The 144,179-nt window shown below is 39.9% G+C and overlaps 8 protein-coding genes across 12 annotated transcripts; 6 read left to right on the top strand and 2 right to left on the bottom strand.

Annotated features, from left to right (window-relative positions):
* Positions 1 to 74,162: 74,162 nt before the first annotated feature.
* Positions 74,163 to 75,222, top strand: LOC124301681 (uncharacterized). Its single transcript, XM_046757049.1, has 2 exons — positions 74,163 to 74,786; positions 75,144 to 75,222. The coding sequence occupies exon 1, from the start codon at positions 74,207 to 74,209 to the stop codon at positions 74,783 to 74,785; it is 579 nt and encodes a 192-aa protein (XP_046613005.1). The 5' UTR covers positions 74,163 to 74,206; the 3' UTR covers position 74,786; positions 75,144 to 75,222.
* Positions 75,223 to 78,354: 3,132 nt separating this feature from the next.
* On the top strand, positions 78,355 to 88,714 carry LOC124301370 (protein ALP1-like). Its single transcript, XM_046756306.1, has 2 exons — positions 78,355 to 78,412; positions 88,218 to 88,714. The coding sequence occupies exons 1-2, from the start codon at positions 78,355 to 78,357 to the stop codon at positions 88,712 to 88,714; spliced, it is 555 nt and encodes a 184-aa protein (XP_046612262.1).
* Positions 88,715 to 105,286: 16,572 nt separating this feature from the next.
* LOC124301361 (uncharacterized) lies at positions 105,287 to 105,990 on the top strand. The gene is made up of 3 exons (XM_046756290.1): positions 105,287 to 105,503; positions 105,660 to 105,736; positions 105,820 to 105,990. The coding sequence occupies exons 1-3, from the start codon at positions 105,287 to 105,289 to the stop codon at positions 105,988 to 105,990; spliced, it is 465 nt and encodes a 154-aa protein (XP_046612246.1).
* Positions 105,991 to 107,149: 1,159 nt separating this feature from the next.
* LOC124301360 (putative nuclease HARBI1) lies at positions 107,150 to 108,174 on the bottom strand. Its single transcript, XM_046756289.1, has 4 exons — positions 107,941 to 108,174; positions 107,540 to 107,869; positions 107,306 to 107,447; positions 107,150 to 107,205 (listed from the first exon to the last, which is right to left on the bottom strand). The coding sequence occupies exons 1-4, from the start codon at positions 108,172 to 108,174 to the stop codon at positions 107,150 to 107,152; spliced, it is 762 nt and encodes a 253-aa protein (XP_046612245.1).
* A 12,941-nt stretch (positions 108,175 to 121,115) lies between these two features.
* LOC124301352 (uncharacterized) lies at positions 121,116 to 124,460 on the top strand. The gene is made up of 3 exons (XM_046756272.1): positions 121,116 to 121,266; positions 121,530 to 122,445; positions 124,254 to 124,460. Exons 1-2 carry the CDS (start codon positions 121,116 to 121,118, stop codon positions 122,429 to 122,431), a joined length of 1,053 nt encoding a protein of 350 aa, XP_046612228.1. The 3' UTR covers positions 122,432 to 122,445; positions 124,254 to 124,460.
* A 2,934-nt stretch (positions 124,461 to 127,394) lies between these two features.
* On the top strand, positions 127,395 to 133,253 carry LOC124301680 (uncharacterized). Of its 4 annotated transcripts, none has more exons than XM_046757046.1 (6): positions 127,396 to 127,717; positions 127,845 to 128,067; positions 128,168 to 128,281; positions 128,369 to 128,731; positions 129,750 to 130,170; positions 132,946 to 133,253. In XM_046757046.1, the coding sequence occupies exons 1-4, from the start codon at positions 127,529 to 127,531 to the stop codon at positions 128,707 to 128,709; spliced, it is 867 nt and encodes a 288-aa protein (XP_046613002.1). In that variant the 5' UTR covers positions 127,396 to 127,528; the 3' UTR covers positions 128,710 to 128,731; positions 129,750 to 130,170; positions 132,946 to 133,253. The 4 variants fall into 4 exon arrangements, with proteins under 4 accessions (XP_046613004.1, XP_046613002.1, XP_046613003.1 ...); XM_046757047.1 differs by having other exon boundaries at positions 128,369 to 128,788; XM_046757045.1 differs by having other exon boundaries at positions 127,397 to 127,717; positions 129,771 to 130,170.
* LOC124301679 (putative nuclease HARBI1) lies at positions 130,047 to 135,322 on the bottom strand. Of its 2 annotated transcripts, none has more exons than XM_046757042.1 (5): positions 134,458 to 135,322; positions 134,049 to 134,345; positions 133,719 to 133,927; positions 132,900 to 133,635; positions 130,047 to 130,211 (listed from the first exon to the last, which is right to left on the bottom strand). In XM_046757042.1, exons 1-4 carry the CDS (start codon positions 134,797 to 134,799, stop codon positions 133,563 to 133,565), a joined length of 921 nt encoding a protein of 306 aa, XP_046612998.1. In that variant the 5' UTR covers positions 134,800 to 135,322; the 3' UTR covers positions 130,047 to 130,211; positions 132,900 to 133,562. The 2 variants fall into 2 exon arrangements, with proteins under 2 accessions (XP_046612998.1, XP_046612999.1); XM_046757043.1 differs by having other exon boundaries at positions 132,900 to 133,620; positions 134,458 to 135,318.
* Positions 135,323 to 136,545: 1,223 nt separating this feature from the next.
* Positions 136,546 to 137,508, top strand: LOC124301351 (uncharacterized). Its single transcript, XM_046756271.1, has 5 exons — positions 136,546 to 136,592; positions 136,755 to 136,795; positions 136,885 to 137,088; positions 137,178 to 137,250; positions 137,358 to 137,508. Exons 1-5 carry the CDS (start codon positions 136,546 to 136,548, stop codon positions 137,479 to 137,481), a joined length of 489 nt encoding a protein of 162 aa, XP_046612227.1. The 3' UTR covers positions 137,482 to 137,508.
* Positions 137,509 to 144,179: the final 6,671 nt, after the last annotated feature.

Genomic DNA, 144,179 nt, shown 5'->3' with positions numbered 1-144,179 from the left:
CTAATTATTTAGAGTTTATTATTCGTTCAGAGCTTAAATATTATTTACTACAATTTTTCTAAAATGTTAAATTCATTGATAATCATCTATTTTTAATATACAGGAATTCACAACGGTACACGTAAGGCAATTGAAGAGTTTGGGAAAAGATTTAATTGGGTTACCATGTCGTGACCACATATTTCAGATAATATTGAAGAATGCGTTCGAAGTATACTGGCCAAGGCCATCCGGGCCAAATGTACCAATCTTAGGAAGATTTAAAAAATCATGGAACCAAATAGATGAAAATAATTATAAATCTGGTATTGAAGATACTGTCGTTACTGATGTTTCTGCTCGAAAAAATGAAATATCTAGTTTCGTTGCACAATCCTTACAGGTATGACGACTCAACTGCAATTTTAAGGATTAAATTGTTTTGTTTCTGACCAATATTTAATTGCTTCTGATAGTTACTGCAACCCCGAGATGACTGTAAGGAATTCTTGGAATTGTCGTTAATTTTTCTTGGAGACATGCCTCAAGACAAGTTTTTTTTTCAGACGTCATGGTGCAGTTCATCATGCTAGATGAATTCAAACTGTCTAATAAAGAACTGCTTGATCTTCGGCAATTTCTTATTTTTATAGTTGTATTGTATTTGAAAGCTTGGTTTTCATCTACTTCTGCTACTACTGCTACTGATCATGACTTAGTTTTTGAAAAATTTAATTGAGTATAAACGTATTAATCCTTTGATTTCTTCAGCTACTGGTGAAAAAACGATTTTGCACTTAAGTAATGAGCTTGCTATTTCATCAGTATTTCACGATACTGTTCCATTCGAGATGAAAAAAAATATTGTTGAAGCGGCTAAGTCTCGTGAAGGTGCAGATTGTGAAGCTAGAAGATTGATAATTGATGAAAACGATTTGAATTCATTTATGGAAAAAAATCTGAGTGACTTTGTTTCTGAAAAATCCTTAAATCTCTTCAAGATCTTCGATCTACCGTATGATTTTCTTGACATAGACATTGAATTGTGGCCTACTAGTGAAAGTTATAATGAAAACAAAGAATACCTTGATCATTTAAAAGTTGTTAATGATTCGGCAGAGCGTACTGTCGCATTAGTCGGTGAGTATAACCAATGCTTGATGAGGAATGAAGAACAATTTCAATATTTATTGCAAGCTATAAAAGAACATCGCAAAAAATACCCAAACTGTAATAGAGAAAAGTTTTCACAGTAGAAATGTACGATTATGTTGAAAATGTTAATAATTAAATCACAGCTGACGGTTAAATAAAAAAAACCTTCTTAAAACAAACCAAGAATTTTTTTTTCTTCAATCAATACTGTTTATATTAAATGTGACACAAAAAAGGTATTCACTCGAAATTTATGGAATCATTGACTCCAAGTTAGAAGAAATGCAATATTTATTTGTTGCGATTTACTCAAACATGCTCGGGACTGAAAAAGAAAAAAACAAGAAAAAAAGATTAGAACATTTTCATTTTCATAGAAACTGAAATTTGTGCAAATTTCCCCGAGACTCATGAACTAAATTGGAATTGTTGGAATTAATAACAAAAAACTGTTAAAAATAGTGTGTATTGAAGTTTGACGGTGAATATCTTCTGAACAAAGAGACATACTAAAAAATTGTGAGAGACCTTTTTTTGTAGAGAATTCAATGTCCTACGAAAATATGAGTTACTCGTATTACATGACGTTTTGTTGAAAAGTTGTAAAATTCATAAAAAAAAAGATATCTACCTCAAAATGATCAAACTTTAACCTTCAATAATTTCTGAACGGTGAGGTATACAAAAAAATTGTAAGAAACCTTTTTTTGTAGAGAATTCAATTTCCTACGAAAACATGATACAACTTTTTTTTGTAAACAGTTTCACGCACTGAATTTACTCGATTCAAACTGTTTATCCTGGATATAATTTATGGTAAATTTGTCGTATCATCTACCGAACTATCGTCACGTTGTTTTATACCGATCGCAGTAAAGTTCTCTCGTTCTAATTGACAGAATAATAATTTTCGTAGCGTCATTTGCAACTTGGGTAAGATCACGTCGCCCAGTGACGTGTAGTTTTAAGTCAACTCTTGCATTATATCGCATCTCTCGACCTACGTCTATTTTTCCCTGTTAGCTACCGTCTCTCGTGTTAAAGCTACCGTTTACTGCTATTCTACCGATATTTTTGTGAACAACGATTATTTATTTTATTAACTACCGCTGTCGATATCATCTTATTTGCCTGTCTCACTCATGTAACCTTCTCGACAATATATGATCGATTGACCTGTTCATCTTCCCTTTTGACTGGAGTTAATTCTTTATTTTGTTATTCTCTTTAATTCTGGAATTACTGTCAGCTGCTTTGAATTCCGCCACTCTACCGGGATGTACGCGATCGTACCTGTGCCTAGCCAGCCGTACAACGGGTTCTCTATTTATCCCTTTTTTACGGTTTTGTGTAAATTTTATTGAGTTGCATTATTATTTGAAAATCGACGCTAACGCGTCTGGCGCGCAACGTAATTATTTTGTTATAGTTTGATATTGCGGATGAGTAGAGAATCGCGCCAAAGTGTCAACGGTAAGTCCTCATCCGAGGGTAACGGAATTTAGCGTTACAAATTGGCGCCCAACTTGGGGCCACAAAAGGCCAGCTACAGAAAAATTTCAGTTAATAATTCAACGAAAAAATTAGGAAAGAATAAGAGAGAGAGAGAGAGTGAAAGAGAGAAATTATTATCAACAAAAGAAACCTTTTCCCGCTTTTATTCAGTCCGTTACTAACATATAGATTCAAGGAGATCTTGAAAAACAGTTGATATTGAGTGACCAATCGACCCAAAATATTTAAATATTTAGCGGACGGAACATCCCGGATTAAAGATATTATTCCGACGACGGTATAATCCCTCGCGAGTCTTACTTCTAGCCGACGCATTGTTCGCGGAGAGCAGCGCGCGGCCGAAAACAATTTTTTCTATCGCCCGCTATAGTTGTTGACGACTCACGAGCGAGACCGTGTTTATTGCTCGTGACCGCGTATTGACACTCAGGATCATCCGTGTTCGTTGCAAGCAGTATTTTAAATCGTAAATAATAATACATGCCTTTGTTGCCATCTGTAAAAGACTCGTGGATATATTTATTAACTGCAGCGGAATTCCGTCACGAGCTGAGACAGCGTGCATTATTAGCAGAAGGAACTTTACCGACTTTACGAGATCGTTTAATCCGATTTTACCGAATTTCTCGCGGAGAAATGACTGACCCGGCTACTCCCGATAAAACGATGCTTGATACCGAAGCCGGCCCATCGTCTTTACAAATACCGGCGGACGAAAGACAAAGCCCACAATCGACGCGTGAAATCGGAATAGGCACCGAAAATAATATGTCGTCAAATAATACTTCTCTCGGTAATATGCATGATTCATCGTCAAACCAAAACAGCGCTCCGGCTATCGATGTCAGAGGTTCTTTGGAACACCGAACGCAAAATATAGACACTGCGCGAGAATACCTCCCGATACCACCTAGCTTTACACCGCGTCGCGAAGCTACCCCGTTCCATCATAACACGCCGCGACAGCCTTTCGACTCATTCCCGACAGCTCAACCGCCGCGTTTTAATAATAACACCCCAAATACGCTCGCCGCACACGAGGCCATGCGAAAATGGAATCTAAAATTTGCAGGAACGCGTAATGAAGATTCCGAAGCTTTCTTAACGCGAATAGAGGAGGGTAGAAACTTGTTTAATTTACGCGATAATGACATACTTAACAGTCTCCCGTTTTTCCTCTCAGGAGTAGCTTTATATACTGGTTCCGAAACAAACTACCTCAATGGCACGATTTCTCCGATTTTGAACGCGCTTGGCGTTATAGATTCGGTGATCCGAATTTACAGTTCACATTGCGTGAAGAGCCAACTTACATCTAGAAGACGAACCAAACGATAACGTCTTTGCTGCGTATAAAACACCTATTCGAGAAAATCGATCAAACTCGAACGTCAATGGAAAACTCCCGGATCCTAGACCTGACACGCGTTATAACCAACGACCACCTAGGAATAATACCGGCAACTGGAATCGCTACCGTCAGAATGAAAACCCGAATAACGTTACCTCGCCTGTAACTTCTACCCCTCCGTCTACCGGTTCCAATCCATTTCTACCGTCTACCAAACAAATAACAGCACGCACACGCCCCAGATTTGCGTGTTACAATTGCCAGTAACCCGGACATCATCAGAGACAGTGCACCGCGCCGCGCACAAAATTCCGCTTCACGTGCGGATTGACAGGATACACCCGAGCCACATGTACCCGGTGTGCGGAAAACTACCACGGGAACCGCGCGCAAGGGCAACCTCGGAACCCAGACTCACAATAGAGCCCAAAACCTCGCTCGAACAAATTGTCAGACCTTGTTCTTCAACTACCGAAATTAATAATACTACCGAAACTAATGGTCCTACTGAAATTAATAATACTACCGAAATTATTGATGATACCGAAATTAATAATACCACCGAAATTATTGATGCTACCGAAACTATTGATACTACCGAAATTATTAATACTACTACCGGTCCACCTACTGAACAAACTGACTTCTGCAGTCCAGTCTACCCGCTTCACGGGAAACCACTGTTATTTCTGATTCTCAGAATATGCGATTCAAGCGTAATGGCTTTATTTGACTGCGGTTCATCACGAACCTTTGGAAATTTGAAAACTTCGGTACTGATCGAATCGAGAGGTTTCTTAATTCAAAAATCTCATAACGGAGCAGTCGTAACGGCCGCCGGCCGAAAAGCTGACGTCACGGGTGAAATAATCGTGCCGATAGAATTGGAAGGGACTATCCGCGATATTCATGTTCGCGTTATACCTTCCCTTAGCTTTGATTGTATAATAGGTCTAGATTTCATTTACACACTTGATATAATAGTAGATTTTACAAAACCTAACTGGTCATTCAAGTATAATTCTCTCGTAACTTATAAATTTCAAACGCACTCCCGATTTACTCCCGATACACAATGTAACGGAATTGTAGCTCTGAACGACGAGCAAACCGTCAAATTACGGAATTGACTAAAAACAGAGATAGCCCCAGCGTCCGATAAAATAGGTGCGACTAATTTCGCCACCCACCACATAGACGTAGGTGACCGTCCCGCGATTAGACAACGAGCGTATCGAGTATCGCCGAAAATACAAGAAGCCATCGATGAGGAGGTTGATACAATGCTCGCTAACGGAATTATCGAACCCTCGCATAGCGAATGGGCAAGTCCGATTGTAATGGCTAAAAAACAAAATGGCTCCTACCGTTTTTGTATTGACTTCCGGCAAGTAAATCAGGCATCCAAAAAGGACGCGTATCCGCTACCGCGAATGGACAGCATTCTGGACAAACTCCGATCCGCCCGATATATTTTGACTATCGACCTAAGTCAGGCATATTTCCAAATTCCGTTAACTCAAGCGAGTCGCGAAGTAACTGCTTTCATTGTTCCCGGTAAAAGACTTTTTCATTTTACGCGAATACCGTACGGATTAACCGGACCACCGGCGACGTTTCAACGGTTGTTAGATCGCTTAATCGGACCCGACATGGACCCATACGCTTTCGCCTATTTGGACGATATTATCATCGCCACAAAAACGTTTAACGAACACCTCGAGTGGTTATGATGCGTTTTACGAACTATCCGATACGCGAACCTCACGGTCAACCCTGATAAATGCGAATTTTGTTGCTCTGAAGTTAAATATCTCGGCTTTCTAGTTAACGAATATGGGTTACAAATAGATCCAGACAAGATGGCTCCCGTTGTAAATTATCCGGTTCCACATACAGTAAAACAACTACGTCAATTTTTAGGAATGGCTTTTTGGTACCGAAGGTTTATCCCAAATCTCGCCGCGATAACCGAACCACTGACGCGGCTTTTGCGAAAAACCCAATTATGGACTTGGGCTGAATCGCAATCTCTCGCTTTCGAAGAGATTAAAAATCGACTAACTACCGCTCCGACGCTAGCGTGCCCCGATTTTAATAATCCTTTCATCGTACAAACTGATGCTAGTAATTGCGGACTAGGCGCTGTCCTAACTCAAACCGACCAAGACGGAGAACACGTGATCGCATACGCGAGCAGAACCCTATCGGATGCCGAAAGGTAGTACTCCGCTACTGAACTAGAATGCCTCGCCGTTATCTGGGCAATCGGAAAATTCCGCCCGTATATCGAAGGGTACCATTTCTCGGTCGTGACCGACCATAGCAGCCTCCAATGGCTTCACAAGCGAAAGAATCCTACCGGTCGATTAGCTAGATGGTCACTTGAATTACTTGGCTATGATTTCACTACCGTATACCGCAAGGGCGCCTTGAATCACGTGCCGGATGCACTCTCCCGAATCCCGGAATCTGATGTCACTTTAAATTCATTTTCTACCGCCGATGAAGCTACCGCCACTATCGTACCAGATCAACTAACCTGGTACGACCGCCGGAAACGCGACGTCGAAAACACTCCCGGAAAGTTCCCGGATTGGAAAATAGAAACCGATCACCTATACGTTCGACGCACGGACCCTTTAACCGGCACGTTAGTACAAGACTTAAACGCTTGGAAATTAGTCATACCCGAAGAGCAACGCGAAACCGTTTTACAAGAAGCTCACGATGACCCTCAGTCCGGTCATCCGGGAATAGAGAAAACCTACCGCCGTTTAGCTACCCGTTATTATTGACCCGGAATGTACCATACCGCTACCGAATACGTGAAAAAGTGCGATACTTGTCAAAAATGTAAAGTGACCGAAGCTGCCCCCGCGGGTTTAATGGGAAGGCGCATCGTAGAACAACCTTGGATTGTCGTAGCAGCCGACATAATGGGACCATTTCCCCCGAGTAAATCTGGCTTTGCGTACGTACTGGTAATGCAAGATCTCTTCACCAAATGGATTGAATGCGCTCCCCTTAGAAAAGCTACCGAACAAAAGATTAGTGAAACGTTTAAAGATTTAGTACTATCGAGGTGGGGAACTCCCCAGGTATTGCTCACGGATAATGGAACGGAATTTAATAATCGTACAATCAAGAAACTTGCGGAGGCCCATGGCATAAAACATACCACGACACCACCGTATCATCCACAAGCCAACCCGGTCGAAAGGGTTAACCGCGTTCTAAAGACCATGATAGTTACCTTTTTGAACGACGATCACCGAGAATGGGACCGACACCTCTCAGACTTCCGATTCGCGTACAACACCGCGCACCATACCTCACTCAATACAAGTCCCGCTTTCCTAAATCTAGGCCGCGTACCCGAACCGATTAATTCCTACCGACGATCAGCTACCGACAAAATCGAGATAGAACCCACACCTCCAAAATTATGGGCAGAGCGAATGACACATATCCAACTACTTAGGGACTGGGTCACGGAAAACCTTGACGACGCCTTCGCTAAACAAGCGCGATACTATGATCTCCGGCGGCGAGATCCAGCTTTCGCTGTGAACGACCTTGTGTTAAAACGACAGCACACGCTGTCGTCTGCTACTCAACACGTTGCTGCCAAACTGGCGCCAAAATTTAGTGGACCTTACCGAATCGCCCGTTTTCTCTCTCCGGTGGTGGTTGAACTACAACAAGTAGATGGGAATAATGTAGTGGGAAAAGTGCATGTAAAAGACCTAAAAACCTACAGAACTTAGCCTTCGTAACTCAACAGCCAAGCCAAGCCCAAAATCATGGGAGACGAGGCCTCTCCACCTGCCTACGTCCTGCGCGGCTGGCGTCGGCTGGAACCATTCGCGGAGTTCATCCGGTTCATGCCAGTGTGGTGCCCCGACCTCGCTCGCGAGATCCGGCTAGCCTACATCGAGGTCGAGGAGGACCATCGGATACTCCAAGCGGCCCAAGCGGCCCGGGGAACGGTGCGAGAGATGCCGGAGGGCGTGGATCAGGCCGTCCAGACCGAACCGCTGGATGAGACGGTTGCCTGCCCGCCGTGTTGCTGCCGCTGTCGCGATCCTTCTCCCGTTCCCGCTTCCTCTACCGACTCCCATTCATCTGCCGTTTTCACCACCTCTCCCGACTCCACCTGTTCTACCGAATCCTTCGACACTACCGTTTCCCTTCCCTCCTTATCCTCCTCGCGAATCTCCTCGCCCGAAATGAGCGACAGGCCGGAAGAGGCATCGAGCAAGACCCGGCAACCACCATCTAGCCGGAAACTGAAGCGAACGGTCAGATTCGCCGAGTCCGGGGCCGTTAAAAATGACACGACCAGACCACTACCATCACGATCTGAGTCGCCGGACTTCGGCTTTACGCCGAAGGTCCGCACCGACGAACTTCAGGCCGCAGCCGCTCCACCACCCGCACCATCCACATCGGCACCCGCGCCAGTCCCGGCGGTACGCGACCCCCGGGCATGCTGCAATTGCGACGAGGTGGGACACCTTGCCCGTCAGTGCACAAAGCCAAGGAGAAAATACTGTTACGGATGTAAACAGCCCGGCTTCACAAAAGCAGAGTGTCCGCGTTGCCGCGCTGGTTGGGCGCTCGACTTTCTAGAGAGGTATCAGGTCCGGCCCCGCAAGGCGGACAACCCTCACTTCACGGGTCCATACCAGCGCCGGGAGCCTAAGGATCCGCCGCCCTAAGTGCCTCCTTGATTAAAATTTTTTTTTTCTAAATTCTATTTCGGCCTACCTAATTCAAAATTCTATTTCGACCTTCCAGTTTTCACTAAATTCACCTAAATCACCTAATACATAGACCTACGTCTATTTTTCCCTGTTAGCTACCGTCTCTCTTGTTAAAGCTACCGTTTACTGCTATTCTACCGATATTTTTGTGAACAACGATTATTCATTTTATTAACTACCGCTGTCGATATCATCTTATTTGCCTGTCTCACTCATGTAACCTTCTCGACAATATATGATCGATTGACCTGTTCATCTTCCTTTTTGACTGGAGTTTATTCTATATTTTGTTATTTTCTTTAATTCTGGAATTACTATCAGCTGCCTTGAATTCCGCCACTCTACCGGGATGTACGCGCTCGTACCTGTGCCTAGCCAGCCATACAACGGGTTCTCTATTTATCCCTTTTGTACGGTTTTGTGTTAATTTTATTGAGTTGCATTATTATTTGAAAATCGACGCTGACGCGTCTGGCGCCCAACGTAATTAGTTTGTTACAGTTTGATATTGCGGATAGGTAGAGAATCGCGCCAAAGTGTCAACGGTAAGTCCTCATCCGAGGGTAACAGAATTCAGCGTTACAATACGTACATACATATATATATATTGTAACGTGGCAGTTCGGTTAGGCCTGGCCGTTACAAGAGACTCCCTGAACCCTGGGCGAGATCCCGGAATCAGGGTCTAGAAAATCGAGTCGCGGAATAATCTCAGAGAGCGCCAGAACTGGAGTCACGCACCCGAGCTTCGACAGGGACGAAGTAGAGCATTGCGACCCTGATATTTCAGGTTTTTGTTTTTTTTTTATTTTTTTTTGAGTGCACCGACTACCCTCCAGTGACCAACTCCGACACCGAACATCTTTCGAGGCAAGGCGAAACCACGAAGATTTCGCGGGAAGGACACCGAGGCTGCGGAGGGGGAGGCAACGCAGATCCCTGCAGCGCGGGAATCCAAGGCGGACGCAATTCCCGCTGGCGGCCGGCGCGCCTCAGCCTCCCCGCTCTCGCCGCTTACGCCCAACCAAGGCAACCGCGAGGTACCAGCTAGCGACGAGGGAGCACCACCCCGCCCAACCCCAGGACTACGTAGAGCTGCGCGGGAGACGACATCGCGATCTAGCCTCAAGTTCTGCGCCGCGTAGAGACGACAGGTGCGCGGCAAGTTGCGCAATCCCCAAAATCGATGACCGATCGATTGTTGCGCATTCTTAGGGTGATGACGTCACGAAAAATTAGCGCGACGAGATAGGCGTTGCGACCATCCGAGATCACTCTAGTTCTGGCGAGGAAACGAGACAGTCGTTTTTTTTCTTTTGCGTTGGAGTTACTTGGTGCCCGTTGAGATTTTTTTTTTTTTGTTCGTTGCGAGGAAGACGATGAGCCGTCACGAGGGAGTGGGAAGTTTCGTACAGTGGATGTGGAGCGGTAAGCGTTGTTAACATTCTCGCGATCGAATTTCGAGGCTAATTGAGTAAGGGCTGATCCGATAAAGGGCAGCCGTTTTCTTTTGTTAGTTTACGTGTCGAAAAGTACTCGAAATTCGTTTGCCGATTCTTTTGCTTGGTGACCGTAGCCTGAGTTGCGCGTAAGAGAGTAACGTTAATTTCGGGGGATCCAGAAAATCGAGTCGAGCCACGGGTTGAGCCGAGACGTTATTGTCTCGAGTTTGAGTGTGACCGAAGTCCGTTACACGGGGTCATTTCACGTCATCCGGCACATCCTCGATTCTCGTATAGGTCGCGAGCAATCACGGGGAGCATTCGAATTCGCGACTGCGTCCTGCCGTCGCCGAGGAAGTGAAGCTCGGGTGCGTGCTGATAAAAGTATGCGTTTTTAGAGGAGGATCGCGGGTGTCGCGACGAGCCTCGCATCACTCTAGTTATTTAATATTCTTTTTAGTTATTTAATATTCTTTTTTTTCTTTCTTCTTTTTTTTGTTTGCATTATCAGTTAGTATTAAGTTGGCGATCAGCGCCATTTTGTAAAGGACGTTCGCGGGCAGCGCATCGAGTCCGATTTTGTTTTTGGTTTTTTATGAAGTAGGGTAGTGTTAAGACGGCGACTAGCGCACGTAGGCCGTAGAGGTCTCCTAGATTTATTCACCTTTTTTTTTTTGTTGTTATTTTTTTTTATTTCTATTTTATTTGGAGTATTTCTACCTTTCTTATTTAGTTTAGATAAAGGTAACATTGTATTTGGAATCGCGAAGGACGACTTGGGTGGTCGTATTATCATTCTTTCTATTTTTTTTATCATTTTTATTTCTTTTTGTTTTTGTATTATCGCTGATGAAAAATATACCATTGGAATTTTATAGAAATTTAGTCACATCACGCGTTGGCGTACTTGTGTTGCAATTCTCTCGACCCAAAATTTACCCCTCCCCTCACCGCGGTACTGAGCTACCGAGCATATGGTCGCGGTGTGTCGTATTACCGATTTCGAGGCGTGTTGATCACGCCAGGCGCCCAACAAACTTCGCGATATTGTTTCAGGCTCAGGATACCTTTCGGACGCCAAATTATTGTGCACGCGGTAAGTTCCCGGTTATTTGCTCCGAGTGACCAAGGTGCAGAAAAATCCACGTCACTATATTTATATATATATATATATATATATATATATATATATATATATATATATATTGTAACGTGGCAGTTCGGCTAGGCTCGCCCGTTACAAGAGACTCCCTGAACCCTGGACGAGATCCCGGAATCAAGGTTTAGAAAATCGAGTCGCGAAATAATCCTAGGCAGCGCCAGAACTGGAGTCACGCACCCGAGCTTCGACAGGGACGAAATAGCGCATTGCGACCAAGATAGTTCAGGCTTTTGTTTTTCTTATTTTTTTTTGAGTGCACCGGCTACCCTCCAGCGACCAATTCCGACGCTGAACATCTCTCGAGGCAAGGCGAAACCACGGAGATCTGGCGGGAAGGACACCAAGGCTGCGGAGGCGGAGGCAACGCAGATCCCTGCAGCGCGGGAATCCAAGGCGGACGCGATTCCCGCTGGCGGCCGGCGCGCCGCAGCCTCCCCGCTCGCCCCGCCTACGCCAAACCAAGGCAATCGCGAGATACCAGCTGGCGACGAGGGAGCACCACCCCGCCCAACCCCAGGACTACGTAGAGCTGCGCGGGAGACGACATCGCGATCTAGCCTCAAGTTTTGCGCCGCGTAGAGACGACAGGTGCGCGGCAAGTTGTGCAATCCCCAAAATCGATGACCGATCGATTGTTGCGCATTCTTAGGGTGATGATGTCACGAAAAATTAGCGTGACGAGATCGGCGTTGCGACCATCCGAGATCACTCAAGTTCTGGCGTTTGTAGAGAGCGGGTGAGCTAGGCTAGTATACGTGGTTCTTTTCTCTGTGGTAATGAGTGTGCGAGGAATGGCAACCAGGGATCACGAGGGAGTGGGCCCGTTCGTGAATTGGAGGTGGAGCGATAAGCGCTGTTAACCTTCTTGCGAGAGAATCTCGAGAGATCATTAGTAAAGGCTTGCCGAGGACGGATAGCCGGTGAGGATTGGCGTTAACAACTGTACTCGAGATTCTTTAGCCGATACATTTGCTTGGTGACCGTAGCCTGAGTTGCGCGTAAGGGAGTAGCATTAATTTCGGGGGATCCAGGAAATCGAGTCGAGTCACGGGTTGAGCCGAGACATTATTGCCTCGAGTTTGAGTATAAATGAAATCCGTTACACGGGGTCATTTTACTTCATCCGATACACCCTCCGTTCTCGTGTAGGTCGCGAGCAGTCTCACGGGGAGCATTCGAATTTGCGACTGCGTCACGCCGTCGCGGAGAAAGTGAGGCTCGGGTGTGCGCTGACAAAAATATGCGTTCTTAGAGGAGGGTCGTGGGTGTCGCGACGAGCCTCGCCTCAGTTTAGTTTTTTTTTTGTTTTGGCATAATCAGTTGGTATTAAGTTGGCGATTAGCGCCGTTTTGTAGAGTGTGACGTTGCACCTAGAGTGCAAGTCATAACAAACCCCAAACCCGCGGGGAAGAGCCGAACGGGTGAGTCCCGTCCCGTCGGGAAAGACCCGAACGTAACCGAAGCCCCCCCGACGCTCGGCAGAGCCGAGCGCCAGCAGCATTACGACCACGACCTGCGAAGCAGCAACAGAAGAGAAATTCACGAGAAGCGAAAAGGGGGAGAGAGAGAGAGAGATAGAGAGAGAGAGAGAGAGAGAGATAGAGAGAGAGAGAGAGAGCCACCACCCTCCCCTCGCAATACCAACCCTTTCTACCTCACACTCCCCGTCACTATACAGCCCCATCCCTTCGCAGTACCAACCCTTTCTACCTCACACTCCCCGTCACTATACAGCCCCATCCCTTCGCAGTACCAACCCTCCCTACCTCACATTCCCCGTCGCCCCCCCCCCCCCCCCCCCCCCCCCCGCGCGTACCAGTAAGTTAGTGTTGAGTAACGCTACGGGCTGAGGCGTGATCAGCCCCCGTTAAAGTCTACAACCCTTTTGTATCTCTCGTAGTTCAAGTCGACTCACCCCCCCCCCGTCCGCAACGCATGTACCACCTCCCCCTTTTTCACAAATACACACACCAAGTTTTACCTATTACATCCGCCCCGCCTCTGATTGGCTCCCCCCCCCATTATTCGTGCGGACTCAAAACCCGTCACAGATTGGCGCCCAACGTAAATTTCCCACATTTTTACCCCAAATCCGAACAATTAAGAGACAAAACACAGGAATAAACGCTAACAAAGTACACACAGACTCACGAAACAAAGCTACACTGTCAGGAAAATTCGAATAAAGACAGTTGAACACACACACTACCAAACACGAGACACACAATGGCAGACCAAGGACACAGAGAACCGCAAAGCGCGAACACATGGACATACACACACCCGAACGCAACCAAAACAACTCGACACAGAGCGAGCCGTGCGCGACACGAGATCAACAAACGCCGACCCAACCGCAGGAAATAAATAGAAGACGCCCGATAAATTCACCAAACGCAATACATATAATCGATGCAGCTATCATAGAGAATACACACAATTTACATAGTACACAAATTCAACATCAAGAAAGCCCAGAACCAACAAATCCCACACAAACATACAATACAATCCCAACACCTACACACACGCAAACTAACACGGTAACAGCCAGTCAAACGAACCGACACTTCACGGTAACAGACACATTTTTAGCCACCAACACACGTAACACACGACTTATACAAAATCTGATAGACCTCGGGGCACTACCAAGCGACAGAAACGAATACGAAGATCCACACATATACAGCACACAGTCAATACACCCCACAAACAACCAAAACACGACACACCTAAACCACACACCAAACCCGAACAGTACATACTGGAATCAGCCAGCAATGGCAATGAAAACAATACAAACATGGAACATAAAATACTCAGGAAACACAAACGAAGACATAGACGAATTTTTACAAAATCTCCGCGACTATCAAACGGGTTATGAAATACACGATACACAATTAATCAACAACCTCAGCCCGATACTCGAAGGTGACGCAAAAAACTGGTACAGATTAAATAGAGGCAAATGGCGAACACTGGAAGAATTCGAAAGAGACATTACACACGCATTTCAAGACATACAACATAGGGACAGACTGGAACAAAAAATCAAAAACTACGTACAAGGACCAACACAAAAAATTACACAATTCCTAATACAATTTAGAACACTACTATCAAAACTAAAACCACCATACCACCCACGAACACAATTGGACTTGGCATACAGGAACATGAAAATAGAATACAAAGCATACATAAAACCATACGACTTCGCGAACTTCGACCAACTGGAAATAGCCGCGAAAGAATGGGAAGCAAACATCGAATGGGAAAACACAAGACAAACAATATTAAATAACTACACACACCCACGAGAAACCTACACACACCAAACACACCACACACAATACATCCCATACAAGTACGCACAAACACAACCCCGTCCAGCAATACTCCCAACACCAAATATACCACCGGCACTCACAGACAACATACGACGAAACCAAACAAACCAAAACACGCAACAGACTCGATACCCCGCAATCACGTATAACTCACCCTACTACACTACGCAACAAACACAAACGAACTCAAACACAGGCACAACACCACGCAGATGTTTTAACTGCAACCAACCCGGACACTTCAGATGGCAATGCACACAGTTACAGAACCAGGGAAACGAGTAAGGGTTGACCCAGCAAGGGTGGAGGGCAACCCCACAAACAACACGAACACACCCGAGACAGTAGCACCTACAACAGATAACAACAGAACGGAAGGTAGATTTCACATCAGAATCGAAATACACGGTCACGAATTAAACGCATTAATAGACACAGGCGCGACACACTCATACCTAGGCGCAGAAGTAATACAAATACTACACAACACAGACACACCAATAGACGACACACCCGACAGAACAGTTACAATGGAAAACGGAACACAGGTGACGATAGAAGGAGTAGTAACACTCCCAATACGCCTCGGCAACATTACAAAAGAAATTAATTTCGGATTAATACCAAACTTAGGCTCGCAATGTATCATTGGGAACAGCGGCTTGATGAGATTTGGAATACGAATAAATTATGGAAAAAACACATGGTCACTTATAGACGACCCACAGACACACTACCACATGCAAGCCAGACCACAAGAACTACCAACACCACTCTAAGAATACATACAAATACATCAAACACGAAAAATACGACACCAATCAACACAAACACACACAAAACAAGCAAAAGCAGCAGGAAAATTAGAAGCAATGAAACAACAAACGAACCCGAAAACAACAGAAAGACACGAAAACACACATAAAACAACCATAAAACAAAAACCACTAACACCAACACTACCCAGCACAAAGACACCACCGGAAAACACCCCCCCAAAAGACAACCCACAGATCACACAAATCACTAATCAAAAAATCATACCCACAAACGCACAAACAACAGACGACACACAAACCGACAGAGAAACCGAACCACAGATATGCGCAGGAATACAAGAACTCACACAATCACAACACACACAACTACAGACGACAATACAGCAGAAAATCTCAATACTACCAGGCCAACTCGGCCTAACACACCTAATCAAACACAAAATAGACACACAAGGACACGCACCCATAAAACAAAGATATTATATGGTATCACCAAAAATTAGAGAAGCCATCCACACAGAAATACACAAAATGCCGAGAGAAGACGTGATAGAACCATCAGAAAGTGAATGGTCGAGCCCAATTGTCATGATAAAAAAGCCAAATAACACATATCGCTTCTGTTTAGACTTCAGAAAAGTAAACTCAGTATCAAAAAAAGATGCATAATCACTACCATACATGACAGCAATATTAGACAAACTACGGACAGCACAGTACATATCAAAAATCGACTTAAGCCAAGCATACTTCCAAATACCACTCGACGAAGACAGCAAACACATAACAGCCTTTACAGTCCCGGGCATGGGCTTATTTCAATTTAAAAGAATGCCATACGGACTAACAGGCGCACCGGCGACCTTCCAAAGACTACTAGATAGACTCATAGGCCCAGAATGCGAACCATATGCATTCGCATACTTGGACGACATAATAATAGTAACACAAACATCCGACGAACACTTACAAAGACTAGAACAAATACTCAAAAGAATTACAGACGCGGGACTAACAATAAACCCAGAGAAGTGCGAATTCGGATGCGCACAAGTAAAATATCTCGGATACATAGTAGACAGACACGGACTACACATAGACCCCGACAAAACACAACCCATAGAAAACTACCCAAGCCCAAAAACAATAAAACAATTACGGAGACTAATTGGCATGGCGTCATGGTACAGACGCTTCATACCTAACTTCGCACACATTACAGAACCACTAACACGACTACTGAAAAAAAACAAAAATGGTACTGGGGGGAAGAACAAGAAAACGCAATGAAGACAATCAAACACGCACTCACATCACCACCCACACTCGCATGCCCAGACTACACACAAACTTTCACACTACAAACAGACGCTAGCGGAACAGGGATAGGTGCCGTACTAACACAATCTCTCGATGGCGAAGAGCATGTCATAGCCTACGCTAGCCGTGCGCTAAGCGAGGCAGAACGTAAATACTCGACAACTGAGAGAGAATGTTTGGCGGTACTCTGGTCCATAAAAAAATGCAGACCATACGTGGAAGGATACCATTTTAAAGTCATTACAGATCACCACGCACTGAAGTGGCTTAGAGAATTGAAAAACCCCACAGGCCGACTTGCACGATGGGCACTAGAACTATTAGAATACGACTTTGACATTACACACAGAAAAGGTACAATGCACGACGTGCCAGACGCACTTTCAAGACGACACGAAGACGAAGAACACATAGACACAATAGAAGACACGACAGACAAGTGGTACACATACAAAAAAACACAAGTACAAACACGCCCAGAGAAAAACGAGTCGTGGCGAATCAGAAACAATCAACTATACTTCCACCGCCCTAACCCCCTACACTCAAACCTCCTACCAGACACAAACCCATGGAAACTAGTCATACCCAAAGACAAAATAACACACATACTACACGAAAACCACGACGTAACACAAGCAGGACACTTAGGGATCGAAAAAACATACCAACGAGTAGCAAAAAAATATTATTGGCCAGGGATGTACAGAGACACAGTAAACTACATAAAAAAAATGTGACACATGCCAAAGAACAAAAACAACACAAGCGCGACCGGCAGGACTAATGGGCATGAGAATTATCGAAGAACCGTGGACAGTAGTAGCCTCCGACATCATGGGCCCACTCCCACGATCAAAAAAAGGAAACCAATACATCATAGTGTTCGAAGACCTATACACCAAATGGGTGGAAATCATACCGACACGCAAAGCAAACGCCAAAACAGTAGAACAGACATTCCACTCACACGTAATATCACGATGGGGTACACCACGCATACTACTGACAGATAACGGCACACCATACATAAACAAACTCATACGCGAACTGACACAAAAATTCAACATAAGACACGCAACAATCCCCCCATACCACGCACAAGCCAACCCCGTAGAGCGAGTCAACAGAACCGCTAAAACAATGATCCAAGCCTACGTAAACAACGACCACACAGAATGGGACATACACTTACAAGACTTACAATTCGCAATCAATACATGTACACACACATCAACTAAACAATCACCAGCCTTTTTAAACCTAGGAAGGGAATTAAATCCCACACAATGTCTAAGAAATCAGTTAGAGAACGACGACGAAGTAGAATTACAAGACACAGACAGATGGACAGACCACTTGAGACGACTACAAATACTTAGAGACGAAGTACAGAGGCACTTAATAGAAGCAAACGAAAAACAAGCACACTACTACAACCTACGAAGACGAGACATTCAATTCAAGGAAGGAGACAGAGTACTGAAAAAGAACCATACACTCTCATCCGGACCAGAACGAACGACAGCTAAGTTAAGTAAAAAATTCATAGGCCCATACATAATCACTAGGAAAGTCTCACCCACAATATACGAATTAACAACAGAGAGCGGTAAAAATATAGGAAAATGTCACATAGAAGACCTAAAATTATATACATAATCAAATAAGCAACAAAAGAACCACGCCCAATAACACACCTTGAAAATGAACTAACATGTGTATTCACCCCACAGAAACACAACATGGAAAAGCAGCAACCAAAAATACCGGCCCTGATAACACAGCGACTGACGAGACCGACGACAACGACAACACAGACAGAAAGAACACCACTATTGCAAACACCAGGACAGGCCCCACACCCACACAGATACGGACGCGACGGCACACACCAGACTGAGACCCGACGAACCCTACTACCGACACCCACCACATACATAAAGGTAACACAGACCGCCACGACAACAACACACATTACAACGATTGCACCCACAGCCACACAGACTCGAGTATGATTGCGAGATCAAACATCGAAAGGGGGCGATGCATCATGTGCCCGATGCACTATCGCGGATGTACGAGGGCGAAGACGAGGGGACGGAGCAGCTAGCCGCCCTCGACGTGGTTGGGGACGGCAGGCCAGAGACCGAGCGTAAGGCCGTCTGGGAGGTTGTAGTCGATCCCTGGTACCAACATCGCGATAAGGACGTCCTGGACTACCCACACAAGTTCCGAACTTGGTCGGTAGTCGTAGGGCGTCTATACCATTTCCGGGCGGACCCCTTAGTCGAGCCGATACTAGCGGACTTGGCGCCGTGGAAATTGGTGCTCCCGAGGGAGCAGCGATCGCGGATTTTTGCGGAAGTCCACGAGGACCCCCAGGCAGGGCATCTTGGCGTCGAAAAGACCTACGCGCGAGCGAGAGCCGACTACTATTGGCCCGGAATGTATCGCGATATAGTTTTGATGGTCCGAACGTGCGAGCGTTGCCAGGAGTGCAAGGTACAGCAGGTGCCACCCGCGGGCCTTATGGGTCGACGGGCCGTCGACACGCCCTGGACTGTGGTTGCGGCGGACGACATGGGTCCATTTTCCCGAAGTCGCGCCAGATTCGAGTTTTTATTGGTTTTCGAAGATCCATTTACCCGGTGGATGGAGGTAGCGCCGTTGCGAAAATCAAACGCGAAAAACATTCTTGCCGCGCTGGAAGATCTCGTGCTGTCCCGATGGGGTACCCCGGTGGTGCTCCTGACGGATAACGGCACGGAATTCGCGACTAAGGCCGTCGACGAATTGTGCGCTGCGTACCATATTACCCACGAAAAGTACCGCCGTATCACGCGCAAGCGAACCCCGTGGAGAGGGTAAATCGCGTAATAAAGACGATGATCGTAGCGTACATCGAGGCAGCTCATCGGGACTGGGACGTGCACCTTCACGAGTTTCGATTTGCGTACAATACCGCTGTGCACAGCTCGCTGAGAGTCAGTCCCGCGTTTTTAAACTTGGGTCGCAACCCCAAACCACGGATGCAGTTGCGACGGCTCGTAGAAGGTCCCGCGGAAATCCCCGTTCCCCGTCTCGAAGTCTGGGGGGACCGAATGGCGAAATTATGTGAGCTGCGTGACTTGGTGACGAAACATCCCGAGGAGGCCCACGAGCGACAGGCGCGCTATAATAACCAAGGGCACCGGGATATCCGTTTCGAAGTAGGGGAGTGGGTGTGAAAGCGAAACCGAGTCCTGTCCTCGGCCGCCCAACAGGTCACTGCGAAGCTAGCCCCCAAGTTTGCCGGTCCATTTCGCGTTGCGCAGGTAATCTCGCCCGTCGTCTACGAATTAGAGGATAGCGCAGGAGGGGGTCTCGGTAGACACCACATTAAGGATTTGAAGCGGTACGTGGAGTCTGAGGCAATTGCGCATGGAAACGAGGAGGAACCGTGAGGGGGAAATAGGCTCCCCGGGGGGGAGAAGTGGAGGAACCGACGATAGCCACGATCCTAACTGACTCTTCCCCTTAGTTGGCGGAGACGTGGCGAGGGAGGTAGAGGACGTGAGGGCCATCCGGGACCTGCTGGCGTGGGAGAGGATCCCGCGCCCACCTGCCTTCACCGGGTGTCACCCAGGGCGGCCCGCACCGGCAACCTGGCGGCAGTGGCTGCCGCAGGGGAGGTGCTGGAACTGTTCGTGGCAGTTCCACGATTACCGGGACTGCGCGGAGGAGCTGGGGGTCTTCTGCCGCCGATGCGGATGGCCGGGGTACACAAAAAACCACCTGCCCCGACTGCTACAACCAGCCCAGCAGGCACGGCAGGGGACCCCCTCGCTGGTCACCAACAGCAACCCCAGCAACCCCCGTAGCGAGGGAGGTTGCAGCGACCCCCCCCTTGCTCGCGGGGTGGGTGCCACCACCCCCCAGATTCGCGAGGGAAGCCCCCCCGAACCCCCCTATTGCGAGGGAAGCCGCCCCGTCACCCCCCACGGTTGCGAGGGAGGCGGAACTGTGCGTTGAAGTTGAGATGCTCCGCCTACGGTCCGTGGCGTCCGCGACCGGCCGGGGCGGCGCGGCTAGGCCGAAACAGCGAGAATATATTTTTTTCTCTCTCCTTTCTCTTTTGTTATTATAATAACAATTTTCTTTTTTCTTCTTTTTTTTCCTCTCTTTTCTTCGTGTAAATATCTAATAAAATCTTAGTTATCGACCATAAATGGCGTCCGCTTTCTTTCTTAGACCCCAGGTGGCGGGCTTTGAGGAAAATTTCAGGTCCAGTGGCGAAGTAGAGCTCCCCTAGACAACCTTGGCGTGAGGAAGGGGATCAGTTGAGCTCGCAAAGAATCCCGGAGGACATGCGAGTGGGCATCTGGCCATACGGGAGAAAATTTTTTTTGTTTTTTTTTGTTGTTTTATCGTCTTCTTGGGAGGGGATTCTCGGTGAGTACCGCGCAATAGCGTGTGAGTACTTCGAGCTTGCGGTCACCTCGCGAAGTTCGGCTCGCGGGATGCAGCGCTGGCGCTCTGGCACTCCACGTTCCGTCTGGGGTGGGGGGAGTTGTAATGTGGCGGTTCGGTTAGGCCTGCCCGTTGCAAGAGACTCCTCAAACCCTGGGCGAGATCCCGGAATCAGGGTCTAGAAAATCGAGTCGCGAAATAATCCCAGAGAGCGCCAGAACTGGAGTCACGCACCCGAGCTTCGACAGGGACGAAAGAGCGCATTGCGACCAAGATATTTCAGGCTTTCATTTTTTTTATTTTTTTTTAAGTGCACCGGCTACCCTCCAGCGACCAACTCCAACGCCGAACATCTTTCGAGGCAAGGCGAAACCACGGAGATCTCGCGGGAAGGATACCGAGGCTGCGGAGGAGGAGGCAACGCAGATCCCTGCAGCGCGGGAACCCAAGGCGGACGCGATTCCCGCTGGCGGCCGGCGAGCCGCAGCCTCCCCGCTCACCCCGCCTACACCCAACCAAGGCAACCGCGAGATACCAGCTGGCGACGAGGGAGCACCACCCCGCTCAACCCCAGGACTACGTAGAGCTGCGCGGGAGACGACATCGCGATCTAGCCTTAAGTTCTGCGCCGCGTAGAGACGACAGGTGCGCGACAGTTGCGCAATCCCCAAAATCGATGACCGATCGATTGTTGCGCATTCTTAGGGTGATGACGTCACGAAAAATTAGCGTGATGAGATCGGCGTTGCGACCATCTGAGATCACTCTAGTTCTGGCGATTGAGCAAGGTGGTTGAGTAGTTTCCAGGTTGAGTTGAAGTATGTTTTGCGCCGGTGAAGGAAATTGTTTCGTTGCGAGGACGATGGCTGGGAACCGTCACGAGGGTGTTGCCGAATTTGTCCACTGGATGTGGAGCGGTAAGCGCTGTTAACCTTCTTGCGAGAGAATCTCGAGAGATCATTAGTAAAGGCTTGCCGAGGATGGATAGCCAGTGAGGATTGGCGTCAACAACTGTACTCGAGATTCTTTAGCCGATACATTTGCTTGGTGACCGTAGCCTGAGTTGCGCGTAAGGGAGTAGCGTTAATTTCGGGGGATCCAGGAAATCGAGTCGAGTCACGGATTGAGCCGAGACATTATTGCCTCGAGTTTGAGTGTAACCGAAATCCGTTACACGGGGTCATTTTACTTCGTCCGATACACCCTCCGTTCTCGTGTAGGTCGCGAGCAGTCTCACGGGGAGCATTCGAATTCGCGACTGCGTTCCGCCGTCGCAGAGAAAGTGAAGCTCGGGTGCGCGTTAATAAAAATACGCATTCCTAGAGGAGGGTCGTGGGTGCCGCGGCGAGCCTCGTCTCAGTTTAGTTTTTTTGTTTCTGGCATAATCAGTTAGTATTAAGTTGGCGATTAGCGCCGTTTTGTAGAGGACGATCGCGAGCAGCGCGTCGCGTCCGATTTTGCTGTTGGTTTCTTTTAGTGCGTAAATTAGCGGTCACGAGTAGTAAAGTGACTAGCGCACGTAGGCCGTAGAGGTCCTCGGGATCCCTTCATATTTTTGTTTTCTCTTTTTTTTTTCTCTTCTTGAGTGATTATTTTGTTTGCTCGTTCTTCTTCTTTTTTTTTTGTAAGCTAAGCGCTTGCGTTTGGGATCGCGAGGACCAGCTTCCGCAGTATTGTAATTATTTTTTGTTAATTTTTTTTTTGTATTACCGCTGTTTTGAAATGTATTGTTCAACTGTCTCGCTGCTTTGGGAAATAACTTGTCAACGTACGTGTGGCGTATCTCTCTCTACCCAAAAATTACCCCTCCACTCTCCGCGGTACTGAGCTACCGAGCATATGGTCGCGGTATATCGTTTTACCGATTTCGAGGCGTGTTGACCACGCCAGACGCCCAACAAATTTCGCGGTCTTATTGCAGGTTCAGGGGACATCGTGGACGCCCAATTATTGTGCATGCGGTAAGTTCTCGGTCATTTCCTCCGAGTGACCGAGGAGCGGGAAAAGTCCACGTCACAGTGAATAGAAATCTTGAATTCCACTAAAATGTTGTGCCATTTATATATTCCGTGATCTCTTGTAAACGTGATGATTTTTTATTTCATTCGACGAGCAACTTTCAATGTTTATGTAAATGACATTGATTTATAATATCGTAGACTTAAAATAGAAATAGAAATTGCTAATATTTTAGTAAGTGGTGTGATACGACACGTGTCTCGTGGACTCGCGTATCCTATGCTCGATATAAGACACGTATCGTTGTAGATCATGGCGCGAGACATGCAAACATTAGGAGTAGGTTAGGTTAGGCATCACTTCCTAACATCCATTGGAGCGAGAGAGAGGGCTGACAGGGTGACCGCCGCATGACGTATCGGTGTCAGTTTTATGAAGTAATGAAGTGAACAAACCTAACAAAATACCTATTGAAGAATCGTTCACAGAGGGACAACACAACATTGACGAAGGTGATAATATCGATTATATAATCAAGTTCGGAATTGTGATTAATTTTTCAGTTAAAACAAGGAATCAAAATATTTCAAATATCTTCGAAAAACCCAAATAAAAATATTACTCATCCACAAATCGCGGCGTAGATTGTGAATTTAAATTAGCATTGAACTTCACACCAGTTGACACGTATTCGGTTGAGAAAGAATGTAGTTTGTCTTCACACGTGCAATCCAGACTCTACTTATTGTCAGTCGTGAAAATTCTAGAAAACGTTTACAGAAACACTAGAGGCTATTGAAAAAGGTAATAATTCTTAATTGTCGCGTCAATCTCGTAGTAGTCGTCATTTATCATATTGAAGTTTATAATGTTATCGTAACAATTTATGCTGAGGAAGCACCATTATTTCGCCATGTTGGAACTGTTTGAAATTCAGTAAACCGTAATGAAACAAAACACTCATATATTTCGAAAGCTTAGTTCCTGAAAAATCATTGTAAAATTAAGAAAATAGTGATTTTTCCCCCAGTGTTTCGTCATTACGATAACGTTACTAACTTCAACCTTCTCAAGATTTACCTTTTAACTGAAGGAAAATAATTGAACGTTCACTTACTAGGTAATTGAGAATAATATCGTAGTAATAAATGAAGAGATTGGAAAAAAAAATATCTCATCATTTCTACTTACTACTTTAACCATTGGTTTCTCTGCGAAATAAGTATATTTTATTATTTATAGATAAAACTATGGACATGTATCCATCTCAATTCGTACAGTTTTTACCCAAAGGAAAAGGCGTCGATATTGACTGTGTGCCGCTGAGTTGGCTCGATTAGGCCAACAATTCCGAGAAGAAAGAGTGTGTTGCACAATTTATGCCTCCACCATACACTAAAGCTAGAAGTAAGCTTTTAAACTCAATGAGACGAGATCTACAAGATCCGGATCCTGACTGGCCGCTTTACGAAGTACTGATGCGTGGCTAAGCAAGTGAGTTCTAATGTGAAATTCTTTCAAAACTAAATTCGAGCGATCTTTCATTTTTCAATTTTGACTTCTTTTCTGTGTTTGTTAGATTTGTTTTATTTGTTTCTTAGGCAGACTAAATTTAACTATGATAAATATTTTGATGAGCTATTAATTGCTATTTCTATTTACCAGAAACATATGACGAAGCTATGTTACGTCTAAACGCTTTGCAAACTCAAGAATATGCTTACACAACTGACTCTGATTTAAATCAAGAAGAAAAATGTAAAATATTAACTAAAACAATTGCTCTCAAAAAAATAACTGCAGATGCAACTCTTGTTGAAAATTTAATGCAAGTACCGGCCATAAGTTCTGCTAGCGATTCTGAATTTGCATCAGGATATTTTCGATGTTAGTTGTCTCTTAGAAAAACCACGTTGAACGGAGGGTATTACGTTCTAAAAGTAGAGAAAAAAAAAAAAACATTTTTTTAAGTATATGGACATTTCCTTTCACAAATTTTCAAATCAGTTTCCTTGAATACGTGACTGTTTAAAAACTTTTGCTGCCATCAATATTTATTTCACCAACTCCGAACAAAATCAATGGCTTTTCCCTGCAAGATTTTTACTGATATCCGATATGCTTTTAGAAATCATTTGTAACCTTGTATCTTATGTGTCATCATTAGAAAATTATAATTCTACCTCGGAGGCTTCTGCTATGGAAGAAAATCAAAACGTGAACTGTAAAAAAAGTAAAATATCTCATTCCACGCACAAACAGACTCTCAGAGATATTTCAAATCGTCCGACATCTCATGTAACTAGCAATAAAACTCCACCACGAAGACGTGTCAAATGTAATACAAATGTGTTATCATTGGATAAAGCAACTAGCTCCGGTGAGTAATTATTTTCCGCAGTTGTACGTATGGCAACTAATTTTTCACACACTACCCTCCTTTTTTTCTTGCAGATCATTTAAAGTCAAAAATGAAAAAAATCCGAAATACGCAGCTTGATAAAACATTGTTGACAGATAAATCTGTACAACCAGGCAAGTTTAGCCGAAAAGGTATCAGAATCAAAATTTTTATTTCATCATTTTCTTTTCTTTTCTCGAATCCGTTCATTTAAGACTTTTTTTTTAACAGATATAACCAACCTCGGAAGTGAAGGAGATGATTCACTGTCTGACATTCAAGGTTAGTTAGCCAAACTAAACCAATTTTATTTATTTCGATTATTCATATCTATGTTTTTTACACAAGTTTATCACACGCTCACAAACTCGAATATAGCTCATAGATGTAGAAGAGAGTCTGAAGGTCATTCTCCACGTATGCCTAAAGAAATTGATATTGAAAGCCACCCATCAACTTCTGTGCATCATTTCACACCACGTGCAGCAAAAATACCTCTGTGTAGCTCTGACACACAGTCTTCAAAACATTCAAAATCCGTTTATACTCGAAGTTGTATAGACGCCGCATACCAGAAAACACCAGTATCAACAAAAACTTCGTGTGAGTAGTTTAATGTTCAAATTTTTTCTTGAATAAGTATCTTGTTCCCTTGCTAGATGATTCAGGGAAAAAATGTCTTGTTCGCAAAACAAAGTATCTTTGTATATTAACTGGCTCCTATTCAAAGAAGTTGAAGTTATTCGCCTTATTTTAGTTAAATATAAGTACTCATGGAATAAAAATCAATTTTCTCAATCTGAAATTTATTTGAAAAAACTTTTTTGTCACCTCTCTCAACTTTTTCATGAGATTCAAACAGTCGTACTGTTTTTGAAGATGGTGGATCACAGACATTTCTTCATCAGAACTTCAACAGCAAAGGTACCTCCATTGTTCACTCACTCACGAGTTCTAATAATAATGTATCAGTATTTTATATTTTTTACTCATAATTCACTTTTAATCATTTCCATGTTTTCAGCTGCTTTAACAAGCTTGCAAAACAATGTTTCAATCATGCAACAGGATGTGAAGGGAATTAAAATCGGAATGAATATTATGAAAAACGATATCGCAGAAATAAAAAATATTCCAAAAGAAGTTTTACGAAAAGCACCGGGGGGGATTCAAAATCCGCGTTTTCAAGAAACTTATAATTTAAAACTTCCATTGCCCACTACGAATGATTTCGAAGCATTCAATTCAGAATTATTAAATAATGACTGTTTTCGTTCTGATTTTGTAAGTTTAATTTGAAAAAAAAATTAAGTCAATATTTGTAACCTATACCGTAATAACCGTTCATATGTTTTAGGCTCTATCACCATTATTTACAATAGATTCGTCCAACAGCCTATCAAGAAACGTTACTAACATAGTGAAAAAATTCATATCCAGGGTTGTAGCAATGGAATATACAGCTTGCAAGCCCACTGCTAACAAAAAAATTTTAAAAGTAACACCTTTTTGTAACTGCTTAATAGGTAAGACTAGTACCTCAATAAAAGTATCTTAAAAATGAACATGATTTTAGAGGTGTTCATAATAGGTAAACATCCTAAAATATGATTCCAGAGGCATTTAAAACTAAATCCGAAAATGATCAGGCTATGTGCCGGATTTCCGAAAAATTTGTCCTCGATAAAGTAGGTCAAGTTCTTGCGAATGCCCGAAACTGGGATGGCTATAGAAGCCATCGCAAGGCCAAAGAACCTCAAGATAACAATTGACTTCACAACAAATGAAGATGTTACCCACTTCAAGTACAATGTTATGAATATTTTGCTGTGATAATGACGAGACTGAAGCTTCAGCTTCATGTGATAGTGTACTGTCAACAGATTTATTAAATAATATGTTGAATATTTAAAAAAAGTGATTTGTTCATGTATAGTATATAAAACTCATTGAATTGACTGGGAGCGGATCGGGCGCTGCATAGCCAGCCCCATATAATGTCCAATATTAGTAGGGAATGTCAGACAGAGCCCAGCTAGTCTAACTAGATTTGGGCCATACAGCTCAGCGTTACACGCCCCTTCGGGCGCTAGAGAGTCTGACCAGATAGCTCCCATCCAGTGTATAACCAAACTAAATATCGCCCACCTACTCTCCAAACATGAATTAGTGACAATTTCACTAATTATGTAAGTGAAACAATATTCACTTATTATTCAATGATTTTTACAAACAAATTAGTGAAATTCTATGAATTTTTTCAGCTTTTTAATTTCAACATAATAATTCCTTATTTTTACAAACGAAATAGTGGCATTTCGATTAATTGACTGAGTGAAGCTATTATTCACTTCGTATTTAGGGATTTTAACAATTGATAAGTGAAACTTTGTTAATTACATCAGTGGCTTGGCCTTACATCGATTGTTGAGTAATTGTAACGGACTGCATGTGGAGATTTTCACGAACTGTATTAGTAAATCTGCTATTCACCTGAGAATTTGTTTGTTTTTTGCAACTTATTAGTGAAATTCCACTGATTGCTCCAGTGAAATTCAACCGAGTCCGCAATTAGTTTTTTTTTCCACTAATAATCAATAAAATTTGCTACGGTAGACAAGTAAATTTTGTGACAGTGATATGATTTTTTTTTAATCTGTGATAATTTTTAGTGGAATAATATACCCAGGTATATATATACTTTTATAAAAATAAACATATATTTTATTTGTAAGACACTCAAATTTTCCGCGCAGTTCTGTCGGTAACTTATCTCAATGAGATATCGATTTCACTACATTATCAATTATTAGTTTTGTTGTCGCTCACTTTCCAAGATAAGTGAAGACAACGAATGAAGTTGATATTTTTGAGGTTAGTTTTTGTTAAAACTTGTAAACATTTTTTTTGTTAATTTAATTTACTTTAAATCTATAACTTTGACACTCTGAAAAGTACTCTTTCAATGCGGAGGGACATATTTGTGTTTTTCCTTATCTTGATGAATAACACTTCATAATTCAATTTGATACAACAAATTCCTTAATGAATTGTGAAAAAAAAAGTTTAACAGGTAATATAATAATTATTTTCATGACCAATCAAATAATAAATTTTTCTTTTTAATTTTATCATTTGTAACTTGTATACAAGTGAGCTATTATAGTAATAATAGGTCATTTATTCATGTACAAAATTTTCACTTATTCAATCATTGATTTCTTCTCATTTCACTTTTGGATAAGTGAAGATAACCCAGAACGCCAGCGCCCCGCTTATAGTGACGAAGGTAACTACGTAATTGGAAATAGTTAATCCTCTAGGATCGAAAACTGGGATCCATAAATTAGGAGCTTTCTATTATAAGATTCAAAACTTATCTCTACACATCAACTCTGAATTAAACTCTATCCACGTCCTTCTTCTATGTGCAGATGTTGATGTAAAAAAATACGGATTCAAGGCAATTTTGCAACACTTCTTGAATGAAATGAAAACTCTAGAAAGTGATGAAGGGAAGTTAGTTTATACACGAAATGGTCCTTTTACTCTACGAGCAACTCTTGCAGCTTTTATTGGCGATGGTCTCGCTCTACATGACGTATTTAACCTGTTAGGCCCATCTTCTAATAAATTCTGTCGCATGTGCATGTATGCAAAAGATGATTTACATCCTGGATCCCTCGGGCTTGGTCAAGAACGTACAAAAAATTTATACCAAGCACATGTCGACTCATTAATAGCAGATGATTTTTCTGACAGGCAAAAAACAGCTACTGGTATGCACGGTGATTGTTGTTTAAGGGGAGATATACACCTAGAAAATTGAAAAAATCGATTTTTTTTTTTACATTTTCTGAAAGTTTAAGGTCCTTAGAATATTTGGTGAAAATCGCAAATTAATTCTTCGAAAAATAAGGCAGTTATAACCGAGAACTGGAAACGTTAGATTTCTTTTGTGATAGAATTGTACAGTGCTCCCCCCCTAAGATTTCAGACTCGGAGCTCTGCTTCCTGGAACTGTATTGTGTTGTTAGGCATGCTTATGGCTCCCCAGGTATAACAAGAATATTACTTCTGCTAGAAATGAATACGTGTCGTCAGTAGCTTGTCGTTCGTACAACTGTGCTCTACAGTGAATTTTCATCTGCAAATAAATATAGAGAGAAATGGGGTCAAGAATGAAAGGTTCTCGAGAAACGCATCAATCCGGATCTTTACGCAAAGATCGAAGAAAAAAAAAAATACCACTCCAAAATCGATATTCTGCCGAAAAACTTTCCGACGAGAGTATTAGTTCAAGTGCCAAAAAAAAAAAACAAAAGAAGGTCGAATTCGTCGTCGGCAACAAGCTTTAGATGCAATGGGAATTCCGTCGACTGTAGAAGACCTACACTATGGACCCGGTATTGATGATTCCATGTAAGTTTAAAATTTCATAATTTTTTAATTCCTAAAATTTCAAACGTGTTTTTGTCAAAACTACGTTTTTCAAAGCGGTACCCAAAATTTCTCAAAAACCAATGTACCGATTGCTTTGAAATTTTTTGTAGTCATTCTATATAATATTACCTAGTATTTGTCATAGGATTTTTTTTTTTCGTTACTTATTCTTCATTTTATAGCCAAAGTAATTACACGTTTAAGGCCCGAAAATCGTTACCTATATTCAAATGGCCGCCATTTTGTTAAAAACCAATAATTTTGAAATCGGCTATGACAAGTACTAGATTATAGTATCTTATTCAATAATCTTTTTTTTTTTCGGATGATTTTTGAAGATACGCCAGTGGGTACCGTGTGCACCGATTTTTTCAAGGACCTCCAAGAATCCTACGATATCCTTGTATCTTTTTGATATTTGTACTGTGACGTGGTATTTCGTACCCCGTCACTTTGTTTAATTGTCGCATTCTCCTAGGTACAGATATCGCTGAAAATAACGAAAGCACGTCTGAGGCCAATACTCCAAAAATGAACGACTAATTATCTTCAAGTTGATTTCTCTTTACTAAGCTAATTGTATGCTATTTTCTAATTCTGTAATGCTCTTCGAGAACCATCCGCGAGACCTTCACGTCAAGATACCAGGACACTGCCTGACAGGGGTCACGTACCAGCTCAACATCAACACCACCGACTACAGACGAACGAATACCGCTGAAACCACTCCCGATGGATGCCTATCTAGTTGTCGAAAAGGGTCGTGCGTGATGCACAACAGCACCTCCAACTATTTGAGACTTATCGGCCAGGAGCCGAACCTCGAACGAATGCTTCTACCGCTCGGATGCATCGTCAGGCGGCGTACAGGGCTGTGCGTCAAAAACACAACAAAGCCTCCCGTCGACGATACTTATCAGCCTGGAGCTGAACCGACCCTAACATCTACTAAGTCGTTGACTATCCAATAGAAGACGGTTTTCTCTTCACGAACCGTCTTGTCGAAGGACTGCGGCGTGGAATAGGCTAATGATATGCTGACCACGTGGATCTGGTGGATCTAGTGTGGGGATCCGGGTTGAGGGCCATCACCACCAGATCGTTCCGGCATGAGGGCTTCGATGAGCGAGGGCCGGGATGCAGCGCCGACGAAATAGCTACAACGGGGAGTACCAGTAAAGCAAGGAGTGAGTTACAGTCTGTCGCAAGTCCAGGGGACCGGTGACGTAACATTGCCGCACACCTCAATATCGCAATACCTGAGCAGTACGACCCCCCCCCTCTCACCAACGATACCGCATAGCTGCAGGAAAACATCTCTAACCACCTTCCGACGTCCCGATACCCCGATACCTGTCGTCGAGGGGGAAGAAAAACAAGCGGCGAGGGATTATCGCCGCCTACCCGTGGACCAGGCCACGCGACCTGCTGGTCCAATTAGAATACCGCAAATTTAAGGACGAATCACGTGACAGCAGCTCGACGAAAATCAGGATCATCGCTCATCTCGTCACTCTACGTTCAGTTACCAATCATAGCAGACGTGCCTTTTTGTAACTCGACTTCCAGTTTCGTTAATAGCGCCTTTATTAATCCGACCTTCAGCTTTTGTTAATTGTACCAGTGCTCCCGTTATCGCTTTGATTACCGCTATCGTATCGCATTCTCTCGCACCTGGTAGATCTTCTTTTACGTAAGTGAGGTTCCTTTTCTATTTTGTGAAGCCACGAGATTACTTGCAATATATCGTACCTTTACCTTTATCTCTTTCTCTCTTTACCTTGCAGTTGGTCTGCTTGAGCCAATTGGGCTCGTATCTTTTCTCTTTATCTTGCAGTTGGTCTGCTTGAGCCACCTGGGCTCGTACCTTATTCTCTCTCATCTCTTATCTTGTCCCTCTCTCTGTCTTATTGCAAGTAACTTCGCGACTAGTTGACTATTACTTACGTATTGTAGTGACTATTGTTCATCTTATTATCTTTCTCTTTTAGAATATTTGAATGTCTAATATCGCTGTCTAGCAGCGCGTTCCGTTGAAGGATAAATTTTTATCTTAGCTGTTGAGCATTGCTATTTTGTTATATTTTCTCTGATTAGTTTCTATCTGTCTCTTTACCTATTATCGTTGATTATCGTATCTTAGTGAGTGTACCGCGGAAGCGATCTTATATCGCTGCGCGGTCCCGTTCGTCGTTCATTTGACATTGGAGTATTGTGCCGTATCGCATAACATCTTTTCCACTATTTTCTTCGCTTATATCGCTGATCGTAGTTGTCCGTAGTCTATTTGGTTTGTCGTACGTTGCATATTAATTATCTTGAATATTGTTTGTCTTATCTTGAATTGCCTTTTATCGTACCGAATATTATCTCTCTTTCTCTCGCACTTACCGCAAACGATAGACTACGTATTATCTGTTATTCTCTATATTTTATGATAATTTTCTATTTGACCTGTCGCTTGAATTTACCTTGTAATTCATAATTCCCTGTCTGCCTATTTCTGATCATTCTGGTAATGTGATAACTATTACAATTGTTGTATTTCGCATGTGTTTATAATCGCTTCTCATATTTTATGATTTATTTGCTTACCGCTTAATTTAAGTACAGTATATCTTTTTCTGTTCTGCCTATCTATCATAAAACCGTGTTAATCATTACCTTTTAGTATCGCGAGCTTACGCATATTTCCCGCTTATTCGGAAAACGTTCCGTTAATTGTTAACTCTCTCGCTTAACCTTTCTCTGGCTGTAACTATTGTTAATTATCGCATTTATCGTAATTGTATCGCAACCTCTTCAGCTACTTGCTTGTCATTAAACTTATCGCTCCTTGTTTAATATATTTGATATTAGTCCTGCTTCACCTGTTTCTTATTTTATCTATTGGATTCGACTCCGCCCCTCTACCATTATCTTGTCTCTCTGAGCGAACTGTGCAAAACCGTCGTAGAACCTGACCTTACCTTTATCTATTACCTTTACCTTTACCTTTGTCTTTTTCTCTAATCATCTATTTTTGACGCATGTGCGTCTGGCGCCCAACAATCGTATCTTTCTCCCTTAGTATCTCTCTCTATCTAATTATTTAGGTTAGCGACTGCGCCGTAGGGTAACCAATTATCGTTATATCGTTCTTACCCTCAAATATATAAAAATATTGGTTACAGTACATAAAAAAAATTTGACATATATTTGAATGTATGTACGTTTAGATAATGAAAACTCTGATCTAAAATAAATGGTTACTTTTCTTTGAAACATTTTTAAAATAGAACCTTTTTTTACGGCTTCTAGGTGTATATCTCCCCTTAAACGATTTAAAGTACTTTCATGTCACTCGCAATAAAATTTTTGATCCGATGCACGATTTTCTCTGTGGCATTTGCCCAATGGTTATAAAATTAGTACTTCAGCAATATATACCGGTAGCAAAAAAGTTTGATTGTAAGTATTTGAATGGTAATATCTCATTATTTCAATGGGGATTTTGTGAAATTACCAACAAACCTTCTGCTAATTTCACGGAGTCTATGTTACGAAGAAGAGATTACTCGTTAAGTCAAAAAGCAATGCAAGTTTGGTGCTTAATTCGAGCATTACCATTTTTACAGTCTAAAAAAATTGCGAGTGATGATGAATATGACTTTAATAAAAAATCTACTACAAATAATGGAAATAGTATTTGCTCCAAAACTTTACCGTTCTCAAATGCCTTACTTTGGTGCTCTTGTCAAGGAATTTTGGACTAATTTCCAGCTTTTATTTCCTGACACTAATGCACTCGACAAATTTCACCATATATCTCATTATCGACAATTTATGTTGTGGGCTGGCCCAGCTATCAACTACTGGTGCATGCGCGAAGAAGCCAAACACGGTGCAGTAAAAGCAAGAGCCCAAGTTGTCCGCAATTTTAAGAACCCTCCCAAAACCTTGATTAAAATATTTCAATGTGGTCAAAGCTCAAAATGGGGTGGTGAAGATGTTTCACTTTTTCGCGTACAAGCTTTTTCTCGTAAATCAGAATTTGTTGAAAATACTTTGAGTCGACAATTTTTGTTGAAATTAAACCTTGCAATGGACAATGTTGTAGTTTCTGCAAAATCAGTAAAAGTGAATGGTGTCGAGTTTAGGCTTGGGCTGTACGTATGTCTAGCAGTTGCACCGGCTCAACCAGACAATTTGCCATTATTTGGAAGAATAAAAGAAATTATTATATTAAATTGCAATGAGGTTTATTTTTGGATATCGCCGTGCACATCGGTAGAGTTTGATGTTAATTTACATGCATATCACCTTGAAGGTCACGAAGATCACGAAGATCATGATAACTTTCGATTTATCAATACATCTAATTTAGCACACTTTAAACCTTTTTGTTGCTGGAATCCAGTCAACTCTACAAATCTTTATATAAGCTTACGTCATATTTTATTATGACTAATTTCTCTATTTGATTATTTTGGTGAGTCAAAATTATTCATTCTTGAACATATCTTCAGTAATTGATACTTAATAAAACTAAATAATAATTTTACATTGCATACGATATTAGACAATAATTCTAAATATTCATGAACTTATACTAATTATTTATTATTTCTATCGGATCTGTAGAAGGTATTTGATGGTATTGCTTTTGGTGAACTGACAAAAGAATATGTGGAACAAATGAAATTAAAAATGGGTCCCAAAATTAGGATTTTGAAATTACTGACAGAGCTTAGAGGTAATGTTGAGAGTAACAAAGAATATAAACAAGGAACCCAAAGTGTTAACATCAACTCACGAGCGAATGAGAACTTGGCGTCTACGTCAACTTCAGATGGCTATTTCATGTCAACACCGAATTTCAGTGATACTTTGGCGTCGACGTCATCTTCTCGGTGTGATTTTGGATCACCATCAACAGGTAGCACATTACAAAGATCCACGATGGATATTTCCAAATTTTCGGTACAATTTTTATTTTCTTACCATTATTTTTTCAAGTGCAGTATGAATTAAATTCCGTATTTAATTAAATTCTATAAATTTCAGAAATATGGAACTGTCACCGAAACATTGAAAATGAAGCCGGGAGGTGAAGATCTACTTAAAGCTTTGAAATCATCAGAAATTTTTGGTGATGTAAAACGAAAAGCTCTTGTTCGAATCATTACCGCTGAATTGGTGGATTATCATAAAACTCAGTAAGTAAGATAAAAATTGTGTAGGGCAGATGTTATTCTTAATATTTTAAATAGAAATTACCATTTGAGTGATCAAATTTCATTACATTTTAGCTACCCACCAGAATCTGCTAAAATGGCTCTAGCAAAAGCTGTAGTTTCAGAATTTCATAATTTAAAAGATAATTTTTCCGATGATGGCTGGGTGAGTTTAGAAATGAAGCTTTAGTAAGAAAGATAAATCAATTTTAAAAACAAATATTTTAATTCATAATTTTTATACTTTAGGAACATTATTATGATAAAAATTCGAAGAATGGGTTTATTGAATGTCGTCTCAATACTATGAGGACTAATTTGAGCCCATCGAAAAAAAAGTACAACAAATCAGCTCAAAAGAGACAAAAAAAAACGTTACACCTGTCACCTACGGACTCCAGCACTTGCCAATTCACCGCTCAAGAAATTTAAGAAAAGGTACGTCATCAACAAATTAAATTTTATTTATTTTTAATTTTGTTATTTTTTATATATCATTACTGAAATGCACAAACTCAACTGAGCAAAATAAAGACAAAATAATAAAATATATGGAGGATACTCACGAATCCAGATTGAAATGGATTGAGGCAAAAAATCCAACTATTTCAGACATTTTTGGGACTTACCCGCGTCTTCTAGATTACGATGGTGAACTTGTAAGAATCTATTTGATAAAGATATTCAACTACATCGTTCCGAGTTCTTGTTAAAAATTTGAAAGTTGCCTATTCAACTAATATATTATTACAGATCGAACGTGACTTTGATTATTTATACCAGAGTACTGCTGATAACTTTCTGTCTAAATTTACCACCTACTATTCTCCTCGAATCCGCCAGTACACAAAAGTATGTAAGCCTGCTTTATTCGCCGACTCTGCAAATATTACTGACGGTAAGAAAATACTTATTATTTGTGTCTGCATTAGGTACTTATTAGAATATTAATGTTTTTATTTTATATTAGAACATTCAACAGCTATAGTAATGCTAAGTGCGTTACTCCCCGTTTCAAATTCTGTGTTGACGAAGAAAGGACAAGGCAAAGGGAAAAGCCGAAAGTGAGTATGTTGTGAATTACAAAGAAATATCAACATGTCAATATAACTTGTATTACTTTCATAATTTTTATTTAAAATTTTATCTAAGCTAATGAAGAAATTGAAAATCCCGTTCTCTCAAAAATTAAATTCCCGAATAAAGACTTACTCGAAGTTATTCCAGTAAGTAAATATTTCAAAATAAAAATTTATTTTGAAAGCAGATAAGAATTAGAGTACTGTTTGAATAAGAATTCGACTGGAACTAACATATCAAACTATGTCACGGAAGTAAAAAAACGCGCCGTGACTCCAATTCAACCATATATTATCATGGTAAAAGGCCAGGACTGCGAAACGTTTTTTATTGAAGGAGACAATTGGTTATTGAGTATCAATCAGAAAAGTACACCAATTTCAGTTTTCAATTTGCTGTATAAGTTGTATTATGTGTTTAACTCAAAGTTCCCGGATACCTTACAAGGATTTTATAATTTTATTGATTGTTATATATTTAAAATGAAGGGAATTGAAGCACGCTCTGTGGTATCATCCTTACACGTATCTTTGAGCAATATTGAGATTGATATGAGTAGTCAAAAAAGCATTGATGACTCAGATGATTCCATTTCGGATTAAAATTTTCGCTTTGTCCTTTATAAGATCATCAATATTTCACTTTTTATTTTTTTATTAGCGAACTGTAATTGTTCGTTGTTTTTCTTATACTTTGATTCACATTCTTTATAATTCTATTATTAATCTGATCTTGAGACTTATATTATGCGTTAAAGTTTTTTTAATATATTGATGTGTCAGTAAATGCAACAAATGTCTGATGCCGATAATTATTTAAGTATTGTTGCATTGAATTGAAAAAAAATTATATAATTATGTTAAGTTTTGTTAGACGTTTAAATTTTTTTTAATATATTGATATATGTCAGTAAATGCAACAAATGTCTGACGACGATAATTATTCAAATATTGTTGCATTGAACTAAAAAAATAATATACTTATTTTATGTTTTGTGTTTAATTTAAAAATTCAAATAATCTAATTTAACCGTACTTGTTTGTAATAAAACTAAACTGTGTGAAATTGTAGTAATTTAATTACCTTAATTACACCATATGCTATAATGAGTATTACTGATTCATCGAATTAGATCATTTTTCTGATAATTGAAGCGAATGTGGCTCAATTTGTTCTTTAAATTTTCTTATATTTTTGCTTAATTGTGCGTATCAAAAGAATTCGATGTATCTGTGAATTTGATTTCATTAGGGAACTGATTTCACTGCCATGTCGAGTGAATTTAACTTATTCAATAATTAAAATTCACTTTTATTCTTGTGAAATTGGACCAATTTCCTTAGTTTTAATTTCACTAAATACAATAGTTGTTTTAATTAATGTATCAGTGAGATTTTTTGGCTTATTGAGTTTAAAGATTCAACTTATTCAATTAGTTATATGATTTCACAATTGTAAAAGTGAACTTGGTATTCACTGATAAAATAGTGAATTTTGTACTCTTAAGGGAGCTTTCCAGTGTGAAATTTTCAAAAAATCGATTTTTTTTTTTTTGCTTTATCGAATAGTATACACTCTTCCGAATATTCCCTGAAATTTTCATGCCGAAATTCAGATTATTTCGGTTACTGTACAGCATTTTTTGGAAGAAGGCAACGGAGCGCTACAGCTGCCGCGTCGGCCGTCTGCCCGTGCGACTGTTATTTCTATTGTCTCGTTCCTACCTGCACGTACATGAACTTGGCTCGCCAATTGTCGAAAATGTGAATTCGGACTATTGCATAATTTGCCGTTAATTAGCCGTAAATTAGTCGCGCGACTTATTTTTTTGTCGCACTCAATTTTCAAAAAAAAGCGGATGGCGTGCTAAATTCTTGAAAATCGATCAATCACTGTGTGTGGCAACTAGCCCCAAAGCACGTATTCTGCGGCAAGCAGATAGTAGAAATCGCTACGCAGTGTGCTGTGTCCACCTTCAATGAAGGTTACGACCCAATTTTAAAAATTTTGAAGACGATGGGATGCACGATAGGGCCGAGCGCCGCAGATTTCGCCGCTAAGTACAAGAATGCGCGCATCATCCAAGCAAACCGCCAGGCGTCCCTGGATAGCAAAGAGGCGAGGACAGCTCGTCGGACTGAACAATCCATTGAGCACGATCTTTTCGAAGAAGCAGAAGGGATATTGTACGGACCTGGCATCGCTGATTGACCGTAAGTAAACGATTTACCTAAAATTTCCTCACTTGAAACTTTGAACGCGTTTTTCGCGAAACAGCATTTTTCAAAACGGTGTCCAACTTGGAGGGCAGAGTTTTAAAGCTATCGAGTTGAATTTTTTACACAATGTTCTTAACGTCATTGTTTATCGTGCTATGGAAGCTTTTTTTTTTTTTTTGACATCTTCCTATTTTTTTGTAAAAAAAACTGCCAAAAAAAATGCTAAAATCGATACTTTTTGTTCAAACCGGCGCCATTTTTGCAAAAAGAAAAAAAAAGAAAAAAGCCTCCATAGCACGAAAGCCAATTATATACCGATCAATAATCTTTTTGTGTTTTTTGTTTCAGATCAAAATTGTGACCCCCAACGTGGACACCACATCCAAGTGCATTTTCTGCAACAATTGTTTCATCATTTTTATAGATATTAATTAATAAATAAATCGATCTTTAAAAAATTGTTTAGTATTCTTCAATACCCAATTAATATACAAAAAAAAACCAGACCGATTAGATTATTTTTTCTTTAAAAAAAAAAATCGCGAAAAACAGCGATTTTTCGGGCTGTCACACTGGAAAGCTCCCTTAAATCATGAAATTCATGACCACATACAAAATGAGTGTTCCGTAGGAAGAGTAAAAACATGAATATATATGTATATCAGCACATATATACACACACATAAACAAATAACATTTGCTAGCTCGCGAGTCTTCTTTCAAAAAAAAAGGACTCTTGTTGTAGCAACTGAAGTTTCAGTTATCGCGAAACCTTTTTATCGTACGCACGGAGTCCCGGAGCAAAAAACATATAAACCCATATAAAATCGAACATACCTTCTTAAGGTGCCGCTGACCTGGATCTAAAAGTTGTAATCGATCGAAGCGCCCTCTGCATAAGTTTCCTCGGTTCCAAACCATTCGAAGGTGGTACTCTCCACCGGGGAGTAGCGCAACACAATATTAGACAAAACGCGGTCGGTAAAAGGCCTGAATCTGAGTCGGTAACCATACCACCAGAATTGACCCGAATTTTGCATGCAAATGATGACGTCATGTGTGTAGCGATTGCATCACGACCGAACTGATTATTTTGATAGTTTTACGGTGAATATAGCAAATTCAATTTATTGTTCCGTGAAACACCCTTGAATATGGGACATTCTTTGACGAATCGGAGAGATTTAGATAAAAATCGACCGACACAAGTTTCATGTAGCTTAAAATTGTTTCACGGGTTCTATATCGAAAAAATAGGGATACGTATTCGAGGATTTTTTTATTTTACATATTTCGTAACATAGAGGGGATCGAAAATTTGATAATTTGGTGTTTTCTGGCACGGAGAACTCATTTTCAAAAATTCATAACGCCGGCTCTGTTTGAGCTGAAAAGTTCGTTTTTTCAACCCAAAGCTAATAAAATAAATTTTAATGCAACAATTGTTTCATTTACGATTATTCCGAAATTTATATTGTTATAAATAATTAATATGTTTAAATCGATTTTTAGCAATAGCCTTCACCTCGTAGCGAGTTCTCAGCACGACCATCCTATTCTCCATCAATTCAAAATACGTTATGGATGAAAAATTTGACGTAGAATACGATGGTTGTGCTAAGAACTCGCTACGAGGTTGGGGCAATTGTTAAAGATCGGTTAAAACATATTAATTGTTTATAACAGTATAAATTTCGGAATAATCGTTAATGAAAGAATTGTTGTAATAAAATTCATTTCATTAGCTTTGAGATGAAAAAAACGAACTTTCCAGCTCAAATAAAATCGGCGTTATGAATTTTTGAAAGTGAGTCTTCCAAGCCAAAAAACACCAAATTATCAAATTTTCGATCCCCTCAATTTTACGAAATATGTGAAATAAAAAATCCTCGAATACGTATCCCTATTTTTTCGGTATAGAACTCGTCAAGAAAAGTTTCAGCTGAATCAAAAATGTGTCGGTCACAAAGGTGTTTGGTTGTAAAAGAATGTCCCATATACATTAGAACATATCGTGCAATATTAATTTTACACAGCACGAAGTATTTTCAAAATGATTTCATAAATATCACCATTCACCATTTGTAAATATTTGGAAATATGTTCGAAAAATACGATTGAATGAAAACGGGTACGAATCGTTGTGGTCTCGTTTTATGAAGTTACGCCATCGGTCGCCCCCCCCCCCCCCCCCCCTCGCCCAACTCCGTCTCTCCTTGTCGGCAAACTTGAATGGTCATGTTTATTTTCCGTCCGTGCATTACATTGTATTCGATTATTCGTTCAGTCTACGGATAGTGACTGTGCGCGAGAAAAAAAAATCTTTGTGTCGGCAGACGACTGTGGTCGAACATTTTATAATTGCAAAATAAAGAGTATTTCTCATTCTTCTTCAGAGGTTTTCTATGAGGTACATAAATGATTATCTCTGGTGAGTATTTATACATGTATATATATATATACATATATATATATATATGTACATTATACAGTTGTATAAAACGTGCACCCCGACTTACGTTTTTTTCGACTTACGCCGTCAATGCCGGAACGACCCATAGCGTAACTTCGGGGTATTACTGTATTGGAATCATTCTGGAATTGTACATCGCTTGTTACACACAACTCTACTGACAATAATGAAATAATTTTATGTTCGAAGCTATTTTACTAGTGAAAAGGGTTTCAAAAAATGATTATATATAATATTGTAACACTTTATTCATGTTACTATGGATATATGAAACAATTGTTGACATCGACGTTGAGGATTATTTTTATACCCTCTGAGATATTAAATGCAAGGAAATAGTATCTGAGATTCGAGGTAACTATGAAGCTGCGGGTTGTGCGAAACAGTTCCTTCTCCCGGTTGATGGGAGTTTCTAACATCCTTTGCGAAGTAATGTAATTCGAACATAGTTCACCACTCCATGAAGATATCCTCGCGGCATGTGACATTGCGTCCGTCCAACGGTTACGATGGATTATCCTGTAAAATATAAGCGTGTTCATTTGGTTGTTTCGCTTTTTCAATGCAAAATCCATAACATGATTAGTACTTGTCGATAAAAATATACTTTGGCAGAGAATTCGTGCTCTCCCCTCCTTATCATATAAAGACACATACAAATACATGGGTCCTCTTCTGTTCTCTTATAACCATGTGTCGGCGCCATCTCACTATACACAAAAATGTTAAAAGTGAATGGTCGAATCTGATGAAATGGAATAATGTGATTAAAAATTTTGATCATCTTGAATAATCTGAAAAGTTCAGATAATTCTTTTGAAATTAAGATATTCATTTTTTACGAATCACTCTAAATTTCACCGTGTTCAATATTTTACTACCGATAGCAGATATCTAACGTATGGTCGTTCGGAATGAATATGAATGGGAAATTCCTCGTCAAACCCGACGGATTATTTGTAATCGGAAAGATTTTTTACAGAATGTATAAAATGGTAGAAGCCTCGCCAAAAATGGTACCATTAAACAATTCGTTCGTTAATAACAATTACAATGTTCAATGTTTCCGGATAAACCAAAGTTTTCTACGAAAGCTTATCCTCTCTGCTCGCGAATGCGCTGTGAATCATTTTTCTACGTCAAATAGAACCGGAGATGAGATATTGATTCTTCAAGTTTACTGCGCGCCCATTTTGCAACAAAATTGAATGACTCGGCGCTTTCGGAAAAAAAAATCGTAGAAATAGGTTTTGACTTTTTATGCTCACATATCACTTCGAGAAAGCTTTCATTGTTTTGGAAAATACGCGGTCATTTTTTGTCAGAATGATATTTCTGACTCAAGAACCTAAATTTCGTCCCAACTGACTTTTTATGGTTTATATGATGAAATAATAACAGTCGTAATATTTATTTTCCTTAAGATTTGAAATTTCTCGCATATTTGCATCGTACTTAGGGTATATGTCAACACGTGTAAATTTCTCCTATTATCGGAAAAGAAAATTACCGTACGATTATAATAATTGAACTCTCCGAGCATTCGAATCTAGGCTCCGATAAAATTGTGGTATTCGCAACGAAGCATTCAGCAATTCTTATGTTCTGCACACTCCTAACGAAAAATCAAAATGATTATATATGAAGAGAACAGAGAAAAGAAAATTTGAAACACGTATACAATTTGGTTACTCAATATTTTGAAAAATGTATAACAGAACGACGATCGAAACAAATGTCAAAAAAACGACGATCTTTCGAACGCCACTCTTTCGAAGCAAACGTAAACAAGACGATTTGTTTTCTACATTTTTTTTCTATACTATGAAAATGCTGGAAGTCCCTCCCCACTCCTCAACGGTGTACATTTTCGTATAAATACAATGAGCATCATGGGTACAGTGAGAACAATCTGGGGCGAGTGTTTCCATACTTATGAACGGTAGTGTATATTCATTTGAAGAAAAAAACGGCAATTTCTCAAATAATGAATTGAAAAATCTGAAAAAATTCACGCAGAGTACCTTTTAGTAGTACTTTGATTTAATCAATTATGGGGCAGATCTGAGATGGTCGAAAAAACGTGGCCGAGTTGACGGAGAATCGTTCCTTTTCGGGTTAAATTCCGAAAATATCGATTTTTGGAAAAAAAGGTTGGAACCAAAGTTGTTCAGAATTTGATTATCAACAAGTTTGTTGCTATTCATTTATGCCATTAAGTTGAAAATAAACGAGATAATGGAAATATTTCGAATTTGTCGCTTTTTTCAGGTTTAATTCCAAAAATCTTGATCCTGGAAGAAAAACTGTAGGAACTAAACTTGTAGAGAATCAAAATTAATACAACTTTTGTTCCGACGGTTTTTCTGTAAAATCAAAACCAGCCGAGTTATTCAAGAAAAACCATCTTAACCTAAAAAAACCATTTTTCGAATATACGCATAAGCATGATTTGGTCGCCATTTTGAATTTACACTCCCAGTGACCCCCCCGAGACAGCTGTGAAAAAAAAATTTTCGTACAAATTATTTACAAATTAACCGGGGAATTTCGATATCAATTCTGACGATGACCCAAGAAATTAAAAGGTTGATCGAAACAGAAATCCGAAAAAATTAAATTTCCATTTCTTTGAATGAAAAAAGGCGTTTTCCCGAAAAATTTCTTAGGAACTTTCGACTCCAATTTTGACAAGGATTCGCCCTGTCAAGTATTTGCTGTGAATTACGAATCACCCTGCATAGCAAGTGCAGATTTGGCAGGATTCTTGTAAATGATATGTATAATTGCATAACAGAAATTTGCAGTATAAAACACTTACCATTGCAACGAACGATTCGTTCGTCGGTGCGTCAAATTTAACCTTTTTTCGGTTCAGCCGTGCGACGTAACTCATCCATTGTTGCACTCACAAGATTATTGTTGTTTGTAACCAATATCTGTATACACACTGGCCGCGTGAAAATTTGCACGTGATTAGAACTTGTGACACGGCAAATTACCAAAACACTCGCGTTTGCTTCGTTCGCCGCGAAAAGTGAATGTGGACGGTACGCGAGGAAACGCAGAAGTGACGGCCGCGCGGATAGTGGGGACAGTGGGGTGTGAGGGATAGTACTCGGAATCCGAAGAAGTTGATTCCTTCGAGAGTTCCAAATTTCTGTGAAATCTTATAGGATTGTGCCGGATTTGATGTACAACAGTAACATATACCCTGACTTTTCGTAGGTCGTATACGATGCAGAAACCAACCCAAAACTCGCTAGTGTATCCGTAGCGTATACCATCTACGAGAAGTCACGGTATGTAGTTTTATAACGATTTCCACCTAATGAGTAACTTTCAGGTAGTTCATCTAATGTAAAAAAAAATTTTGGTAGCATCATTCAGAACTAGGCGTAATTGACAAATGAAACGAAGCAAATAAAGTATGAAATCCTTATTTGTTGAGAATTAAAAACAGAAAAAATTGGCAAGCAAATTCTTCATCAGAATTTTAACAAGGATCGGCCCTGTAAAATATTTGCCACGAATCTTGAACCGTTGTATGCAGTAATTGTATGTATGTACAATGACATAGATTTTTTGCGGGATGTATTTCTAGTATTGTTAAACACATCCGGTTCAGAAACAATTTCGCGTATGTATTAGGGTAATCTTTAAAACAGGCTCGGACGATTATCAACCGCCCCCCCCCCCCTCCATATTTGCTATAAATAAATAAATAATGGTCTGTTCAAGAGCACAATTTTTCATCTCAACCCTAAACCCTCACGCCTATACTTGCGTGTTTCCTGCAATTTCGGTATTTATTTTACTGCCGCATCTAATCTTTCGGTCAATAATCTGTAAGTATGACAATTTTGCGGACATTGATGCTACTATTGGATGAGGATATCCGGAGCGTATATGGGGCATTCTATGTCAATTATTCGCCATTTATATCTGCCTTTTCGACGAACAGAAATTAAAGGATAGGTATTTTCGTTTTTGTTAATGATTTTCTATCAAATCGATGAAAAAAGGTAGATTTAAGTGGTGCGTACTCGATGTAGAATGCCCCAAAACACTTCAATAAAATAAAAAAGAATAATTTTCTTTGCGGAACTACGACTCAAAACGAGAAAAGAAACAGTATGTTATTTTAATATCGGGTTTTGCAAAAGCCATGAGCATTTAAAAAAAAATTGTGCGATATTTTGATAAATTTATGGTGTTTGGATGGGTTGAGACAAACATCTAAAATATTTCAGCAGGACTGCTTTTGGCAGGTACAAGAAAGTGTGAAATTTTCAATAGAATAAAAATTGGTCGAGGTCACGGGTTGGTCGGTTTCGCATGGAATGCCCCGTTCACGTATAGTCGGGCTACGTGCGATTACGAATAGTTACCGCGATTGTGAACTGATGTTACCATTTCCCAACGATGCCTCATAATATGCACGAATTTCAAAATCTAACGGTTATTCTGAGTGAGTTGTACATTTTTTCGTATCCACCTAAAAGCCTATGCTCTCGTCGGCACTGCAGATTGTTGCTTTAGCAGAAACATAGGACGTGTGCGTATTACCATGTCATTTTACCATCTGGTACCGCTTCGGTCGACTACAGCGCTTCTGGAGGTTCAACGTTGAACTAAATTACAGACTTCTCGTGCATCAGAACGGGCTCCTGTCACCTGAAAATCGCCCGCACAAATCGTGCCATATTTACAGCAAACTGACTGGTGCTATAGGTTTTCCCGGATTACGTGTGTGTTTTTGTACGTCTGTATCTCCCTGGCAAAAGTGAAAGAAATTCTGATATCGTACAAGAGGTGAATATTCAACAAATCGCTAGCCCGATCGGCCATGTTTGACGCGACGTGATTTTATTGAGTTCATCATTATTTTTATTAGGCGGTATCAGTGATGTGCGATAGTAGTGACTGAGATACAGACGTACAATTTTATTCAAGCCATATTTTAAAAATTTTCCCAGTCAGATTCATACCCCCGTTTTATCAGGATTTGTGCGGGCGATTTCTCCGCTTCTGACGTCACGAAATATATATAGGACATGCCAGGTCAGCGGGACCTTAAAGCAATTGCCTTTGGCAAACGAATTATACGATCGAGCGCTGTCTCTCAACTAAATTATACGATCGAACGCTGTCTCTCAACTAAATCATACGATCGAACGCTGTCTCTCAACTGAATCATACGATCGAGCTTGTCTCTCACAATATAACGCGACGGGCTGACGAGCCCGTCCGTAGGAGTCGAGCATTTTCTCCTCCTGACTTTCCTCGCGGAGTCGAGCGGTCTCCTCCCAATTCCCACACTTAATCATTCACACGTTATTAAATATTCATACCTCTTCGATATTTAATGGATTTCATCTAACCTTTGTTCTTGTGTTGAAATATAAATAAATTTGGGTTTTTTATGCCTTACGGGTTTTTTCCAACTGAATTCCCTGGTCCAAGTTATTTTCACACAGAATAAGTGTCTTCGTAAGTTTCCTCGTTCATGAATCAACATTTGATTTCTCATTTTTCACTAATTGATATTGTGAGTATTCACTTATTCAAGGTGGTTGGGTTTTAGCATTGGCAAAAAGTGAATACACTTGCAATTAGTGAAAAACCACTTTTTCATGTTAAAAGAGTGGTTGCGAGTGGCGATGAGCTGCCGAGATCACGAGGGAGTGGAAAACTTCGTGAGTTGGGGGTCGATTCTGTACTAGACGCAATGAAGGGTCGCTATGAAGCGACGCAACACGAAAGGTAGCTTGCGAAAGCGACGCTATTATAAAAAGCGATTCCGTACCGGGTGCTATTTCGCGTCAGGCGTTACAAGCAAACGGTTTCGCCAGCCCAATGGTTGCGTTCAAACCGTGGTTTGGCTCTCCCGTTTTAAAAGAAGCCGTGAGCCTAGACTTGTCAGGCGGCGATATAACAGTTTTTTCATGTTACATTGATATTTGCAGTAACAATAAATAAACCATCAAAATTTTTGTGATTTCGAGATTTGTGACATAAGAATCAACGTACAAAATAAAGTAGGTAAGGAAATAATATATGAGATTGGTATTTATATGAAATCAATACATAAGTAATGATATAATACATTTACGTTAATATATAAGAGATCATAAGCTTAATTATGATCTCTAGAAAAGTTTTGTTTCATTGTTCTGTGTGTTAGTTCTGTTAGCTACATTTATTCACAAAATTGCTATTTAAAAAATCTGTTATAAAACGTTATAAGATCAGGCATATTTATAAGATGATGATGGCAGGTTTTATGATGTCACATTAATATGAACGTGGATTTGTTAGTCCTACTGAAGTAGTAAAACGTTCCCACAAGCACAACAGTAAGCAAAGAAAATATTTGATCGAATATATGTATAACCATAGAGAGTTTGCAGCAGGACGGCTTATAGGTGCTCGAGGAAATGAAAAAGGAGACGAATTGTGGAAGGCAAGGGAATTGAACTCCTTAGAGTTTGAGAAAACACAAATTCAGTGGCAGAAAGTGAGTAAACTTCGAAAACCTTTATTCCTTATAAAAACGTTGATTTTTTCAACGACTGTTGATTTGCAGATAGTGTAATTAACTTGTAGATGAAACCATAATAGGTAAATTTTTTTATTCTCCAAGTTTCTACCAGAACTGAAATGAAAGTTTTGAAACGAGACTGAAAGTTTTGTGACGGTGGAAACTCTGTTTTTGAAGAACAGTTCTTAAGGCATTCTTCAGGCTTGGAAGGATATAAAAACTCGAGTCAGAGCCAAAGCTGTGAGCCTTAAAAATGCCCGCATCAAAACTGGCACTTTTCCTATGGATCATAATACGCTATCGGAAGGAGATTTGATGATCCTCGGATTGATAGGACCTGCTGCAACAGAAGAGTGCAGGGTCCCTGATTCGATGCCTGAAGAGATGGTATGTGATGAAAACATTAAATACAAAAACTGCTTACAGAAGATATTTTTTTAGATAGGTCACATACCGAGTACAAGACGAGATCAAAATTGTGGCAAATAATTTGAAGAATATGCGTGAATGAACGATAATAACTGATAGTATTAAAGTGAGTTAAATTCAACGCTGAACAAAGGAACTCATTTATGTCGGATCAACTGCTCTAGCTCAGCCCCCATAAATGGTATACGAATTAATCCCTTCCATTTGAATGATTGAAAAGCCAATCATGTTTATTCATGTACATATTTCAGTCTGCAATTACACAACTGCGGGAAGCAGACGAGTCGGTGTTAAATGAGATACCTACTCATATATCGGTATTCGAAGAGTACAACATAGATTCGACAAACACCATAATTGGTAAGCGTATATCCCGAGCAGCCACGTGTATTACTAACAATAATGATGTATGATATGATGTTGCAGCAACGTGTTTTATTCGTAGAATCAGACACGGCGATAAGACAAGAGGAGGAACACACCATACAAGAATCTGATAAATTAAAGCACCTTTCAGAACCCAAAACATTTCTAGAAGTTGTCCGCGGTGATGATGGCATAGGCATAGCATCATCATCACACACACTGTCGCACCCATCATTGCAGCAGACAACCCCAAACATAAAAACAACCACACACCCTGTCAGAGCCTTGCGCAAGAAAAAAAAACAAAAAAAACGATGTCTTAAAGACAGTTGTTGAAATGCAAAATAAGCAGAACGAAATACTTGAGGTATTTCTGTTCAAACTGTATATGAATAAATCGATCTGCAAATTATTATGCCAGTGGAATTGTGCAAATATTTGTACCTACCTGTTTTAGAGAATGTCACAGGCGATGCTAATTTCTGTAAATAACGAAGCCAAACGACTGGAGCTGGAGAATGATAAATTAGAAGTAATGTGGCAGATATACCAGGCTCTAAACTCAAAAGCGGTAACAATGACAGGATTTCATTAATCTATAACATATTCGTATCAAAATTTTTTTGTTTTCACGATATGAAACTTTATGTATGATTTCTTTTCTTACACACGGACGTGGTTATGTTTTTGAGAATTCTGTGCCAGTGACATGCTCAGAAATTGAGATGGAAAATAAAAACGCCGAATGAGTTCAGGTTAAATGAAGTTTTTAATTTTTTGAACTATTTTTTTGAACGCCCATCTTTTTTGGCAGGTTATGCACATTTTTTTGTTCGTTTTTTCTCAAATTCCGTAGGATTGCCATGGAAACCTGAATTAAACAGGTCAAAAAAAATTATAAGCCTCGGCTGAAAAGTCAGTTTTGTACTGTAAAAATTCGTCTCTATTGAACATCATTTATAGTGGCTAAACTATAGTACTATATTAACTTGACGGTAAAAATTCACATGATACTTTAGCAGAGAATTCAAATGCTCTACAAATTTAGAGAAAAAGAAATCTAATATCTTTCCCGTGTTATTTTAAATAGGGAAAACTGAATTCTCAGAGCGACATTTCGAAATTGGTTTTATAAGAGATATCTTTCAGTGAGGATTCCTTCCGGCTGTATGTGAAAAGAGTTTTACAAGTGAAAGCCCAAAAAAATTTCTGTGAGTTATACTTACACTTGTATGTTCTTTATTGTTAGTTATAAGACTCGGTAACCGAGTTCTCTATTCGAGGTTTTTTTTTTTTTATAAGAAAATGTAATAATTCCAAAATTGAATATTTTAATCTCGACCCGAAGTTCACTGACAACAAAGTGAAAAATAATACGTTACTGCATGCTTGTTCAGTATAATTACTGATATAATATTCGGGGAAAAGTTTTTTTCAAATATTTCGAGTGAGAAATTCACTTGCATTTTGATGACTTACGGATAAAATTTTACAATTTAGATTATAGATTTAGTCTGCAAGGATAATTTTATAAAATCAACGAAAATATCCTGATTTGCGATTTCTAATCTGGCCGTTTTTAAAACGATTAATGAAGTGAAATAATAGTATCAGAATTACAGATCTTAGTATCACGAATTTATTTATCAATTCAATCATTTACAATGACAACAGAGCGTTACAAATTAAATATGCGAGTTCTTATCGTTACATACATACATCATTATATGAATTACGTTATAATCGGTTCAAAATTATCATCACACTCTAATCAATGCATGATAAATTTCATAGAAATATAACATTACATGTTTTAAACCTATATGTTACACCTATCCCTCTAACAGAAATACTGGGATGAAATTTTTTTTTTCATGTTTTAATTTTTTTTTTTTCTATTCTACTATATCGCTAGTATTATTATCAAATCGTTCACGTTGCTTTCACGGCCTTCAACATTTATTGTCAATCGAAAGAATTACTAGTTGCCGTCAAAGAAAAATGGAGAAACTTTGAAATATGTCTTCGGATTAAGGAATTTACGAAAATGGAGAAACTGAAAAATTCTTAAGAATTGATATATCGATACAAGCATAAGTCTTAGTCAATAACTTGCGTACCATTTGTCGTAAGATGAGATAAGCTCTTTTGAAAGAGACGCTTAAGTCACGTCAAAAACTTACACAAGTGTCGTAACCTGCATGTGGCGATCGGATGTGTCCGGTGCGTCATTCAAATTTCCTCCGTTTCCTGATATGTTGTCAGTCTCCTTTTCGGTGCACGTGGTATCTTTGTTATACAAGGATAACCCGTTCAATAATGAACTGACTCAGGGAACGGCTCGCGAACCTTCACAGAATCCTGAATCGATGACCAGCGGGTCGCGGAACCTGACCTTCTTGGCATTGGCTTTCCTGTTTCGATCGAAGGTCCTTCCCCAGCCGTCTTGCCCGTCAGCCTGCGGCGAACGGATGCAACTTCCGCCTCGCTCTTGACCATTCTTCTTCTTGTCTTTTGGTAGCGATGACCAGATCGCACCGCCTTCCACGGTGCAGGTCGTAAACGTTATCTCTCCGTTTCTGTCCCTCCCTTGCACTACGTAGCTGTAGGATGGACGTTTGGTTCTCAAACCCGCCGCCTTGTGAAAGCTACAAGAGGGACGTGGGTTGCTCGAACATGAAGCCCTGAAACGGAAAGCGCTGCCCGAACTCTTGGCGGTGATCGAGATGGGCCGATTCTCTTTTTCGTCGTCCTCCTTGCATTCCAGTGCCTCCACCAGCTTCTTCACGAAGTTCGCAGAAGTCGAGGATGAGTGGCTTGACATTACCTTCTCCGGATCACGACATTTCGCCTTCAGTTCCTTGATTATTTCTTCCACGAAACTTCTGGTCGGAAATCGTTGCTTGTGCCTTCGTATTATCTTTTCCATCACAGTCGACTTCCTTGACGACACGAAGAAGCGGTTCAGGTCCTCCGCGTCCAATTCGTCTTCGAGAAAATTGTCCCTCTTTTCTGTCTCTTCGGATTTCATTTGGCTATCGGTCAGGATCTCTTCAATATCACTCAGCCACTTTTCGCCCTGCGTTTTCACCGGGCAATTAAATTTTTTCGGAGTCGATGTGGCTAGTGGTAGTATTTGCTCAGCGTTTTCGAAGCTTGGAATTTCCGACAACGAGACTTCGCTATCGTCGACGTTATCCTCGGGCGGTTCCTGGTCTTCTGAACTAGACTTCTTCGCCGGAGCGAATTCCTCGACGCGAATTACGCTGTCGGTGACCATCTCGTCTTCCTTCAGGTTTTCTAGTTTCTCCGTAGGAACAGGCGGAAGGACCAGATTCAAGTTCTCTACCTTCCGTGACCGTGACATTTTCGGCAATGTCTTACTAACGTGCATCTTCGAATAAGCCGCTGACAGTTTCATGATCTCCCCACGCATGTCTAATTCCGGACGTGGAGACAGTTGTGCGGCCCTTTCCAAAATCGGCATTGCACCGGCTGTAAAAATAAAATGATACAATTTTAAATAAGACACCGTTTGTCAGCCGCCACGAAATTGATTTTTCCAAAGAAACGAGACGTTGAATTCAATTTATTTCCCGAATTTGAGAATCAAGTTTTTCGAAAATCATGAGGTCAAAATTTCTAATTTTTATTTTACCTTTTTTTCATACAAAGGTACGTTCGTTGCAAATATTTCAATACCCGGAACATAGATCCTTCAGACGATGAGTATGGAGCATTCAATTAAAGATTTGAACCGCGTATCTAACTGTCGTTTAACTTTGTTCGTTTACACCGCTTTTTTGTAATGACACATCGATTCTTAACCTTCCATTGCCGCACTGTGCTTTTTGCAGAGTTTGCCCAAGCGTGTCCTAGTCGATTGATAGCTCTTCCAAGGGGATGGGCGGCTCAGGATCGGTCGTGGGTCAGTCAGGATTTTCAGCGAAGCTCTACGCCCATTCTTAAACCAATCGGGCACCGTCAGCCGCTCGAATGATTTCTTGGCCCTCATTTCGATCTCGCTCGGTCGACGTGGCTCCTGAAAAAAGTAGGAAAGAAACATGGTTATAATCGTGTCATTTATTCGGAAAAAGACGATCACTCCAAAGTTCTCAAAATAACCATTACGTCTATTAATATCGTTTAAACATCAACGTCTGTGTCAAATCAGCAAAAGAATAAATGAAAAAAGTTCAAAACTTTTCAACTTACGTCTTCTTCGTCGTTTTGGCAAGTTGTGTTGCTGAAACAGCAGGGAATAGACATCGAAGCCATCGTAGTCGATTTTTTTTTTCCTACTCAACAACTAGACAAATCAAACTTTAAATCCAACTGGACTTGAACAGATTCCGTTCGAAACTTTAACTCGGGATACCTTGCAACGTCAAGGACTAGCTCAGACTCTACAGGTGTTACTACCTCTGCGATTGACTGAGGAATAATGCTCATCGGGTCAAGACGTGCGATATTTTTACTCTACGCTAGAAATACCGTTATCACCGCCAGTTTCAGGCTGGCCAATCAGGTGTCGCCCTAATGAGCAAAGGGACTACCTGGTCGGCCGAAGGATGTTTGTGATTCGACGGTCCGCCCGAACCTCTGCTGCACTCGCCTTGCAGCAGACTTTTCGAAAATGTCGGGAGAGGGGCGGTGCGGTATTAGATTTTAACATTTTTCGATCTGGGTAAAAAATTAGAAATATCGAAAAATTGAAGGGTCGCAATATCAAATATTCAAAAACGTGAAAGCGTAACTCTTACATTTAAATAATGTAAAAAGTCGAAGTGTGGAATAAGGCGAAGCACAAGATATGGATTTGAATCATGACGATTGTATGTTCCGGTCTTAATCATTCCGAAGACTTTATATTTTGGGATTTCTACATTTTTAAATTCTATGAAATAGATTTTCGCGGTTTAGAAAATTCTATGCTGTGAAGCTTTACAATTTTTATCCTTTAACCGAAAAATTTGCGTACATCTTTTATTCAGGGAAAAGAAGAGATTTTGTGCCATTCTTATCATTGTTATCGGACGAAAATATTTCTCAAGTCTATCGGAAATGAATTCCGACGAATTCCGTTCTCGTACGTATTAAGCGGTAATGCTTTTTTATTTATTCAACTTATTGTGTTTGTTATTGTTCAGGCTCCTAATTATTGACTGGAGCATTTTCTTTCACACGATTGTCCCAAGTTTAAAAAATGTTTATCATTTCTCTTGGATTTGTTTTTCTACAACGATTATACTCATTTATGTATCGTTGTACGAAGCTGAAAAAATGCCGACTTTGAACACGTTGGAAAGATTTTCCACATTCTTTGTCGGCAAACGATAATTCCGAGCAATCGTCCAATCGCGAATTATTTTTATTTCTATTTACACGCTTCTGATTCCGAAAAATGTTCTTCTATCCGTTTTTTGAAATACGGACGAATTGAAAATAGATGATTCTCTTTGAACAAGGTACACTGAGAAAAAAAAGTTATCGGATTTAATAAATATTAATTAATCCAAATAATCCATGCGTTTGTAAAGTCGTGAGACCACATTTATTCAAAGCGACAATTAATGTAGTTTTTAAATTACGTCCGAAAACGTAATGTACTTTAGGGCATATAAATGTCGTGTAAATTTGCTGGGATACAGAATTTAAAATTTTTTTTTCAATACGTAAAGTAAAGGCGTTTGTATCGATCAATTGTTTATTCCACCAGCGAGAATATGAAGTAAAATTTTTTACGTGGAAAAGCAGCTTATAGACATTTTACGCTGGTTCAATCCACTTATGCCAATTGCTGAATAAGCGCGATAGCTGGCTTCAAACTTAGCACCAGCCGTTAAGCGGCTCGTGAAAAAGCGACACCGCGAATACGAGACTTGTGTGAAACCGAATGTCGAAATTTATCGCGAACGAAAAAAACTAAGGCCGATTATCTCGTTCTTCGTCAAGGTATACGAATTTTATGTAATAATTGTGATAGCATTTCCGTTAAAAAAAAGGCTGAAACCGCCGTAAGCGCTGTGTTAAAAATTCAACTTTCAAAAATTTCGTTTTCTCAGTATTAGCCGGTAATCTGGTCCGACATTCAACGAAAGGACTCACTTCGTTCCTTTCAACTAGCAAAATCCTTTCTGGTCTGAATTACAGCTAAGGATTATGGACTGACCATAAAGCCATCATGACTCCAATTTCCCGGAAGTGTGCAGCGGTGGCCTTTATTCAACAACCTTACGGCAATATTTGTCTGGAATTTAGTGCCCTCGCGGCTGATTATTTCTATACTCCGCCAATTTAGTCTTCTTCAAATAGACGAGCCCGGGAAAAGTCCATAATCCAAATCCGACAATGAAGGATGCAGTTCTAAGTCTCAAATGTCAACGGAAATGCGGTTATTAACCCGACAATATCGAGCGGCTTATAATTCCCCAACATGATTCTCGCCTTTCCTGACCGGGGTAGGTGGTGAATTTTCAATTGCACTGGGCAGGAATCGCACCTAAGAAAGAGCCACCCCGGGGGTACGAGTCACGTTGCTAGACGTCCGGTTTACCTGACCCCCAATAAAGTGACGCCGATGAACTTCGGAACATTATCTGCAAACGGAGTCGACCATACAAATTCCAGGAACAATGTTGAAGCGAGAATAATTGAAAGGCCCGAATAAGTTCCAGCAATGTATTGACTCGACGAGTCATACTTGGAATTCATGTTAACCATTTCACCACTATATCCAAGAGTGTACGATCGTACTTCACTCGGTCTGACTGGGCTGCAGCGTAGCCAGTGAATATCAATCACGATATTCCTCGACTTTTCCAGGTTTTCCAGACAAAAATCTTGTCATTTTGCCCAAAACATTTGACTATATTCGTTAAAACATATTGAAAAAAAAAACGTATTTTCCAAACATTTTCTACTTTTTTTTTTTAAATGAAAGTACGAACTGTAACTTCAGTCACACTGTCACAGCTAGCCGATGCGCAGTCGTTTGTAATGTAATATTCAGGAATAATCAAAGTTTAAAGCGAACCTTGCGGAGATAGTAAGAAAATTGGTATTCGATCTAATTTATCTGAGGCTTAAAAAAACTTTGAGACGTATTTGTATGAAAAAAGTATATAGTAAACGATTCCCTGACTATGCGGGAATTGCAGAATTCCATGACATTTTCAGGTTTTCCAGAATTCCCTGACCAGTGGTCACCCCGATGTTGACGTGCATGTTTCACATTTTTCAATCGAAATGATGATTGATTCGAAGTGGTACCAATTTCGATCACTTGTAGACGGCAAGCTTCCTCGATTGAAAAGCAGCTTCAAAAATGCTTGTGTACCCGAATCCTTCGCATCAAATTATTCTAGATTCATAGGAATCTGCCAACGATACCTTCACGGAAAAAACCCTCAACTTGGGTGTCAATTCGTAGCCCTAATTCATAGGTATTGCTGAATTCCCATAAGAAAAGAATTCAGGGTACGAATTCACCCCCATATTAAGGGTTTTTTTCCTGAGGGTATCCGAAGCGATATGTTGGGTTATAGTTTTGATCCAGCATGTTTTCCAAAAACTAGTTTGGAGTGACGCTGCTACACTTGTTCGGTGGCAATCAATAACAATAGCATGACGTATTGGAACAAAAAATTTAAAATTCTGTATCCCAGCAAATTTACACGACATTTATATGCCCTAGAGTAGTACATTACGTGTTCGGACGTAATTTAAAAACTACATTAATTGTTGCTTTGAATAAATGTGGTCTCACGACTTTACAAACGCATGGATTATTTGGATTAATTAATATTTATTAAATCCGATAACTTTTTTTTCTCAGTGTACCTTGTTCAAAGAGAATCATCTATTTTCAATTCGTCCGTATTTCAAAAAACGGATAGAAGAACATTTTTCGGAATCAGAAGCGTGTAAATAGAAATAAAAATAATTCGCGATTGGACGATTGCTCGGAATTATCGTTTGCCGACAAAGAATGTGGAAAATCTTTCCAACGTGTTCAAAGTCGGCATTTTTTCAGCTTCGTACAACGATACATAAATGAGTATAATCGTTGTAGAAAAACAAATCCAAGAGAAATGATAAACATTTTTTAAACTTGGGACAATCGTGTGAAAGAAAATGCTCCAGTCAATAATTAGGAGCCTGAACAATAACAAACACAATAAGTTGAATAAATAAAAAAGCATTACCGCTTAATACGTACGAGAACGGAATTCGTCGGAATTCATTTCCGATAGACTTGAGAAATATTTTCGTCCGATAACAATGATAAGAATGGCACAAAATCTCTTCTTTTCCCTGAATAAAAGATGTACGCAAATTTTTCGGTTAAAGGATAAAAATTGTAAAGCTTCACAGCATAGAATTTTCTAAACCGCGAAAATCTATTTCATAGAATTTAAAAATGTAGAAATCCCAAAATATAAAGTCTTCGGAATGATTAAGACCGGAACATACAATCGTCATGATTCAAATCCATATCTTGTGCTTCGCCTTATTCCACACTTCGACTTTTTACATTATTTAAATGTAAGAGTTACGCTTTCACGTTTTTGAATATTTGATATTGCGACCCTTCAATTTTTCGATATTTCTAATTTTTTACCCAGATCGAAAAATGTTAAAATCTAATACCGCACCGCCCCTCTCCCGACATTTTCGAAAAGTCTGCTGCAAGGCGAGTGCAGCAGAGGTTCGGGCGGACCGTCGAATCACAAACATCCTTCGGCCGACCAGGTAGTCCCTTTGCTCATTAGGGCGACACCTGATTGGCCAGCCTGAAACTGGCGGTGATAACGGTATTTCTAGCGTAGAGTAAAAATATCGCACGTCTTGACCCGATGAGCATTATTCCTCAGTCAATCGCAGAGGTAGTAACACCTGTAGAGTCTGAGCTAGTCCTTGACGTTGCAAGGTATCCCGAGTTAAAGTTTCGAACGGAATCTGTTCAAGTCCAGTTGGATTTAAAGTTTGATTTGTCTAGTTGTTGAGTAGGAAAAAAAAAATCGACTACGATGGCTTCGATGTCTATTCCCTGCTGTTTCAGCAACACAACTTGCCAAAACGACGAAGAAGACGTAAGTTGAAAAGTTTTGAACTTTTTTCATTTATTCTTTTGCTGATTTGACACAGACGTTGATGTTTAAACGATATTAATAGACGTAATGGTTATTTTGAGAACTTTGGAGTGATCGTCTTTTTCCGAATAAATGACACGATTATAACCATGTTTCTTTCCTACTTTTTTCAGGAGCCACGTCGACCGAGCGAGATCGAAATGAGGGCCAAGAAATCATTCGAGCGGCTGACGGTGCCCGATTGGTTTAAGAATGGGCGTAGAGCTTCGCTGAAAATCCTGACTGACCCACGACCGATCCTGAGCCGCCCATCCCCTTGGAAGAGCTATCAATCGACTAGGACACGCTTGGGCAAACTCTGCAAAAAGCACAGTGCGGCAATGGAAGGTTAAGAATCGATGTGTCATTACAAAAAAGCGGTGTAAACGAACAAAGTTAAACGACAGTTAGATACGCGGTTCAAATCTTTAATTGAATGCTCCATACTCATCGTCTGAAGGATCTATGTTCCGGGTATTGAAATATTTGCAACGAACGTACCTTTGTATGAAAAAAAGGTAAAATAAAAATTAGAAATTTTGACCTCATGATTTTCGAAAAACTTGATTCTCAAATTCGGGAAATAAATTGAATTCAACGTCTCGTTTCTTTGGAAAAATCAATTTCGTGGCGGCTGACAAACGGTGTCTTATTTAAAATTGTATCATTTTATTTTTACAGCCGGTGCAATGCCGATTTTGGAAAGGGCCGCACAACTGTCTCCACGTCCGGAATTAGACATGCGTGGGGAGATCATGAAACTGTCAGCGGCTTATTCGAAGATGCACGTTAGTAAGACATTGCCGAAAATGTCACGGTCACGGAAGGTAGAGAACTTGAATCTGGTCCTTCCGCCTGTTCCTACGGAGAAACTAGAAAACCTGAAGGAAGACGAGATGGTCACCGACAGCGTAATTCGCGTCGAGGAATTCGCTCCGGCGAAGAAGTCTAGTTCAGAAGACCAGGAACCGCCCGAGGATAACGTCGACGATAGCGAAGTCTCGTTGTCGGAAATTCCAAGCTTCGAAAACGCTGAGCAAATACTACCACTAGCCACATCGACTCCGAAAAAATTTAATTGCCCGGTGAAAACGCAGGGCGAAAAGTGGCTGAGTGATATTGAAGAGATCCTGACCGATAGCCAAATGAAATCCGAAGAGACAGAAAAGAGGGACAATTTTCTCGAAGACGAATTGGACGCGGAGGACCTGAACCGCTTCTTCGTGTCGTCAAGGAAGTCGACTGTGATGGAAAAGATAATACGAAGGCACAAGCAACGATTTCCGACCAGAAGTTTCGTGGAAGAAATAATCAAGGAACTGAAGGCGAAATGTCGTGATCCGGAGAAGGTAATGTCAAGCCACTCATCCTCGACTTCTGCGAACTTCGTGAAGAAGCTGGTGGAGGCACTGGAATGCAAGGAGGACGACGAAAAAGAGAATCGGCCCATCTCGATCACCGCCAAGAGTTCGGGCAGCGCTTTCCGTTTCAGGGCTTCATGTTCGAGCAACCCACGTCCCTCTTGTAGCTTTCACAAGGCGGCGGGTTTGAGAACCAAACGTCCATCCTACAGCTACGTAGTGCAAGGGAGGGACAGAAACGGAGAGATAACGTTTACGACCTGCACCGTGGAAGGCGGTGCGATCTGGTCATCGCTACCAAAAGACAAGAAGAAGAATGGTCAAGAGCGAGGCGGAAGTTGCATCCGTTCGCCGCAGGCTGACGGGCAAGACGGCTGGGGAAGGACCTTCGATCGAAACAGGAAAGCCAATGCCAAGAAGGTCAGGTTCCGCGACCCGCTGGTCATCGATTCAGGATTCTGTGAAGGTTCGCGAGCCGTTCCCTGAGTCAGTTCATTATTGAACGGGTTATCCTTGTATAACAAAGATACCACGTGCACCGAAAAGGAGACTGACAACATATCAGGAAACGGAGGAAATTTGAATGACGCACCGGACACATCCGATCGCCACATGCAGGTTACGACACTTGTGTAAGTTTTTGACGTGACTTAAGCGTCTCTTTCAAAAGAGCTTATCTCATCTTACGACAAATGGTACGCAAGTTATTGACTAAGACTTATGCTTGTATCGATATATCAATTCTTAAGAATTTTTCAGTTTCTCCATTTTCGTAAATTCCTTAATCCGAAGACATATTTCAAAGTTTCTCCATTTTTCTTTGACGGCAACTAGTAATTCTTTCGATTGACAATAAATGTTGAAGGCCGTGAAAGCAACGTGAACGATTTGATAATAATACTAGCGATATAGTAGAATAGAAAAAAAAAAAATTAAAACATGAAAAAAAAAATTTCATCCCAGTATTTCTGTTAGAGGGATAGGTGTAACATATAGGTTTAAAACATGTAATGTTATATTTCTATGAAATTTATCATGCATTGATTAGAATGTGATGATAATTTTGAACCGATTATAACGTAATTCATATAATGATGTATGTATGTAACGATAAGAACTCGCATATTTAATTTGTAACGCTCTGTTGTCATTGTAAATGATTGAATTGATAAATAAATTCGTGATACTAAGATCTGTAATTCTGATACTATTATTTCACTTCATTAATCGTTTTAAAAACGGCCAGATTAGAAATCGCAAATCAGGATATTTTCGTTGATTTTATAAAATTATCCTTGCAGACTAAATCTATAATCTAAATTGTAAAATTTTATCCGTAAGTCATCAAAATGCAAGTGAATTTCTCACTCGAAATATTTGAAAAAAACTTTTCCCCGAATATTATATCAGTAATTATACTGAACAAGCATGCAGTAACGTATTATTTTTCACTTTGTTGTCAGTGAACTTTGGGTCGAGATTAAAATAGTCAATTTTGGTATTATTACATTTTCTTATAAAAAAAAAAAAAAACCTCGAATAGAGAACTCGGTTACCGAGTCTTATAACTAACAATGATGAACATACAAGTGTAAGTATAACTCACAGTAGATTTATTCGACACAACAAGTTCACCTTAATATTTTTCGCGCTTACTTACTGCTGCAGACTTGAATTAAAACTGTATTGGCAATTATTCAAAACCGCAGTAGTGTAAATTGTATTTTATCGACGATCTAAAATATGAACTCGGTATCTTTCCATGAAATTTTAGCGACGTATACATGATACCTTGAAATTGTACAATCGTAGAAATCAATTGCCCGTATCTCGTAACAAATTCGGATCGCACTGCAGCCATTAATAATATATACTGTAACGTGGCGTTTCAGAATCGCCCGTCACAAGGGCACACAACCGCCATTATTTTTAATTTACGCGTCCTCAGCAGGGTACTCCAAACGAACTCGATACAAAATAGGCAATATCTACTTTCAACTAATTCTTTTCTGTAAATTCTTTATTTCGCGCTTCGGCGCAAGCTAACAAGGTACTTGGACGACTACGATCCCGATCAACAAGGGACCACTATCTACCGTTTGCAGCTCTCGACGACTTCGCCTACTGACGGTCTCACCAGACTACACTGGCTACCTTGGTGCACCTTTATATACACCTGGGGTAGCATCCATCCGAACCTTCCGTATCGCCTCGACTGCCGGTGAACAGGGAGATAAAAATCCTCCCGGCGGCCGGGGGCACCGTTCTTCAAAGAGGGACTAGCCGCCTCCCTATCGACGAGGACCGATTGTGTGGGTCGTGGTCCACGGTTTGGCCAACCGTCTGACTGCACGGCCTCAGGTACAGGCAGCTAGCTACTGCCTGTACAAAAGCCGGTGGAGGTGAACAATGAGGCGTCACTCTCCACCCGCTAACTTTGACCGAGAGGCACCCTGTGCGTGCCTCTGTCAAAGAAGTCCCCGAGGATAGGCAGCCTGGACTGCAAACTGGAGCGACTATGAAACCGTACGAGTTGGTGTCAACGACGAAATCGCGAGCAGCACATTGCACAACATCTAGCGGTAATTTTTGGAAAACGTACGACCACGCAGTAACCGATATTTGCCACAGGGGGGTGGCCTATTTGCGGTGGGGGTCAAGCGACCAATCAAAGAAGAAGAATCACCTCACGACAACCGCGAGATCGGCGAGCTGAACTACGACCTGCTATTCTACGCTCGACCTGTTGAGGAACAGCTTCGTTTCCGATTATTCTCCCGACCATTACTACCGTTTTAAGCTACCGTTCTACCGTCTATCCTACCGCTATCGTTCTGCCGTCTATCCTACCGCTACCTTCATCTTTCTAAATTCTTTTCCTTCTCTTTTCCTTTCCTTCCCAGTTTTGTTATTCTTTAGTATAATTTAAATTAAAATCAGTTTGTGTGCCTGAGATCGACCGTCAAGGTAAGGCTTTTGCCTTTGAATTGTACTGTTACGAAGTTGCTCACAATTTCTATTCTTTCTCGTAATATTTATCGATTTTGCGTGAATCATGGTCCACGGTTAAAGTTGCTGTAAGCCGCCGTGTGGCTGCATGATTCCGGTCATTAATATTATATTTATTGTTTCTTGATTGCATCGTGTGATGCCATTTTGTGTGAATCATGGTCCACGACTTCCGTGTGACTGCATGATTTCAGTAATTCATTATTTTCGTATCTGAGCGACCTCGTAACTGCCAGATAATTATCTCTTGTATCTATGACTTTTCTAATTATTTGTGAATCTCTATTATTTTGCTTCCGTATTTTCTATCGTATCTTGAGCCCGATTGGCTTCATATTTTATTCCATACTCTCTTTGTAATAGTAGTGTGCTTTATATTTTATTTCTGTTATTGCTTATTATATTTTTATTTATTTTTGTGCCTATTGTATCGTATATCGAGTTCTATGGAGTACAAGCGAGCGTAGAATCACCCTTTAGATATTACCGCATTTTCCTTTATTATTATTGACCATTTTATGCTATTTTTGCCTGTTATTTATTTGCCTGTATTTTGTTAAATTAAGTTCTGTAAACTATTCTTTTGTATTGCGGTGTATTTTTGTATATTTTTCTATTTGGCAAATTCTCCGAAATTCTCTCACTCTCATAACTTTCTATTTTGGTATTCTCTCAAAAGTTATATTTAGGAATTCACTATTTAATTCCTCAATTATGTAATGATTGTAAATTATCGAATCTACCGTATGAATAACTCTACCGAAGGCTACCGAGTCGATCGTTTGCCAACTTAGTGAATTGTTACTAACTGTCAATCTCTCATCTTGGTTATAATTTATGGTAAATTTGTCGTACCTCTACCGAACTACCGTTTCGTTGTTTTCTACCGATCGCAGTAAAATTCTCTCGTTCTAATTAACAGAATAATAATTTTCGTAGTGTCATTTGCAACTTGGGCAAGATCACGTCGCCCAGTGACGTGTAGTTCTAAGTCAACTCTTGCATTATATCGCATCTCTCGGCCTACGTCTATTTTTCTCTGTTAACTACCGTCTCTCGTGTTAAAGCTACCGTTTACTGCTTTTCTACCGATATTTTTATAAACAACGATTACCTGTTTTATTTACTACCGCTACCGATAACATCTCACTTATGTAACCTTCTCGAGAATACATGATCGACTGACTTATTCATTTTCCTTTTAACTGGAGTTTATTCTTTATTTGGTTATCTTCTTTAATTCTGGAATTACTGCTAGCTGCCTTGACCTCCGCCACTCTACCGGGATGTACGCGATCGTACCTGTGCCTAGCCAGCCATACAACGGGTTCTCTACTTATCCCTTTTGTACTATCTTGTGTTAATTTTATTGATTTATATTATTATTTGAGAATCGACGCTAATGCGTCTGGCGCCCAACTTAATTATTTTGTTGTGTTTTAATATTGCGGATGAGTAGAGAATCGCGCCAAAGTGTCAACGGTGAGTCCTCGTCCGAAAATAACAAAATCTGGCGTTACAAATTAGCGCTCGACGAGGGGCAGAAAAGACTCAACGTTACAATACATATACCAATCTTCTAATTGCCATTTCGCGCATCAATATACGCAGATATTCATTTTCATCGCGCGATTCGATATCTCCAGCCTAATAAAATAAAGCCGTGTAACGGAACGTAGACCAGATGCTACATCCAAGCCTCGGACAACGTCACAGAGCCCTAGACGTAGTTAATTTTTCAGCGGGGTGATATTACACTCCATTTCGCATTGACCGTGCAAAGACAACAGCGGACGTTCAATACATCCCACGTTGTGTGTTTTACCACTGTGAAAAAACACGAGAAATAACTCCCGAGCAAACAAATCCACGCACTGACCCGGAGACGAATCCGACGATTGATTCAGATATCGATAACAAATAAGCCCCCAAAAAATAAACTCGCGAAAATGAAACGATAGACAGACAAACGAAGCCGATAAAATAACGAATCAAATCAAAAAACAAGAATGAAATGAAAACTATTGAAACATTATTTACTAACATTAGACTGCTTTTGAGATCACTTCCGATTGAAACTGGATCGATAAATGGTAAGAGAAATTCAGACCGAGAAATGATTATCTGCAACACATCTTTATCATTCGATTGTAGACCAAAATTTTCTCATCACTAGATAATATTTTATCCAACTATTCTATCGTTGAAATCATCCAAATCAACCGATTGTTTGATGCTGATTTTCAAGTTTGTCAGGCGCCAAAACTTCCGGAATTAGTCGAATCGCACAGTTCGGAAAAAAAATGCCGTTCAAACCTGTCTACGTCGACTCCTATAAAATTTTTGAAACTCCAAAGTTGGAGCTCGTAGCGTAATTCGGAATAAATCTATTTAGTCTGAAAAATAAAAATTCAGTTTTCAGAGCTTTTCTTCTCGCTTCAACTTAGAAGTGATCAGGTTCCGGATTTGTTCAGTTAAGTAGTCTTTAAGTAATTCATATAACACGCTCTTTTTTATAAGTCATAAATGATGAAATTCTGAATCTAATCGGTCCAGTAAAATATATTTCCCGACAAAGTATTTTCAGTTCAAAATAGATTTCAGCGGGAAATTTTATTCAACCTCATTGTACAGGTCGGTCCAATAACTGTTTGTTTCAATATTTTTTTGAGTGAATGTATATGCGGTATTCCAGTTCAACCGAGACAACAACAAAGTACCTACAACCCGCCCTAACTGAATTTTGTTTGAAACCGTATTTCTGAAATTTTTTTTCTCACTTGCTAAACCTAAAAAGTACTCTTTTCACTTCCAAACCGTCGAATAATTATCGTCAAAGTCGAAATTTCACAAAAAAAATATATATAATAATAATAATAATAAACAAAACAGTAAATACGGAAAGCCCGAGTTGAGCTTTGGTAAAAAATGCAAAAAAGAAGTTCAAGAACAGTCCAAGTGGTCTTTGAATTTTTGCAATCTCATTCGCAAGGGGTAGAGGAAAAATTTGAAAAAATTAGGTCTTTTGTTAACACGAGGAGTCAGGTTTTCCACTATGGAAATCTATAATCAGCGACAGTGAGGAAAACAGTTGTCTCAGTTGAGCTGGAATATCCCATATTATTCGAAAATCGATTAGTTTCTAAATTTCGTGCATTGATGCCCATTCCGAAGATTCAAAACGACTCGCCTCGTCAGATGTACAGGTTATATGTACAGGCAAAAGCAGACGACATCGGTGGCCTTGAGACGGTTACTATCCACAGCGGGAGATGCGCACAAAAATTCCAGCCACACGATAGTCTCGGTCTAGATACATAGTAGAAATGAGTTTCGCAGTAGTGGGTATCAATGCTTGGGCAGCCAAGTGTACGGCTTGCTCTTCTTAGCGGTTTTCACACCATCGCCGCGTCTACATTGTCAGACATATTCTTACATTCCCTACAGACTTCTTTTGGCAGCCTTATACAGACGAGCATTTTTTTTATCAATTTTTTTTAATTTTAACTCAATTTCAAATAAAATTAATTCGTCTTGACCAACAGCTGGAACTGAACTATCAAATTACTTCACCCTAGATTCGAAAGTTCATTCTTACGAAACTTTGGCTGACCGAACATATGACATGGTGATTTTTCAACGCGATAGTGAACTTCTAAGCAGAAACGTGAGTGAGATGTTCGTTACGCATGGACTTCACCGTCATTCGGCTCCTTAACCTTATTCCCTATAGAACGATCACCCTCGTTCCCGGTTTTGGACTTCCGAGTCAAAGTGCCTCTCTTACTTTGAATACCCAATTCAGTATAGCGATCGCGTGAACAGAAAATACGGGACACTTTTCCTTCAGGCGAAATTTCATTGGCACTTCATCAGCCAAAACTCAATCTCCTGGCTCCAGATGATCAGAAGTATTTGATGTGATGAATATATCACGGTCTGAAATACCACTTCCAAATACGTCAGACACAAAACATACACCTTTATTTGGAGTACATCCAATCAGTGCTTTACAAGTAATTTGAGCTTTGTAAGAGTATAAATTTCCTTGGTGTTCGAAGTTTGATTGTGTCTTACATTGGAATTCCGTACTATTAACGATGACTCTCATATTTTTGAAAGATTTGAAAGTTTTTGGTCAAGTCTCTGCAAGTTTTTTCCTGGACGGGAACATAAATGGCTTTAAATTAAGTGTAAATTCATCGAATAAATGCTATATCCAAAATTTCATAGTTTTAGAAACTGAAGCAGTGGAAATTTCAAATCTAAAAGCCAAATCTTCAATTAGTATGCCTAGACGTAATCGAATAAGCACTAAAATCAGTTGTATTCAGGTTCATTTTTTGTGACAATAATTACTTTTCTCTTCTAGATTATTTTTTTCTGTAACACTTTTGCAATCCGAATTTACAAAATTGTGTAAAATAATAATTTCAGCATACTCCAGGCTCGTGTAAAATTTACTTTTTTCAATGTTACTTTTTAAAGACTCTCCAAATTTATCCATCACCGAAGCTGGACGTACACTGACTTGAATTCTTTCACTTGTAAATTTTTCAATGTCAGTTTGAATACCTTGGTCGCCTGTAAAGTACGGGGATATTTTATCTTGCTCGTGAGTTTCTGTTGTTAAAATCTCACAGTTGGCACTAGTGACTGTTGACTTGGATATGTCATCAGCAGTACAAGAGTTAGAATCCAATGTTGTAGTTACATTTTGACTCAACAAATCTTTCATAGTCTCTTCATTCATTCCTACATTAATAGACTCTTAATCACATCTCCATCTTCACAATACATGTTTTCTGTTGGATTATTTGACGTATCAGTACTTTGATCGCTATCGTGAAACAAAAAAATTTTTTTTCACTTGTTTGGAGCAGATGTGAATTTTTTTCAACAAACTGCAATATTCACCATCAAAGTTGTTATTAAGAATAATCTTACATGATTTGTGTCTTTATATTTCTGATTCAACGAGGTCCTTGTGATTTTCATCTGAAAGCAAATCTATTATTTGAGGTTAAATATCACCAGTTACGTTAATAATTAAATGTATTTTAATTTCATGATTGCAAGATTTATTCTTTCCACAACTAATAGGGTCTGGATATTCTGTTGTTGGGCCCATTCCTCCTTCAAAATGAAGTGAAAAAATGTGTATCTTTAGTAACATTATGTATCCGTTGAAATCGACCATCACCTCGTCCACATTGTTTAACCCACAAATTACATTTGGCACACTTAGGGCAAGTTTATAGATGATTTTTTATTGTTATGACACGTTGTTGACGATATTTGAAACACGGCTTTGGGAAACCAACAAAATAACATAAACTCTCCAAAAAGGATTTACTTCGCGGATCACAAAAGCATACTTAATAACAACAATGTTTTTTGCACCTTTTTTGACCGACATTTTTGATTTAAAAAATAATACTTGTTCAATTTTGTTACAAGTATGTATTAATCAAAATTTCATTACTTATAGCATATAAGTGATTGAAATTACTGTTTTTTTTCAGCAAATTACATTGAAAACGTGGTATGTACTGCTTATTTATTCGTAAAGTGCCCGAAAAACATGGCGGAAGTTGGGGCATGCGCACAAAAATTTTTAACTATTAAAAAGGCTTTATGATTACGTATTATACTAGGAACGAGACTAGTTGTCGAGTAATCATCAACAATTATCATTATATTTTTTTCATTCGCAATTAAGTAAAAGATTTCATGTCGTGAAAAAAAATGTCCACTTTAATTTCAATAATTCGTACTTTTCTAGTATTGTAATATGATTACGTATCATACTAGGAACAAGACTAAATGTTGACTAATTATTAATTTAGATTATTCCATTTTTCATTATAAATTCAAAAAAATCTCATGTTACATAAATAGACGTTTGAACTTTTCATGTTATACTTTGTTCTTTAAAAAAAAAAAAAAATAAATAGAACTTGCTATAATCATAAATATATTTTTCTTCATGTTTATTGGTCTTACTAAATTGTTTTAAAAGAGGAACGAATGAACTAATAGAGCGAACTAGTACGCCATTGGATAAAGAACTAACTTGTGCGCTCTCATAAGGGGAACGCAAACTTGGTACAGTTTTCTTACTCCATTAAAACAACATAATTTGCAAGTAGCAAGGCGTACAACTTCGGCGTTTTCGAGGAAATCGCAAGGGAATTTTTACGTAATTCAATATCTACCGGTGCGTAGCGGCACCGACAACGAGGCGGCGGCGCCGGAGCGGTGAGCCTTCAATATCCGTGGTCGCTGAATCGCTGGATCGAATCCCGCTCGTTTTTTTTTTTTTTTAATTTCATTTTTTTTCTCCTATAACACTGGTCATATTCTTTTTCATATATATTACAATTTAAAGGTGGTGTCGTGAAAAAATACGTGTATTTGCATGAACCTTTACCGAATTTCCAATGTTATACTGCTATATTTATAATCATCGAAAAGTAAACGACCAAACGAATAAAGTTTTCCTCAAAGCCTATGCCTGGCGAGATTTGCGAAATCCTTTATAACTGAAAGCGGGTAACGTACCCGAAACTGTTGTGCACGCTCCGACCTGCAAACACAGATTTGAAAGGATAGGGGGGAGGGGCCATCAGGTTTGGACCTGGGCTCTATTCTTGTAGGGCTGATGCTATACAACAGGCTTCATTCGACAGTTAACTCGCGTAGCGGTGAGACACTGCTAATGTAGCAGGAACGAATAGTATATATACGAATTTTTTGAAAATCACGACATTTACATTTGTACTGCAAAAATGGAAGAGACTCCCGGTTCTTCGAGTACTGTGGATGAATTTCATGAACATTTAATGCATGATGCAGTTGCAAAACGTCGGTTGAAAGATGCGTTCGTTTACTGTGATAGTCATCTTAAGAAGTGGGCCTTATTGTTACAGAATCATCAGCAACGATTCGTGAGGATGCAATGGCGATTGGAGAAGAACTGTATCAGTCTGTCATCGAAATGTTAGGAAAAAAGGTGCTTATTACTGACGAGGACCTCATCCATTTCAAAGAAGTAGATGAAGAGAATCTATTCCGTGAAGTTGAAGGAGATTTTTCCGACGATGAGGATTGAGCCAATAGAAAAGAAGACATAAACCGAATACAATCCATTGAAGACGAAAATTAAAGTAATGAGACTGGTAAAAGAACACCCCACGTGGAGTCTACAAACTCTCCGGATGAACGGATCTCGAAGTTTATAAAGAAAGAACGATTTGAAGAAATGGGAAGAAATGGGAAGAAATGGAAAGAAAACATAAAAACTGGAGGAACAACGATCGATAAATATGCAATAATTGATTCGTGGACCAACGACCGCTTCGTAGAGGTTCGCAAAAATTATCATCAAGTAAGTGTACATTTTCATCACTTTACATCCAATTTTTTTTTGTATTTTCTACAACCGTCTTTGAAGAACAAATTATGGTAATGAAGTGAAACTTTGATTTTACGTTTCAGGTAACAACAAGGAACTTGCAGGAGTGGGCTTTGGCGGCTGCAGGCCAATTTCAATCGGAGGGCTTTATCTTTCAAGCATCACGTCGATGGGTTGACAAGTTCAAACAACGGCACAGAATTCGGCAGAGGAAGATCACGCGATATATGAGTAACAGGGAATCTTTGACTTTGGAAGAAACAATAGAAGCCGCAAGGAAGTTTCAACTGCAGACAAACGCAATTATTCCAAATTTGGAAATAAAATTTGTGATCAACACAGATCAGACAGGTTGCCAGTACCAGTCAACTTGTGACAGAACTCTCGCCGACAAAAATTCAAAAACTGTGTTTGTTAAAAGGCGCGATATGAACAAAGTCACACACTCATACACGGCACAACACGCGATTACAATGTCCGGTGAATTATTGCCGCAAGTATTTTTGTGTTTGCAAGAAGCCACGGGCAAGTTTGGTCCAAGGGTTCAAAAAACTGTTGACGATTTAACGAAAGATCTTCCGAATGTCGTTGTAACAAGTTCGAAATCCGGGAAACTTACCACACAGCTTTATAATTCATTTTTAACCAGCGTCATGCTTCCTTATGTGGAAAAAGGAAAATTCTTGCTATTGATAGATTCTTGGGGAGGTCAAACGAATCCTTGTTTGTACGATGAAATCTTTACCGATGACACAGGTCTTGGGACTTGCACGAATAAAGTCATACCCCCGAAATGTACTCCGCTTTGCCGACCGTGCGACGTTTATCTCTATAGACAAGTAAAGAACTTTATCAAGCGCCTTCGAAATTGTTCATATTTGATTGAAAACGAACGAGAAATTGCTTCTCGTGAAGATGCTATCAAAATACATTCTATCGTCCACCATCAATTATCAACACCGAGATTTACGAAAATGTTGCGTTACGCATGGTTTGCATCCAAATTATCGGAAGAAAGAGAAATTTGTCAAAATGTCAACGATGTTTGTTTTTCCATGGAAACTCTGAAGATTCCTGGCGCATGCGGGAACATTGCATTTATTCAATGTAGCAGGTGCCGTTTTAATTCATGTTTTCCGTGTCTGTATGAAAAATATCAGCCTGCAAATTGTAACGTCGAAAGCAGAACCTTACACTGATATATTGTGACTCATTGTTTTATTGAATAAAATTATTTGCACATCTATTTATCGATGTTTGACTATATGACATTGGAAATTCGATGAAGGTTCATGCAAATACGCGTATTTTTCCATTACACTACCTTTAAATGGTAACATATATGACAAAGAATATGACCTGTGTTATGGGAGAAAAAAAAAAAAAAAAAACCGAGCGGGATTCGATCCAGCGACCACGGATAGTAAGGGCTCACCGCTCGGCCGCCGCCACCTCGTTGTCGGTGTCGCTACGCACCGGTAGATATTGAATTACGTAAGATCTCTCTTGCGATTTTCTCGAAAACGCCGAAGTTGTACGCCTTACTACTTGCACATTATGTTGTTCTAATGGAGTACGAAAACTGTACGAAGTTTGAAGAAAATCCGTGGATCCGAACGTCGTGCGTTCCCCTTGTCAGTGGTGTCGTCGACTAGTTCCAAGCTAGTGAAATGGTCATGGATAATTATACAGTTTTCAATGTTCCGGCATTGCGACAACGCCTTCCCGCATCTATACTTCTGACCGAAGGATTGTATTCATATAGAGCATAAGTTGAACGTCGGAATGCCTCTTAGACGGTTGCAGCCAATTATTATCTTCACAAAGAGTCGATACTCATCTGTCTACGGATATCACAGTATCAACGTCACCCGCTGACCGGTGTGCGGAATGACCTCCCGCAGCTGCCCCGGAATGTCGCCCGGTGCAGTGGGATATATACCTGGCCGGCGTCGCTGGAGTTGCGAGAGACGTGCGCCCCTAGCGCGCGCGTGCGGTACTTGGACAGTACTCGAGGTACGGCGCGCGGCAACAAGATAGCGGCAGCGGAGGTCTGATCCTGAGACGTGAGGTGTTTCGGAGTGAGTTCCGAGTCGCTTCGACCTTTCTCTCGATAGTTCCGGGATAATCAAACACAGCTCAGACCAGAAATATACTGAGAGAATACGCCTCTTGGGTAAGTCTAGTGGCGCGGCTCGGTCGCAGATTCAAACAACACATGGACGTGCGAGTGCGGTCAGCTGTGCGATTTATGTATTAATACAATTAAAACGTACTCTCCGAAATAAACAAAAAATGGGTGATACGAGGCACCACTGTGTTGTGGATTGCAAAAATACCCAATCGAAAAATCCAGAGTTAACTTTTTATTCGTTTCCGAGACGAAATTGGGAAATCAGCAAGAGAAATGAGTGGATAAAGGCTGTCAGAAGAATGTCAGTTATATTATAACAATTTGATACAAGGAATTAACGTATTGAAAATATGCAAACGTCAGATTTTCTGTAATCTTTTATTGTTATAGTACACCAGTAGTCCGGTCAAATTAGACCAAAAAATAGGGGTAAGGTTACAAAAATTCACACTCATCTGAAAATTGATAGGATTGTTCAAAACACTATTATACACGGAATATGAAAAGTCCTCATCGATCCGACGCCTGAAAAAGAATTTACTCAGGTTCAAAGGTCACAAAATCGGGTTTTTCGCGATTTTCAGCAAAACGGTAAGTTTTATCATAAAATTAGCCCAGACAAAAATTGTAGATCAGATGATTATCTATAAAAAATGTGAAATACTTATTTCCTGAAAGCCACTGTTTTAAAGATATAACGATTAAAAAGTTGAAGGAGTTGTAATCGTTATAATATGTATAAGTACACCACGTATATACATCACTGCAACTGTAATGCAAGTAAAAATATCGTTCTATCGGTCAGTGTAACTTACACATAAAATATTATAAATATGAGAATTTCGGGCAAAAAGAAACCCAGTCCCTCATTTTATACGCCAGTGTAACCTTGAGCAACATCTGTCTCCCATTCAACTTATAAGGGATTGTTTGTGGTTAACATCAGTTATGAAAATATTAGTGAGAGAACATTTTTATTTATTGGCGTTTTGACACAGAAACCGGCAAAATGGGTTTACAAGGTGACTAAAAAATAAGAAAAAAGAAACCATTCACACATCACTCACACCAAAAAACTTAAGGTAGTAGCCCGGTGTGACGGGTTCAAAAAATCGATTTTTTTTTTTTTACATTTTTCGGAAGAAAAACATCTTAAAAATATGCTATAAAACTTTCAGACATAAATTTTAATTATTCTTAAAATTATAGCTAAAATAAGAGAGCGCGCCGTAGTGTGTATGAAAGCGTGTGACACGCCAGCAGCAGCTGCTCTGACCGTCCCCTCTTTTATTGTCCGGTATACAATACGTATACCCAGGTATACCCCCGGTATAACCCAGGTATACCCAGGTATACGTATAATGCCAAAAATTTCGACTTACATGGACAAAATATAAGAATTTGGTACAATATACCGATCTGTACTATTGAGCAGTTCATCAGTAAACGTTTTGCACTCGACGAATACACACTGCTCTAAAATGGGAAACAAGCGCTTTAGTGGAAGTTGGCACCAGAATAAAGGTGAAAGAAAGAGATCATTTAAGGGGAATCAATTTACTGCAGAAGCTGATACTGATTTTGTGAGTACAAGCGCAGAAACACTGAAAGATAACAGTGACTTTGAAGTAAACCATGACTCTAGTTTCAAGTACGTTTTAATCAGTTTCGCTTTGGTGTTTGGTGCGTTAGAATCGCAGTTAAAATGTAAACTTTGCAACAGTGATATTAAATTTTTGAAAAATTCACCTAGAGGATTAGGATTTAAATTATGTGTGAAGTGTTCGTGCCGAGAATATCTGATTGATTCGTGTCCAATGATAAAAAATGCGTATGAAATTAACCGACGATTTACTTATGTAATGAGATTGCTTGGCATCGGTCACGCTGGAATTAATCTTTTTTGCTCGATGATGGATTTAAATATTTTTCATAAGTCTTTTTATTATCAAGTGATACAGCAAATAAGCGTCGCTGTCAAATCTGTTGCTGATAATGTGCTTAAAAAAGCAATAAAGGAAGAAAACGCAAAGAACGTGGCAGAAGGTTTCCCAGAAAATCACTTGACCGTTTCAGGAGATGGTTCGTGGGCTAAGAGAGGTTTTTCCTCTCTCTTGGGCATTGTGTCATTGATAGGAAAATTTTCTAATAAAATTGTTGACGTCACAATTAAGTCAAGCATATGTAAAGGATGCCAGTATTTAGCAACGAAAGATCCTATCGAAGCCGAGAGTTTATACGATGATCACAAAGATGAATGCACAGCAAACCACGAGGGCAGTAGTGGTAAAATGGAGGTCAACGGGATTTCGGAAATGTTCAAGCGTTCTCTGCAGCGTTATGATGTTAAGTATGTGAGGTACATTGGAGATGGAGACAGTAAAACCCATAAAAATTTGATAGACGATAAACCTTACGGTGGCGACCCAGAAGTTGAGAAGCAAGAATGCGTATTGCATGTGAAGAAAAGAATGTACCGAGCACTTCAAGGTGTAAAAAAAACTCTTACCGAGTACGCAAAAGTGAAAAAACAATTGGATGCAGCTAAGAACACGAAGATGGCCGTAAAAGTGAAGAGTACCGAGGAAAGTGCTCCGAAAAAGCGTAGGATAAAGAGAGACTCGTCGACCAGCGCTAAGCCACCACAACCTAAACCGTTGCAATTAACTAACAAGATTATGTTCAAAATGTCTATGTACTACGGTTTGGCAATCACCAGAAACTGTCATTCTCTCGAAGAAATGAAGAAAGCCGTGTGGGCTACATTCTACCACATGACATCAACAGACGAAAACCCTCAGCACTCTTACTGCTCAGATTCTTGGTGCAAGTATCAACAGCTCAAAGCGGAAAATCAAGAGAGCACTTATGAACACCCAGTAACGTTTGACGAACAAGTTACAAATCTCATAAAACCTGTGTACGAGACTTTGGCGTCCGACGATTTATTGAAAAGATGCTTGGGCGGGAACACGCAAAATAACAACGAAAGTTTTAATCACTGTGTATGGAATTTTGCTCCGAAGCATACTTTTACTGGGAAAAACGTTCTGGAAATTGCTACCTATACCGCCGCTTGCATCTTTAATGAGGGTTTTCTACCTGTACTCAAAATTATGGAGACAATGGGCCTTACATTAGGACAAACAGCCAGAGACTACGCTGACGATGTTGACAATGCACGGATTTTGAGGGCAGAGAAAACTGCAGAAGCCAACTCCAAAGAAGCCAGAACTTTACGTAGAGCTCTAAAAGCTGCTGAAAATGACAATTTTGAGGAAACGGAAGGACTGCTCTATGCACCAGGCATAGCTGATTAATGTAAGTATAATTTTATTGAAAAAAATCTGTTGTCAAAACTTTAAAAGCGTTTTTCTCAAAACTATGTTTTCGAAACTTCGGGGAATCACTGACTCAAAACTATTCAACCGGTTTAGCTAAAAATTTAACCCGTTATTCTAGACACACATATCTAGATGCCGAAGCCTTAAAACATTTAATTTTTTCATTATAAACTATTTTATTTAAACAATTTATGAAGAAAAAAAATTAGATTTTGAGAACTTTTTTCACAAGTCCGCCATTTTGTTTCTGTTTTTTTATTTTTATGTATATTTTAGGTTCGGGACCTAGAATGAAGTCTACAGAATAATAATCTCTTTGAATTTTTTATTTCAGATGACTTTGGAAGGCTGTGTGTTTCCCCGAACCAACTCATCTTTTCTTTGAGGACTCCATATTGACGTCAAAAATTTTAAACAAATTGATGTAAAATTGACTTTAACACGTTGAGCGCCATGTCAGCCATCGGTGGCTGACACTAGACTTTCCGTTTAGGCCGCGTCAGCCATCGGTGGCTGACACTAGACTTATCGGTGGCTGACAGCGGCGCGCGTGGCCTGAACGGGATTGTCTTAGAAATACGCGTGGCGCTCAACGTGTTAAAAAAATTTTTTTATATACTTCAAAACACCAATAAAAACATGTAAAAATTTTAAAACGATAGCATTTTATTTACTTTGTAAAAAAAAATCATGAAAAAACGTCTAAATTTCGGTCGCCACACCGGACTACTACCTTAAAATACGCCCACCAGCCTGTGGTTTTCCAAATTAGAAAGGCAAAAATAAAGTTATACTTGTGACTCTAAATACGAAAAGCAAATGACTCTAAGTTAAATGAAACATGGGTACAGGAAAAGATACTGGAAGGCTAGAGAAAGGAAAGTAGTAGATGACGTTACGTGTGACTCGATACAATGTTAAAAACTTATCTTGTTGGTGGTCTAATGGCCTGAGTAACGAACTGTGACACAAAACGACTACTAATTCATTACTATCGACGTTGGCTCTCGCTGCGTCCCACGTGGCGACGATCGGAGAATGATAACGAATATTATGGTGTTCTGGTCCGATAAAATTCCATCAGGATTCGACGTGCTTACAGGACAGTGTGCTAGCAGTTACATTTATACGATTTGATTTGACGAAGGAATTTGAATTAAAAAACAAAGAAAAATGAAGGCGGTCTACGAGGTATTAGGTGTGCGACTCATTGCCGTGGCGTCTTCTCGCAGAGTGTCTTTGCCGCGAACGGATATTCCGTGAGTTTGACTAGTATTGCTATATTTGTGAAGTATTAGTGACCAGGAAGTGGATTGAAGAATGAGGAAGGTTTAGTCAAAATCCGGTCAGATAAATAGATATATTTAATTGTTGGGCAAACGAACATGTTTGCGTTTGCGACGTTTCAGCCGGGCCCTGCCGACCATCATCAGGCTATAATAATTACAAAATGTTTCAGAAGACAATTCTAGTTAGAACAGAAATTCTATTTTTTAAATGTTGTGACGTCTGTCCAATATAACTTTTGCTACAGTCTCGACATGGTATTTTATACACAAAATTGATTTTATCTAAATTAGGAGTTACAGATCTTAAGTGAGAAAAATGAGGATGTTTAGTAATATTATTAATTCTAAACGCAATTTCGATGCCTTCAATTTTCAAAACTTTTTTAATCTGGCTAGATAGATTTTCAATATAGGTTATAGAGATGATGTTCTTAAATTTGTCATTATCATTAGGTTGATTGATATAGTCTACATTCCAATCTATAGAATTGTACATTTTTTCAGCTATATACTTTTGAATATCATTGCTGAATTTTAAAGGATAGCCATTTGGAATAAGAGTTGTTTCCACGAGTTTGAAGTTTTTTTTTTTGGAGAAATTGAGGGTTTGAAATTTTGAGACAACGTTTGAACAAAGCTATGGCGACAGATTTTTTATGTTTCATAGGATGATTTGAACAATAATGAATGTATATATCCATAGAAATCCACTTGAATCTTACTGTCAAATAACTTTCAAAGTAAATCAAACAAAAGAATTTTTGAAACATCATAATCACTTAGTCGTCACTGATGCTGACAAAGGCAATATAACGGTCGTCATGGACAAGATGGATTTTGCACAAACGTGCCAACATATTCTTAATGATACCAACACATACACTCTCATCTCTCGTGAACCCACCCATAAGATACAAAAACAAGTCAATGATATGATAAACCTGTGGCACCAGAAAAAATTTGTAGATTCAAACTCGGCAAAAAATCTCAAAACCTTCAACTCTCTGCCTCCTAAGACATATTTTCTACCAAAAATACACAATATCAATGTACCTCTGAGACCAATTGTATGCAACATCAATTCACCTACGTACAAAATCTCCAGATTCTGCTCTAGTGTACTCTCTAACATCACAGGTAAATCCAACTATCACATCAAGGACACTTGGTCCTTTGTAAATAAAATCAGAAATACACTAATCCCTAGAGAACACCTATTAATCTCCTTAGATGTCAAATCACTGTTTACTAATATTTAGCAATTTCTATGATCAGTAAAAATTGGCCCAAATTAAAATCACACACTAACATCAACAAAAAAGATTTTCTTGTAGCTACAAAACTTTGTTTCAACTCTTGCTACTTCGCCTACCAAGAAAAATTTTACCAACAAATTTTTGGTGTAGCCATGGGCTCACCAATTAGCCCAGTGGTAGCAAATTTAGTACTTGAACATTTTGAACAAAAAAATTTCTCGCAGCTTCCCTTTAGTCTCCCTTTCTACTACCGTTATGTAGACGATATTGTAACGTTCTTCGACGTTACGGAAATAAATATGGATCCGCGAGTTGCCTTATCAAGTCAAAATCAAAAGCGTGAATAAAATGTTGTGAAAAAGCTTCAATTGCGTAATATGTGTTTCTCGTCTAAAGTCTGAGACAAGACTGTTTTTACAATAATGTTGGTTGACGCAGCAACCTTATTCTTTTGAAAGACATAAGAGGTTTATAAACGTCTTTTATCTGCGATGACTACTAGATCATTAAAGAGGGGGCAAAACGGGTGATTTTACCCTTTGTAACACTGTAACACTACCCCCCCCCCCGAGGAAAAGAGTCGTCCCGACTCGGGAAAGATAAAACAATTATAAAAGTGATCTAGCAGTCAGTGCTCAAAGGTGAGTTGGAGCTGTGACTCTAAAAATTTAAAGACTCCCTTTTTTACATTCTGGCATTTGCCCACAGTGTCAAGGTAAACCACAGAAAACCTTGAGCAGATGGTTGAGCGCTGAATAACTTCAAAAATTTATGTGCCTTGCTTTATGAAGGTAAGTGTTATTTAGTGTTGTGTGGCTTCATGAATTCGAAGTTATTAGCATCGGTCCAGATCGATGTCGAAAAGAAATCCATTCCTCTTCTTGAAGGATCGCCCAAACGAAACAGGTTCGGGTGAAAACATCGAGGCGGGAACCGAAAATTCCAGGACCAGACGGGATGAAACCAGACTCCTTTTCACAGGAAACAGGAAAATAGAAGGATGACTAATCCTAATCTTCTTGAGAGACAGCTCACCCTAGAGTTTTGGGAGGTTAAATGTGAGTGATGGTGTAACGATTCAAATTCACTAAGTGAATTTGGGAGAATACAGGAATAAAATAAATTAATATGTGTTCAAAAGAAAAGGAACGATCTTATCTGAATCATTTCTGCGTCCTTCTTCGAAATAAGGCCATCAGTCGTCCTCAGGAATCGGGGAAAGATTGGATGGAAAAAGGCTGTGTCAAGTAACCTGAAAAAGTGCTCACAAAAACTGACAATTAAGGTTAATAAAATGTGAAAATCAAGCAATCGCTCGTCGACCTCGAAAAATAATCGTGGCCCTATTCACATTGACAAACCAAAGCCTATCCGACACAAAATCCGATTCAAAAGAAGAAGTTTCTAGAAAGAAACAATCGAAGAAAACAAATTTCAAATTGATTAGCAACTCAGAAATAACAACCCATTATCAAGCTTCCGTAGTAAGAAGAACCATGTCGAAAATTCACAACTTAATAAACGAGGGGATATTAGCCCAAACCTTTGACTTTGCTAATTTTAAAAACTTGTCAGAAGAACAATTAGAAAGCAAATTCCAGAATTCATGGGAAAAGTTTTCTTGTGGGTTTTTCGATTTTCGAATCGAAGAAGGAAAAATTGATCCTCTCTGCACCTCATGCTGCACCCGCAGGTAAATGAAAAACAAACACAAGAAACAACCCCTTATTTAAATAGAAATTCAAATTGAATTTTTTTTTTTTTGAAAATTCCAGTCCTGAACATCTGCGAGGTGAAGTTGACCTCCACGCAACTCTTCTGAAGGACAATACTTCCTGCACAGTTTGCAAAGACAGCCTTATCCTTATTGAAAAACCGACGGAAGGCTGGTCCGAATGTGAGGCCGTAAAGATTGAATTGAAAACCATCATTAAAACCGCATACCACTTCCAAATTATTTAGTTTTTTTTTTACTGTTCAAATATTCTTGAAAATGCAAATAAAATATAATTAAATTGAAAGGTTTAACTTTATCCGGGTGTCATTGCAAAACAGAAGCTAGAATAAACTTGATCGGCTATAGATTTTGCATTGATAACCAAAACAGGAGCCGATAAAGAAGAAAAGGTTTGTTTTACTAGCCAATCTTCATGAACCTCATGAATAGTTCTAAGTAGCTCTAAATAAATACTCGATTCTTCCTCACGAGAACGGGAACTAACTCGAGCAAAAGAAGTTTCTGGGGAAACTCGCAAATAAACAATCAAATCTACTCTGAGCTCAGACGAGCGAATGAGAAGATAGAAATTTTTCATCAATAAATGAGATTCGAAGTCGCGAAAATTACCTAACCTTCGACTAGCTTCTACAAAACAATTGCTGCTGAATATCGATCCTTCCATCACCTTTACAGGCAATGAAGTCGTCTGCAGATGTCTGTCTAACATAACCATTTGAGCGAAATGCTGAAAATAATAGCAATAACGATCTGGGTCCTGATACATCAAATCGAGAAGATTAATTCCAGCTACATCTCGATATTCCTCAAGAGGTTCCAAAAGTGTACAGACCTGGCGATCTGCTAACAACCTCTTGGTGAAAGTTGTTTTTCCGCATCCGATATTTCCTTCAATAATAATCGTAAGCGGTCGAGTTTTACTCAAATGAATTCCGAAAGGTAAATTCTTCTCCCAATCGATGACCGACTGTAAAGAAGGCCAAATCGATCACAGACGTCAAGGGTGTTCGTTTGAAGATCTAACCTCGAAGGATGTTCCTGGTCTTGGAGAGACTGTTCCAGGTTGATCCTCTTCAAAAGGAGCAAGATGATCCAAGTGAACCACTTTCTGACGCGAATGAGGAGATCTTCGGATTCTATAAACAACATCATTTATCCGGTTAACCACTAAGTAAGGGCCTTCCCAATTTCTTTGTAGCTTTGGACATCGCCCTTTCTGTCTTCGAGGTTGAAAGAGCCAGACAGAATCTCCAGGATTAAATTTTAAATCTCTGGCTCGAATATCATAACGAGTTTTTAATTTATCTGAAGCCATAGAAATTCTATTCCTAGCAAAGTGATGAATTTCTTCTAAACGTTGTTGTAATAAAAAGGCATAATCTGTTTGATGCTGTCTTTGCACGGGAACAGGGCCTTTCTCTAAATTTGATGGAAGTCGAAGATTTCTTCCAGTAAGCATGAGGGCTGGCGTCTGCTTCGTCGTCTCATGAATCGTAGATCTGTAAGATAAGAGGAAGAAAGGGATCCAGGAGTCCCAGTCTCTCTGATTCTGCTCTACGAAGGACGACAAATACTGTAGCAAGGTTCGATTCAGACGCTCTATCATGCCGTCAGATTGCGGATGCAAAGGAGTCGTACGAGTTTTTCTAACCCCTAAAATTTGAGTAACCTCTTTCATTAAGATTGACTCAAAATTTTGGCCTCGATCAGTATGAAGTTCCAGGGGAACTCCGTGTCTACAAATAAACTCTTTAACGAATGCCTGTACTACAGTAGAGGCTTCTTGATCAGCGAGAGGAACCACTTCAGGCCACTGAGTAAAATAATCACCAATAACCAAAGCATATTTATTTCCAGAATGGGTTATCGGGAGAGGTCCGAGGATGTCCATTGCTATCCTTTCAAATGGAGCTCCCACGTTGTAAATTTGAAGAGAGCTTTGTCCCTTCGCTCGAGGTCCTTTCTTTGACGTGCAGATTCGACATCTTCAACACCAATCTTCAACGTCCATCCGGCAACGGGGCCAAAAGTAGAAGTCGCGAATTCTGCCCTAAGTTTTATTTGAAGCGAAATGTCCGCCTGCAGGAGAATCATGATAAAGAGCAAGAATCTCCGGAACTCGTGACCTGGGAACCAAAAGTTGCCACCTGATTTCTTTCAAGTCTGCAGATTCCTATTTACGGTATGAAATTCCATCAATTGAAAGGATAGAGTCCCATTGAGCCCAATAAATTTGCAAATCTGGCTCGGCTAAAGATATATCCTGCCAGTCCGGGCGAGTTTCTGCTTCTTTCCAAGACTTCACTTGATTCAAAGTGTTGTCCTCTTGTTGCGATTTTCTCCATTCCTCCTGGTTATTTTCGAAAGAAATCTTCCGTATTATAAGAGAGGGGTCACGGTTTTTCTCTAATCATGCACACTGTTTACACTCTGGCATTTCCTCGCAGGGTCTACGAGAGAGAGCATCGGCGTTTCCATGATGAATTCCTGCTCGATGACGAATATCAAAATCGTACTGACCGAGCCTTCCTAACCATCTAGCTACCTGACCTTCGGGAGATTTAAACGAAAGTAGCCACCTGAGAGAAGCATGATCTGTACGTATTAAAAATTTCCTGCCGTACAAATAATGGTGAAAATGTACTACGGTCTTAACAACAGCTAAAAGCTCTCTACGAGTGACACAATAATTCCTCTCGGTTTTACTCAAAACTCTGCTGAAATAGCTTATCACTCTCTCTTGACCTCCCTGAATTTGTGACAGAACCCCGCCTATTCCTGAAAGAGATGCATCCGTATCTAAAATAAAAGGAATTTCAACCTTTGGATAAGCTAAAATCGGCGAAGAAATAAGATTTTCTTTTAATTTCTTGAAAGCCTCTTCGCATTCCGGGGTCCAGTCAAAAGGAATCTTGATTCCGGTCAAATGATGGAGAGGTTTAGCTATACTAGCGAAACCTTTTACAAATCTTCTGTAATACGTACAAAGGCCTAAAAAGCTTTGAATTTGTTCTTTATTCTTAGGTGTCGGCCAAGAAGAAACCTTCTCTATTTTGGATGGGTCGGTCTCACTGATATATATATACACTGGATTGGATTAAGCGTGGTGCCGTCACGCCAATTGAACGGTAGCCATTTTGTACAGATTCTTGTCACTTCGGATATATATATTGTAACGTGGCAGTTCGGTTAGGCCTGCCCGTTACAAGAGACTCCCTGAACCCTGGGCGAGATCCTGGAATCAGGGTTTAGAAAATCGAGTCGCGAAATGATCCTAGAGAGCGCCAGAACTGGAGTCACGCACCCGAGCTTCGACAGGGACGAAATAGCGCATTGCGACCAAGATATTTCAGGTTTTTGTTTTTTTTATTTTTTTTTTGAGTGCACCGGCTACCCTCCAGTGACCAACTCCGACGCGAAACATCTTTCGAGGCAAGGCGAAACCACGGAGATCTCGCGGGAAGGACGACGAGGCTGCAGAGGGGGAGGCAACGCAGATCCCTGCAGCGCGGGAATCCAAGGCGAACGCGATTCCCGCTGGCGGCCGGCGCGCCGCAGCCTCCCCGCTCACCCCGCCTGCGCCCAACCGAGGCAACCGCGAGAGACCAGCGAGCGACGAGGGAGCACCACCCCGCCCAACCCCAGGACTACGTACACCTGTGCGGGAGACGACATCGCGATCTAGCCTTAAGTTCTGCGCCGCGTAGAGACGACAGGTGCGCGGCAAGTTGCGCAATCCCCAAAATCGATGACCGATCGATTGTTGCGCATTCTTAGGGTGATGACGTCACGAAAAATTAGCGCGACGAGATCGGCGTTGCGACCATCCTAGATCACTCTAGTTCTGGCGAGGAGACGAGACAGTCGTTTTTCTTTTGCGTTAGTATTTGGTGCCCGTTGAGAAGTTTTTTTGTTGTTGTTCGTTGCGAGAAAGAAGTATGAGCCGTCACGAGGGAGTCGGACAGTTTGTACAGTGGATGTGGAGCGGTAAGCGTTGTTAACATTCTCGCGATCGAATTTCGAGGGTAATTGAGTAAAGGCTGATCCGATAACGGGTAGCCGTTTTCTTTTTTTTTGTTTGCGTGTCGAAAAGTACTCGAAATTCGTTTGCCGATTCTTTTGCTTGGTGACCGTAGCCTGAGTTGCGCGTGAGAGAGTAACGTTAACTTCGGGGGATCCAGAAAATCGAGTCGAGCCACGGGTTGAGCCGAGACGTTATTGTCTCGAGCTTGAGTGTGACCGAAGTCCGTTACACGGGGTCATTTCACGTCATCCGGCACCTCCTCGATTCTCGTATAGGTCGCGAGCAATCACGGGGAGCATTCGAATTCGCGACTGCGTCCCGCCGTCGCCGAGAAAGTGAAGCTCGGGTGCGTGCTGATAAGAGTATGCGTTTTTAGAGGAGGATCGCGGGTGTCGCGACGAGCCTTGCATCAATTTAGTTATTTAATATTAATTTTTTTTTTTTCTTCTTCTTTTTTGTTTGCATTATCAGTTAGTATTAAGTTGGCGATCAGCGCCATTTTGTAAAGGACGTTCGCGGGCAGCGCATCGAGTCCGATTTTGTTTTTGGTTTTTAGGAAGTAGGGTATTGTTAAGACGGCGACTAGCGCACGTAGGCCGTAGAGGTCTCCTAGATTTATTCACCTTTTTTTTTTGTTATTATTTTTTTTTATTTTTATTTTATTTGGAGTACTTCTACCTTTCTTATTTAGTTTAGAAAAAAGTAACATTGTATTTGGAATCGCGAAAGACGACTTGCGTGGTCGTATTATCATTCTTTTTATTTTTTTTTATTTATTTTTATTTCTTTTGTTTTTGTATTATCGCTGATGAGAAATATACCATTGGGATTTTATAGTAATTTAGCCACATCACGCGTTGGCGTACCTGTGTTGCAATTCTCTCGACCCAAACTTTACCCCTCCCCTCTCCGCGGTACTGAGCTACCGAGCATATAGTCGCGGTGTGTCGTATTATCGATTTCGAGGCGTGTTGATCACGCCAGGCGCCCAACAAACTTCGCGACATTGTTTCAGATCAAGGATACCTCGCCGGACGCCAAATTATTGTGCACGCGGTAAGTTCCCGGTTATTTGCTCCGAGTAACCGAGGTGCAGAAAACTCCACGTCGCAATGTATACGTGCCAACCTCTCCTTGGATAAACATATCCTAATCTCATCAACCATTGTTTGCGCTCGGCATCGATGGCGGTAAGAGATCTTTTACCAACGAGGGTTGTAAATCCTCGTCAAACCAATCGGGAAAGATTTTCGATGTATTGGCGTCCTTGAGACAATTGAGTTCGACTCAAAGATGATTCAATGCCATAAGGTTTAGTCAACAAATATATTTATTAACAGGCTTGAAGTAAATTGAATACACTGTTGAGTTCGGTTGTATGAGATTCACGCGGGGTAGTGAGAAGTTGTGGCAGTAGAGTAAGTTGGTCTTCTCTTCGCGTTGGTCGAAACGAATCTGATCTTAAAGGTAGGTTTTAGAAATGAACTAAGTTCCGATGGCCAAAAAACTACTGGAAGGGGTAGGATTGTCCCTTGAGAGAAGGGATGAATTTTGCTTGGGAGTGGGAGTGAGCACGTGAGCCAGAAGCAGAAACGTACATTCCCAATGTGCGATGCACGTGCGGGCGTTTTAGGATACACGTCATAAAAAAACAAGGAACGAAAAGTGAAGATTAGAGGATTGGTAGGTAGGCAAAGGTATTTACGAGTAGAAAGTAGAGAATATGTCGAGATTGCAAGGCTGGCTGCCAGATGTGGCAGACTGGCGTAAGGAGTATCCTTTTTTGCAAATCAGTCGACGCAATTCGTCAATAAGGGATGGGAACTTCCAACAGTTGAGTAGTTTATGACCTTAAAACGTGACTAAAATGTCCACGCAGAGATTAGGATTATAGAATGTAAAACGTGAAAAAGATTGCCGCTAATTTACAGAGCGGATTCAACAACCATGCTAAATTCATACGGGCTTCCAGTTATATTCCTCGACCGTCAGAACTTCAGAACGTTCAAGTACAAGCGGCCCAACGGAATGCAGAGTGGGGGGCCATAGCACGCGAAGGGCATAGACTTAAGTCCCGCCCACCCTTCCCCTTGGCCGCGTGGTTTGAGTCGCGCGGGAAGCCAAAGTTCCCGCGCGAGCTCGCTAGACAACGTCCTCAATTCGCAACTTTAAGACACTTTTGCCTTCAACTGACTCATTTTTCTCCGCTGATTTGACAGTATTCGCTATTTCGTTTTGTATTTCACATTGAACTATAAGCAAGTACGTACTGGTCCCCTCATTACGCGACTCAGCCTTCTCGAAACACTGTCGCTGGAGCAATACATTCTCTGACTTTATCCGCGTTCCATTCACGGTCACGGTACACTCATCGAAATTTATAACCATCCATTTTTTCTAAGCCAATCGTAACCCAGAATACACTCCGTTGGCAAATATGGTATTATTAAAAAGGTGTACGAAAACCGCTCCTTTCCTATCACGAAGTATATGAATTCTTGCTTCTTCACGTGAGTGGATTTCTTCCCGATAGCTGGTACAATAAAAGTATCACTAACTGGTAGTTCTTGAAATGTTGTCCCTCGTTTAAGCTCATTATAAATTGTTTCTGACTAACAGGTGATCTGGCTTTCCGTGTTCGTCAACGCGAATATTGTGCGATCGCCAGTTTGGATTTTTACCCGCGGGGTTGACTCTACTTTATCTCGCTCCTGTCCCCCTGGTGAATTGTTTCCATAGTAGAGGACCTATATCTTGATAGGTCTCTTGAAAACTCTTGAAGTTATTGTCTAGTTAGTCTCCTGCTCTTTAACACTACAGCTCTGACTGCAAGTATACCGCTTATTGACTTCTATCGTTCTGGTCCATTATCCTGTTTCGAGAATATTTTATTTAGTAAAGACAGATAAGTGAAGCCATAAAGACATATTTTATATTTGTATGTATACTATACATTGTACAATATTTTAAAACGGGAGACGAGCGTCAGTTTGTCGTTGCACGTTCGATCGTGCGCTTGTAATTTTTTCTCAAAACTACTTTTTCAAAGTCCGTGTTCACTGCCATTTAAAAACTACTTAACCGATTCGTTTCAAACTTGGTACACATTTTCTACATATAAAATACCTCCCCCCAACGTTTAGTTAAAATTTTCTGTGGAAAATAGCAGTTTACATTTGAGATGGCCACCAATAATTTTTAAATGAAAAAAAATAATAATAGAACGTTGGGGGGAGGATTCAATGATACTTTGACTAAATTTTAATGGTTTTTGATTTCAGATAATTTCCGACCGAGATATAATGAACACCGCAAATTGTTTTTTTTCTAAGACGTTCTGGGGCAAGCTCTGTCACCGGCTTGTTTTTCAATATTTCCGCATGAAAAAATTACAGAATATTGTTAAAAGTATACTTAATAATGTACAAAAAGTTTGAATAAATTTTCTCAATCGATATCCATACTTTTAAAAAAAATTCACAAAAAAGTGTTTTTTTACGTTGAAACCCTTACCCCCCCCCCCCCCCCCCCCTTAAATGACCGGTGACAGAATAATACGTCTGAGTTTGTGACGCATGATTACTGTAATTGGGAAGTAGACGGCGTGTGTCAGGCATTTGATAGTATAATTGGACTGATTTTCATTTCGACTATTTAAGCCCCTACCATTATTATCACGCTCTTCATATTCTGACTCATTACTTCGACCTCTCCAATTCTGATGTGTTTCTTGATCTCGATTTGACCTGTATCTGTCATCGCGACGATATCCGCTGTTTTGTCCTCTCGTATAATCCGTCTCCCTATCTATTTCACTGACTTTATAACCACGACGCTGTGACCCATTCCCATTTCCAGATCTCCAACTGTCGAGATTTTTGTCGCTATCTACTTCATCTCTTAGTCGAAGAGCAGATGACATATTTAAAGGAGGTGTTTTGCCCACGTTGAAATAATAAAAAAACAACACTAATACTATGGGTGCACCTGGAATGGTGGGTCTGACAGAAGACTTGCGGTTATTTCGCCATTGCGCAACCTATTAGATTTGCAAAAAAATAAACCCAAAAATAATCTTGTGGGCTAATTGAAATTTCTTCATCCATTGCTTTAGTAGCTGTATAATATATAAATTATAATCCCAGACTAGTTTTTGAATTTCAAAGTATGACCTGACCCCCCCCCCCCCCGGATTGTAATCAATTAATATACCCAAAAAAAATATACTTTAGATATCCTAAAATTTTTATGGCATATTCAATAAACAATTTAAAAAATACGTGTCAATTGCCAGACGATTTGAACGGTTTTTAACAACCCCCGACGTGAATAAAGATTTTAAATGAGTGCGACAAAAGCGTCTCACTTGTAGTTACAAGTGCGAGAGAGATAGTTTATCCACACCTGCCGGCAGCTGACGGGGCCCCTGGCACCTCGGCCTATGATTGGTCGCCTCAAGACCGTGCATCGAGTGATCCGTTTGGTAACCTGTCCAACACTGTCGAATTAATTACTATTTCTATGTTGCTATTAATTTCGTTATTTTATAAATGGTCTTTTATTTTTCAAATTTCTTTTCTTCTTATACCTGTCCTTGTCTTTTTCTATTATATCAAAATGCGAAACCTTGTTTTGCTCAGGGCCAAATTTGAGCTGTATCGTGTCACTCGACTACTTAGTTTGTTTCTGCTATTCGACATAAGGTCGTATGGACTGTTTATTTACACACGCTAGGCTACACATGCACACATAGGTATGGAGCGAGAAATGCCATTTGGTGTTTAAATCTACATGGCCGTTTCTTCGAGGCTGCTGCTCCACTTTTTGATTGGCAAATTTTTCTAGCCTTTCTGAAAGCATCTCGTAATCTAGGCCATGCCAGCTTACAGTCTTCAGCTGAATAAATTTTTGAATCAATGTCAAAATTAAAACAATACACTTCATGCAATACTATTTTTTATTGTTGTCCTTTTTTTCGGATTTCTAACGACAGGTGACTCATTCAGAACTATAGCATTTAGCTATCACATGGGACATACTACAGTTCGTTCAATTATACACGAGACTTGTGAAGTAATCTGGAAGCGGCTGTCTTCAATAGTTCTACCTGTACCGACCTTGGAAACGTGGAAATCTATTGAAAACGTATTTTCGGAAAGATGGAATTTCCCAAACTGTATCGGTGCCATGGACGGAAAGCTAATTGTGATAGAGTTGCCCGGTAACAGAGGTTCCTTATTCTTCAATTACAAGAAGACTTTCAGTATTGTGCTGATGGCACTTGTGGATGCCGACTACCGATTTATTGCAATGGATGTCGGTGCATACGGTAAAAACAGTGATGGGGGGATTTTGGCCAACTGCGCTTTTGGAAAAGCAATAGATGATGGCAGATTAAGTGTACCACCTGCTAAGCCTCTGCCCGGCACTAATGTGCCAGTACCTCACGTAATTGTGGGTGACGAGGCATTTCCATTGAAAAAAAATATTATGCGTCCGTATCCAGGGTCTCAACTCAAAGATGACGAAGCTAAAAGGATCTTCAATTACAGATTGTCCCGCGCACAAAGAATATCCGAAAATGCATTCGGAATTTAATCACAAAAATTTCGAATATATCAAAGACGGATAAAAATGAAACCGGAACACGTGGACAATGTCGTATTGGCAACATGCTGCCTACATAATTTTCTACGGAATGATGTCCTCGGAACTCAACTTCATCATGTAGAAGGTAACATTCCAGCATTACAAGAAATTCGAAATGTGGGGATAATGCAACGAACGAGGCTATAGCTGTGAAGGAAACATTCAAAAACTATTTTGTGTTGAAGAAGGTTCGGTCGAATGGCAGACTCAAATGGTTCGACTAGGAAGAAGAAATATTTGATAGCATGTTAGCAGTCAACTGTCGTTTCAACCACATTAATTCAAGCAACTAATGCCAAAACACTAATTGAAATCCTGGTAATTATGAATCCGATGTATGGTTTGTCATGATTATGGTGGCAATTAAATGACTTTGATTTTAATTTTTTTTCAATAGCAATTTCTTACATATTTTCGGAGCTGAATAACTTTCTAACGAAGGTCCTAGGGGTATAAACATGGTCAATTGGCTCTAGAGAAACATATTTAAAGTATTCTTAGTAGATATGTAAGTACTAATAATATAATAAGGTCCTCATCTCTAACACAATTGGTATTCCAGAAATATCAAAATATTGAAAATAAAAAAAAAAAATTATTTCACAAGATTGACTGAACTGATTAATTATTATTATTATTATTTTTCTTTTTTTTAGGCCCTGAGGCCGAAGCTTTCTAAGGGCCTTACATAAACAAAATACATAATTTTTGATGCAAGTAGAAACAATGATTAACATCCAGAAATTAATCTAAATTTGTAATAAAGAGATGCCCTCTTGTACCAACCTTTGGAATAATTTTCAAACAGTTTAATTTTACAAAAAAATTCTCAATAGTAAATATCATAACATTGTAGGGTAATGTGTAATACTTTAAGAAAAAGATTGAAACTTATACCAAAATTGTATCACGTCGAAAAAATCAAATTTATAGAAAAATTTTTTTTGCAAGACGATCTCATGAAACTACATAGTTCTTAATTTTTTTGATACGGTCTATTATCAGCCACCAAAACATATTAAAAATGTATACAAATCGGTTGAGTCATTTCAGATACAAATTTTGTTTTTGTTTTTTTTACATATTTTGCTTGTTCTCGAAAATCAATTGTGTCAGGGATCTGAAACTTTCAGTATCTCAATATTTTATTACTACCTGCATATTCTCCAAGTATTATTTAAATATCTTTCCGTGGCCAATTTACCACGCTCTTTCTATGAGTAAAGTTCCATAAATTGGTGGTTAGGCAAATTTTTGATCATTTGAACAGTTTGAAAAAAAAATTCAGTCATTTATTTGAGTTTTATTGGACATACTCTAAGTTACCGTGCCTTGGCACTGAAATATCATATTTACGACAAAAATTCATATCGTTTCCCATATAATCAGGGTTACCCAGTAGCTTGTGCATGTTTTATCCAATATATATTATGTGTTTCTGTTGAGAAATGTGTTAGTGTGCAGGGACGGCTATTTGTATTTTGAGTGTTTGCACTAGTAAAAATCCCATGCCCTCTGACCGCTCGGAGCGTGCTGCCGACCGATGTCGCCAGATCGCAACAAACCTTTTTCCGGTATACTACTGTCGAAACATGCGATGAGCTGCAGACATCTGCAGCTGCAGTTCCTAGCTCAGTCAGTTCAGTTTCAGCACTCAGCAGAGTAACAGCTCACCCCTGAGTAGCTCCGCGTTTCTATTTTCATACTCTGTACTCAAACTATTACTTTGTACCACTTTTTGTATATCAATAAATACTTTTCTGCTAAAGGATTGAGTTCATTTCTTATGCTAAGAGATTAAACTCAATAGGTTATGGGCCCAGCACGCTTCCACTGCGCCTAAGTATTTATTGACAAGCCACGCTGGCTAGTGAAACAAAGAGTTGAAGTTTTGAGTGCGCGTAGTTTCCGTTCAGAGTTCAAGTGTTTATCTACATTCAATCACGATGACTGATACAGATAGATTGGACATCACAAAACTGGAAGGCCCGAACAACTATACGCAATGGAAGTTCGAAGTGAAAATTGCCTTGAAAGGCAAAGGCCTGTTCGGCTACGTGGACGGAGAAGAAGCCAAACCAGGAACAGATAAAGCCGCTGAACCCAAGGCTTACAATAGATTATCGTCTCAAGCTGAGACAATAATCTTATGCTCAATCGCTCGAAATCTACGCAGCAATCTAATAAACTGTGACTCTCCAAAAGAGATGTGGGATAAGTTGGCTGAATTGTACGGCGATACAAGTGCTGACGCAAAACAAGCTGCTTGGAAGCAGTTTTACGCTTTCCACATCAAAGAAGGTGAGAGTATAGTTGTGCAATTAGAACGCTTTGAGAGTATTTTGAAGAAACTAGAGGAAGTGGACACGAAACCTTCCGACGAGGCGGCTGTTTCAAAATTGCTCACCAGCTTGCCAGAAAAGTTTGAACTTTTCACGATAGCCTGGGAATGCACTCCCAAGGCTGATAGAACGAAAAAGACGCTGCTAGCTAGATTAATCAAAGATAATCGCCTTGCGGAAAAAGGAGCGACAACGCTTGCGCTTCACGTGCAGAGAGCACCATTGAATGATGCGAAACCCGACGCAAAAAGTGACTCTAAGAAAAAGAAATACACGAAAAAAGAAATCGAAGAGTTAAAGAAGACAACGCGTTGCGGGGCGTGCAAGGAAAAAGGTCATTGGGCGCGCGAGTGCCCTCAGAAAAAGTCGGAGAAAAAGGATCCAAGTGATAAAGTAGTGAAAGCAAAGAACGCTTTTATGTGTGACACTGTCGCTTCGTATAAGTGTACTAGTGACAGTGGGAGTGACTATTTTATCGCGGACACGGGTGCCGGTGGGCATATGACTTATCGAAAAGAATACTTTTCCGAATTTCGCCCGAACCCACCAGGTACTACGGTGAAAGTAGCTGACGATCGCTGTATTGATGCTCCCGGAATCGGAACAATCACAATCCAAGAAGAGGTAAATGGAGTGGTATACGAGCGCGAAATGCAAGACGTGCTTCATGTGCCAGAGCTGGGCTGCAATTTATTTTCTGTTGGAACAATAAATAAAAAAGGCCTCAAGTTTTCCTCCGATGCAAATGGTTGTGAAGTCCGGGACAAACAAGATAAAATAATTGCACGCGGAGTCCTACAGGGTAATCTCTTCCGCATGCTGCTGAAGGTAAAAGTGCCCACTGCATGTCACGCTGTACAAGCAGATGGTCAAAGCAAGCTGAGCCTCTGGCATGCTCGGATGGGACACGTGAATGTTCAAGCAATAAAACGCACGTGCGAAAGGCTTGGCATTGAGGGACTCTCGCAAGAAAATTTTGAGTTTTGTGAAGGATGCGTTTTAGGCAAGCAGACTAGAAAATCGCATCCAAGCAGCACATCTGGAAGCAATTACGGCCCAGGAGAAAGGATACACAGCGATGTTTGCGGCCCCGTAAATATAGCATCGCCAAATGGAACACGATGGTTCCTAATTTTCAAAGATGAAAATACCAGCTATAGGAAAGTTTATTTCTTGCGCCAAAAATCCGAGGTTTATGGCAAGTTCTGAGAATTCGAGGCGTTCGTGTCAACACAGCTGGGAACGAAAATAAAAGTGCTACGATCAGATAACGGTACCGAGTATACCTGTGACAAGATGCAGAGCTTCTTGAAGGAAAAAGGTATCATAAACGAATTTTCGTCGCCCTATATACACGAACAAAACGGACGCGCCGAGCGCGAAATCCGTACACTAGTTGAAAGTGCACGTTCGATGCTGCATGCAAAACACGTGGACTCCAAGTTATGGCCAGAAGCAGTAAACACCGCTTGTTATCTGCTCAATAGAATCATTTTGAAGCCAGGAGAAATGCTGACTCCGTTCGAAAAATGGTTCAAGCGCGCACCCGCAATAAAACACTTAAGGGTATTCGGCTCTACTGCTTACCTGAAGGTGCCCAATGAAAAACGCCATAAATTTGACCATAAAAGCAAGCCGGTCATTCTTATTGGTTATGATGGTGAGTCTACTAACTACCACCTGTGGGACAATACATCGCAGGAAGTGTCCATTAGCAGCGATGTAATTTTCCATGAAAATGAAATGCCAAGAGCCGGGGACAATGCTAAGCCAGGCACGTTCGTGATCGATTTTGTTTTGGAAGACGAAGAAGAGCAAGTCGTTCACGCTGAACAGCAAGCTCAAAATGGAAATCAAATCGAAGCAGCCGATTTGCCAAACCTCGACGAGCCAGAGATTGAGCAAGCAGCCCCTGAAGAAGGGGCTCATGGAGGCCGACTGTTGCGCGACAGACGCAGAAACAACGCGCCAGAACGATATGGCGTGCCCATCGCTCATGTTGCTAAGGTAGTGTCCATTGCCTATCTCGCTGATGTAGTGCCCATGACGTTCAACGAGGCCACAGCAAGCGATATTTCCAGCAAGTGGAAAGCTGCCATGGACGAGGAGATGCAAGCTCTCGAAGAAAATCACACATGGACGTTGTGTGAGCTGCCCCAAGGACAAAGGGCTATTGGATGCAAATGGGTTTTTGCAGTGAAAAGCGACGCAGCTGGAAAGTTGAGAAGATATAAAGCCAGACTTGTAGCCAAAGGCTTTCGGCAACGCGAAGGAATCGATTACTTTGATGCGTTTGCTCCAGTTGTTCGCTACGAGTCGATTAGGATTCTTCTTGCAATCGCAGCTAAACAAAATCTTGAAATAATGAAGTTCGACGTCAAAACTGCTTTTTTGAATGGAGATCTTCATGAAGACATCTACCTAAATCAGCCCCCAGGATACCAGAAGGAGGACCAGCCGAATGCAGTACTCAAGCTGCACCGAAGCCTCTACGGACTCAAGCAGTCACCCCGATGTTGGAACGAGAAGTTCACGAGATTTCTCAAGGAATTTAATCTCGTGAACATCACGAGTGACAAGTGCGTGTTCGTTGGAAAAATGCACGATTTTAGGGTTTATCTTGCGATCTATGTAGATGATGGTTTAATAATGAGCGAGAGTAAAAGTGCGATCATGAGTGTGTTGAATTATTTAGAAGGTAATTTAAAAATCACTTTTGGCCGCGCGGATGAGTTTCTCGGGTTTGAAATTGAACGCGACCGCGAGAATCGTCGTTTGAAAATCTCTCAATCGGGCTACACTAATAAAATTTTGAAAAGATTCTGCATGCATGAATCGAATTCTACTAGTGTTCCCGCCGAGCCAGGTACGCGTTTGCAAAAGCATACAAACGCGATCGATTTGAAAATACCGTATCGAGAAGCAATAGGATCTCTGTTATTTGCTGCGCGAGTAAGTCGCCCCGATATTGAAGATGCAGTAAATTATGCGAGTCAATTCCTTACTTGTTATGATGAATCTCACTGGCAAGCAGTTAAGAAAATAATGCGTTATCTAGCAGGAACGCGTGATTATGGCTTGGTTTTCGGAGACAGTGGGAGCGGACTTAAAATTCAGGGGTATACTGACGCTGATTTCGCTGGATGTCCCGAAGTTCGTAGATCTCGAAGCGGTTTTGCTTTCATTTTAAATGGTGCACCTGTATCATGGTGCAGTCAATTGCAAGGATCTGTTACCCTATCAACCGCTGAAGAGGAGTATGTTGCGTTAGCGAATGGAGTGAAAGAATCTATTTGGTTACACCGCATATTGAATGAATTGAATGTTCCATGTAAAAGTATTTCTATGTTTTGTGATAATCAAGCGGCTATAAAAATTGCAAGCAATACGGGTGATGACCACAAACGTACGAAACATATAGATGTAAAATATTATTTTATCCGTCATATTGCTAGTCTTGGCACTATCGATATAAAATTTGTACGCTCGAAAGAGCAGCTTGCTGATATTTTTACAAAGCCTTTGCCAAAAGGAACATTTTGCTATCTGCGCAAACAATTGAATGTAACCGAACTCTCAAAATAAGTGGGAGTGTTGAGAAATGTGTTAGTGTGCATGGACGGCTATTTGTATTTTGAGTGTTTGCACTAGTAAAAATCCCATGCCCTCTGACCGCTCGGAGCGTGCTGCCGACCGATGTCGCCAGATCGCAACAAACCTTTTTCCGGTATACTACTGTCGAAACATGCGATGAGCTGCAGACATCTGCAACTGCAGTTCCTAGCTCAGTCAGTTCAGTTTCAGCACTCAGCAGAGTAACAGCTCACCCCTGAGTAGCTCCGCATTTCTATTTTCATACTCTGTACTCAAACTATTACTTTGTACCACTTTTTGTATATCAATAAATACTTTTCTGCCAAAGGATTGAGTTCATTTCTTATGCTAAGAGATTAAACTCAATAGTTTCGTTGAATAAATTTTATTTGTAAAACATTAACACAGAATCACGGATTCGATGAATGTGTAGGTTAAGACAAATTGTAATTATTTTTTTTTTTTGGACTTACCTGCCTCTTTTACTGCTTTAGCTATATCTTCCCAGCGTTGGTTTTTCCTCTGCTGGTTTGAATACTTCGGGTCACTCATGTCGTACAATTTAGTGTACGGCAGAATCAGGAGGAATAATATTTCTTCATTCATTATTCAAGTAAATTAATATGCACAAACTATTGCAACGGAAAGACCTGTTCAAGAGCTGAAAATATGAATTAACGCAACTTCGTTTTGCGGCGGTAGCGTTACTTATTTTTGTTCGTTTTCCGATAGCTTTTTTCGTCATGACAACAATATTATACGGATTTTATTACGTCTACATCAAATATCATTATTTCGATTGCCGTTTGTTATTACGTTACGTTAAAACGATGCGATTCAATTAACTATAATTTTTTAAATTATCATCACACATGGTGCTATAAGAAAAACATTAGTTTAGATCGAAAAATGACTTTTGTTAATTTCAACGAATCTCTATAAATTGTTGGCTCTCTAGCATCAAAAAAACATGCTTTTGTAACAATATCGATTTCACCACAACCCTTAACAGACACCCTCAAGGATATCTTGCGGTATGGTTCTAGCATTAGGAAAACGATACAAATTTTATATATAGTTCATCATCAATCCATCGTCTTCATCTTCGCTCACGTCTGGTCCAGATGGAATCTCTGGTTTCAGTATTTGCAAAGCGTCCGAGGTCTTAGCGAAGCACTCAAAGATGCTTTTCAACCTATCGATTGAGAACAGCTATTTCTCGTCTTGCTGGAACAAAGCTTTCATTCGCCCACTATTGAAGATAAAAACTCCCACGTCACATCCGGATACACGCCCTATTGCAAATTTATCTGAACCTTCTAAATACTTGAGCGGGTTGTTCAACAGCACATCACGAGATTCGTTGAGTCCAACAACATTGTCAACGAAAGGCAACCCGCATATTGCAGTGGATTCAGTACTCAAACAGTGTTAATCACACTATACGATGATGTTAAACACCCCGGGTAGAAATTTTACTGGGCTTACCCACTATTAGACTAGCCCCCGAACGGGCGGACCCAAAGATCGCCCCACTGTTGGGGCACTAGACAGTGAATAGACAGTTTGTCTGTGAATAATTTCATTTAGGCGGGCTGTACAGCACCTGATTTTGAAAGTTATTAATCTTCCCTGCAATAGTTTCTACAACAAAACAGGCATGGGCCTGGACTGGGAAATCCCTGACTCATATTTTTAATCCTCATAATTATATGATTGTTTGATTCCTTGACTCAACAATCGATAAAAAAAAGTTTTTACATGTAAGTACATATTTGCAATTGGACGAATTTGTTCTTCAATTATTTCACGACTTTAAGTGGACATACTTTTACATTTTTTCTTATTGGAACACTATTGTATACATATATGCTTCATTTGGAATTCAAACCTCATTGTTGTTATCGTTTTTAAAGTTCCTCGATTTTTAGTAATCATTCGGTTCTCTTGACCGCTGTAACAAAATTATACGTCGCCCCCATTTTACATATCCGCAAGTTCCGAAAAGCGTGACCACGTGGCGAAATATATCGACGGACGCTGTACGCGTGTCGCGATTCCAGGTTAAGCAGTATATACACGCCTGATTTGCACGCAATAACAATAATATCACGTTTGCGATATACTTTTTACACGCGTTTGTATTTATATATTTCACGCCGTATCAATATAATTTATATACTGTAAAATCGCGCGTCGAGTAGTTCACCCACAGTATACGTGAAGTTAGGTTAAGTGAAGTGTACTAATGGATAACAAAAGAAAACGTGAATGAACTCGACTCCGTGTACGAAAATACAGAGCTGTGAAAAGACAATCACACGACGACCGTCTTACCTTGGGAAAAAGTGAATTGTCAGCCAATTCTGACGAGGAAAGTAAGTTAATAGATATTATAATTATGCATTTTAATTTTTAAAATGAATATAGATTGCAAACGAATTTCTTATATTTTCAAAATTTTTGCAATTTCGTTAAATGCATGCTCGTTTATTTTTTATGTAATTTCAAAGGTAATGATAATGCAGAAGGAGCAACTACTTCTAGTTCTGCACATATTGATGTCGAAGGGACTGACGTGCATCCTAAATCAAACAGTTCTGTCAGTGAAAGTGAAGACGTACATCCTCACTGTGAGCTTCATACCAGTGTTGAACACGATAGAGGAGTAATAGAACGTCGAGTAGAACAGGAAGATAATGTAGAACAAGAAACCGAAGAAGATACAGTAGAAGATGATGAAGAACATGAAGAAGATGAAGATGATGAACATGACGAAGATGAAGAGGAACATAAAAGTGACAACGATGAAGAAAATGAAGCAGTGAAAGTGAAGGAAATCAAAAGATGGGTTATTGAAAGTGGCATTAGTTTCACACACGTAGATAGTTTGTTAGCAATTTTACGCAGACGAGTACTTCCTCAATTGCCAAAGTCACATAAAACTTTTTTGCAAACATCGGCGGCAGCGTACAATTTAGAAGAAATGGAGGATTCTAGTGAAGAAAATGGACAATTTGTTTATTTTAGTATATCTAAGGGGCTTCATGCTTGTGTAAATGAAGATTTACGTACTGACAATGAAATACAAGTTCAGTTTAATGTTGATGGCATACCAATTTTTAAATCTAGCTGCGCTCAATTCTGGCCTATATTGTGTAAAGTTTTTCACAAGCACGACGTGTACAAGCCCTTTCCTGTTGCTATATATTTCGGTTCATCAAAGCCGAAAAGTATGGACGAATACTTCGCAAAGTTTGTTGAGGAAATGAACATCTTGTCAGCAGAAGGCATACTTATTAACGGTAAGATGTTGCAAATTTCGATCCAATGTTTTAACTGTGATACGCCAGCTCGATCTATGATAAAATGCGTCAAAGGCCATACAGGATTTTATGCGTGTGAACGATGTCTTGTACGTGGGTATAAGGTCAATAGAATTATGGTTTTCCCAACAGCCGATAGTCAACGTAGAACTGCTGGAGCATTTCGTAATCGAGAACAACCACAACACCACAATGCAATGTCACCACTATGGCATTTATATCCACATATTAATACGATAATACATTTCTTATTGGATTCTTTGCATCTATTTGCGCTGGGTACAGGAAAAAAGTTAATTGCAGATTATTGGCTGTATGGAAATCTGAATGTAAGATTAAGTCGTAGGTATAGATTGGCTTTATCTGAGCGAATGGAATATTTGCAATCGTTCGTTCCATGTGAATTCCAACGCAAATCAAGATCCATTAAATATGTTGCAAAATGGAAAGGGACTGAACAACGATTTTTTCTATTGTATTGTGGCCCTATCGTATTGAAAGATGTTTTGAGGTCGAAATTGTACCGACACTTCTTACTGCTGTACGTGGCTTATAGGTTATTATCTTCACCAGAGCTTGCTTTAAAGTATAACGAACATGCTAATAAATATCTGAGATCATTTTTCATGGTACTGAAACAATATTATGGAAGGGAATCTCAAGTCATGAATGCGCGTTTAGTGAAGTAGCAGCACGCAGCGACGTAAATGTATTACAACTACAAGTTAGAAATATTTGGACAGCAGAACACAATAATATTCTCGTTTAAGAAAAGCAGTACAGTTGTGTTCAACACAAGCTTGAGAATCTGCAGTTGTGGGACATACTTCTGCAACCCAAAGTTCAGGTATTCTGACACAGGTATTGTATGTGAAGGAGCCGTAACTTCGAGAACTACCCTAGATTGTCGTTTTAGAGTGGAGACTAGTGAAGGTAACTGGCAAGAATTATTATCCAGCTTAATCAATACGGTGCAGGTCGGAAAAAGGCCGAATTGAAGCATATTTTCGAGCTGGCAATTAGAAGATTCGAAGTCACATATACACAGACAAACTATGTCTACAGAGTACCATGCATTGGGGTCTAAACCAGAGACCCTAATGTCTCATGTTATCGAAAAAAATTATGATATCTTAGGGGTAACCCCAGAAGACTTTGTAAAGGAGCATGCATCTGAGCAATCCGTTTATTCTGATCTACAAGCAGAGTTCAAGGTGCATTGCCATGATTATGATCAAGATCTGAATGCAGGTATCAGTTCTAAGGCTGTTGGATTCTGCGCAAAAATCCTCTTTGAAGTTGGCCCTGAGTCTCGTAAGGTAAAGAAGGGTAGTGCCGACAAGATATGGAAATTCATCATTACGTACGGTTCAGCAAAGCACACAGTCTTTGTAGCCACCTATAAGCAAGAGGGATCTGTGTACAACAAAACTAGTTCTGATAAGCATATGGTAATTTCTATAAAGCAGGCTGGCCTATTGGCAATATCTACTTTCAACGGACTGACAAACTTCGCAATGGCCATGCCAGTGCCTCAATATTTGATGACTCCCTTAGCTGGAGCAGTGTTTAGCAGAGATGACATCCATGCCATGGCTGATGAACTAAACATACCTATTCTGGATGTCTTGAAGAAGATTAATTCTAGCTGTCAAAGCGGTGGTCATTATCTAATAACATCGGACTCTAATTTCGCCATGTGTGGCTCAATATCAGCTACTAGAAACCTAAAGGAGGCATCACAAAGGGCTGCCATTGTTACAAAAGTGACAAAACAGTACATAGCAAAAAACAAAATACCTAACATGGATGTCTTTAAAATAGTTGCAAAGTATGCAACAGGTGGTGTGCCACATGAATTCCAGTATGAAAGAATAGTAGAAGAGTTTGACAAGGCTCAGGCGTCAAGGATTAGTAGAACGCAGATACTAAGGCTTGTCAGTGAGTCTTCAATAGGCGGAAACATCACTTTCATGTCAGCTCATGGAAGTGCTCCTTCGGATCCAGCACCAGAAGTGCTGCCAAGGCCGCGCTAGGACAGGCAGCCTAATGCCACAGAAGATGTCTAATCTAATCTAATTCACGTAGCTGAAGATGTTAAAAACATGAAGTGTCATTTGTCAATAATATCTGCATTTCTCTTTGAAAATACATTGGGCTGAGTAATAAAAAAATGCATTCGTACTCCTAATCGACCTCTGGCTCAGGTTTGTCGACGATTACATGAGCAACGAAGGCTGGTTAAAAAAGTTATGTTACCACCTACGTTGGAAATTCTAAAGTGGAGGAGCGATGCTACCTTGCACAATGTATTCTCTATTCAGAAATTAAAATTCAAAGGCTTCACGCTATCCACAGATGTTCCTAATAATATGGTGCTTCTGAAAACTGATAAAATACTTAAAATTACTAAAATGCATTGTCCAATTGACGACATGAATAGTGTTACAATCGAGGGATTCCTTTGGAAAACCAAGCAATCCGTTTACATATATCCTTGTGACTCTAAACATTTAAAAATGTGGGAGCTCACTCACAAGCCATCATCGACAAAACTGAGCTATGATATTCATCGCATTAGACGTAAGATGGTACTACTAGGATTACCAAGGCAACCGTTGCTGGGCAGGCATGTGAGGAAATTTATTATGCCCCTCTTACACACTAGCAAAGTTTAAATTTTTCAATGATTTATGGCACATGTAATTTCTAATTTATCTACCAAGTAAGGTATTGATTTCCTTGCAAAACTTGAACTTTGTTTATTTCAGAATTTCTCTGTGAAAAAAATTGATATGTGAATAGAAACCTTGACTTCCACTAAAATGTTATGCTATTTATATATTCCGTGATCTCTTGTAAACGTAATAATTTTTTATTTCATTTGACGGGCAACTTTTAATGTTTACGTAAATGACATTGATTTATAATATCGTAGACTTAAAATAGAAATAGAAATTGCTAATATTTTAGTAAGTGGTGTGATACGACACGTGTCTCGTGGACTCGCGTATTCTATGCTCGATACAAGACACGTATCGTTGTAGATAATGGCGCGAAACATGCAAACATTAGGAGTAGGTTAGGTTAGGCATCACTACCCAACATCCATTGGAGCGAGAGAGAGGGCTGACAAAGTGACCGCCGCATGACGTATCGGTGCCAGTTTTATGAAGTAATGAAGTGAAGAAACCTAACAAAATACCTATTGAAGAATCGTCCACAGAGGGACAACACAACATTAACGAAGGTGATAATATTGATTATATAATCAAGTTCGAAATTGTGATTAATTTTTCAGTTCAAACAAGAAATTAAAATATTCTAAATAACTTCGAAAAACCCAAATAAAAATAATACTCATCCACAAATCGCGGCGTAGATTGTGAATTTAAATTAGCATTGAACTTTACACCAGTTGACACGTATTCGGTTGAGAAAGAATATAGTTTGTCTTCACACGTGCAATCCAGACTCTACTCATTGTCAGTGGTGAAAATTCTACAAAACGTTTACAGAAACACTAGAGACTATTGAAAAAAGTAATAATTCTTAATTGTCGCGTCAATCTCGTAGTAGTCGTAATTTATCATATTGAAGTTGATAATGTTATCGTAACAATTTATGCTGAGGAAGCACCATTATTTCGCCATGTTGGAACTGTTTGAAATTCAGTAAACCGTAATGAAACAAAACACTCACATATTTCGAAAGCTTAATTCCTGAAAAATCATTGTAAAATTAAGAAAATAGTGATTTTTTCCCCAATGTTTCGTCATTACGATAACGTTACTAACTTCAACCTTCTCAAGATTCACCTTTCAACTGAAGCAAATAATTAAACGTTCACTTACTAGGTAATTGAGAATAATATCGTAATAATAAATGAAGAGATTGGAAAAAAAAATATCTCATCATTTCTACTTACTACTTTAACCATTCGTTTCTCTGTGAAATAAGTATATTTTATTATTTATAGGTAAAACTATGGACATGTATCCATTTCAATTCGTACAGTTTTTACCCAAAGGAAAAGGCGTCGATATTGACTGTGTGCCGCTGAGTTGGCTCGATCACAATTCTGAGAAGAAAGAGTGTGTTGCAAAGTTTATGCCTCCACCATACACTAAAGCTAAAAGTAAGCTTTTAAACTCATTGATAAGAGATCTAAAGGATCCGGATCCTGACTGGCCGCTTTACGAAGTACTGATGCGTGGCCAAGCAAGTGAGTTCTGATGTGAAATTCATTCAAAACTAAATTCGTGCAATCTTTCATTTTCAAGTTTGACTTCTTTTTTGTGTTTGTTAGATTTGTTTTATTTATTTCTTTGGCAGACTAAATTGAACTATGATAAATATTTTGATAAGCTATTAATTGCTATTTCTATTTACCAGAAACATATGACGAAGCTATGTTACGTCTAAACGCTGTGCAAACTCAAGAATATGCTTACACAAGTGACTCTGATTTAAATCAAGAAGAAAAATGTAAAAAATTAACTAAAACGTTTGCTCTCAAAAAAATAACTGCAGATGCAACTCTTGTTGAAAATTTAATGCAAGTACCGGCCATAAGTTCTGCTAGCGATTCTGAATCTGCATCAGGATATTCTCGATGTGAGTTGTCTCTTAGAAAAACCACGTTGAACGGAGGGTATTACGTTCTGAAAGTAGAGAAAAAAAAGAAACATTTTTTTAAGTATATGGACATTTCCTTTCACAAATTTTCAAATTAGTTTTCTTGAATACGTGACTGTTTGAAAAATTTTGTTGCTATCAATATTTATTTCACCAAGTCCGAACAAAATAATGGCTTTTCCCTGCAAGATTTTTACTGATATCCGATATGTTTTTAGAAATCATTTGTAACCTTGTATCTTACGTGTCATCATTAGCAAATTATAATTCTACCTCGGAGGCTCCTGCTATGGAAGAAAAGCAAAACGTGAACTGTAAAAAAAGGAAAATATCTAATTCCACGCACGAACAGACTCTCAGAGATATTTCAAATCGTCCGACATCTCATGTAACTAGCAATAAAACTTCACCACGAAGACGTGTCGAATGTAATACAAATGTGTCATCATCGGATGAAGCAACTAGCTCCGGTGAGTAATTATTTTCCGCAGTTGTACGTATGACAACTAATTTTTTACACACTACCCTCCTTTTTTTCTTGCAGATTATTCAAAGTCAAAAATGAAAAAAATCTTAAATACGCAGCTTGATAAAACATTGTTGACAGATAAATCTGTACAACCAAGCAAGTTTAGCCGAAAAGGTATCAGAATCAAAATTTTTATTTCATCATTTCCTCTTCTTTTCTGGAATCCGTTCATTTAAGACTTTTTTTTCAACAGATATAACCAACCTCGGATGTGAAGGAAATGATTCACTGTCTGACATTCAAGGTTAGTTAGCCAAACTAAACCAATTTTATTTCTTTCGATTATTCATATCTATGTTTTTTACACAAGTTTATTACACGATCACAGACTCAAATATAGCTCATAGATGTAGATCTGAAGGTCATTCTCCACGTACACCTAAAGAAATTGATACTGAAAGCCACCCATCAACTTCTGTGCATCATTTCACACCACGTGCAGCAAAAATACCTCTGTGTAGCTCTGACACACAGTCTTCAAAAAATTCAAAATCCGTTTATACTCGAAGTTGTATAGACGCTGCATACCAGAAAACACCAGTATCAACAAAAACTTCATGTAAGTAGTTTAATGTTCAAATTTTTTCTTGAATAAGCCTCATTATGATCTCTAGAAAAGTTTTGTTTCATTGTTCTGTGTGTTAGTTCTGTTAGCTACATTTATTCACAAAATTGCTATTTAAAAAATCTGTTATAAGACGTTATAAGACTAGGCATATTTATAAGATGATAATGGCAGGTTTTATGATGTCACATTAATATGAACATGGATTTGTTACAGTCCTACTGTAGCCGGATTCTGCAACTCTTTACCGAGTACTATCGATAACGTTAAGTGGCGACGTTCGTCGCTTGCACTATCGATGGTTGAGACAGACAGTGATTCTGTAACTACGCGTCATCGGACAAAATCGTTGCAAGATGTGCTGTTTGTGAAACGACAAAAGTCGACAACTTTTATTGAAATGTGACAACGTCGCATATTATTACTATGAATTTTATAGGGACTTTGGTGATTTTGGGTAATATAATGTAAAGTGTCAGTCGCATCTGTGTAAATTTATATAAGCGCGGTTAGCTTGCCCATTGTATCAACAATATTGAAACTCCTTATTCCTTTATTTAAACTACCGTACTTAATTCTTCGAACCCACCTTGTTACCTATATCTTGTTTCAAACTATGGCATCGTAAGTATAATATAACAATTACACATCATTTTATAATCTGATGATATTGAATATCAGTATGACATAATTTATAAACGTATATACATATAAACGCTTTGTAGAAAAAGAATTAGAAGCGGACGGGCGACGAATGCGCAATTAGCGGCAATGGTGCAGTTTTTCGAAACACACAAAGGGATTGCGGAAGGGAAATTTCTAATTATGAATGAAAAGAAAGAACTCCGTAAAAAATGGAATCAATTGGCAAATACTTTAAATATGACCAAAGGTGCAACCAAAACCACAGCTCAATGGCAAGTAGTACGTATAATCCAAGACATAATATTTTTAATTATATTCTACCAATTGCAATATAAATAACTTGAACGATCAAATTTCATGTACACAGACTTGGAGAGATATGAAAAGTCGAACATCACAGAAAGCACGTAAAATTAGAAATCAGCGTGATGCAACAGGCAATAAAGAAATTGACGAAGTTCCATTGACACCATTAGAGCTAAGAGTCATTGGAATCATTTGCAAAAACTACGTTGAAGGTAGCTCTGACTGTCCTGATAGCGTTCCTGAAGAAGAGGTATTTATTACATAGTTTATGGAAATTACATTTAAGTTGACATTGAAGTAGTTGAATACATGATTTGTAATACACTATTGATACTCTCATTGTACCATTGAGTTTTTGTTTCATTGACTTGAAACAGGAGTTACAAGAACAGCTTGCTGCAGGCGACTCCTCACCATTATTAAAACCTCCACGTGTAGTTAGCATCTTTGACCACATAGCGAGTACATCAACATGCACTGATGTTTTTAGTATTCTGAATCGTTGTTCCATTTCGAACATTATTATTTTTAATACCGATAGAAAACCCCAATGTTGACCTCATTGACTGGGAATATATGAAATTGGGCAACACTGAAGAAGGCATTGCAGAAAGTAAAGTGCAAGTCAAAAATATAAACGAAAATATAGAAAAACACGCACTAATAGAAACATTGGATGTAGAAAACAAATCGGCAACAGTCAATGCCAATAGCCGCCGATACTTCAAAGATTCACAAAAAAAAAAAAAACCTTACACAACCGACAGTGCCCCAACTACAGGAACAAGAAAACGTATGTATTCTCAATTTTCATTGAACTTAGAATGTTGTACGTGATTCTGTCATAAATGTTACATCCGTACAATATCATCATTTATGAATTTTAAAGAACACTGATACGATATCGAATATAGACTATGTACCAACAATTATGCTATTCTGTTTCAAGGAAGACAATCTGAACAATTATCTTCTACACGGGACCAGTTTGCAGCAATTGCTGAGTCACATGTCCAATCAATGATGGTTAGATTGTAATTTCAGTAAAACTGCTATCGATTTACTGTATGATATAGGATAATTTTCATTTACATGAACTATTTTCGCAGATGCTAGCTGAAGCTGCAAAATTACAGGCAGAAGGGACAAAGCGTCATGCCGATGCTATGGGTCGATTGGCAGAAGCGATGGAACGGCAAGCTGATGCAGCTGTGCAAAACGCTACCAATGAAAAAGCGAAAATCGAAGTCATGTCTCAGCTCGTAGAAGTACTATCATAGATTTTACCAACTTACCAATAATAGTACAGTATAGTTGAGTGTAGTGTTGTATAGGACTTCATCGTAAACAACAAACTATTGAACATGGACCAAAGTTTATATCAATAAGTATTATTTAAATTCAAGATGCCAAAACGTATTATAGTTAAAATATAGATATTATGTACTCGTTTTATGATATACAAATATAATATTAAAATGTTGAACCGATAAGTAATATAGTGAAAATACAGATATATGTACTCGTCTTACAATATACAAATATAATATTAAAATGTTAAACCAATAAGTAATATATAACAAATTTAAATACACATTATAGTTTTATAATAATAATAAATACATATATTATTATTCAGATTTTACAATTTATTTAAAATTCGGTAAACCAAATTTAATATTATGTCGTATTACATTGTGATATCCCTTGGTTTCACGGACGCGAACCAAGCAAGAACTACCCATCCCTTTGCCCAGGGTACTGCTATCCCTAAACGGCTAGCAGGCCCATACACCCGTATACTTGAGTATAGCCTACGCGCCGCGTCAGCCAAGTCAGTGGTACGGAGTTTACCAAAAACAAAAACATAAAACCACCCCTGACTTGTGCCACCTCCACTGCGGTACGTAAGCATATCTTGAGTATATAAAAAACGGCCGGACCCAAAAGTCCCAGTGTATTGACATTCATAGTAGTCTGCGCTCCGCTCAGCAAAATCTCAAACTTAAATCAATCGATGAAGAGTAACTTGTTCCTCCGTACCAAGATTATGCCTCTTATGGTCTACATCCACCGTAACAACATTATACCTTTCATAATCTAAATTGTGTATATATTAACCGATCTTGAATACGGCGAGCAAGTGCAAGAGGCGGAAGATTATTGCCGTCATCATCATCCATGTTCGCCATGTTAGGTATATTTGTCACATATTCATCTGGATCCTCATACATATCTGGTGGTAGCCCAAAATCAATACGCATATTGTGTAATACTGCACGGGCATTAACAATTTTTCCAGCCATTCCAAGCTCATATTGCAAAACTCTGTGTTTAGAAAGACACCTCCACGTACTTTTAAGCACTCCAAACAATCGTTCAACTTCAGTTTCTTGCACTACACAATGATTGATTATAATTGAAATGTGGAGTTCCTTCTCATTCGTTAGATAATGGAGTCATCAGCCATGGTTCCAAGGGGTAACCCTGGTCACCTGATAAAATATTCAACATTACGAGTAATTTATTTATCAATGAATCACTATGTTGAAAACTACTATTCATAAATGTTACAAGTAACAAGTTACAACTTACCAATAAGAAACGTTCTTTCACCTCGATTGTATTCACGCTCCATTATGCGTCGTACAGGGGATGTACTCCATATGTATGAATCGTTTCTTGCCCCAGGATAACGTGCATTGATGTTTAATATCTTCAAGTTAGGATCACATATCTGCATGAAAAACGTTTTCATTATCCACAGTTATGTGTTCTATTACACTCGTATTTGCTACGTATCTACGTGATAACGGTTAAAAATCGTACCGCTTGCACATTGAGTGAGTGATATCCATGGTGATTAACATATGCCTCCTCCTGTTCTCTAGGCCCAAGCAATGCGACATGAGTGCAATCAATTGCTCCAATAGCTCCTTGAAATGGTTGACGTGCGGTGGCAAATTGTGATGCTGCTCGTTGCCGATCTTCCGGAGTCATGGGAAATTGTACCCATGGCCTTAGTAATCGTTCATTGATAGCATTTGTGACATCATGAATGCACCGACTCACTGGTGACTGACTTAATGAGATACCCCACTGGTCTCCTACTGGACGTTGATAACAACCGGTGGCATAAAATCTCACAGCTGTTAATACCTGACATATGAAAATACTAAATATAGTTCACAATAAAATGCAAATTGGTGATTGGCATGCAAACATAATACCTGTATTTGGATTGAGAGTCCACTGTCCCTCACACGTTGTAAACTAGGCTGTAGAGTGTCAATCAGGTCTGCTGCAAGTTGTGGGTTTATGCGGTATAATTCAATAAACTCTTCATTTGTTAAATCAAATGGGTCTTTCTCTCTTCGCATCAACTTGCGTTCTAATGTTCGTTCTAAACGCCTAACTCTATAATCTAAATTTAATATATCTATCGCAAGATAACCCTCTGCCATCCTGTAAAAATTTGAATGAATTAAAAATTTGAAACAACTTGTATTACACCTCATAATAGGTTTACACGGATGACGCGTAAACATCGGAATGCTTTATAAACAAACATAACCTATCAGTTATCAGATTTCATTGAATCAATCATTTGACTTGTATGATAAAAACATATATGTATAATACATAAAACCTGGCACTTACCTCAACTATAGCCAATATACTTCAGTATTAATAACCGAATAAATTAATTCACAATGACACAGAAAGTTCGTGTAACTCCGTATAATGGCTTCTTACTCTTTTTCTTTAAATAAGGCACCTAGAGCGCGTAGCTTATGTATGTAGTACTACAAAACACAACGTTAAAGCCTAAACGAGCGTTCTTCAGCCCTTGTTAAGCTAAGCAACATTCGTCGATAGTCAGCGACGCGGCCGTCCGACAAATATCGACATCACGGCTGTAGAGAATCACTTCAAACGAAAAACGTCGATAGCATTGGTTAACGATAGCGATAATTATCGATATCGAGTTACAGAATCCGGCTACTGAAGTAGTAAAACGTTCCCATAAGCACAACAGTAAGCCAAGGAAATATTTGATCGAATATATGTTGTAACGTGGCATTTTTACTGCGCGTTCCACACGGTTCCCCGAACCCTAGACGGAATCCAAAATTAGGGAGCCCGCAGATCAGACCGCGGCTCATTTCGAAAAAGAGCGCCAGGACAACGGTCACGCATCCGAGACTCTGAGAGGGGACCATTGTCGGTAGCGAATACGACTTTTCAGGATTTTTGTTTATTTTTTTTTTGGGTGGCGAGTAAATGCGGCCTCAGACAGGGGATCGGCAGCAAATTCGAACGACGTTACCGGACGGCAATCGCGGCGGATCGCGACGAAAGGAGGGCCTCACACGAGGCTACGGAGAGAGCGTCAACGGAGAGCTATGCCGCGAGGGAACCCAAGGCGGACGAGATTCCCGTTGTTGGCCGGCGAGCCGTAGCCCCCCCTCCGTCGCCCAACTGACGACAGGTACCCTCGCGAAGTCGTCACCACGCCACTGTCGAGCTACGGGGTACCAGAGACTGGCCACCCAATCAACACCCCGCGACAGCGGAATTTAACGATAGCGATAAGCTAGGCTGTAAGAATTTCGTAACGAGAACCCCAATTAGATCGGGAGAATTTTGACTACGGATAGCGCCTATGTTCGAGGCATGTTCGAATTGCGGCTCCGATTTGCAGAGCTCGTCACTTGAGTCCTGGCGACGTTTCGCGGTGGTCACGATTGAATCAAGCAAAAGTTAGAAAATTGTGTGTGACATGGCGGAGACCGGTGTCGGAGAATTCCTCGTGTAGATGCGAAGCGGTAAGCGCTTGTAATTCTTTGCGAACATATTTCGAGCACAAGTTAGATTGGCGCACTGGTAAACGGTCGGCCCACTTGATTATTGAGTTAGAGTAGCGCTCGAAATTTGTTTGCCGATCTCCTTGATGATGACCGTAGCCTGAGTTTTCGAGTGGGGGACAATTTCGGTTCGAAATTGAGTGTGGCCAAATTCCGCTGCATGGGGTCTCGTCGAGTCTGCGTATGTAAAAAGTGTCACCTCTCGTGTGGGTCGCGTATCACTGTGCGTGGATGCTCGGTTTAGCGGGACGGGTTGCGAACTTTTTGGAAATAGGGACTACGACTGGAGCTCGGATGCGTCATAATACGCTACACACAAGCACGAAAAGAAAAGCTTCCTAAGTTTATTAATTTGGTCGCCGTTAGCGCGTCGAGTCACGTCCTTTTGGTTTAGTTCATGAATTATTGTGTATAAGTAAGGTGGCGACTAGCGCACGTAGAAGTAAGACATCACCTAGATTTAATAACGATAGCGGTTAGCGCGACGATCATGATCTAGATTACGTTTTTGTCTAGCGGTTCATGATTGAGTGACGATTAGCGTCGTAGTTAGTAGAGGACGATCACGGACAGCGCATCGAGGCAAAATTTTGTTTTTGGTTTTTGTGAGTTAGGGTATTATTAAGACAGCGACTAGCGCACGTAGGCCGTAGCGGTCTTCTAGATCTATTCATTTTTTTTTCAATATTTTGTTTGTTCTTCCTTTTTTTTTTGGTTAAATCTAAGCATTTGTATTTGGAATCGCGAAGAACGACTTTCGCAGTATTATTATTATTTTTATTTTTTTTTGTATTATCGCTGGCTAGAAATATATTATTGGAATTTTATAGTGAATTGGCCAAACCACGTGTTGGCGTACGTGTGTTGTATCTCTCTCTACCCCTTTCCGCGGTACTGAGCTATCGAGTATATGGTCGCGGTATTTCGCAATACCGATTTTGAGGCGTGTTAATCACGCCAGTCGCCCAACAAATTTCGCGATATTGTTTTAGGTCCAGGGTACATCGTGGACGCCGATTATGTGTGCGCGCGGTAAGTTCTCGGTCATTTTCTCCGAGTGACCGAAGACCGGGAAAAATTCACGTCACAATGTATAACCATAGAGAGTTTGCAGCAGGACGGCTTATAGGTGCTTGAGGAAAAGAAAAAGGAGACGAATTGTGGAAGGCACTAACAAGGGAATTGAACTCCTTAGGGTTTGAGAAAACACAAATTCAGTGGCAGAAGGTGAGTCAACTTGGAAAACTTCCTTATAAAAACGTTGATTTTATCAACACTGTTTATTTGCAGTTAGTATAATTTACTTATAGATGAAACCATAATAGGTAAATCTTTTTATTCTCATTCACCAAGTTTCTACCAGAACTGAAATAAAAGTTTTGAAAAGAGACTGAAAGTTTTGTGACGGTGGAAACTCTGTTTTTGAAGAACAGCTCTTATGGCATTTTTCAGTCTTGGAAGGATATAAAAACTCGAGTCAGAGCCAAAGCTGTAAGCCTTAAAAATGCCCGCATCAAAACTGGCACTTTTCCTATGGATAATAATACGCTATCGGAAGGAGATTTGATGATCCTCGGATTGATAGGACCTGCTGCAACAGAAGGGTGCAGGCTCCCTGATTCCATGCCTGAAGAGGTGGTATGTAATGAGAACATTAAATACAAAGACTGCTTACAGAAGATATTCTTTTAGATAGATTACATACCGAGTACAAGACGAGATCAAAATTGTGGCAAATAATTTGAAAAATGTGCGTGAATGAACGATAATAACTGATGGTATTAAAGTTTGATTTAACGCTGAACAAAAGAACTCATTTATATCGGATCAACTGCTCTAGCTCAGCCCCCATAAATGGTATACAAATTAATCCCTTCCATTTAAATGATTGAAAAGACAATCATGTTTATTCATGTACATATTTCAGTCTACAATTACACAACTGCGGGAAGCAGACGAGTCGGTGTTAAATGAGATACCTACTCATATATCGGTATTCGAAGAGTACAACATAGTTTCGACAAACACTATAATTGGTAAGCGTATATCCCGAGCAGCCACGTGTATTACTAACAATAATGATGTATGATATGATGTTGCAGCAACGTGTTTTATTCGTAGAATCAGGCACGGCGATAGGACAAGAGGAGGAACACACCATACAAGAATCTGATAAATTAAAGCACCTTTCAGAACCCAAAACATTTGTAGAAGTCGTCCGCGGTGATGATGGCATAGGCATGGCATCATCATCGCACACACTGTCACACCCATCATTGCAGCAGACAACCCCAAACATAAAAACAGCCACACACCCTGTCAGAGCCTTGTGCAAGAAGAAAAACAAAAGAAGAGATGATGTCTTTAAGACGGTTGTAGAAATGCAAGAAAAGCAGAACGAAATACTTGAGGTATTTCTGTTTAAACTGTATATGAATAAATCAATCTGCAAATTATTATGCCAGTGGAATTGTGCAAATATTTGTACTTATATGTTTTAGAGAATGTCACAGGCGATGCTAATGTCTGCAAATAACGAAGCCAAACGACTGGAGCTGGAGAAAGATAAATTAGAAGTGAAGAGGCAGATATGCCAGGCTCTAAATTCAATAGCGGTAGCGATGACAGGATTCCATTAATCTCCATCATATTCTTATTAAAAATTTTTTTTTTTATAATATGAAACTTTATGTATGATTTCTTTTCTTACACACGGACGTGGTTTTGTTTTTGAGAATTCTGTGCCAGTGACATGCTCAGAAATTGAGATGGAAAATAAAAACGCCGAATGAGTTCAGGTTAAATGAAGTTTTTAGTTTTTTGAACTATTTTTTTGAACGCCCATCTTTTTTGGCAGGTTATGCACATTTTTTTGTTCGTTTTTTCCTAAATTCCGTAGGATTGCCATGGGAACCTTAAAACATAGTCAGCCGCAGAGTAAATCACAGAAGTCACTTTTCATAGCGAAAAATCGATGAACAGACAGCAGACTCTAAGGAAGCAATACAAATTTAAACTCACACGCTTCTTCTCATTCAAAAAAATTCAAATTATATACAATTTTCGTCATATATAGGACATCTCAACGCTAGAGATATTGTGTAAGATATATACATCTATCAAGTCTCACCACATACATACAGTAATGCTCAAAAGTATTTTGATAATATAAAATTCGTTATCACTTTGATCAATCGTTTCTCTTACTTTCTTTATTTCAACTTCATTTTCGAGTAATCGAGAGATCATTTTCAACAACTATATAGAACATCGAATTTGTTTCAACAAATAATAATATTGATTTTTGTAGTTTATTCTTGCATGCGATTAACTCAATTACTATGTTTGTCAAAATACTTTTGGGCGCTAGTTTATTTCATATGATTTTCCGGATTCTTCACGAAGTCACATGTACAACGCCAACTACAAATGCATAAAGTTGTCTCGGATAAGTTGCTGTTGTACACGGCATCTCTCAGCAAGGCGTGCTCTTCCTTCAAGAGGTTCAGCAATATAAGGTCCGGGTGCTGGCATAGCATTAGCCTGTGCGACATCTTCCTCGGCGATCTCTTCAAATGGTATTCGATAATACAAACGCATATTATGCAACATGGCACGAGCGTTGATCATTCTTCCCGCCATATCAGGCTCGTACATTAATAAATATTGCTGAAGCAGAAAAAAATATAAAATGACTATGAGAATAATTCGCTCTAAATTGAGTTTATAACTGTTGACTATTCTGAACACAAACTCACATGTGACAAGCATCTCCATACCGATTTAAGTGCACCAAAAAGTCACTCTATAACTGAGCGGGCACTACAATGTGCAGCGGTATACATATATTGTAACGTGGCATTTCGATTAGGCCTGCCCGTTACAAGGTACTCCCTGAACCCTGGGCGGAATCCCGGGATAAGGGTTCGGAAATCGAGTCGCGAAATAATCAGAGAGAGAGCGCCAGAACTGGAGTCGCGCTCCCGGGATTCGACAGGGACGAAATAGCGAATTACGAACAAGATATTGCAGGCTTTTGTTTTTATTTTTTTTTCGAGTACACCGGCTACCAGCTAGCGACCAACTCCGACGCCGAAGATATTTCGAGGCAAGGCGAAACCGCGGAGATCTCGCGGGAAGGACACCGAGGCTGCGGAGGGGGAGGCAACGCAGATCCCTGCAGCGCGGGAATCCAAGGCGGACGCGATTCCCGCTGGCGGCCGGCGCGCCGCAGCCTCCCCGCTCACCCCGCCTTCGCTCAACCGAAGCAACCGCGAGAGACCAGCTAGCGACGAGGGAGCACCACCCCGCTCGACCCCAGGACTCCGTAGAGCTGCGCGGGAGACGACATCGCGATCTAGCCCTAAGTTCTGCGCCGCGTAGCGACGACAGGTGCGCGGCAAGTTGCGCAATCCCCAAAATCGATGACCGATCGGTTGTTGCGCATTCTTAGGGTGATGACGTCACGAAAGATTAGCGTGACGAGATCGGCGTTGCGACCATTCGAGATCACTCTAGTTGTGGCGGTTAGCGAGGGCTAAAGCAGACAGTGATCGTGCGTTTTTTCTTGTTGTTTTGAGGGTTTCGAAGAAATAGAGTGATTGCGAGGCGAGATGTCGGGAAAAGATCACGCGGGAGTGGGCGAGTTCATCGCGTGGATGTGGAGCGGTAAACGCTGTTAACCTTCTTGCGAGAGAATCTTGAGAGATCATTAGTAAAGGCTTGCCGAGGACGGATAGCCAGTGAGGATTGGCGTTAGCGACTGTACTCGAGATTCTTTAGCCGATACATCTGCTTGGTGACCGTAGGCTGAGTTGCGCGTAAGGCGTATGCGTATGCCGTCAATTTGGTATTATTCCAAACTTTCTAAAATTTGAAATCAAAAACCTACAACATTTAACAAAGGAAAAAACCTTCATCAAAGCATTACGCTTCTTACAACACAAAGTGTCTATCGCTCGAAATTAAAACATGTTATCGACAGGAAAGGCTGTTAATCCAAAAACTAAATCATAATATTAACTTTTTCTTTTCGAACCATTTCACTAACTTAGATTATAAAAATTTCAACTTGGATATAGAGAAGGCCAATTGTTTATTCAATGCCATTAAGACAAATAATCTCTCTATCTAATAAAAAAGTTTCAAACAAATGAACGTAAAAAAAGATTATAATAACAATAGTAAAAAAAGATTATAATAACAATAGTATACGCATGAAGTTGGCGGTGGGGTGAGATCCCGAAAACAAAACAAAAAGCATCTAGCAAACCCTTTGACAGCTGTCATCGGCTGTTTATGACAGTCTTTGACAAATATCTTTATAGGTATCTGTTTCTGACGCGCAAAAAATGAACATGCAAACGAAAATTATCAAAATGATTCCCGATGGGAATTGTCTTTTTCGCGCGTTGGCGTATTGTGTATACGGCACTCAAGATCAACACGCAGAGGTGAGACTGAGTATCGTTTCAAATATAGTGGAAAATTGGTCAACATTTGCGGGTTTTATTACAGGTAATGAGTCAAACGGTGCTGTGATTAGGTCACCTGGTGATTACAAATCACATATGAATAAAAATGCAATATATGCAGCTGCGGACATTTTTCAGATATGTTTAATCGTGTATCGCGAAGAACAAATTCATCCACACTGGATCGGATCACAAAATGGAACACAATTCTCGCTACTCTTCACCGGCGACGAAGACAGTGGACTCTTTGATGTCTTGCAGAACCAAAATAAAATTCAGATAGTGAGTAATAAGTATGAAAAGTAACAATCAAATAATAGTCAATCTAAATATATCACCAAACAGTCAAAAGAACAGCCAGGATTTACGATGACAATGGAGAAAGGAGGAGTTTCAAGCAGCAGACAAGGCGATGAAAATGGTGGATAGTCGGAAGTATCACAAAAGGAAGAGAAAAATAAAATCGTAAGTGCGAAGACCCAAATAAGCCATTGAATAATATCCATCAAATATTCGTATAACCAGGAAAGAGGACGACCAGGATCGATGTTGACCACAAGAGAAAGAGGTGTTTTGCGGAATGAACATCAACGCAAATATAGAGAAAAAAATAATATGAAGAAGGTGATTTTGGAGAATAACGGGCGGAGCGGTAGCAAAAATAATTTAGCAAGTCAAGGAGATAGATAGATATCAATAGAGAAGGAACACCAATTTTCAACCAGTGCAACAGGTGCAGGACCTGTCATTAAATCAACATGAAGGAATTCGCCTGTCTACTAGACAATGCGTAAGGAAATAGTGAGGCGCGCAGCGCCGAGTGCCCGAGGCGCGTAGCGCCGAGATGGGGTTGGCGCGCGAAGCGCGCAGGGGCGAAGCCCCTAGTATTATAAAATTTAACAAACTCAAGTCTATACATACTCCTCAAGAGTTTCACACTAACAATTGGTTAGTTAACTTCCTCTTCCTTTCAGCCTCCCTTTTTACTATCGATACGTAGACGATATTATAACGTGTGTCAAGAACGAAAACCTACAACTCCTTCTGACTAAGTTTAACAACTTTCACCCACGTATACAATTCATCTTTGAGTTGGAAAAAGATGGTAAAATCAGTTTTCTAGACACTATGGTGATTAACCACAATGACACTATAATTTTAGATTGGCACCACAAACCAACCTGGTCTGGGAGATACATTCACTTTAACTCACATCATCCCATTAAACATAAAAAATCTGTCACCATATCCTTATTCGATCGCTGCCTTAGAATCTCAAACCCTCAATTCCTTAAAAAGAATTTAAAACTTGTAGAAACAACTCTCATTTCCAATGGCTACCCTATGAAATTCATTAATGATATCAAAAAGTATAGAGTAGATAAAATGTACAACTCGATTGATTGGAATGTAGACTTCAACAATCCAACTAATGTTAAGGATAAATTTAAAAACTCTATCTCTATACCTTACATTGAAAATCTATCTAGCCAAATCAAAAAAATTCTGAATGACGAGGGAATTGAAATTACTTTTAGAATATCTAATACTACCAAACTGTCTCTGTTTTCTCATCTTGAATCTGTAACTCCTAATTTAGAGAAAATTAACCGTGTATACAAAATACCATGTCGAGACTGTAGCAAGAATTATATTGGACAAACGTCACAACATCTAAAAAATAGAATTTCTGGCCATCGTTCTAATATCAAATGCCATGTCACTGATAGATGCGCTTTAGCAGATCACTCCTTAAGCCTGGGGCACAATTTCGATTTCAACAACTCTATAACCCTAGCTACAGAACCGAACTGGTACAAACGTATCATCAAAGAAATGATTCATATCTTTAAGAACAAAAGGAACTCTGTTAACAAACGTACAGATATTGAACATCTTAGCCACTTATACTCCAACATTCTCTAGTTTACATAATCTGGTTTTCAAATCTTGGCGCCCCTTACTCCGATTGGTCACCTGCCTTTGAAATCCATGACTTTCGAACATAGATCAAGATCACACGTGATCAACATAGATTTACGGATCGATTCCCGCTAACCTTCACTTCCGTCCGAAATGCTGTACTATTAACAACACCTAAGCATGTACTGGTCGTCATTTTTTGTGAGTAATCTTTTCAAATTTAACTGATCTCTTCGCCAATTCCAATTTCCACATTATTATTAAGCATTTTTTCTGACATATTTCATTTCTCATCAACCTATTTTTCCTCTATTTAACCATTCTTTAAAACTTGACACTTAACCTAAAACTGTCACTCAGACAAGTTTCTTGCAACTGTTTAATTTTTCACCGATTTTGTACAACAACAAATATTCGTTTGAACATATTTCCATGCTCTCAATTCAGAATTGTGTTTTGAAGCATCCTGTTTGTTAATTATTATGGAAATTATTCCTCAGGATGGTTGGCAGGACCCGGCCGAAACGTCGATTTTTATTCTCACGTCTTTCAAAGTATTAAACTTTCTTCTTCCTGACCGGAATTTCGACAAACTTCATCTCCATCATCCGTAATACCAACAGTGTCAATCGGTTACAGATAATGTTTACTTTCTTATAGTGGTTACTTTCGACGATTCGAAGATTGCGTTGAATGTGGTACCTTAATTTATTCAATATCATAATCATTATGGTATTATTCTACATGATTAGATTATTAATCTAATAATTAGACTCGTTGAATTTGTGTGTATGTTACATTTGTTATTGTTGAATCTGTGAGTTGAATTTGTAAATGTCAACATAAACCCGTATTATTTCGACGTGGTTCTTCATTATTCAATTTTTCCAGGAGAGTTCAAGACCAGCATCGGTAACAGAACGATGCCAACCGAGGGAATTCATACAGTCTTCATCCTCCACTTAATGAATAGCATCGGAGACGGTACAAATGGCGTTAGTCACGGCGATGATCAACCCAAGCGCATTCCGTGGTGTGATAATTCGTACCACCAAGAATTTTTTTCTAACGCTAAGAGGCAATCGAAAAGCATGCGGTTTGTTAATAGTCAAAGTCATAAGCCTGTAAAAACTGATATTCCATGTCTCCAAAACTTGATTGACACGCTTCAGGGTTTCCAATTGTTGTGGAGAAAATTAAAATCGCTTGGCTTCAACAGTTTTGACACGCGAAATGTCAATCAGGATCCATTGGAAAATTTTTTCGGAAACGTAAAGAGCCACGACTACAGGTCCAACAAACCGACATGCTATCAATTCGAAGCAATATTCAAATCGTTACTTATTACAAATTTAACATCCAAACACTCGCCGGGTTACAATTGTGAAAAGGACGGTGGAGCGTTCATTCTTTCAGAATGTAAAAGTTTGGTCGATGGTACAGAGTATTTACCACTCGAGGTAGACGGCGAGGATTTCTTCAAGGAAGATGAGGAGGATAATCTTATTGGAAATGACGAAGCGCAAGATTTTCATCAAAATGAAATAAAAAATCAAATCCCACAAAAATGTCACATTTTCAGCCACTCTGGCGACATAATAAAGGTGCGAGGAACGAGGGACAGTTCGTCATGGAAGTGGAGATGCTGCGCCTGCGAATTGTGGCTTCCGCAACCGGCCGGGGCCGGGAAGACGCGGGCAAGTGTGAGGGGAGATACCAATAAAAAAAAAATATATAACAATAAACAGAATTTGAATGGCGTTCCGCTTCTTTCCCCTGGGTCCTGGTGGCGGTTTGCGATCAAAATTTCAGGTCCGGTGGCGAAGTGAAGGGCTCCCCCAGACAAACTTGGCGGAGGAAGGGGAACCAGCAGAGCTCGCGGAGAATCCCGAAGGACCAGACATAGAAACAACGGCGAGTGACAGCCCTTCTTGGATAGTTAACAGTGTTTTTTTTTTTTTTTATTCGTTTGTTTTAAGTTTCTCGGTGAATCCAGATCAATGGCGTCTGGTTGTATGAGGCTTGCGGTCACCTCGCGAAGTTCGGCTCGCGGGATGCAGCGCTGGCGCTCTGACATCCCACGTTTCATTTTTTTTTTTTTTCGAGTACACCGGCTACCAGCCAGCGACCAACTCCGACGCCGAAGATATTTCGAGGCAAGGAGAACCCGCGGAGATCTCGCGAGGAGGATACCGAGGCTGCGGAGGGGGGAGACATCGCAGATCCCTGCAGCGCAGGAATCTAAGGCGGACGCGATTTCCGCTGGCGGCCGGCGCGCTGCAGCCTCCCCGCTCACCCCGCTTACGCCCAACCGACGCAACCGCGAGAGACCAGCGAGCGACGAGAGAACACCACCCCGCCTACAACCCCAGGACCCCGTAGCGCTGCGCGGAAGACGACATCGCGATCTAGCCTCAAGTTCTGCGCCGCGTAGCGACGACTGGTGCGCGCCGAGTTGCGCAATCGCCAAAATCGATGACAGATCGATTGTTGCGCATTCTTAGGGTGATGATGTCACTAAGGATTAGCGTGACGAGATCAGCGTTGCGGCCGATCGGCCATCTGAGATCACTCCAATTCCGGTGACTGATCAAGGAGGTGTCATTGAGTTTTGCTAGTTCAGGGGTTTTGATTGTTGCGCGAGAAAGTTTCGTTGGGTTGCGAGGACGATGGCCGTTAAGTGTCACGAGGGAGTGGGAGACTTTATATTCTGGATGTGGAGCGGTAAGCGCTGCTAATCTTCTTGCGATCGAATTTCGAGCGTAATTGAGCGAGGGCCTATCCAAAAGGAGATAGCCGTTTTGGTAGTTTGCGTGTCGAAAAATAATCGAAATTCGTTTGCCGCTTCCCTCGTTTGGCGAGCGTAGCCTGAGTTGCGCGTGTTAACGTAGAGCCACGATTAAGCGACCGAGACGGTCGAGTTTTCCAAATTCCGTTACACGGGGTCACGTCAAATCAGTACGATAACGTATCATTTCTCGTATAGGGCGCGAGCCGTCGAAAGGGGAGCGTTCGAATTCGCGAACCGCGTCCCGACGTCATGGAGAAAGTTGAGCTCGGGTGCGTGTTAATAAGCATTTTCTTTTGTAGAGGACGGACCCCTTTTTCGTTTGGACTTTTGCATTAGTGGTTAGTGATAAGGTGGCGATTGGCGCCCGTAGGCATAAGCAATTTTATTGTTTTGTTTTTTTGTTCGATTTATTACCGATCGCGGACAGCGTCGGCCGGGAATTCGGTTCGGTTTCCGTCGAGGAGTTTAGTATTAAGTTGGCGATTAGCGCTATTCCGTAGAGGACGATCGCGGGCAGTGTGTCGGTTCCTATTTTGTTTTTGGTTTTTGTAAATTAGCGGTTATTATTAAGACAGCGACTAGCGCACGTAGGCCGTAGAGGTCTTCTAGATTTGTTAAACTTCTTTTTCATTTTGTATTATCGCTAGCTGGAAATATATTGTTTAATTTCATTATTGCTTTGTGAAATAACGTGTTGGCGTACGCGTGTCGTATCTCTACCCAAAAATTACCCCTCCCCTCGCCGCGATACTGAGCTATCGAGTATATGGTCGCGGTATATCGTATCACCGATTTCGAGGCGTGTTGACCACGCCAGGCGCCCAACAAATTTCGCGATATTGTTTCAGGTCCAGGATACATCGTGGACGCCGATTCATTGTGCACGCGGTAAGTTCTCGGTCATTTTCTCCGAGTGACCGAGGAGCGGGAAAAATCCACGTCACACTGTAAATAAGAAAGCATCATGAATTCCCAAGCCTGTAGGGAGCGTAATAAATTCTAGATTCATGTTCAACACTATTCACTATATATCCCTCCCGCAACCGACATTTCACAGAATGTTCAAGTTCATATCATAACGATTTATATCATTAATTATACTTCCAGTCTCGCCCTCCTGATTACATGTATACAATTTGTAGTGCCATCTCTTCTAGCTATTCTAACCACGTCTTTTAGAGTTTGAAGATTTAAATTGACCGCGTATGGTGCCTCCAGTGGAGGTGGCGGCGCCACACGGTCACTTTCGTCATAACATTTTTTCGTGCTAACAAGTAAACACGTAAGAGTTTTTTAATCAAAACATTTTAATTTATTTAACGGACAATTCAAGTTTTTATTACTTAAAAATGGGTGGACACAAGAGGAAATCTTCTGATCGAGACAAAGATTATGAAAAAAAGCGACTGCGTGAAATGGAAAAGAAGCTGGAAAAACGCGAACAGAGGATAAACAACGACAAGGAGAATGACAATGGCGGTGCTCAGAATGGAAAGTTAGGTGAGCCGGAACAAACAAATGTCCAAGCAGCTCCCTTAAACCTGTCAAAAAATCGAAGCAAGTATTATTTAGGCAATTATTGTAAAATATATATATATATACATACATATCCGTCAAGGTTATGCGAGACATAACATAAGTACGGAAATTAAAAACAGCTGAGCTTATACGTGAGATAAGACAAAGCTGAAAATATTATGGTTGAACTTACACGAGAGGTAAGACATAACCAAAATAAACTATTTTCTCTCTCTCTTTTACAGAGACTCCAGGGAGCACTGTGAACGCCACACCGAAAAATCCGGAGGAGAGAGAAACTCCAGTTATAGATTTATCAAATGAAAATGAAACTGGGGAAACATCACAAGAAACACAATCAGCCAGTGGGGTTACAGAAACTTTAGACCTGGACCCAGAGATCCTAAAAATCATCGGAGAAACTCCAGCGTCTGAGCCAGAAGGCTTAAAACTATCAAGTCATATTTCTAATCGCTGGAAAATGTGGCTCAAAACGGGACAAACTAAAGAAACTAAAGAGCTTCTACTCAAAAAATACCCCAGAAAAGGTGAATGTTCTTTAGAGGCCCCGAAGTTAAACCCTGAAATTGCTGCATCACTAAATGATGGGTCTCTTAAGAGAGATAAATACTTCTCAAACACCCAAAACTTAGCTGGCTCTGCATTATCAGCATTAAGTTTGGTCATCGATCCCTTACTCACAAAGAAACGAGAAGAAATTGACATAAAAAAGATGTTAGAAAATTTATGGGAATCTTCACAAATTTTAATTGAGTTGTACCGAGGACAGACTATAGCCAGAAAAGCTTGTATTCTGCCTAGTCTAAACAAACAAACGGCTGCACTATTGGGGAAGACTGAGACTGGTGAGCTGTTATTTGGAGACAAGTTGGGGGAAAAGATTAAGGAATCTAAGGTTATTGATAAAATAGGGACAGATATAAAATCCCAACAGTCTTCTAAGAAACCTGGAGCTCCAACGAGCCATTTAAATGTGAAGAGCCCGTCTGTTCCACGATACCAAGCTCAGGCGGGCACAAAACCAAAACCATCCAAGCCGAGTTACAATCAGAAATATTCCAGCCAATCGAAAGGTCCACAGAGTCACCACCGGGGTCAGAACAGCAAGAATCGGAGCCGATATTAATCAACGAATCTCAGGTAAATATTGCAGGAAGGCTAAGCGCATTTTTAAGCAAGTGGCGTACAATTACATCAGATCCCTTCATACTGCAAGCTATTAAGGGGTATAAAATACCCTTTAAGTCAAAACCATACCAACCGAAACCACCACTCGAGCGCAATTGGACAGATCTTGAAATTTCCGCTATAAAAGTAGAAATTCAGAGATTATTAAAATTAGGAGCAGTAGAGAAAGTTTCACCGACGGAAGACCAGTTTATATCCTCGTTCTTCTTGGTCCCAAAGCCAGATGGATCTAACAGATTTATAATTAATTTGAAAGATCTAAACGAGTTCATCGAGGTGGATCATTTTAAAATGGAAGACATGAGAACAGTTTGTAGATTACTCGCACCAGGAGTTTTTATGGGTACTATTGATCTTAAAGATGCCTATTTCTTAATGCAAGTGAATAAGTCAGATAGAAAATATCTTAGATTTGTTTTCCAAGGGGAAATCTACGAGTTCACATGTGTTCCATTCGGTCTTTGCTCAGCCCCGTTCGTATTTACGAAGGTATTAAAACCTGTTATCAATATCCTTCGAGAGGAAGGATTTTTATCCGTTGTATACCTTGATGATTTTCTCTGTATGGGGCTAGATATCAAATCTTGCTTGGCAAACTTAAGAGCGACGAAAGAATTTCTAATTTCTCTCGGTTTTATTGTAAACGAAGAAAAAAGTAATTTTAAGCCAAGCAGACGATGCAAATATTTGGGGCTGATTATTGATTCAGAGAAGTTCTGTCTACAGTTGACTGACCAGAAAAGAGAATCCATTTTAAATCAAGTAAATATTTTAATGAAGAAGCAGACATGCAAAATAAGATTTTTAGCCCAAATAATTGGGACACTCATAGCTGCTTGCCCAGCTGTTGAATATGGTATGCTACATTGTAAGCTACTTGAAAAAGCCAAAACAGAAGCTCTAACAGCAAATTATAATAATTACGAAAAAACCATGTTGTTACCAAAATATATTTCTGAAGATCTCAGATGGTGGGGGGAAAAAATCCCCATAGCTTCACGTAAAATAAGGATAGCGGATTATAAAAGAGAAATTTTCTCAGACGCTTCACTTACAGGCTGGGGAGCGTATTGTGACGGAAAGCATGCTCGAGGTTTCTGGAAACCAGAGGAAAAAAGCTTACATATTAATGATCTTGAACTACGAGCAGCTTTTTTGGCATTAAAGTGCTTTGCAACAGAGTTGAGTGATTGCGAGATTTTAATCAGAGTTGATAATTCAACAGCAAAGGCTTATATAAATAAAATGGGTGGTTCGCAATTCCTGCACTTACATCTACTGGCCAAAGAAATTTGGGACTGGTGTGAAGAACGGAGGATCTGGCTTTATGCTTCTTACATTCCATCAAGAGAAAATAAAGAGGCAGATAATCAATCTCGCGTAAAAAATATAGATACTGAATGGAGTTTAGCGGACTATGCGTTCAAACGCATCATAAAACGGTTTGGTGAACCGGCAATTGATCTATTTGCTTCACGAAATAATTCTAAATGTAGAAAATATTGCGCTTGGGAACGTGATCCGGATGCTATGGTGATAGATGCTTTTACAATTAATTGGAAAAAATATAAATTTTACGCATTTCCACCTTTCGCTTTAATAGCGCGAGTATTACAAAAAATTATTAATGATGGAGCATCTGGTGTCATTGTAATACCACTGTGGTCAACACAACCGTGGTTCCCACTGCTTGAAAACCTTATGACTTCTGATATGTTAATATTTAAACCTAATAATAATCTTCTAATCTCTCCGCTTAGCGACCAACGGTCCCATCCCATGGCGGCGACACTTACCCTGGCGGCCGTCAGATTATCAGGGAAGCGTTCTCAAGAAAAAATCTACCAGAATCATCATTAGAAATTCTGACAGCGTCTCTAGCAGAGTCTACTATTAAACAATACAATAGTGCGTTAAAGGACTGGTGGATGTTTTCAGTAGCAAAAGAACGGGACCCATTTGTCGTTGACGCAAGCTCAGTACTAGATTTTTTATCACAGAAATTCAAGGATGGCGCAACTTACGGGACCCTCAACACTACAAGATCGGCTATATCTCTAATATCAGCAGTGGACATTACTACTGATCCTAATATTGCTCGGTTTTTCAAAGGAATTTTCAAATTGAGACCTATCAAGCCCAAACATGACTCAACATGGGATACTGAGCCAGTATTAACAAGAGCTGCAAACTTATTCCCATTAAATAAACTGTCGTTACGCCAACTAACAGAGAAACTAGTTATTTTATTGGCTCTGGGAACTGCACATAGAGTTCAAACCCTGTCATTGATTGCAATCGAAAATATTTCTCGCTATAAAAACAACGTGCAAATTAAGATCCCGGATATTATCAAGACATCACGGCCTGGAGCTTCACAACCCCTGTTAGTTTTACCTTTATTCACTGATAAGCCAGAGCTTTGTGTTGCAAATACTTTACTGGAGTATATAAAAAAGACAGAGGAGTTACGAGTAAATGAAAAACGTTTGTTGATTTCTTTTCGCAAACCACACAAAGCGGTTTCATCGCAAACGCTTAGTCGATGGATCAAAAAGTTTCTCAGCGAGTGTGGAGTAGACGAAAAATTTACTGCCCATAGCACTCGACATGCATCGACTTCAAAAGCAGCAGAGGCAGGAGTAAGCCTAGATCTGATAAGAAAGACAGCTGGTTGGTCAGAGAAATCACAAGTCTTTGCAAAATTTTATAATAGACCAATAAACAGTCAAAATAATAATAATTTTGCTGAGGTGGTTCTGCTTAATCGCACTAAAGATAAGTAAACAACTATATGTATGAATAAGTGTTTCCTGTCTCTTGGTTTTTCTTGAAAACTTAATAAACAAAAAAAAAAAAAAATTTTTGTCTCTAAACATCTACAAATTGTATACATGTAATCAGGAGGGCGAGACTGGAAGTATAATTAAACGATCAAACGAACTTACCTGTACGTGAAGTTCGATTGTTATTATACGATAGTCTCGCCCGAACTGATTACAGTCCCACCCGAGTTCCAATGCACCCTAGGATATTTAAAGAATATCCTTCTCCCATGTAAGAATCAAAAATTTTCTTTTTTGCTTTCAACGATATGACGAAAGTGACCGTGTGGCGCCGCCACCTCCACTGGAGGCACCATACGCGGTCAATTTAAATCTTTAAACTCTAAAAGACGTGGTTAGAATAGCTAGAAGAGATGGCACTACAAATTGTATACATGTAATCAGTTCGGGCGAGACTATCGTATAATAACGATCGAACTTCACGTACAGGTAAGTTCGTTTGATCGTTTAATTGTGCGATAAATTTATGCAGTTGCACTTCCACGATGAAAAAAAATGTCATTCTTATATTTATATGTCGCATGTATAACGAGCTCATAAAGCAACCGTACGACAGTGACCTGGCGAACCTTCATGGTTACTTCTTGGTTTGAAGGTGGCGGCTAGGTAGCGGAAGTACGCAAAGTACATAGCTAGACCCGGTTATAGCCTAGCAGCCGCCATGTGAGGGATTCGTAGCTTTTTCCCGGCTATTACTCTGCAACGACAGCCAACTTATGCGGCAACCGTATGACAGCGAGCTGGCGAATTTTCTCAGTTTTTTCTTGGTTTCGACATGACATCCAGGTGGCTAAACTAGCCAGCACCTACTTGATTTTGATATAGCCGCATGGGAGCTTGGCCTTGTGAGAGCTTGGTTAAAACCAAATTGAAGCTGACTATTTTGGCCATATAGCCACCACCTCGAAACCATCAAGATGCCATGAAAATATGCCATATCATAACCTCATGTTTGCCACATGTGTTGGTTGTCTTTGTCATGTATATGCCGGGATAAAACCACGAACTGGCTACATTGCAACCACATAGCTAGGTTGGTTTGGCCATGTAGCCGCCATATAGTTGCCGCCTGAAATTGTTACCCAGGTAGTGTTAAAACGACAACACACACTGTCATCTGCTACTCAACATGTTGCCAAATTGGCACCAAAATTTAGTGGAACCTACCGAATCTTTCTCTCCCCAGGGGTGGTTGAACTGCAACAGGTAGATGGGAACAATGTAGTGGGACAGGTGCTCAAGATCTATAAAACTTAGTCGTCGTAATTTAACATACTAGATAATGGGAGACGAGGCTCCACCGCCCGCCTACGTCCTGCGCGGCTGTGGGGCGATTCTGTAACTCGTTATAAGAATAACGATTCCGAACGTATCGTAACGATAACGAATTTCGCCGCGTGTAACGACTATCTTATAACGACGGTGCGATTCCGTAACTACGAATAGCGACACTTCGACATTACAGAATGGGATAACGAATCGTCGTTGTGGATACCGACAGGAAGTGCCGTATTGTGACAGATCTTTAGTAAATAACTAGAATTTTATCGAAACTCGCCTTAAAATAGTTTAAATTCGTGCCGCGGTGGCGCGCATGAAGGCTTAAATCGACGCACGCACAATCAGTCAGGCCCGTATTCATAGTCAGGTCTCAAGGCGGTGCTTAAGACCGTCTTGGTGAAGATCGTCTTATTCGTTCAAGACCGTCTTGAGATGCTATGTATTCATAGTCGGAAAACAAGACGGTCTTCGTCAAGAATTTGGTCTCAAGCGCTAGCTTATTTCATTCAAGACCGTCTTGGCGAAGACTGAGCTTGAGACGGTCTTATTCGACGTTCGGTTATGTTCGGAATATTTCCGATGTATCCCCCAATAAGATGCTCGGATTTTATTTCTCAGCCTGTGCAAGATATTCGTATAGGCATGCAGCTCTTGAGTATTTTTATACTTTATGAACACAACAACGTTAGCGCCACGTAGAGGAACTAAAAAACGGGAACAAATCGCGTACAATTTTTTGTAGTGGGGGTATAGCTATAAAACGAAGAAGAAGAAGAAGAATTTTATAGTACACGAGCAGCAGTACTGACGAGCAGTGGTGAGTGTCAGGGGTTGTCCGTATACTTTTCTAACCTTGTTTCAAAAACTTGAAGTTTAAGGTGTGTGGAGTTTGAGGTTTGTAATACTCCATGGCTCCGAAAGGCAAAAGCGGCAAGCATTACACTGCGGTTGATAAAAAAATATTTTTAGAAATTTTGAAAAAATATAAAAATATTGTTGAGCAAAAAAAGAGTGACGGAGGATCTCTCCGTGAGAAAGAGTCAGCATGGAATGAAATTGCTGACAAATTCAATGGTGTACTACAAATCAGTGAGACGGTGAGTTATTCAATTCACTTATTGGCCATATTTTTTGTACGTTTGATCACTCAAATATGATAATAAATTTTTCGACGCTTCATTAAAGTCTACAGAATTTTCTTATATTTTATGTTCATTCTTTTAGAGAACAGTGCCACAACTTAAAAATCTGTGGTCTAACATGAAACAGAGCCAGCGGGATGCTTTGACCCAGGAAACGCAAGCACGTATGGCTACTGGGGGTGGTCCGGAGATTCCAGAGGCACAGGTAGACCCTGACATTGCAGCAATTGTGCCGCATTTAATGACTCTTGCCCCGACCGAGTTCAGTTCCAATATTATTCCGGGGGAGCAAGCAATAGCCATGGGTGATTAAAACTTTTATTATATTACCAAATTATCTATCATATTAATACAAAATTGTTTTTTTGAAAAAACTACATTTCAATAATGTTTTTCATATTCCAGGTAGCGTTCTGGAGAATGACGATGATTCACTTTTTGAATTTCAAGATGTCGAATACTTGTTAGATGCGTCAATTGATAGACCACCGACAGAGCCTATTCCAAGCTGTTCATCAGGTAAAAATCTCACATATTTTAACATATATCATTATGTAAACCCCTATACCAGTTATTGATAAATAAATTGTATTGATATGTTAAAAGGAATCCCGGTGCCGACTTGCAAAAAAATGCGTGCGGCGGCAAAGCGAAGTCGGTCAGAATCATCGAGCCATTTTTCAGCGTCAAAATCTATAGCTCAGAAGGCGATGGAGGAAGCTGTGACTCAGAGACTAGACGGTCTCTCAGCTGAGGACAGAGAGCTCTTTCAGATGAAGAAAGACCGTGAGCAAAGAATTTCAAAATTAATGCAAGATAACCAAAACGACATTCATCTGCTGAAAGTTCAACACCTTTTACGAATTCAAGAACTTGAAATTAGGAAAGCCACAGCAGAAGCAGAGTTGGCTGAATTCAAACTTGCACGTGAAAGGGACAACCTTTGATCTGGAAGCTCCAAATCGATCGGTAGAGCGACGTTATTGTTTTCTTTAGCAGACAACATTAATGGTTTTTCTTCTGTAGTTGTTCACAACAACGTTGTGAACGCAACACGTCGGTCGCGCGCCTTCCAAATCACGCGAGGCAACCAGCCTCGCACACTTTCTAATCACGCGACCCAGAAGAAAGTGTGACGTCACGCACGCCGCTCACGCCACCCACGCAGCTGAGCGCGTTGCTTAATCACCAAACATGGTCTCCCGCTATCAAGGATCCACCGAGGCTGGAATAAGAGACGGCCGATCAGACCGATCGGCAGGACACTTCGGGTTCAACGCCTTGACGCTCCCAACTGACTCCGAACGACACTGCTCCAGCTCATCGACTCGACAACGACTGACTGACCAAGCTGACTGACATCACAACAGACTTGACGACACGACGTTATATGACGGACTCTTTTTATCTGGCTTCGGCCAGCGACCAACAAAGATCAACTGCATCAAACCCGCCTGTCCCTTGGACACTACACCCAATAGACGTTCCCGCTCGACCACTGACAAGACCACCAGCCGTGCTTCTCTCCTTGTGGGATGTTCGCCGAGCGCGACTGACTTCTCCGAGCTATTACCGGCACATCCCACCTCCTGTATCACCATTTCCTGAGCCGCAGCGTTCCTTTGCGACAATTGCCACCCAGACTACTGACAGCGAGTGGGAGTCTCCGGTGAAACCGACTGAGAACCGCCGTCCCTCAACGCCTCCCAGTTCGCCGGAAAGCAGATACACTCCGCCACCCAGGACCGTGAACGATCCCCCTAGACGACTGACATCAACACTGACGCCTCCACCACATTGCATTATCACTAAAACTGCACCATGCATTACTTGGCAACCATGTAAATAACTGTACATATTGTAAATAAATTAAATAGTTAGCATTATACAAAATAAACTCAACACCACAAATCATCTTTGATTCCAAGCGACTCACACCTTCCAAGCGGCTCGGTCGAAACACAAGCTCCCAGAGAGCGAACAGTAGTCATTGGATATCCTTTTCCAGGTGTGGATTCCTTTATCAAGTTCAAAAGCAGGATCTCACCCAGTAGTAGTATCTGGGAAAATGGTGCCACTTCAGTCTGTTCCTGAATATGAGTTTGCAGGGCAATAAGCTTCTCCGCAGGATGAAGGAACACTTTTATCAAGCTCGCTTTATGGACGTTAAATATATGTACAGGTTTTCTACAAAGCGTAGAAAACTTTTATTATATTACCAAATTATCTATCATATTAATACAAAATTGTTTTTTTGAAAAAACTATATTTCAATAATGTTTTCCATATTCCAGGTAGCGTTCTGTAGAATGACGATGATTCACTTTTTGAATTTCAAGATGTCGAATACTTGTTAAATGCGTCAATTGATAGACCACCGACAGAGCCTACTCCAAGCTGTTCATCAGGTAAAAATCTCACATATTTTAACCTATATCATTATGTAAACCTTGTGACGTGGTATTTCGTACCCCGTCACTTTGTTCAATTATCGCATTCCCCTAGGTGCAGATATCGCTAAAAATAACGAAAGCAGGTCTGAGGCCGATACTCCAAAAATGAACGACTAATTATCTTTAAGTTGATTTCTCTTTACTAAGCTAATTGTATGCTATTTTATAATTCTGTAATGCTCTTCGAGAACCATCTGCGAGACCTTCGCGTCAAGACACCAGGACACTGCCTGACAGGGGTCACGTACCAGCTCAACATCAACACCACCGACTACAGACGAACGAATACCGCTGAAACCACTCCCGATGGATGCCTATCTAGTTGTCGAAAAGGGCGGTGCGTGATGCACAAACAGCACCTCCAACTATTTGAGACTTATCGGCCAGGAGCCGAACCACGAACGAATGCTTCTACCGCTCGGATGCATCGTCAGGCGGCGTACAGGGCTGTGCGTCAAAAACACAACAAAGCCTCCCGTCGACGATACTTATCAGCCTGGAGCTGAACCGACCCTAACATCTACTAAGTCGTTGACTATCCAATAGAAGACGGTTTTCTCGTCACGAACCGTCTTATCGAAGGACTGCGGCGTGGAATAGGCTAATGATATGCTGACCACGTGGATCTGGTGGATCTAGTGTGGGGATCCGGGTTGAGGGCCATCACCACCAGATCGTTCCGGCATGAGGGCTTCGATGAGCGAGGGCCGGGATGCAGCGCCGACGAAATAGCTACAACGGGGAGTACCAGTAAAGCAAGGAGTGAGTTACAGTCTGTCGCAAGTCCAGGAGACCGGTGACGTAACATTGCCGCACACCTCAATATCGCAATACCTGAGCAGTACGACCCCCCCTTTCACCAACGATACCGCATAGCTGAAGGAAAACATCTCTAACCACCTTCCGACGTCCCGATACCTCGATACCTGTCGCCAAGGGAAAAGAAAATCAAGCGGCGAGGGATTATCGCCGCCTACCCATGGACCAGGCCTACGCGACCTGCTGGTCCAATTAAAATACCGCAAATTTGAGGAAGAATCACGTGACGGCAGCTCGACGAAAATCAGGATCATCGCTCATCTCGTCACTCTACGTTCAGTTACTGATACTAACAGACGTGTTCTTGTTATCGCTACCAAAGTTCGTCGTACCGCTATTGTACCTTATCGCATTCTCTCGCACCTGTTATATCTTCTTTTACGTAAGTGAGGCTCCTTTTCTATTTTGTGAAGCCACGAGATTACTTGCAATATATCGTACCTTTACCTTTACCTCTTTCTCTCTTTACCTTGCAGTTGGTCTGCTTGAGCCAATTGGGCTCGTATCTTTTCTCTTTATCTTGCAGTTGGTCTGCTTGAGCCACCTGGGCTCGTACCTTATTCTCTCTCATCTCTTATCTTGTCCCTTTTTCTGCCTTATTGCAAGTAACTTCGCGACTGGTTGATTATTACTTACGCATTGTAGTGACTATTGTTTATTTTATTATCTTTCTCTTCTGGAATATTTGAATGTCTAATATCGCTGTCTAGCAGCGCGTTCCGTTGAAGGATCAATTTTTATCTTAGCTACTGAGCATTGCTATTTTGTTATATTTTCTCTGATTAGTTTCTATCTGTCTCTTTACCTATTATCGTTGATTATCGTATCTTAGTGAGTGTACCGCGGGAGCGATCTTATATCGCTGCGCGGTCCCGCTCGTCGTTCATTTGACATTGGAGTATTGTGCCGTATCGCATAACATCTTTTTCACTATTTTCTTCGCTAATATCGCTGATCGTAGTTGTCCGTAGTCTATTTGGTTTGCCGTACGTTGCATATTAATTATCTTGAATATTGGTTGTCTTATCTAGAATTGCCTTTTATCGTACCGAATATTATCTCTCTTTCTCTCGCACTTACCGCAAACTATAGACTACGTATTATCCGTTATTCTCTATATTTTATGATAATTTTCTATTTGACCTGTCGCTTGAATTTACTTTGTAATTCATAATTCCCTGTCTGCCTATTTCTGATCATTCTGGTAATGTGATAACTATTACAATTGTTGTATTTCGCATGTGTTTATAATCGCTTCTCATATTTTATGATTCATTTGCTTACCGCTTAATTTAAGTACAGTATATCTTTTTCTGTTCTGCCTATCTATCATAAAACCGTGTTAATCATTACCGTTAGTATCGCGAGCTTGCGCATATTTCCCGCTTATTCGGAAAACGTTCCGATTAATTGTTAACTCTCTCGCTTAACCTTTCTCTGGCTGTAAATATTGTTAATTATCGCATTTATCGTAATTGTATCTCAATCGCTTCAGCTAATTGCTTGTCATAAAACTTATCGCTTCTTGCTTAATATATTCGACATTATTCCTGCTTCACCTGTTTCTTATTTTATCTATTGGATTCGACTCCGCCCCTCTACCATTATCTTGTCTCTCTGAGCGAACTGTGCAAAACCGTCGTAGAACCTGACCTTACCTTTATCTATTACCTTTACCTTTATCTTTGTCTTTTTCTCTAATTATCAATTTTTGACGCATGTGCGTCTGGCGCCCAACAATCATATCTTTCTCCCTTAGTATCTCTCTCTCTATCTAATTATTCAGGTTAGTGACTGCGCCGTAGGGTAACCAATTATCGTTATATCGTTTTACCCTCAACTGTATGAAAAATATTGGTTACAACCTCTATACCGGTTATTGAGAAATAAATTGTATTGATATGTTAAAAGGAATCCCGGTGCAGACTTGCAAAAAAATGCGCGTGAAAGGGACAACCTTTGATCTTCAAAGTTCAAAAGAGCAACTTTAGTTGTATTTACTGGCTGTATTTATAATGTATTGAATATTTTTACGTAGACAAATTTTCATAAGTATTATCGTAACTATAAGACTGACGCTTAGTACAATTACGTACATATCAGTATTTTCATGAGTAAGTGAGGGGTTTAAAAATAAAATGAGAACCAATGATAAGTTATGAGTAAAATATGTATTCTAATGTTAACTGTTTGTACAAATTAAATTCAATTTTATTAAATATTTGGAGTATATTCATTCTAAAATCAATTAGTCTTTACAATTAAATTAACTTGATATACATATATTTTGATTAAATAAATAACCGTTCGATTAGAGCTTCGCGTATTGCAAAACCCTCTCCAGGCTGCCAATGCGGTGCTTGAGGTGGCAATTCATCCGCTTCTTCTTCTTCGATGCGATTATCTTCCGGAAGAGCATTATCCAATGTTAGTGATAAATTGTGTAGTACGGCACAAGCTACAACAATTGTGGTAGAGCACAACAATTTGGTTCCCAAACCTCGGGATAGGCAAGGAAAACGTCGCTTCTAAACTCCAAATGTTCTTTCAACAATTTGCCTTGTTCTGCTTTGTACGTTGTTATACCTATCAAGATACCGACTTGGTTAATTCACACAAGTTTACTTTGTCAATTTTATGACTACTTATCGAAATCTAAAGTAATACGCTAATCTTTATCTTACCTTTGTTGAGCATCTGTAATTGGATTTGCCAGTGGAGTCAGCAGAAATGGCAAGCACGGATAGCCGGCATCTCCAACCAGGGTTCCAGTAAGTTGTCTCTCATGATACCGCATGTAAATTCGTGCATTTTGGAATATTCGACTGTCATGGTTACTTCCAGGCCATTCCGGAACCACATCCAAGAATTCCATATTGGGTCCGACAACTGCCTGTGGTATCATTTAAATTAAAAGTACCGATTTTCATAGAATAGTATTGTTTATTTGTATCCTAGATAAATTTAATTGCAACTTATGGTATTTGTAAACGGTTATCGCCAACGCGACATACCTGTACATTGAGGGAAAAATATCCCTTACGATTCCTATAAACCTCCTGCAGGTCTGCAAATTTCGTATGACATAATCGAATGTGAGTGCAGTCGATAGCGCCATCAACGCCAGGTAAACCGATACCCTCCCTGCGTGCACCAAGTTGTCTGAATAGATCTCTGTTTGCGATCATAGCAGCTTCCGTACTAGGAATTTTGATAATTGCGTGAATCAATGATGCAATTTGAGCCGATACTCTGTGTATTATCCTCGATACTGTAGACTGCGATATAGTCATCAAATCTCCGTTGACGAGCTGTACAGTACAAAATGTATTAGCAATCATTTATTCCATGATCACAGGAAGCAATGAAATCACTTTATATTTTCAGTAGAATGTCAGGAATTATAATCACAATGATCCTTACTTGAAAGCTAGCGGTAGCGTAAAATCGTAGACATATTAATAATTGCATGACAGGTGGAATTGGTAGACCACGATTATTGGCACTGACTAAGGCAGCTTCAGTTCTAGGTAGTATTCCGTACATAATACCATCCTTTGAAAATCGGAATCGCCGTTTCAACTCCTGCTCGGAATAAAACTCGAACGGGTTTTGACCATCTCTGATGTATCTCTTCGGAGCTCGCTGTACTTCACCCTCGTCTTCGTCATTCGGCCCAACGTTGACCATTGCAACCACCTCAATCATATTATTCATTTCTTCGATCTGATCGTAGAAATTAAACATATCTTGCATATTCGCCATGTCAATAGAATTTCACTATTCACTTTACTTCACAAATTTTTCAAAGCGAATGCTCTCATAACCTCTATTTCAATTGCAAGTTTCCGTTGCTACCCTTTTACAGTAAATAATCCCGTCCCAGCTGCACTTTCCCAAACATTCCTTCACAATCTATTCCTGTTAATTTATATTGTTCGAATATAATATTTTCCTAACAATTCGTCATTATCAATTTCGTACGCATCAGAACAATTGAGTAATATTTAGGCAACAAGCATTTGCTTAAGTGCAGTCCGAACTCGACTTGATCAAGATACGTAAATAAGACTGCGTTAATTGACTATGAAACGTTGCGTGCTCAAGACCATGCTTATTTCAAATAAGACTGGACTATGCAACCTTGTAAGCACGCTTCGAATAAGACCGACTTGATGAAGACCGTCTTATTTGCCGCGTCTCAAGACCGTCTTGTTTGACGTCTATGGAACCAAACGCCATCTTAAGGCCTCGTATAAGACCGTCTTATTCGAGTCCGGTCTTAAGCACTGACCATGAATACCGGCCTCAGTGTAAATCCATCGTATAGTGAACATTGTAAATATAAATATCAACATCAATTCCAGTGAAGTGAATTTTTGCTTTGTTTGCATCATTACTATGGTTTCGGTTGGGAAGTTAGTATAATCAACGATGTTTATAATACATGTTATGTGTGATCTTGTGAATTATATGTTATGTTTTGTGTGGTTTATAGGTTGTGAACATGTGAAAATTTAATTCGTTCATGTTTCTGATATTCAATACTGGTGTTTGGTGAGAGTAGGTATGGATAAACTGTTCGTTGTTACAATTAACGTTTATTACAGAGTAATCAAGTAGAGATAAAGGTGCAAAATAAAAACGTTGTAATACAATAGGTGCGTGGAATAAATATACACGTGCTGAATACAATACACTCAGTTACTGAGTCCCGTCTAATCCAAGACGACCCGGTCAGTTTTGACTCACTCGACAGACTACTTCTATCGTTCGCTTACAGTCGTTTATTACCTATGTATAAGTGACATTTATACTTTCACACGCATTGTACATTTGTATATTTCTCATGATCTTCGCATATATCAACAGTTTCCGTAACTAATTTTGATTAATTTTTTCTAGAAACAAACAGAAGAGACAGGCGAAGGCCACGCCAGCCCAAATCGATCATATGGCCGATCATTTTATCCAGCATACACACATCGCAACAGGGAAATATCAATCTCTCCATGGAAAATCGGATCTGGCCGCGTCGTGGGAGAAACTCGTGGAGGAAATGAACAAGATGGGAAAAGATGAGAAAGGGAAAGACGTAAAATCATGGAAATCAGTAAGTTAATACGAGTATATTATGTTACTTTGAAAGGTGCTTATTGAAATTTGGTTGGCGAACATTTGCATTGAGTCACGATGCTCAACGTTGAGTTGTTCTGAACACGTCCTTTATTTATCGTACAGAATCTTGAGAAATAAATTTGCAAATTTAAATTTGCACCCCTTTACACATCGTTTCATATGGCATTTATAAATTTGCATATTTTATATAATCTGTAATTTTTCATAATGAATGTTTCAAATTTTTATTCTAGACGTGGCGAGACAACAAGACCACTGTGTCGCAAAAAGTAGTGAAAATTCGAGCAAATCGTTCGAGGACAGGGAATTTGGGTGGCCCTCGAGTGAAACTGACCGAACAAGAGGAAAAAATTATGGGCATTGTAGGCTTCGATGACGTGGAAGGAGTGGAATGCCCTGATGCCTTTCCCGAAATACAGGTAATATTGGTTTTGCACTGATGAAGCAAAATATCGAATGTCATAAAAATTATTTTGGAAAGCTATTTGTTTCCATAAAAACCATTTCAGTTAAACGTCATAGAGCTACTGGCAGAAGGAGACGAGAGCATACTCGATGAAGATGGCAGCATCTTGACTTAGCGAGACTACGTCGAGGCCAGTGCTCTCGATTACACTAGTAAGTAATCGTTTTTAAATATGTCATTAATTATTTGTTAATGAATCAAAAGTTGTTAGTCATATCGCTCATTTGACTTTTGTGTTTTTTCAGATATAGAATTTCTCGGAAACTTTGATGGCGGGGAGGCAACTTTGGAGGAAGGCTCTTCAATACCTGAAGAAAATACAGACGCTGCATTGCCACCACCACCGCCACCTCCTCCAGCAATAACATCATCTCCAGCAGATGCATTGGCAGAAGCTGGCCCGAGTGGCCTTAATCAACAAGGAACAGCCTCGAGAGTCACAAGACCTAGTAAGTATCACAAAATCGTAACTTGTTTGTTACAAAATATGGAAACATGTATTTAATATTGATTTCAATAATCTTTCGGATAGTCGAAGATTCGGCACACAGCTGGAAAATTCACGAAACGACTTCGCAACTCTGGCTGAGACACAAGTTTCGTGCATGGAGGTACTTATTATTGAAATGTCTTTAAAGTTGTCTTCATCGTACATATTAAACGACATTTTACGATAAATTCTGTGTCGAAAATAACTGGACAAATTTTTTTTACACAGATGTTTGCAAAATCGATGGAGAAGATGGCCGAGGATGACAGGCAGAGGAACGAAAACGAAAGAGAAAGGAACGAGATTCTCCGCACACTCGTCGAATCTCAAAAAGAGCGGGACCAGGTTATGAATAACTTGACGGGAGTGCTGCAGGAATTTGTGCAACATTTAAAAAAATAAAGAATTAGGCACCGAAGAATTAAGACATAAGCTAAACAATATATTATTATTACATATTATTATTATCGTTAATAGTTTTTAAACAGATTTATTGCGTTGTAGAATCAAGATTGATCTTGTCAGAATATTTTCTATAAATAAGTTTTTTTCTCCACAGACGAAGCTATTGTGATAATAGATTATTATTATTATCGTTTTCGCATTCTTAATTACGTTTTTTAAAATTTTTTCTCAAAGACGATGTTCTGCAGATATTCATCATTGTTATTATATCTTAACACCGTTTAATACTTTGAATAAATTTTAATACGAGTAAAAAAATTTATTTGCACTCATATTCTTAAAAGGAGCCTTTTGACCACGTGTCGTGAATCCCCATGCAGCGTTTACTGCGTCTACGTTTTCTTCACTATTCTTGTTGCATGGACCACCATCGGGTTCTTCGCGTAGAACCAATATTCTGAAGAGTAAAATCATATGGGCATTTCTCCACTAAATGGAAAATCGCTGTCCCAAGGTAAATTTATGAAATAAATCTTAAAATTTATCAGTTTTTTGTATCAATACCAACATAGAATTAGGTATTCTTGGCACGCCATAGCTTATTTAGTAATTTACTAATGGAATATTCGAATAAATGAACCTCAAACGTCTCAAAACACAGTCCCCTGGTACGTCCCTTTTCCAAAATTACAAATCTTGTTACAAATATTCATTTTTGTTCCGTTGATAATTGAATAAAAAATATCCAAATACATTAACAAAAATAGTTAGCATCTTTATACATCACAATTATATTTTTACAATAGAATTTTTATTAAAATATCCATATGCGAATGCTGTCCTCAAATTATTAAAACAGCCCCCTGTTAAAACTTTAAAACCGCGCTGAAGTTATATGTAGTTTTGGCGCGAAGTATTTAGATTGCGAAACGAAACGCAATCGGTGTGAAGTTTGTTCGGTTGCGTCGCTAGCGGGCAGCCACCATTTTGTTTGGTGCTACTACTGCGTCTTTTGGTGAACCACGCGTCTCGGCCGTTAGTAAAAACATTTCCCTGGTAAGCCTTTTTTTTTTTTTTACTATTTTAAGAGTTTTAATAACGATAATTTGTTTAAAAATAATTGATCATTTAGTATGTAGCCACATCTGTTGCGTTTATCTGAATGTTTGTGATGATATTGTTTTATTAAGTATTCATGTAAAAATTACAGTCCCCTGGCCACCATTCCCCTGTCATTTCATAGCACAGGGGACTGTTCATACTACTGTTTTCTTAGGTTTTGACCACTAATAGTAACGTCTCTTTTTTAGGTAGTACCTCAAAATGCCACCGAAAAAGAAGTCACCCACAACAAGAGAAGAAATACTTGAACAAAAACGTATAGCTGAGCGTTTGAGATATCAACGACTCAAAAATGACCGTCAAAAAAAAGAAGAATTGGAAGAAAAAGAAAGGCAGAAGTATCAACAGAAAAAAGCAAAAAGTAAAAGAAAATTTAGTTAAAGATATGAGTCGTCGTGAGCATAAGGCTGTAATAAAGGTTTCGAGAGAGCATTGTTCTAAGTATCGTGTAAAAAAAAGTCATGAGTAACTTTTATGAAAATTTGTGATAAGAAGGGCCACAAGTTTAGAATGGACGAAAATGATATTTCTGATGTCAGTTTTGACCAAATATTGCAGAAGTTACCAGATCCAGATCTGAGTCTAAAAGGGAGAACATTATTTTATTATTTTCCTGTATCTGTACCGGTCTTTCAGAAGAATTAATTAATTTAAATATTTTCCCCCAAAGTACAATGTTAAGACTGATTTGTTTGTAAGGTTTTGTACAATTAAAGTTAATTACTTTAGTTACTTCAAAAGTATTATATCGACCTAAAATATCGGTTGTGATAATTAATTAGCAGTAGTAATGTTTCTTTGTTCATTATTTTTTATATTTTTTGGTTGTTTTAAAAAGCAGGATACCAAATTTTTCATTATTATAAAGGTTGACTTTAGTGTTAGTTAGTAGTGTTAGCTTTTCGACCGAGCCGCGTGGAAGGAGTTGATCGCTGTGGTGTCAAAGATGAGACTTTGATTATGTTGTATGTACACCTTATTTATTTACAGTTTAATATACATACATACAAAAGCAGTCAGTTAATTGGTTGCCACGCGAGGGAAGGGGTAGTCGTGGTCTTGTTGCACCGCGGTGGGGGCTGCAGCGATGATGTGCGGTGCTGAATCGGTGCGGTTCTAGGTGGCGGCGTGTAACGGCTTTCCGGAGAGCTAAGCGGCGTTGGAGGACGGCGGTTCTGGTGCCAGGTTGTAAAAGTCCGTCATGCAGTTGTCCAAAAAGCCTGCGTGCTGGTCTGTGACTGTAGCGTACTCGTAGCGTAACAGTGTAGGTCGTATAGGGACCGTGCACTAAATATAGAGGCAGCACTTTAGCCGAAAGTAGCGCGCCCTGGTGTTTAACAAAACAAAATCAAAATCAAAAAACGGGCAAAAATGTCAATATAGTTAATGTATTCATATGGATTAATGTTAATTAAAAATGGAAAAAATTATTAAATACGGTTTTCAACCAATTAATAATACTAGTATTCGAGCCTCACGTTTCCCAGTTTAAAATCTGGATCCTGAAGGATAGAAAAATTTAAACTTGAAACATCAAAATGGCAGACATACCAAAAGTCTATACATCAGATGAGATCAAGAAGATGGCGCCCGGATACCGAGGAAAGCCGGAAAATTTCAAACCGGATAAAAATCAAAGGCGAAATAATCCAAAGCAACCTCAAAAACCGAAAGCGACTATCAAACCAACTGCGCCACGCACGCAGGAAGTTCCTCCGCCGACACACAAATCTGAAGCAACATCCAGCCAACGAAATGATTCAATCATATCTGAGGCGATATTCGGAATAGATGTCTCGGTCACGGAGATAGCACCACGCCAATGTTTCTCGACTAACTTTCGGAAACTTACAGATATTGCCGCTGAAATGTACGATGGGTACCGCGCTGATGAAAAACAGCTCGAAAGAGTTGTTGTCAGAGAGGAGGTGGCCTACTACTCAACAGCAATGCTTTATCTTAAGCTGATTGAAGTCAAAAGTAAACAGGGCTTGGAAGCCTTAACGGGAGCGGAAAAAGACATCCGCAAAGCGACGGCCGAACATGAGTTTAATGTGCCGCAGCCCTTAAGTGCATACCTATCAGAAATAGGAACTTATAATGACCGAATGGGGAAGGAGACGCTTTTAGCGATACCACCATTACCAACGACAGTAGTCCAAAATTTCGGAGGCTACCATGCTGCAGCGGTCACAGCAGATAATCACAACGTGTTTGAGGAGATTCCTAGCTTAGGAGTCGCAGGCGACATGGTCATGGCATTAGCTATGGCAGACGCCGAGCCTACGCCAAACTTTTGAATGGCACGACCTCCAAACACCGAGTGGACAACATCCCTGGCTGGGAAGTTTTACCCAATTGACCCGCGAAGACCGGAAATAGGTCAACGCTTAGCAGGATATGGCATCACTGCGACTACATTCGCAGAATATGTAACAGATAATCTTCAAAAACCAGCAAATGACAGGGGGAGAGACTCAGGTCATAAAAACTAGACCGAGTGAGACCGAAGATACGACAAAGTGGTTTGAACGGAATGTTCAGCCCACCTCGGCTTCTACCAGCGCTACTTCACAGATGGGAGCAGCTTACCTATTTGGATTCCAACTCTATAAAGAGGATGGCCCAGGTGAGACCCGCAGTGAAAAGACAGCCAACTGGAGTTGCTTAGTCGGATCAGGTACAACACCGTGGATCATGCCAGATGACTGGTATGAAAACCGCAATGAGAGAAGAAACGTTCCAGATGGGATAGGAACTGAAAGGTTCCGAGCTATCTCGAAGAGACAAGACGTTACTCTCAGTAATGTAGTTAGAAGAATGTTCAAGACACCGCGCTAGAACAGGGCTAACACATAATGTAAGTGACTTCACACTTTAAAAAGAAATATAACGACAAACCGCATGATTAATGACTACGTAGAGCTAAAATCTTTGATTTTAAAACTCGAAACGATACTAACTTGATGAGCTTTGTTTATTTAAAAAAAAAATTCGAGGTCAAAACGACTTCAATGGTAAAAAACTCTATGAATCAGGTCATGTATCTAATGTCATGGAAAAAAGGCTTCTAAATAACGTTGTGACAGTAACCGGTGAGGTTCTTTCTGCGGTGTATAAAACTAAAAATTATAATGTCAAAATAACGGTATGTATTTATATCTCTTATATTTTTTTTTAACTTTGAAATGAAATTAATAAATGTTAATCAGTAAATTATTTTATTTTAGTTAGATAACGAGCGCAATATTAGTCGTGCTGTGTGTACCTGCAAAGCTGGATTGTCTGGTAAATGTAAGCACATGTGTGCTGTGATTTATTATGTCAATTCAGCTGATACAGCGCATTCTAAGACTAGTCATGGTCAAGAATGGGGTAAGCCCTCTCGTCGACAGCTTTTGGATCACGATAAAGGAATAAGAATGAGCAAATTGTTCCCTCCACCGCCTTACTGTGTCAAAAATCCAAACATAGTGCCATGTAAGTTGGAAACTCTAGTCTTTCCGAATGATTTGGCTGGGACACCTCTTGCAACAATGATAAATATTGACCGAAGAAATGAAAATGAAATTATAGCAGCTGAATCATTGGTAGCTTTAGTTAAAATAAATGAACAACGTAAGTGCGAAATAGAAATTGAAAAAACGCTGTCGGAAATACTTCAGCTGCAGTCTGTAAACGAACTTTACTCACAAGAGAATATTATAATAAGTGATATTCATGATTTTTATATAAGTGAAGTGAATTGTGATAAAACAAAAATGATAAACATTTGCATGCAAACGATTTTACAGTCAAAGACGGATGAGTGGTACAAGCAACGTATACTACGAATAACAGCAAGTAATGGCCACAAATTAAAAGGGGACCGTTTTGATTTTGATATTGATAAAGCTATTAGAGAGTTAATTACACCTAGTAAAGTGGAGACAGCAACCATGGCTTATGGTAAAAAAAATGGAAAAGACAGCTTTGAATGAATATAAAAAACTCCTAAGTCCAGATTGCAAAATTGTTCAAGTCGGCCTTGTGATTAATATTCATCAACCTTGGTTAAGCTGTTTTCCTGACGCTATTTTAGAATATGGTCCTGATATTTGGCAAAAGCGATTGATAGAAATGAAGTGTCCTTACACGTGCAAAAAGATACCAATTCACGACGCGACAGCAAGAAAGTGTAACGTGCAATATTTGAAGTTAGACGAAAATGGAATTCATTTGAGTGAAACTCATTCCATTTATACGCAAGTCCAGCTGCAAATGTATGTAACAAATATCGCTTTCTGCGATTTAAATGTTTACTCACCTCTGGGCTGTGTTCTCATAACAATTGCTCGCAATAATTTGTTCTTGAGTAAATTAGTTCCTAAACTAGAGCAATTTTACGAAACGATCGATTTTACCTACCCATTTAAAATTCCCTAAGCTTATCTCGAACGTTATTAGTTTTAAAATGTCTAAGTCGCGTACTGTTTACCAACATTATGTACACAAATTTCAAAGGTCGTTACTTAATCTCGAGATCAGTGATGCTCACGCGACCATCGTCAAATATCAAAATATTTTGTTGTCGCTTGAGAATGATATTTTAATTGAATTACCTGTTGACGTGTCAAAAAAATTCTTCGACACACAATACCTGAAATTGGAACCGGCCTTCAACGCTTACAAGGCGGCTAACATCAACAAGTTAGCAAATCTGATTAACAACAAAAAACGTCCAACTTCTGATCCAATTGACTCGACCTTTGAAAATTGGATCGTGAACCTTAGCAATACGGATATTCCTGTCAATGTTACCGACGTGCTAAAAATGGGACCCAAATATGGCATTCCTTTTAAGCCTAAGTGCATCCCAACCAATAAACTTATCTCTGATTTCGAATCAAAGATTTCCTTCATTTCTTCTGATTCTCGTAATACGGCCCGCCAAGATTTTACCAACACTATAAAAAGTTCATCAACACCCCTTCTCCCCTTCACGCTGACAAGAATATCCTTCACAAAATCAAAGAAACTAAGATCTTTCAAAATAACAACCAGGACTTACTTTTCTTGAAGGCTGACAAGAGAAACACGACTGTTGTGATGAACAAACAAATGTACGAGGATAAAATGTTGCAACAACTCTCCAACAACAACTCTTACAAAGTTGTTAGATACGATCTCACCTGTACCTTGCAACAAGAAGTCAAAAAACTAACAACGGATTGGTCTAAAAGCAAACTCATCTCTGATCAACTTAGACGTCAAATTGCAAAAACTGATTGCCTACCACTTAGAGCCTACGGGCTACCGAAAATTCACAAACCGGATACACCGGTAAGAATTATAGTTTCTTTCACTGATAGTCCGACTATCAATCTGGCTCGTTTCTTCAGTCAATGTGTAGGTAACAACATCGTACCTCCCTTGTCACGTGTAAGAGATAGTTTTGCTCTAGTTAATGCTATTAGGGACTTTCGTCTCCCACCTGATCATATTTTAGTTTCGCTGAATGTTGTGTCATTGTTCACAAATGTT

This window comes from Neodiprion virginianus, chromosome 3, assembly GCF_021901495.1.
Source record: "Neodiprion virginianus isolate iyNeoVirg1 chromosome 3, iyNeoVirg1.1, whole genome shotgun sequence".
Lineage (NCBI taxonomy): Eukaryota > Metazoa > Arthropoda > Insecta > Hymenoptera > Diprionidae > Neodiprion > Neodiprion virginianus.
This window is presented reverse-complemented; position numbering and strand designations above follow the sequence as displayed.

Excerpts from the sequence above, each read along its gene's own strand:
- LOC124301361 (XM_046756290.1), top strand. The coding sequence starts at position 105,287 with ATGAAATTGGGCAACACTGAAGAAGGCATTGCAGAAAGTAAAGTGCAA. Across the intron at positions 105,504-105,659 it reads AACTACAGGAACAAGAAAAC|GAAGACAATCTGAACAATTA; the intron begins GTATGTATTCTC and ends TTCTGTTTCAAG. Across the intron at positions 105,737-105,819 it reads CACATGTCCAATCAATGATG|ATGCTAGCTGAAGCTGCAAA; the intron begins GTTAGATTGTAA and ends CTATTTTCGCAG.
- LOC124301370 (XM_046756306.1), top strand. The coding sequence starts at position 78,355 with ATGACTAATCCTAATCTTCTTGAGAGACAGCTCACCCTAGAGTTTTGG. Across the intron at positions 78,413-88,217 it reads AGAGTTTTGGGAGGTTAAAT|TTCTACCTGTACCGACCTTG; the intron begins GTGAGTGATGGT and ends TGTCTTCAATAG.
- LOC124301360 (XM_046756289.1), bottom strand. The coding sequence starts at position 108,174 with ATGGCAGAGGGTTATCTTGCGATAGATATATTAAATTTAGATTATAGA. Across the intron at positions 107,870-107,940 it reads GACTCTCAATCCAAATACAG|GTATTAACAGCTGTGAGATT; the intron begins GTATTATGTTTG and ends TTCATATGTCAG. Across the intron at positions 107,206-107,305 it reads TGAAAGAACGTTTCTTATTG|GTGACCAGGGTTACCCCTTG; the intron begins GTAAGTTGTAAC and ends ATATTTTATCAG.
- LOC124301351 (XM_046756271.1), top strand. The coding sequence starts at position 136,546 with ATGACGTGGAAGGAGTGGAATGCCCTGATGCCTTTCCCGAAATACAG. Across the intron at positions 136,593-136,754 it reads ATGCCTTTCCCGAAATACAG|CGAGACTACGTCGAGGCCAG; the intron begins GTAATATTGGTT and ends ATCTTGACTTAG. Across the intron at positions 137,251-137,357 it reads CACAAGTTTCGTGCATGGAG|ATGTTTGCAAAATCGATGGA; the intron begins GTACTTATTATT and ends TTTTTTACACAG.
- LOC124301679 (XM_046757042.1), bottom strand. The coding sequence starts at position 134,799 with ATGGCGAATATGCAAGATATGTTTAATTTCTACGATCAGATCGAAGAA. Across the intron at positions 134,346-134,457 it reads ACGCTACCGCTAGCTTTCAA|CTCGTCAACGGAGATTTGAT; the intron begins GTAAGGATCATT and ends TGTACTGTACAG. Across the intron at positions 133,636-133,718 it reads ATTACAGATGCTCAACAAAG|TCGGTATCTTGATAGGTATA; the intron begins GTAAGATAAAGA and ends GAATTAACCAAG.
- LOC124301681 (XM_046757049.1), top strand. The coding sequence starts at position 74,207 with ATGAAGAAAGCCGTGTGGGCTACATTCTACCACATGACATCAACAGAC.
- LOC124301352 (XM_046756272.1), top strand. The coding sequence starts at position 121,116 with ATGGGTGGACACAAGAGGAAATCTTCTGATCGAGACAAAGATTATGAA. Across the intron at positions 121,267-121,529 it reads TGCTCAGAATGGAAAGTTAG|AGACTCCAGGGAGCACTGTG; the intron begins GTGAGCCGGAAC and ends TCTCTTTTACAG.
- LOC124301680 (XM_046757046.1), top strand. The coding sequence starts at position 127,529 with ATGGCTCCGAAAGGCAAAAGCGGCAAGCATTACACTGCGGTTGATAAA. Across the intron at positions 127,718-127,844 it reads TACTACAAATCAGTGAGACG|AGAACAGTGCCACAACTTAA; the intron begins GTGAGTTATTCA and ends TCATTCTTTTAG. Across the intron at positions 128,282-128,368 it reads TATTCCAAGCTGTTCATCAG|GAATCCCGGTGCCGACTTGC; the intron begins GTAAAAATCTCA and ends ATATGTTAAAAG.